The sequence below is a fragment of the Balaenoptera acutorostrata genome, chromosome 2, assembly GCF_949987535.1.
Source record: "Balaenoptera acutorostrata chromosome 2, mBalAcu1.1, whole genome shotgun sequence".
Classification (NCBI taxonomy): Eukaryota; Metazoa; Chordata; class Mammalia; order Artiodactyla; family Balaenopteridae; genus Balaenoptera; species Balaenoptera acutorostrata.
In genome coordinates, this window is record NC_080065.1 from 109,379,246 (window position 1) to 109,501,141 (window position 121,896).

Below are 121,896 nucleotides of genomic sequence, written 5' to 3' on the forward strand. Positions count from 1 at the left end.
AGGATATATCATATCTTGGGTCACAAATCAAGCCTTGGTAAATTTAAGAAAATTGAAATCATATCAAGTATCTTTTCCAACTGCAGCACTATGAGACTAGATATCAATTACAGGAAAAATCTGTAAAAAATACAAACACATGGAGGCTAAACAATATACTACTAAATAACCAAGAGATCACTGAAGAAATCAAAGAGGAAATCAAAAACTACTTAGACACAAACGACAATGAAAACACGATGACCCAAAACCTATGGGATGCAGCAAAGGCAGTTCTAAAAGGGAAGTTTATAGCAATACAATCCTATCTCAAGAAACAGGAAACATCTCAAATAAACAACCTAACCTTACATTGAAAGCAGTTAGAGAGATAAGAACAACAACAACAAAAAAAACCCCAAAGTTAACAGAAGGAAAGAAATCATAAATGTCAGATCAGAAATAGATGAAAAAGAAATGAAGTGAACAATAGCAAAGATCAAGAAAACTAAAAGCTGCTTCTTTGAGAAGATAAACAATATTGATAAACCGTTACCCAGACTCATCAAGAAAAAAAGGGAAAAGACTCAAAATCAACAGAATTAGAAATGAAAAAGGAGAACTAACAACTGATATTGAAGAAATACAAAGGATTATAAGAGATTACTACAAGCAACTATATGCCAATAAAATGGACAACCTGGAAGAAATGGACAAATTCTTAGAAAAGCACCACCTTCCGAAACTGAACGAGGAAGAAATAGAAAATATAAACAGACCAATCACAAGCACTGAAATTGAAACTGTGATTAAAAATCTTCCAACAAACAAAAGTCCAGGACCAGATCGCTTCACAGGCGAATTCTATCAAACATTTAGATAAGAGCTAACACCTATCCTTCTCAAACTCTTCCAAAATATAGCAGAGGGAGGAATACTCCCAAACTCATTGTACGAAGCCACCATCACCCTGATACCAAAGCCACACAAAGATGTCACAAAAAAAGAAAACTACAGGACAATATTACTGATGAACATAGATGCAAAAACCCTCAACAAAGTACTAGCAGACAGAATTCAACAGCACATTAAAAGGACCATGCACCATGATGAAGTGGGGTTTATCCCAGGAATGCAAGGATTCTTCAATATATGCAAATCAATCAATGTGATAAACCATATTAACAAATTGAAGGAGAAAAACCATATGATCATCTCAATAGATGCAGAAAAAGCTTTTGACAAAATTCAACACCCATTTATGATAAAAACCCTCCAGAAAGTAGGCATAGAGGGAACTTACCTCAACATAATAAAGGCCATATATGACAAACTCACAGCCAACATCATTCTCAATGGTGAAAAACTGAAAGCATTTCCTCTAAGATCAGGAACAATACAAGGTTGTCCACTCTCACCACTATTATTCAACATAGTTTTGGATGTTTTAGGCATAGCAGTCAGGGAAGAAAAAGAAATAAAAGGAATCCAAGTTGGAAAAGCAGAAGTAAAGCTGTCACTGTTTGCAGACACATGATACTATGCATAGAGGAACCTAAAGATGCTACCAGCAAACTACTAGAGCTAATCAATGAAGTTGTTAAATTAGCAGGATACAAAATTAATTCACAGAAATCTCTTGCATTCCTATACACTAATGATGAAAAGTGTGAAAGAGAAATTAAGGAACTAATCCCATTTACCATCACAACAAAAAGAATAAAATACCTAGGAATAAACCTACCTAAGGAGAGAGAAGACCTGTATGCAGAAAACTATAAGACACTGATGAAAGAAATTAAAGATGATACAAACACATGGAGAGATATACCATGTTCTTGGACTGGAAGAATCAACATTGTGAAAATGACTATCCTACCCAAAGCAATCTACAGATTCAATGCAATCCCTATCAAACTACCAATGGCATTTTTCACAGAACTAGAACTAAAAATTTCACAATTTGTATGGAAACACAAAAGACCCCGAATAGCCAAAGCAATCTTGAGAAAGAAAAATGGAGCTGGAGTAATCAGGCTCCCTGACTTCAGACTCTACTACAAAGCTACAGTAATCAAGACAGTATGGTACTGGCACAAAAACAGAAATATAGATCAATGGAACAGGATAGAAAGCCCAGAGATAAACCATGCACATATGGTCACCTTATTTTTGATAAAGGAGGCAAGAATATACAACAGAGGAAAGACAGCCTATTCAATAAGTGGTGCTGGGAAAACTGGACAGCTACATGTAAAAGAATGAAATTATGACACTCCCTAACACTATACACAAAAATAAACTCAAAATGGATTAAAGACCTAAATGTAAGATGAGACACTATCAAACTCTTAGAGGAAAACATAGACAGAACACTCTATGACATAAATCACAGCAAGATCCTTTTTGACCCACCTCCTAGAGAAACAGAAATAAAAACAAAAATAAACAAATGGGACCTAATGAAACTTAAAAGCTTTTGCACAGCGAAGGAAACCATAAACAAGATGAAAAGACAACCCTCAGAATGGGAGAAAATATTTGTAAATGAAGCAACTGACAAAGGATTAATCTCCAAAATTTACAAGCAGCTCATGCAGCTCAATAGCAAAAAAACAAACAACCCAATCCAAAAATGGGCAGAAGACCTAAATAGACATTTCTCCAAAGAAGACATACAGACTGCCAACAAACACATGAAAGGATCCTCACCATCACTAATCATTAGAGAAATGCAACTCAAAACTACAATGATGTATCACCTCACACCCGTCTGAATGGCCATCATCAAAAAATCTACAAACAATAAATGCTGGAGAGTGTGTGAGAAAAGGGAACCCTCTTGCACTGTTGGTGGGAATGTAAATTGATACAGCCACTATGGAGAACAGTATGGAGGTTCCTTAAAAAACAAAAAATAGAACTACCATATGACCCAGCAATCCCACTACTGGGCATATATCCTGAGAAAACCATAATTCAAAAAGAGTCATGTACCACAATGTTCATTGCAGCTCTATTTACAATGGCCAGGACATGGAAGCAACCTAAATGTTCATCGACAGATGAATGGATAAAGAAGATGTGGCACATATAGACAATGGACTATTACTCAGCCATAAAAAGAAACGAAATTGAGTTATTTGTAGTGAGGTGGATGGACCTAGAGTCTGTCATACAGAGTGAAGTAAGTCAGGAAGAGGAAAACAAATACCATATGCTAACACATATATATGGAATCTAAAAAAAGAAAAAATGCTTCTGAAGAACCTAGGGTCAGGACAGGAATAAAGACACAGATGTAGAGAATGGACTTGAGGACACAGGGAGTGGGACGTGTAAGCTGGGATGAAGTGAGAGAGTAACACCGACATATATACACTACCAAATGTAAAATAGGTAGCTAGTGGGAAGCAGCTGCATAGCACAGGGAGATCAGCTCGGTGCTTTGTGATCACCTAGAGAGGTGGGATAGGGAGGGTGGGAGGGAGATGCAAGAGGGAGGAGATATGTGGATATATGTATATGTATAGCTGATTCACTTTGTTATACAGCAGAAACTAACACACCATTGTAAAGCAATTTTACTGCAATAAAGATGTTAAAAAAAACAAAACAAAACAGTATGGTACTGGCATAGAAACATAGACCAATGGAACAGAATCAAGAGCCCAGGAATAAACCCATGCGTACGTGGTTAACTAATATTTAATAAGGGAGCCAATAAGAGTCAATGCAGAAAGGATAGTTTCTTCAATAAATGGTGTTGGGAAGACTGTATATCCACATGTAAGAGAATGAAACTGGAACCCAGTCTTACCCCACTCACCGAAATTAACTCAAAATAGATTAAGTACTTAGACATTAGACCTGAAACTATAAACTCCTACAAGAAAACATGCGGGGAAAGCTCCTTGACATTAGACCTGAAACTATAAACTCCTACAAGAAAACATGCGGGGAAAGCTCCTTGACATTGGTCTTAGTACACAAGCAACAAAATCAACAACTCGGACTAATTCAAACAGAAAACTTCTGAACAACAAAGGAAACAGAATGAAAAGACACCTATGGAATGAGAGTAAATATTTGCAAACCATCCATCTGATAAGGGGTTAATATCCAAAAATTATAAAGAACTCATGCCACTCAATAAAAAATCTAATTAAAAATGGGCAGAGGGCTTGAATAGACATTTTTCAAAAGAAGACATACAAATGGCGAACAAGTACATGAAACGGTGCTCAACATCACTAATCATCCAGGAAATGCAACACATAACCACAATGAAATATCACCTCACACCTGTTAGAATCAAAAAAACAAGAGATAACGAGTGCTGGGGAGGGTATGGAGAAAAGGGAACCCTTGGGCACTGTTGGTGGGAATGTAAATTGGTGCAGCCGCTGTGAAAACAGTATGGAGTTTCCTCAAAAAATTAAGAATAGCTACCATATGATAAGCTAAATCAATAAAGCTGAAATTAAAAAAAAAAAAAGAATTACTTGGGCAAACAACAAATTCTCCCTTTGTTTGAGGAGACAAAAAAAATTCTAATGGAAGAAGTGCATAGAGGTAGGAAAAAAACCTACTTGGAAATGAGAAAAAGTACTTAGTAAGATTAGAGAAAATAGTGCAAAGCCCTTGGCAAGGAAAGAGTCTCTAAAATGACTGGTGATTGGGGAAGGGGAAGGAAGAAAAGGAGAGCAAGGCTATTCCTAAGAGGGAGTCGTGGTGGAAGCTCATTAAGAGAGCCGAGCCAATTACATAATTGAAACCAGAACTGGTTGGGATAAAAGTAGAGGTTTAAAAAGTGAGATCATAAAACCAATCCCAAGTAGGCACAGTGTTTATACATAGAGATGGAATGTGTCCTAAGAGACTTCAGAGGTCTCTTGCCTGTTTTCTAAGCAGAACTTGAGCTATAATGCCCAGAAGGGAGACTTCAGGGCAACAAGTAAGCACATTCTCATTTCACAGTCCTCTTAGATGGGAAATTCCTGCGTGCTTTATATATGGGAAGCTTTCTTTTAAAATGCAACAATGGAAATGAAATTAGGATGAAAAGCAGCTATTAAAGGTCCTGCAATAGAAACATTAAGTTCTACTTGATTAGGGAGTTTGTTTAAATAATGTGATTTGTACTTACCTTAAAAACACATGAAGCAATATGGTCCCTTCATGGACTTAGGGGCCTGTCGTCTGTTCACAAACTGAACTAAAACTAGATATTCACTGTATTGGTAAATATTTCTTTCTTCTTATTCCCTTGACAACTCTTCGCCTGCTGAACAGCGTCCGTTACTCGTTTTAAAGAATACTTATTGCCAATATCCTAAATGTAATATTATTTAAAGATGAAAAGAGGCAGTAATTAAAACAGTGGTTATAAAATAAAATTGTAACTGAATTTTAAGAATATAAAATGGAGTAGTCTAGGTAAATTTTGTATATTGATTTCTAAAAATATTTTCTTACCAATGTATGCTTCTCAGTTATAAGTTTCAGGGTCCTTTCCTCTATAGTAACTGGGGAATTAGCACAGTCAATTTACGTAATGCAGTATGAATTATGAAAATGATCACCATAATTAGGTCAGAAAGCCTGGCTTTGTGATTTGCTCACCAGAAATTAATTCTAAGACCACTTCCTCTCTATATGACCTTGCACAAGCCACTTAACTTCTCTGTTTTATCACTTTTAAAATGAGAATAAAAATATCATTTTTACCTACCCACAGAATTTGGGGAAGCAGAACTGAGAGAATATTTGTGAAACTGGACTATAAACTGTCAAGTACTTGTGAGCTCCAGGGTTTCAGTTTAGGTAAAGCTGCTTCGAAGAGCTTGGGATCTCCAATTCTTTTCCTTGCTCAGTCCTGTTCCAATAATGCCAGGCTCCCTTTTGCCTTCTGGATTCTTACATTCTATCTCCAACTCTCTCTGTGTGAAAAATGGGGATTCTATTATCTACCTTTTGGAATTAGTATAAAGACAACCTGGAAAGTCCCTCGTGCAGTGCTTAGCACATGGTAGACTCAAGAAACTCAACTAGAGATGGCCAGGCGCCTCACAGACCATGTAATCCACTTACCTCTTTTGCACTTACCTCTTTTTGTATTCACTTCTGGAAAGTGAAGTCCAGAGAAGTAAGGAAATTGCCCAGAGTTATACATTGAGCTTTGGATTTAGATTCGATCCCAGGTCTCTGGAGTCTCAGAGCTCTTTCCTCAGCAGAAAGCACCTGCAGACTGTGGCAGCTTAAAAACAAATGAATGACAAGGGGCAATCATCAAGGAACGTATCCTACTGGAGTCTTCCAGTGAAACTAGTATGAGGATAAATTAGAGAGGAGGGGAGGGAAGAAGAGACATAAAATAATGTCCTTTACCCATGTATTCAGTGATATATTATAGGCCCCCTCCTGCCCAAGTCTTCTAAGTAAGGGTTTTATTTTTTGGTAAAATATATTCTGATACATTCACATAACAGAAAAGTATCCAACCACTAAAAAGAATGAGGTAGAACTGAATGGGAAAAATATTTACAAATGATATCACCAACAAGGGGTTAATATCCAAAATATATAAACAGCTCATACAACTCAACATCAAAGAAACAAACAACCCAATTAAAGAATGGGCAGAAGACCTGAATCGACATTTTTCCAAAGAAGACATGCAGATGACCAACAGGCACAAGTAAAGATGCTCAACATTGTAAATCATCAGAGAAATGCAAATCAAAACCACAATGAGGTATCACCTCACACCTGCCAGAATGGCCATCGTCAAAAAGACAACAAATAAAAATGTTGGCGAGAATGTGGACAAAAGGGAACCCTTGTACACTGTTGGTGGGAATATAAATTGATTCAGCCACTGTGGAATGGAGGTTCCTCAAAAAACTAAAAATTGTTCTACCACATGATCCAATAATTCCACTCCTGTGTATATATCTGAAGAAAATGAAGACATTAATTTGAAAAGATACATGCACCCCAACGTTCATGGCAGCATTGTTTACAACAGCCAAGATATGGAAGCAACCTAAGTGTCCCTCAGCAGATGAATGGATAAAGAAGATGCGGTATATATAGCCAATAGAATACTACTCAGCCATAAAAAAAAAAGAATGAAATTTTGCCATTTGCAACAGCATGGGTGGACTTGGAGGGTATTATGCTTAATAAGATAAGTCAGACAGAGACAAGTACTACATGATATCACTTATATGTGGAATCTAAAAAATAAAACAAACAAACTAGTGAATATAACAAAAAAGAAACACATTTACAGATATAGAGAACAAACTAGTGGTTACCAGTGGGGAGAAAGAAGAAGGGAGAGGCAAGACAGGAATAGGGGATTAAGAGGCACAAACTACTAAAAATAACATAAATAAGCCTCAAGTATATTTTGTACAGCACAGGGAATATAGGCAATACCTTATTATAACTATAAATGGAGTGTAACCTTTAAAAATTGTGAATAACTATGTTGTACACCTGAAACTTATGTAATATTATACATCAACTGTACCTCAGTAAAAAAAGAAAAAGAAAGAAAAAAGAGCTAGATCAACAAGCACTAGCATAGAAAGCTGTGCCTAACATATTTAGGGAAAAAAGAAAACAGCTGCATAGTATCCACAATCCTGGTCCTATTTTTGTTTTATGTGTATATAAACATGGTAATAAGTCTGGAAGGACATCTTCCAGACCATTAGTAGTGGTTATCCTTCCACATTAAAAAGACTTTTCCCCTTTTATTTTATCTCTGTATTGTTTAAATTCTCAGGAGTATCTATGACTTTGATCATTAGGGGAAAATAAAGCTTTTATTTAAAATTTTAAAATGCTATTGAAACAATTAATGATTAATTGCATAAAAGTGCAATTATCCATATATACACTAAGCCAGAACGGAAATGAAATTAAAAAGTACAATGAAAGATTAGAGCTTTAAGAAAAATAGAAATATTCAGCCCCTTCCTTTCTTAAAGATGATTGCTATCTAATAGCATTTCCTTTATATGAGAGAAAATTAAACAACAGACGAAGCACATTTAATACTTCTAGTGGAACATCTTTTCCCCATATCTCTGATTTAACAAAAAAAAGCAAAGCAGGCTATCTTGGAAGCAGATATGAAAACTCTCTCTGGCCCCAGATCTAAAAAGGGAATAAACCCAAATTATGCCCCGCAGCACATGCACAGCTGCCCCACAGTGTTTTCATCTACTGTTACTCTGTGTCTTAGTGCTAAGGCTCTTTAGCTCGTCTGGAAATCCCTTGAAATGGTTGTCCAAAGAGTGTACATAAGTGCGTGTATACATTTTTCTGTGGAGAAGGACTGTAAGCTTCACCAGTTTTGCAAAGTGATCTTTTTACATTTTTTTCACACCCACAAATATTAACCACAGCATTTATCTATTCATATATATCCAAATATTCAACAGACATTGAGAGTTTTCCCTTCCATTTATTGTTATACATGTAGTAGGAATGTTATTACCCAAATTGCATGCCTCATTTCTTACTCTCACAACAATACTGTAAGTAAAGATTATCCCTATTTTCCCAGTGAGGAATATGGAGACTAAAAGGTGATCACATTTTTTTATATTCCTGCCATTGAGAGTCGGGGGTCTATGCCCTTTCCCCTTGAATCTAGATGGGCACTCTATGTTGACCAATTGAATATGATGGAAATGATACTGTGTCTTAAGAGACAGCAGCTTCCATTTCTTGTCCTTTGGAATAATAGTGCTTATAAGCAAGCCACCATGTTGTGAGGAAGCCAACGCAGCTCCATAGGGAAGCCCACATGGAGAGGAACTGAGCTCCCAGAAGACACTCAGCACCAAGCTGCCGGCCACATGAGTGAGCTGTCATGAAGTGGATCCTCCAGACCCAGTCCATCTGCGCCAGGTAATGCTGTGTGGAGCAGAGATGGGCCATCATCTCCATTGAGCCTGTAGTAAGCCGAATGATGGAGAAGTATTTACTTCCTAATCTTCAGAACTTATGAGTATGTTGTCTTACGTGGCAAAGAGGAATTAAGGTTGCAGATGGAATTCAGATTTCTAATCAGCGGACTTTAAACTAGAGAGATTCATCCTGGATTTTTTTAGGTGGGTCCAATGTAATCACAAGGATCCTTGAAAGAGAGAAGCAGCAGAGAAGGTCAGAGTGATTCACTGGGAGAATGACTTGACCTGCTGTTGCTGGCTTTGAAGATGGAGGAGGAGTCCATGAGCCAAGGAAGGCAGGCGGTCTCTAGAAGCTGGAAAAGGCAAAGAAACGGATTCCCTCTTAGGGATTCCAGAAGGGAATACAGCCCTGCAACACTTGATCTTAGCCTAGTGAGAACTGTATTGCATCTAACCTCCAGAACTGTGAGATAGTAAATTTGTGTTGTTTTAAACCATCAAATGTGTGATAACTTGTTATAGCAGACATAGAAAACTAATACAGACCCCCTCCAAAACTGCACCTTTGTGAGCAAAATAATGTTTAAATCTAAACATATAATTTCTTTAAAATGATGACTATTTTAGCAGTTAATAGTACATAAGAGAGCAACTAAAGACTCTTTAGTAGGCTATTGAACATTTTTATGGATGCCCAGGCCTTTTTTTTTAACCTGTTTGAAGATGCTTTATAGATTTAATTTTCTATGTTTAAGTATCTTTTTTCAATGTGGCCATAAATGCCCTTTTAAATTAGTGACAGTGAAAGTAGTTATCCTGGAGATAATTATATCTAGCGATTAGGTTTTACAATAAAGCTATTTTAATCAGTTTAAATAACACTCTTTACTGATCATTATAGTACCAGATAAGAAGAGTTAAGTTTTTCAGGCGGGGATGAGATCACTTAACTTCTTCAAAAGTAACTTTCGTAGTAAATCTTCCCCCAAAATGTCCGAAGTAAAGTGACAACTGATTGAAAAATAAGATAATTTCCCTTCATTCCTCCTTGTTTGTTGAGCATCTCCTGATGTTTTTAAAACCCACAGTGTTTGTATGATTTAAAGAAACTCAATTTCTCCTGAGTGAAATCAGTGAGAGCAGTTTCAGATCCCAGAGAAGCTCTGTAGCCTACCAATCCAAAGGCAGATTCGGTGGAACCACAGACAACTTTAGGATACAATGAACCAAGCAGCCTTTGATTCACACCTTTGAATAACTGTGATACACCCAAAAGTTTGGCTATGAATCTGAAGAGATGGCAGGTGAAATATAATGTGTTGCATGGTGCTATTTGTTAAAAAGATAAACACGGTTTTTGAATTTTATAACATTGCTCAAATATGGGACAGACATGAACTTATTTCTCCGTGAACTGAGTCTTAGTTGAACCTTTTGTGTTCTAATTGCAGTTTTAGTAAATGAGGAGAATTGATGCAATGTTCATTGAAAATAAAACAAAAAGGGAATTAAAAACTAGGCTTCATCAAGAAAGTCAACGAAAACACCCCATTCCAAGAACAGTTGGGGAAGCCTATCAGTATACAAAGATGTAAAATTCACTGGGTGACAGAGTGACTGGTCCCTGTTTCCCTAGAAGCTGCCCATCAAAATAGCTTCAGGAGCAAGTTAATAAGGACACATGTATGTCACAGGAAGAACTTTCATTGTAACCCAAAAAGAACTTACAACTGTGATGATTTTAAATCATTCCATAAGTTAGGACTCTTTCCATTGCATATGATGGAAAATCCAACTCAAACTTAATTAAGAAAAGGAATTTGTTGGTTCATTTGTTTGCAGGCTCAGGGACTGTCTAGCTTCAGGGATAACTTTCTCCAGGGGCTTATGCAATGTTCTGTATGCTCAGTTCATCTCCAAATGTCAATTCTGTCCTCCTCTGTGTTTTGGCTTCATCCTGAGGTTATCTCCCGGGATATAATGGAACAGGGGAAATGGTCCTTCCAATACAAATAAGGCTGAGCAGAGGGGAGTGGTTTCCCAAAGGAAGATACTAGATAGGGCGGGAACGTACATTGGGCAGCATTGTGTTCACTATGATAGTACTGGCATAACATGTTAGTAAGAGACATTTGGAGTGTTGTTTATATTTTTTAAATATAGAATCATATAGGCTCATAAGCATTTATGGTCTGATATACAAGTATATAAAATATCAAGCCCAGCCATTTGGATACCTAATGAGATAATGATTTCAGTCCTCTTTAAGTCAGTTTATGTTCTTTCCAACCTTGTCTCCCACATCTGTCCAGGCAAACTTTGCTCCAGCCTCACCAGTCGACTCTTCTGGATTGCTTATCTCTATTCTGTGATCTTCCAGATTCCTACTGCCTGGAATGTCCCTTCCCCTTTTCATTCTTTGGTATCTAAATTCTCCTTTTCCAAGGCTAATTCATAGTTATTTCTTCTGTGAAGCAATTGAGAAATAATGATCCTTTCTCCTAAATTTTCTCATAATTTTTATATTAAAATTTGCAATTTTACCACCAATTTCCACTCTCTAGACCATGGAAGATATCACTTTGATGGTGGCAGTTCTGTCTGCTGACCTTTAATGTGACCCTAGATTTCTTTTCCATATAGCACTCCTGGAAGTCGTAAAAAACCAATCCAAGTTTGCTCATAAAATGAAACTAATTGGCCATTTTGAATGAACACTGGGCACTATATCTTCATTCTTTCACATTTGTAACTCTACCAACTCATATCTTATGAGCATAAAGCTTTGCCTCTAGAAAATATTCAATAAATGTTTGGGAAATAGAACTTAACTGAATGGAGGGCAAACCCTACAAGTAAGTTGACAGTGGTAACTGGTCAAAGCTAATATGAGTTAAGAATACGCACTTCTAACATGAACATTGAAAATGTGAGAACTCAGTCTCCTTTCCCCAAAAAGTGTGTTTTCACAAAATGTGAAATAAAGTCTTACCATATAGAAAAGCTTTCCCTGAGGAAATGGTTGAAAACCATTTAAAGCAAAATACTGGCATTTAACTATTCCCAATCCTAAGAAATAAAATATTGTAATAGATTTACTTATTTAGAAAATATAATATGTGGCAGGTGACGCTTTTAAAGAGTGGGGGAAAGCCATTCTTATAACTAGAGCTTGCTGGGAATAATTTCTGGAGTTGTGGAAAGTTATTGTGTATACTTTTAGCCATAATTTTAGATGACTTTATAGCTTTGGGAAATGCACCATTTTATAGCCCAGAAGTGATTACATAAAATCGTATTAAAGTGATTACAATAAGAACTACATAGGCAGTAATGTTTGCTGCTTTGCAAAACACTTAGCCCAGGAGACTCTTTAAAGCTGAATGGAACAGAAAGTGCTGGTAGTCATATTAGACCTATTCATCCAATAAACATCAGCACTCACTGGCAACTACAACCCAGCACTATTTTCGCTGAATCTCACATTTCATTCACCACTTAACATCAAAGCAGCCAGTTGCATCCTTGAAAAACAGAACAGATTAGTTATTTAGCATCATTTCATAAATATCCCCTCACCTTACCCCCATGTCATTTTAATTTTAAATGTTCTAGTTTGAAGGCACTAATTTTTAATTCATTTAGGCCAACTATGAAGGAGATATAAAAATAAAATAAATATTTTTAAAATTTAAATGTCTCTTAATTTAGCCTGCATAAAACTTCCAAGTTTTTAAGAATCTCAACTAATAAATACGGAAGAAATTATATGCAACCCCAATAAAATAATAAATCTGGTCAGTGAACATCAATGACCATTAATACCATTAGGTGAAATATTCATGGAGAACTTTATAATGGATAGGTCAGGTTGACAACACCTGAAACCATTGATCAATCTTAGCATCATTAAAAGTACGTCAAGCAAACTGTGACACATTGGTGATTTTTTTTCTTCTATTACTGTATAACATATTACTCCAAAGCTTAGTGGCTTAAAACAACAGTAAACATTTATCATCTCACACAGTTTCTCTGATCGAGAATTCAGCAGTGGTTTAGCTGGGAAGTTCTAGCTCAAGGAATCTTGAGGTTGCAGTCAAGACATCAGCTAAGGTAACTGTCATCTGAGTGCCTGCCTGGGGCTGGAGGGTCCACTTCCATGATGCCTCACTCACATGGCTGTTGGCTGCTGGGCCACTGGAGTGTGTGCATCTGCCCTAACATCTGGCTGCCCCCAGATTGATTGAGTGATCCAAAAGGAAGAGAAGAAGACTCTACAAAATCTTTTATGTCACATAGCATCACTTCTGCTATGTCCCATTGGCTCACAAGTCAGTTCTTCTATTCAGTGTGGAAGAGAACTGACTACACAAGGACATTAATGTGAGAAAGTAGGGGTCAGTGGGGGCCATCTTTGTGGTCAGCTACCACAAATGCGAAGCAATCCTCTAAAGTATTCTTGCCTCTTCTTCTGTAAAACCATTCCAGAATCTAATCAAATACCTAGGTCTAACTACTAATTTATAGGAAATTAGGGAGGGGTGCGGAATGGATAGAGGAACAAATTAAACAACACAACAAGGGAACAATCAGTCAATCCCAGAATGTGAGACAATCTAAAGAACAAGATTAGATTTCTTCAGCCAATAAATGGTGTAGGGGTATAGTTACAGATTAAAGAGGTTTAAGAGATGTTAACGACAAAATAATAATGATTCCAACGTATCAATTGTAAAAAGACTTTTTCCACAGTTGTGAAAATTTCAAGGACTGGGTATTAGGTGATATTAAAGAATCGTTGTTAGACGCATTCAGTGGGACAATGGCATTGTGGGTGAGTATATGTATGCCCTTATTTCTTACAGTTACATGCTAAAGTATTTACAACTGAAATGCTATGGTATCTGGGATTTGTTTTTATTTTTTAATTTCTTTTTGCTTTTTTAAATTTTTATTTTATATTGGACTATAGTTGATTTACAATGTTGTGTTAGTCTGTACAGTAAAGTGGTTCAGTTATACATATACATATACATATACATGTATATACATACATATATACATATATTCTTTTTCAAATTCTTTTCCCATTTAGGTTAATACAGAATACTGAGCAGAGTTCCCTGTGCTATACAGTAGGTCCTTGTTGGTTATCTATTTTAAATATAGTAGTGTGTATAAATAATCTAACAAAAGTAACCAAAAGTTGGGGGAATAGATAAAGCAACATTGGCAAAAAAGTTGAAAATTGCTGACACTAACTGATGGGGTTATGAGAAGGAAGGAAGGAAGGAAGGAAGGAAGGAAGGAAGGAAGGAAGGAAGGAAGGAAGGAAGGAAGGAAAAAGGTAGCAAGCTTCAGTTTCCATAACTGAAGTAAAGTTAATCACATAGCCAACTGTTCAGAGCATAGGAAAACACTTCATTATGTATATAATGCTTTTGTTTGGGGAATTTCTTTAATTTCTTTCTATACCTTCTGCATAGGGATGTCACAGTGATTTCAAATGAAGAAGTCAAAACCTGCACCTCTAATGAAAAAAAAAAATACATTATTTGTGAAACTTAAAATTCTGTCAAACTGATCACTTGGGGTTATGCAGAACCATATAAACCTGATTTAATTAAAACATGGTGTTCAATACGGAATAATTAAGTAAAAGAACACATGTTTTCTTTCCAAAGGGGCCCTGTTTCCTAACCCATTAGTGAGCTCAAATATGTGTGTTCATGTAAGACCAATGGCTGGGTTCTTTCTAGGCTGCAATAAGGATTGCATCTGTCTCTTGATACTCCCAATGTGGTCCCCAGCACCTTCTGTACTGACTGGCAGCTTGTCACATATGCAGACTTTCAGGCCCTACCCAATACCTAGTGAATCAGAAGCTATATTTTAACAGGATTCCCAGGTGATTGATATGAACAGTATGTATATATATAGATATCTATGTATAGATATCTATATATATACATACATATATATATATATATATATATATATAGGCTACACTCTACAGCATGTGGGATCTTAGTTCCCTGACCAGGGGTCGAACCCGTGCCCCCTGCAGTGGAAGCACAGAGTCTTAACCACTGGACTGCCAGCGAAATCCCTGAACAGTGTATTTTGAGAAGCACTGCTCTAGAATTCATGAGAATGCTTCAGATTCCTATTCTCATCTTTCACGTCAAATCTTACCACTGGATGTTTTCCTCTCCATATCTGACCTAGGCTTTCAGGATGTCAGATATAGCATACTGGCGCAGACCCTAGCACCTCAAAACTGCAAGTCCCTCGAGGGCAGGAAACAGGTCCAAAATCATGTCTATATCCACTTTAATTCCTGCCACATAGTAAGGACTCTAGTACTTTTTGGAAAATGAATAAAATGGATGGCTAAGAATCTGTCTTTTGATATCAAATGAAGGAAGTATGAAGCTTGACTCCTCCACTTACTAGCTGCACTAAAAGGAATCACAATCCCTATCTCAAGGAATTATTTTGAAGATTAAGTGAAATTAAATGTACCTGGCATTATGTACACATTCCATTATAAGGGCTCTGGGGCTTTTTAATGTATCAATAAAAATAGTACTGTATCTTTTCCATTTTTAAGTATTGTCCTCTGTCTTAACCAGCTTGGGCTGCCATAGAAAATGCTGTAGACTAGGTGACTTAAACAACAGAAACTTATTTTCTTACAGTTCTGGAGGCCGGAAGTCCAAGATCAATATTCCAGCAGGGTTTGGTTTCTGGTGAGGACTCCTTTCCTGACTTGGGGACAGCCACCTTCTCACTGTGTCCTCACATGGTAGAGAAAGAGCTCTCTGGTATCTCTTCCTCCTTTTATGAGAGTAAGAATCCCATCAGGTAAGGAATGCACCCTTCTGACCTCATTTAACCTTAATTACCTCTAAAAGGCTCCCATCTCCAAATACAGTCACATTGAGGTTTAGGGTTTCAACATACAAATTTTGGAGGGACACAGTTCAGTCCACAGCATCCCCAATACATGGCATTGCAGTATTCATAACAAATATTTTCCATGTTAGGTATATCTACATTGATTATGGCAACATGATTTCTGTTTCTTTGGCTCTGTAATGTCTTAATGTTTCCCTCATTCTAATTTTTGTGTTTACTTAGTGTTATTTGGATCTCTTCTCTAATGATTACTCTTTCTGCTAGGTTCCTCAGAGTTCTAATAACACAATTCAGCTATTTATGCTTCTTTAAACTTTAAATCTTGGATTAAGTAAATAAGATATCAGAAGTGCAAGTAATATTATACACATTTTCCTATCCTACATCAAGATAAAAATAGTTTAAATATATAATTAAGACATTCTACAATTTTACTTTCATAAAGAATATACAAACTAGCATTCCTCCTTTAATTTTTGAATTCATCTCTGACTATTCTTCTGCTCCCTATTCTGATCTAAAAAATCATAAAATTCTTTAAAAAGAGCTACTATCCATCTGTAACTGGCAACATTTATTTTTCAAATGGACAAGCTTTTCACCTAATCTCTAAATACTGATGTGTTCTATAACTGCTGTGATCGTATGAAAACCATTCCCAGTTGAACTCTTAAATATTCCCAAGAACTGCATAGAAATAGATAAAATTCAGAGAAACACTTAATGAAAGATTATTATTAAGGTTATTAATAAAGGTTATTATTCAGTAAACCTATATTTCATGCATTGTGCTTGGCAAGAAAAGAAAGATAAGAAAAACAGGTTCTTCTCTCTGGGAGCTGGTTGGCTAGCAGGAAAGGCATACATATAAACAAAAATTAAATAAAATGTCATCCTTGATTCTTTAATGAAAGTGTCTATAAGATACAAATGATTGGTGGTGTTTTAAGTATACATTGACTGTGGTTATAAATCAATATTAATGAAAGGAAAACTCAAGAGCATTGTCAAGGTTTGCTATCTTTTTGTTTCCTATTTTACCACACATTTATTCAATACTTGAAGCAAAGCAGTGTGTGCTGATTATGGGATGTACAATGGTGAGTACCAGCAGTCTTATCTCTGAAGGATAAGGAGATAAAAAAGTGTGTCCAAATATTCACAACCCAAGGCACTGTGGGTTACCTGCCACAATGATGGTCTGAAAAAGAATGTGTAGGGGAAGAGAGCTTACCTGAACTAGTCTCTAAGTGAAGCTTTCCTAGAGAAGGTAGACTTTATTTTTTTTTAATTGAAGTATAGCTGATTTACAATACTGTGTTACTTTCAGGTGTACAGCAAAATGATTCAGCTATACATCTACCTATATACATAAATATATATATACACATAAATATGTATATACATAAATATATATATATATTCTTTTTCAGATTCTTTTCCCATATAGGTTATTACAAGATATTGAATATAGTTCCCTGGACTATACAGTAGGTCCTTGTCATCTATTTTATATATGGTAATATGTATCTGCTAATGCCAAATTTCTAATTTATCTCTCCCCTCATTTCCTGTTTGGTAACCATAAGTTTGTTTTCCATGTCTGAGTCTGTTTCTGTTTTATAAATAAGTTCGTTTGTATTATTTTTTAGATTCCACATATAGGTGATATCATATGATATTCATCTTTCTGTTTCTGACTTACTTCATTTAGTATGGTAATCTCTAGGTCCATCCATGTTGCTGCAAATGTCAATATCTCATTCTTTTTATGGCTGAGTAATTTTCCATTGTATATACATACCACATCTTCTTTATCCATTCATCTGTTGATGGACACTTAAGTTGCTTCCATGTCTTGGCTATTATAAATAGTGCTGCTGTGAACATTGGGGTGAATGTATCTTTTTGAATTTTCATCTTTTCTGGGTATATGCCCAGGAGTGGGATTGCTGGATCATATGGTAGTTCTATTTTTCAGTTTTTAAGGAACCTCCGTACTGTTTTCCATAGTGGCTGCACCAGTTAACACTGCCACCAGCAATGTAGGAGGGTTCCCTAAGTTTTCTGTGTTCAATTCCTCGGCTCCTATTTTCTCTTATATACATGCTAACTAAGCTTTGATCCCCACGACTCCACTGAAATAATCCTTATCAAGGTCACCAGCTCCCTAGGTAATCTCAGTCTGCCCCATGGTTTAAATTCCACTGTAACACCTCACAGATTTATTTCTCCAGCCTGGATCTCTGCTCACCTGAACTCTAGACCATCCACTTGAATGTGAAATAGATGTTTCAAAATTATCATATCTAAAACCGAATCCTCAGTTTTCTCCCACAAACCCTCCTCCCTGACCATTCCCCCATCTTACTTTTTAGCTAGCTGCTCAGGCCAAAAACCCTAGAATTATCCTTAATTCTTCTCTTTACCTTACATTCTTCATTAAAAATCACCAACAAATCCTGTTGACTCCACCTGCAAATAATATCCAAAATCCAATGTTTCTCATCACCACTAATGCTAACCCTGCTCCAAATCATCATCTCTTGCCAGAATCCTGCAATAGCCTCTTAACTGGCCTCGCTGCTTCCCACTCTTTCTCCCTTACAGTTAATTCTCTCCACAGCTGCCAGAGGCATCCTGCTAAAATTTCAGCCAAATCAGGTCACTCTTCTGCTCCAAAAACCTCCAATAGCTCCCCGTCTCAGTCAAAGTAAAAGCTAATGCATTCAGTGGCCTACAAGGCTCTACACAACCTAGCGTTGCCCCTCTGCCTCTCCTTTACCTCTCTGAACTCATCCCAGCTCCTCTCCCTACCCTTATTGTGATCCTGCCTCACTGGCTTCCTTGCTGTTTCTCAGTCACACCAGTCACACCTGCTCCCGCTTTAGGGCCTTTCCTTTGCTGCTCTCTCTGCATGAAAATGCTCTTATGCCAAATACCAGTATGCACAGCTTGCTCTCTCACCTCCTTTAGATCTTTGCTAAGATACCAGCTTTTCAGTTAGGCCATCTGCTTCAGACAGGGTTCAATTAAATGAGCATAATCACTTGAAACTAGATAGATAGATAGATAGATAGATAGATAGACAGACAGACAGACAGACACATGTAGGAGGGGGGAGAGAGAGAGAGAGATTAATTTCTTATAGGGATTTGACTTTATACAATTGTGGGGGCTTGTTAAGGAGTCTCTCTAAGGCTGTTTTCTTTACATCTGGTGTTGGGGCTTGATGTCCACAGATCAGAGAGTGGGAAGGAAAGATAAATATAAAACTGGGGAGAACAAGGACCAACTGGAATCCAACAGGACGCATTGGAACCCATATCAGTTCTCACTGCCTCCAACCTGTTGATGTGGGTGTCCTACATGAGAAGCTGGTCCCCTTCATCACAGAACTAAACACACACCTGGCCCAGGAGACAGAAGCTGAAGCAGAATGCAGTCCTGGCCACTGCCCCCTATTAATGAAGTGAGCCCCCAGATAAGCTGCAACACACGTGAGCTACAATAACACCTGTACGGACCTTTCAAGCATAAAAAACAATATGGTAGCTGTTTCACGTCTTCCCTTTGAATATTACACAAGAAACATACAGGGAAGGGGAAAATTCAGCCTAGCTGAGTCACATTACAAAGCCGCCTCCCCTTAGTACAAAATCACAATCTAGCCTTCAGTACTTACTGTCCTTCTCCTCTGCAATATTTTTCTCTATGGCACTAACATTCTATATATCTTACTTTTTGTTTGGTTTACTGTCAGTCTCGCCCCACTTAAATGTGAGCTTTGTGAGGACAGGGATTTTTTTTGTTTGTTCACTGTTCTCTGCCTACAGCCCAGAAGAGTAGCTGGCACGTAATAGGCCCTCTGTAAATATTTGCTGACTAAATGAATTATGTAAGCATTCTGATGAACATTTTTAATAGAGCTGTAATTATGATTGTCTATCGGACAGTCACAGACAGATTTTCTAACTGAGCAAATGAGAATTAGAGGTATAGATGATAAATTCACAACCTATGGGCTATAACTTATTTCCATTCTCTATCCCTTAGGAACAAGGAACAAATCTATAGAAAATAGTGAAGGAGCAAAAAGATGTTTTTTAGCATCTTTCAGGTAATATGAGGAATAGTGAAGATAAGAGTTTGTTAATGTAAAAAAGTGCTTATCACCAGATTTCTCACATTAAATTAGGCACTTGATAAATGTACTTGGCTGCTACTGATGACTATCTTTAACATCTTGCCTTATCTTCCACTCTTTTTTCAAAACGTGCACAGTAGATGGAGACCTGTGCTCAAACATGATCATGAGAAACAGAGGTCAGTGCTTCATTTTCCCCTGCACATTTTACAAACCCCCCTCCTCAAGGAAAACTCCTCCATCACCCAATGGTAGCATGAATTGCTCCTTTTTATAGAATCCTATTATATTGGTTCACCTGCACAATTTCTCTCTTTATGAATCTCTGTCTGTATGTCTCACAAGCCCACTATAACAGTCAGGCTCCCAACACTACACTGATGGCACACACACACGCTGGGATAATTCACAATGAACTTGTTACATGGGTCTGGGCACCATATAGAGGAACCACAAGAGATAGCCTAGAAACCTGGGCTAGCTGAAGGGTGCTGTCACACCATAGGCTCACAGGGAGAAATGGTTACCAGAAGGAGAGAGTGTTGTAAACAGGGAGCCTCTTTGGGAGGACCTGAGACTTTCTGTTACAGCCAACTTAAGGTGACTTCGCAGGGAGGTCACCAGGGTCATACCCTGACCTCTTCTCCTCCCTTCCTCTAATTTCTTGTCGGGAAAACCCATTGGCTAACCCCAACCAGGAGCCAGGAACCACAGGAACTCACTGATGGAATCCCTACCAGTCAGCTTCCTGGGACAGACAGCAGGTTGGAGAAGAGTGTGGAACGAGCCTAGAATGGCACGTGGAAGCTATTCAGCTTTCACCCAGTGACAGCAGGGACTGGGTCTCCTGCTTCTCTTTTTATCCCCCAGACCACCTTTCACAAATTACTTGGTCTGTACATTGTGTATGCACAACAGATACCGGTGGGGTCCACTAACCTATCTCAGAACAGCTGGGCAGAACTTCCATATCTGTAGAAGACATCATAGTTTTATTGTAAAGACTGCAGTGAGTCCTGACATTATCTCTGAAGGATCAGAAACAGCCTGAAAGGCAAGAATCTTCCACTAAGAGGCATTTGTGACATGATCAGAAGCAGGATTGAAGAGTAAGGCCCTGAAGGACCTTCTAAAATACTATTGGTAAGTTAGTTGGTATGGTGATCTGGAGGTGCCAACACTGCCCTCTAGGTGGGAGGCATGGAAATGATGCAATGAACTCTAAGAGCAATAAAAAACTCAGTTCCTTCGATAGCGTGCCTTATGGTCTAATGCAAGAGGGTATGAATTCCTGGACTGGGCTCGCAATACAGTATCAGTCACTGGAAAACAACTCCCTCACACAAAGAGGTTTTTTTTAAAATTTATTTTATTTATTTATTTATGGCTGTGTTGGGTCCTCGTTTCTGTGCGAGGGCTTTCTCCAGTTGTGGCAAGCGGGGGCCACTCTTCATCGCGGCGCGCGGGCCTCTCACCACGGCGGCCTCACTTGTTGCGGAGCACAGGCTCCAGACGCGCAGGCTCAGTAGTTGTGGCTCACAGGCCCAGCTGCTCTGCGGCATGTGGGATCTTCCCAGACCAGGGCTCGAACCCGTGTCCCCTGCGCTGGCAGGCAGACTCTCAACCACTGCGCCACCAAGGAAGCCCACACAAAGAGGTTTTTAACCAGTCTCGCAGGTTTATCTTATTACTTGTTCTATTGCTCTTTTAGCCTTGTAACTTTATATGTATGATTTATGTGTCGTGTTTAAATCTTGGTCAGTGACAGATATAAAGGAAGATCAATAAGGGAAGGAGAAAGGTGCCTGAGAACATTGGAACTTAATTTTTTAAATGTCAAGCTAAGGAAATCAGAGAAGGCAACTAGGAACATGGTATATATCTTAACGACCAATTAATATTCTACATGCCTTTTATTAAATGGATACCTCTTTTAACTAGCTATATTGCTTTCACTCAGCAGCCTAATAACCCAGAAAGTAGTAAAACTAAATGCCTACCTTATTGATTAGCTGTCAAAAATAGTATAATATTTCACCTTTCTCATAAAATATGTGCTAAAAAATTTATTAGGACATTAATATACAAATTTACCTCTTGAGTGGGATGTGCTATGAATCCAAAATAATATGCTTCCTTTGGTCTTTTCAAAGGTAACATTCTTGTACAGAACTTCAGAAAATACATACATATATATATATATATATATAGCAATTTTCATAGATAAGAATTTGTCTTTGAGCCTTTCACATATGTTCTTAGTTCTCTTTCTAGGGTTTTTTTTTTTTTTTTTTTTTTTTTAAGAAATTCACGTTCTTTTATTTATTTATGACTGTGTTGAGTCTTCGTTTCTGTGCGAGGGCTTTCTCTAGTTGTGGCAAGTGGGGACCACTCTTCATCGCGGTGCGCGGGCCTCTCACTATCGCGGCCTCTCTTGTTGCGGAGCACAGGCTCCAGACGCGCAGGCTCAGTAATTGTGGCTCACGGGCCCAGTTGCTCCGTGGCATGTGGGATCTTCCCAGCCCAGGGCTCGAACCCGTGTCCCCTGCATTGGCAGGCAGATTCTCAACCACTGCGCCACCAGGGAAGCCCTAGGGTTTTAAAATAGCATAATTTCTTTATGATCACATTAAATATCTTTAAAAAAGAAATAAACTGCATTAACAAGTATTAAGCAAAGCTCATTTTTTCATTCCTGGAGACATATGCTAAAAATAAAAAATGCTGGGAAACAATCATGTTTTTCTCCCAGAGGGAAAGGGCCCTGTTTTACTTTCCTTTGGGTTCCCAAAGCTGAGGCTAATGCCTACCATATTATAAGTGTTTTATAAACATTTTAACCAACTGTATACCATATCTGCTAAATATATAGCTGTATACATCTATTGTCATTAAAACTTATGCTCTAAGAATTATCAAATGGCTGTAATTGTACCACACACATGACTTACTCCAAAATATTTGGAATTAATTAGAACACTTTCCACTTCTGGGAACAGAAGGCCTTGTCTTAATGGTCTGAACAATAGGAAAATTGGAAAACTGATTCTCATGTGATAGGAAGTCATGAGATATGATGGGCTCAGGATTGGTAAAGTTAGCAGCCCAAAGACATTTCCAAGGACCCTTATTCTTTCCATCTTTCTGTTTTGGCTTCTCAGCACATCAGCCTCATCCTTACACTAAGTCCCTCCATGGATCATTCTAGAATACAGTATTCAGAGACAGAAAAGAAGAGAAAAGAAAAGAAAAGACATTTTTCTTCCCTGAGTCTCTTTTTAAGATCAAGAAAAAGTTTCCCAGAATCCACCCCTTACACACCTAGCAAGCTTCTCCTCAAATCTCATGGGCCAGAAGTGTGTGTGTGTGTGTGTGTGTGTGTGTGTGTGTGTGTGTGTGTTTAAGGAGACTAAAACATCTTAATTCTTTCAAAAATAATTTTCCTCCTACAGATTAATAGAGCAATCAAGAATATTGCTAAAACTTAATTGTAAATAACATGTTTATTATAATTCAAAATTTAAGAAAACTATGTTTTTACTTGTGCAGCAGACATTGTTGACTGCCTACCCAACAGCCATTCCCTTTTCTCCATTTTTATAAATTTTGTCCAGATGTCCTTTTCTGAAGTAGTTAAGATATTGTAGTCTCCTTTTAAAAACAAACAAACAACACTTGTTCCTTTTTTTCTCAATAAATTTCTGTATTGTTAGCAGAGGTCTTCAAAATCATCTCACTGCTCTTGGTTCATACTAATATGTATTCACAATATTATTTTGTTTCCTTCACTGAAAAGCAGGGTTTTTTTGTTCACACTGCTCTATAGACCTAGGATACAATTGTGAACAATACAGACCAAAATTCCTGTCCTCCGGAGCTTACATGCTATTACTAGTGAGATACACCGCATATGAGAGGCATTTTAACATTAGGTAACTATTTTAAAATAAATAACATTAGTTTTTGATGCTCTTTTACAGAACAACCCAGTTTCTCAAAATTTATCCTGAAAAAAGTCAAACATGGGAACAAACACATTTATTAAGTGAACTACTGAGTTCACAATAGTCTACAAAACAAGAAAATTGGAGATAGCCTAAATGTCCAAAATCAGAGAACTGGTTAGGAGGGAATTATTGTGTGTCTATAGAGGTAATCATTAAAAATAATTATGCTGTTTATTATTTAGAAGAGTATGTAGCCAGTAAACATAATTGTGTGTAATAATATTTATTTGTAAAAATGTTCATGATAGAACACGAAATGAAAAAGTGAGCCACATAGCCGTATGGAAACTATAATAATGTTTTGTTACACATGAATATGAATAACACCAAAGTGTTAACAGTAATTTTCTCTGGGTGATATGATTTAGAGGGAGGTTTTCATTTTTGAATGTGCTCTGACTTGATAAATAAAAAGGGAGAAATTAAAGTTATCAGCGCTGATTTTAAAGTCTCCTGTAATAGCATCAACCATTTATCAAGTGCCTCCCATGTGCCAGCCAATGCACTCAGAACTCTATATGTGTGCTCTCACTTAATGCTTTCAACAACTCTGTAAGTTAGGCATTGCTACTTTCTCCATTTTCTCCTCAGGCTGTAAAAGGGTTTGAAGGAGGTTAAATATCTTGGCTAAGACATACACTAGTAAGTGGTTCACCCTGAATTCAATTCAAAGTAGTCTGACTCAAAGTCCAGTCTTTTAACCATTGGTGTTCTTCTGTCTACGAATATAGGCAGTTAAAAGCAAGTTGAGGTATGGGGAGGGTGGGAGGGAGGGAGATGCAAGAGGGAAGAGAAATGGGAACATATTGTATATGTATAACAGATTCACTTTGTTATAAAGCAGATGCTAACACACTATTGTAAGGCAATTATACTTCAATAAAGATGTTTGAAAAAAAAAAAAAAAAAGCAAGTTGAGGGACTTTTCTGGTGGCACAGCGGTTAAGAACCCACCTGCCAATGCAGGAGACACAGGTATGAGCCCCGGTCTGGGAAGAAACTCTAACATGCCACAGAGCAACTAAGCCCGTGCACCACAACTACTGAGCCTGCACTATAGAGACCGCAAGCCACACTACTGAAGCCTTCGTGCCTACAGCCTGTGCTCCACAACAAGAGAAACCACCACAGTGAGAAGCCCGCGCACGGCAACAGAGAGTAACCCCCGCTCGCTGCAACTAGGGAAAGCCCGCACACAGCAGCGAAGACCCAACACAGCCAAAATATTAATTAATTAATTAATTTAAAAAATCAAGTTGAATATCGCAGAAAATCAATGAATTAGATCACAAAACTTAGGGGGAAAGAAAAAAGGATAAACAGAACTGTATCAAGAAGGCAGATTAACTGCAAGAAACTATTTCCTTCTCCAAAAGAATATCTTGGAAAAGAACAGAATAAGAACAGAATTGTATACACAAGAAGTAGTATATCTTTAGGAAAACTGGAAAACAAAATTAATTGCTAGCAGCGAAATATTTATGATTCCCTGTAAAAAGGAGAGCAGACAGTATAAAATTCAAAGTATGTCCATCCTGAAATATGTACCAAAGAGGACTTCTCAGAAGAGTGGGTGTGGATCTCAATCACACTAACCCCCTAGGCAAAGAATATAAAATTAAAGGAGAAGCATTAGCTACTAGATAACCACCAGAGTAAGTGGCTGGAGACCAGCATTCTTCAAAATACTTTGAGGTATTTCCCCCCATTCCAAAGTAGCAGATACTCAGATACAGGGCCTTGGGCCCCTGGGGATACCCAGGAGGACCCCTCATCCAGAAGACAACTGCTGTTGCACCTGGATGTTTCCATTTTCTAACACTCTAACAAACCACCCCAAAATTTACAGCTTAAGCATGATTCTTTGGTTCGACTGGGCTCTGTCAGGTGATTCTCCTGATGATCTTGTTTGGAATCTGCAGTCAGATGGTAGCTGGGGCTGGAACATGCAAGATGATTCAGTCACATGTCTGGTGCCCAAGCAGGGATGTTTGCAAGAGTGGGATCCCTCTCATTTATCACCCTTTACTGGTCATTCATGAGGTCCTGCTAGCTAATTCTCTTACAAAACTATACACAGCTTCAGTCAAGAACCAAGTCTGGTTTATCATAGGATACTGAATATAGTTCTCTGTACAGAGAGAACTGCTATACAGTAAGGCCTTATTGTTTATCCATTCTCTATATAATAGTTTTCATCTGGGAACCCTAACCTCCCACCCCACCCCTCCCCCAACCCCCTCCCCCTTAGCAACCACAAGTCTGTTATCTATGTGAGTCTGTTCCTTTTTCATAGATAGTTTCATTTATGTCATATTTTAGATTCCACATGTAAGTGATATCATATGGTATTTGTCTTTCTCTTTCTGAATTACTTCACTTAGTATGATAATCTCTAGTTGCATCCATGTTGCTGAAAATGACATTATTTTGTTCTTTTTTATAGCTGAGTAGTATTCCATTGTATATATGTACCACATCTTCTTTATCCATTCATCTGTTGATGGACACTTAAGTTGCTTCCATGTCGTGGCTATTGTGAATTACGCTGGTATGAACATAGTGGTGCATGTATCTTTTTGAATGAGAGTTTTGTCTGGATATATGCCCAGGAGTGGGATTGCTAGATCATATGGCAATTCTATTTTTAGTTTTCTGAAGAACCTCCATAGTGTTTTCCACAGGGGCTGTACCAACTTACATTCCCACCAATAGTGTAGAAGTGTTCCCTTTTCACCACATCCTCTCCAGCATTTGTTATTTGTAGAGTTTTTAATGATGGCCATTCTGATCAGTGTGAGGTAGTACCTCATTGTAGTTATGATTTGCCTTTCTCTAATAATTAGCGATGTTGAGCATCTTTTCACGTGCCTATTGACCATCTGTATTTCTTCAATATCCTATGATAAACCATAATGGAAAAGAATATATTGGAAAAAAAGAATGTATATATGTATATATATATGTTTAACTGAATCACTTTGCTGTACAGCAGAAATTAACACAACATTGTAAATCAATTATACTACAATAAAAAAGAAAAAAAAGGAGAAAAACCTTTTGTACAAATTAAACTCCCTATGCAATATCAAAATTAAACTGAAACAAACCAGGATTAAAAGTTTGCAAAAAGAAATATGACAGACAGGGGATTTGTATTCTTAATATATAAAGAGACTTTACAAACAAACATGGAGAATATGAGCTAGTGACATAAATACACAACTCATACAAAATACATGTATATGGGAAATTTTTAACCCACTAGTAATTAAAGATAGCAAATTAAAACAATAAGACTTTTTTTCTGCCAAACAAAAAACAAAACACAAATATGTCTGGTTCTTTTTATCCTTTTATCCCCCAAATAGCTAGTACATTACCTCCAACCTAAAAGCTGCTTCAAAATAATAATAATAATAATAACAACAATGACAAACAAAAAACCTAAAAGCTGTTCCATAAAAATTTATTGGATTAATTAATACCTGAAACAGAAGAACTGGTATGTCTAAAAATTATAAAAAAGAAAACCAATTTTTTAGCATATTATCCCCCTGTAGAGAAATCCTATGCATTGCTGCTTTTTTTCTTCCTGTCTACTGCTGAGGTTAACTCTTTAATAACTGGAGGTGAAGCACAATAAATTGATTTATGTGTTCTGCTAATTAACTTCTGTTCTACTATAATGATTTTATGAGGTGAAGGTTAAAACTATCCTAATAGAGAAAAGTGTTTTTTTGAGACTACTTGTGGTTTTCACTCAATGCAAGAAATCATGAAAAGACAAATGGGGTATACACTGATAAATAAAGCAGACGTGAACCTTCCACTCACACCATTTACCATAGTCTAGTTGGGAAGACAGACCAGAGCTGATGCTCAGTGCTGTTACAGAATTGTACCAGACACCTCCTGTGCACCACTGCTCAGCCTCTTAGCCCCACCTCCTAGTCCTGGCGCAGCTGCGGTGACCAGTGACAGTTCCGCCAGCTTCCCGTTCAGCCTGTTAGGAACAGCACCTCACCTCAGCCTGTTCCAAGTATCTCTTGCTCCCTATTCTGGGGCTTCTCGGACACTGTCCCAGGGGGCGCCCACAGAACCCGCTTAGCGCTCACACGTACACAATTGCACGTGAGTGAGTCCTCTGCTCCCCAGCGGAGCCGCCCTCTGTAGACTGCGTCACCTACACCCCACTGTCCTCTCACTGCTAATGGGGCTCAGCCAATGAGGGGGCATTGGCAGGAGATCAGTGAGCAGGAGAAAAAGGTGGACGTTTCTTCCTTCACTCCTGCCCTGCTTCAGTAGAAAGTTCTGGAGGAGTCTTCGTCCCTTTACAGCTCAGCTCCTGTTGGGCGACTCCTCTTGCTTGGTTCCAGCACCTACCAGGCCATTTCCTCCCGTTGCCTTCAAGCCTAGGGCAGTAATAGCTTTCAGTTGTGGCTGGTCCCTGGGTGCTTCAGCATTTCTTGTTGGTTCCCGTAGCCCTATCTTCACCTCTGTAAATGGCCCCCTCAATAAATTCTCTTCCAAATCCCAGCTGAGCCTGCTTTCTGTTTCCTGCTAGAACCTTTCTGATACAATTATGCTTACTGAGAGTCTTATCTAAGAGCTAATTAGCTACCTCTTTTGTAAGAAAAGTACAGGCAAGAAGAACACAGGCAGTAAATTGATGTAATTTAATAAATAATGAAGTCTATGCTGGAAAGCTGAAAGAAAGAAATCAGGATGAAGAAAGCATAGCATAAGGAAAAGGTCTTGCTCTAACAAATACAAACCACAAGTTTGATAGGAAAATGAGAAAAAGACCATTATTCTTATTTTTAAAACTAAAGATACAATTACAAAGCTAGTGAAAATAAATCTAAATACAAGAAATGCACAACTTGTATTTATTGTTTTTGATATTTAACCAAATTAAGTTATCCATATAAACAGTTTCCAAATATGTTCATAGGAAGAGGTACAGGGGACCAGCAATGCTATTCACTCTAAAAAAATATGTGTCAGCTATTCACATGTTTAAAATGATCATAAACAATGACTTCAAGTCTCAATACTATTCGCACAGGTCACTTGATTTACAAACACAATGATAAATAAATGAGATTTTAGTAAACACTAACTGTGGGCCGGGTCCTGCACTGACATGTCCATGTATATCATCTCCATTTATTTTCTTAAAAACTATACTGGAATATGTAGTTGTCAACTTGATTTATTTAGGAGCTTTCTTTCTCAGAATCCCCTTCTCTGTATTGTTCCAAGTTAAAGCTGAGCAAAGAAGAACCTCTTGGCAGGTTGTCAGATACAGTAACAGAGAGATGCAGAGGCGCCTGGCGGGTCCCAGCTTTTCCTCGCTGTCCTCTGTGCCACGTCCTGCTCAGCTGTCTGACTGTTGGCCCTGCTGACCACCTATGGCCCCAGGCTCACCACACAATGCGTGACTGCGGACTAACACTACTCATACCTTGGATGAGAAAACATTTTCCTTTCTTGCACCACCTCACTCAAGAATCAAATTCCCCAGAGGTAAAGGTTGGGGATCCAGTCAGTCTAGCTTGGATTACTTGCCTGCCCATGAGGACAAGCACCTATATAGTTCCACCAAGGGTACTGCACATTGGGAAATGGGTAACTTCTCAAAAAGGAAATCAAGACTTGGGAAGGGAGAATGGACACTAAATGCCCAAAAATAATGACAAAGACATCAGTTGTCCACTCTATGCATTTACCTAGGATGTTCTGTCATTGACCAGCTAATAATAATAGATAATATTTATGCAGCACCTTCTCTGTGCCAATAACACAGCCATTTACATGTACTGCCTTATTTAATCATCACAGCAGTCGTAGGAAGTAGGTCATTTTCTTTCTGTTTTACAGTGAAGAAAACAGATAAAGTTAGCATTTTGTCAGCTTCGATTCTGTAAAATATAACTGGCCTGAGCTGGTACCAGTTAAAGTTGTTGACTCTAATTTCAGAATTACTAGATTTTCAACCCCAATTTTGCTGGAATTTTTGTTAATCCATCATACAGAGATCTCAGTACTGCTAATTGATGTTGTAATGACTAAAGGATCCTATAAATTTCATCCTCTTCACTCCATAGGGAAGTTCTAAGCATGCATGAGATACTGTTTTTTATTATTATTCAATTTATTAACATTAAATTTTAAAAACCTACTTTTGCCTTAAACTTTAATTATAATTTATAAATTCTATTTGGCAAATTTTAACAATCAGTTTTAAGGAAGCTTTTATAACTTAGTTAATCTAATGCTTTTAAATATTCTGGCACAGAAACGGGAAAAAAATATTCTGACACTGAATTTATAAACGTATTATATTTTATTTTTCAGTATTACAATGGACTCACAAACAAACCTTCTCAAGAAGTCAAGTGATTCTTTTCTTCTCAGCTTTATTAGATATGAGTCATACCACACAGTTCACCCATTTAAAGAGTACAATTAAAGTGTGCAATTTAAAGTGTGTAACTCAGGGTATTCACAGAGTTGTGCAACCATCATCACAGTCAACCTTAGAACATTTGCATCACCCCATAAAGAAACCCCACACTCCTTAAGTGATTCTTATAAAAGAATCAAATAAGTTACATTTATAAGTAAGATGAATCTTAAATTCTCTTAAATGTTCTAATTGTACTCTTTCTAAACTTAAATTTTAACTTATCACAAATGTAAAACTGTTATTCAGTTACTTTAAACTGGAATGATAGGGTCCTTCTAACAGGCCAAATTATCTAAAATGTTTTAAATATCTAAATATAGATGATTCCTTAACAAAAATATATTAACAATATGGATTATCTACTTCATCACTTCCATATTTAATTCCAAATTTTCCCAGAGATAAAAATATACCTGCCCACTAAAGAAAAATTGTAGTATAAACGTAATTTGCGATTTGCTCCTTAGAGCAAGTTTGGGGAAATATTTTCTCAGCTAGATGAAGTTGCATATCAATAAGAGATTTTGGCCAGGGTTTGAGAGCTAGAACAAGACACAACCAAAGCAGCTTTTCTCATAACCTAGCAGACAAGCTAAGCCTACGGTCATAGACACTATATCAAGAGACTTGGGTATTGTTGCCTTAGTGGCAGCTGAAGGAGGGGAGTTCAGGATAACCTAAAAGAGAGAGGGACCCAAGCAATATGATGGCAGGCAGAGGCTGGAAAGAAAGTTTTTGAGAAGAGATTTTTATATGTTGAAGACAGCTGAGAAATTTTAGGACAGGAATGTCTAATACCCTGAACTGCAATTATCCTCTGTTGTCTCCCAGCCTTCAGTAGAAGTCTGAGAGTCCTATATTTGAAACATAGAGGTAGGAGAGCAAAGAGCCAAGAGTAATGTAAGGAACCAGTAGGCTCTGTAGGAACAGGCAGCAGTGGGAGTGGATGCAGAAGTGACCTGGGCATTCCTCTCTTCAGGAGGATTTATTAAGGCGTCTCCAGACTGCAGCGAATGGGATGGGAGCTTGGGAGTGTTATTTGGTTATGAAAGAAAAGGGTGACTCCAGAAGGACAGAAGGTTAGGGAATTACCAGGCAGCAGAGGCTTGGGTTAAAGGAGGATGTAGTCACATGGTTTTTTAAGGAAAACTCTTCTCTGGAGAAGAGATGATGGGTTATTTCCTATCATTGTTCTAAGAGCAAATCACAGACTATCTCATTTGTGCAGAGTTACAGAATTCTACAGTTACATTCAGCTACTCAGCACCTCTGCAGCCAGAGAGTACTTCCCAGATCCTCTTTTTCAACCAACGCTAATGGAAGAAGGTGTCAGCCTCTCATATTCTCATATCATGAGGAAGGAAATTAATCATGTGACTTCTGTGGCACCAAGTGCTGTTGAATTGTCTCAATAACTCCAAGAAGTTTGAATTTTGATCTTTCTAAGTAAGCAGAATGTTTTGTAATATTTTCCTTGGGGTTGTTTGTCTATCTTCATAACCCTCTGATTTGACTTTAAAGATTTTTAAATAGTCTTTTATGTGGGACTATGCTTATGTGTCTCCAAACAACTGATCTGTTTGAAGCGAGTCAAACCATGGGCTAATAGAAAACACACACACACACACACACACAACAGTTAAACTGACAACTTGCCTTCATGAAGACTCAAACACTGGGCCTTTTTTCCCACTCCTAATAACAATTCAATAGCCCTTTGTATCTAAATCAGTCCACTGGGGTTTGGCTCTTTGAGCTCCCAAGCATATTATCAACAGTTTTGAGAGCTCACTGTGTTTTATTAGCGAAGGGATGCAAAAGAGGAAGGGTGTGCCTTGCTTTGTGCTATCGTGTCCGGCTGCTGCAAGCTCTTTTTTTTTTTTTTTTTAACTTATTTATTTATTTATTTATTTTTGGCTGTGTTGGGTCTTCGTTTCTGTGCGAGGGCTTTCTCTAGTTGCGGCAAGCGGGGGCCACTCTTCATCGCGGTGCGCGGACCTCTCACTATCGCAGCCTCTCTTGTTGCGGAGCACAGGCTCCAGACGCACAGGCTCAGTAGTTGTGGCTCACGGGCCCAGTTGCTCCGCGGCATGTGGGATCTTCCCAGACCGGGGCTCGAACCCGTGTCCCCTGCATTGGTAGGCAGATTCTCAACCACTGCGCCACCAGGGAAGCCCGCAAGCTCTTTCATTCAAGCCACTGGAGCCTGTCCTGGCTGTCCCAGGCCCATGTCTCCACCCAGAAAGGCCCCCATGCCCCCTCAGAGAAGTCAGTGAATGCTTTGGTGAGAGAAGTTGAAAAAATGAGAGTGGCAGTTAAGGAACGCTTCCACTTAACCTCAGTCAACAGCTCAATTTACCACAACCGAACTTTGGCGACATTTTATAGCTTGCTCTGTGGGGGAAGTCCTGTTACTGGAAGACTTGACAGCCCACTGGATATGTGTGGTAGCTTCACAACTGCTTTGGGGATAGGAGGTGTGGGTAGACGATTACATGAAAAGGAACATGTTTTTCTTCCTGAGAAAGAAGAAAAGTTCATGCAAGATTGAGCAGAGCTATAGTAATAAGTTTGCTTCTTTCTTTTGTCAAGGAACACAGTGTCAGCTGAAAAACAATGCACAACCTACAAGTTGAGAATTACGTTTTATTTGGCAGACTTTCTGAGGACTGAAGCCTGGAGGGCAGCCTCTCAGCTAGCTCTGAGGGACTGCTCCAAAGAGGTAAGGGAGGAGCCAGGATATAGAGGAGCTTTTGCAACAGAAAGCAGATAGTTGGAACATCAGAAGATTACTGTTAATTAAAGAAAACCAGGCATCTCGAGTTAATGAATTTAGTGCTTTTCTATCTATGGGAAGATGCAAGAGTCTGGGCTCATTGAAATCATTCCTTTAATATGCATCTTAACTACCAGGGGCCAGTATCCTCCTTTTTTCCATCCTGAATCCCTCAGGGTTCCCAGCTGGGGGTGGCTGCAGTGGCTGTGGGGCGTGACGGCCCCAACATCTTTTGTTTACTGATGTGGCAGGCGACCTTCTTCATCCACAGCAGCATCCTTTGCACTGCCCCTTCCCATATGAAAAAAGCCTTTCCCCATGCAATGGAGAGATTTTTCTGGGCCTCAGAATAGACCATGTGAGCTGCACAGTGAAAGCCAAAAATGTGGCATTCCTTGCAAAGAAAAGAGATTAATTTCGATATTGCATCTCAACTCTCCTGTAAGATATGCCAGAATTTTGTTTTCAACACAGTGGTATAGGATGATCCATTTTCTAGTTGAGATTATTTTAAGAGTTTTTTTTTTTTCCTCTATGTAATCATGAAATGCACATGAAACCAAGTGAGTAAATAGGGTATTACGGGTTGAACTGTGCGCCATCCAAATCCATATGTTGAAGTCCTAACTCCCAGCTCCTCAGAATGTGACCTTGTGTGGAGATAGGATCCTTGCAGAGGTATTCAAGTTAAAGTGAGCTCATTAAGGTAGGCAGGCCTTAATTCAATACGACTGATGTCCTTATAAAAAGAGGAAATTTGGACACAGAGATACACATACAGAGAAAATGCCATGTGAACGTGAAGGTGGCCATCTACAAGCCAGGGAGAGAGGCCTGGAACAGATCTTTCCCTCATAGCCCTCAGAAAGAACAAACACTGCCAACACCTTGATATGAAACTTCTAGCCTCTAAAACTGAGACATTAAATGTTTGTTGTTTAAATCATCCAGTTTGTGGTACTTTGTTACAGTAGTGCTGACAAACTAATACATAGGGCAAAGCAAGAAGCTCTCCTCCACCTCCAGCCACACCACACCATAATTTGGCTTTCTGCTCCAGAAACACAAGCTCAAATGCCAGCAGTGCCAAAGCAAATAATCCAAAACAGTGAAACTAGCTGGATGGACTAACTGGGATTGTTAAAGGGGATTGAAGCAGACTGGAAATTACACAGGATCCAGCTATAGTCATTTGTTACCATGCATAAATATAGGCCTAGCTTTGCCAGAGAATCTGACTTTTTTAAGAGAAACCCAAAATGTAGACTTTTTAAATGTTGAAATCTCCGTATTTTTAAATATTGACAACTAACTGAAAAGATTTCTATATTGTCCTGACCAACAATATATGGGCCACATAAAATTTGTGTGAGGACCAATTCAGCCAACAACCTAATGGAATTTTAAGAAGAGATTACACAGGATGCTCCCAGAGTCTGAGAGGAAGGAGTCAGAGACTTCATTTCAGCCAAGGACCTCATTTCAAAGCCTCTGTGCATGTAACTGGGGCCGTGTAACGAGTTCTGACCAATGGAATGTGACCAATGGAAATGAAGTATGTCACTGTTATGCTGTTGCCAACTTGGGTCCTTGGACTCTTTAATCAATAGAAATTGATAAGAGGCCAGAAGAAGAATTCAAGCAAATCTTTATTGGGACTTTATTGCTACAGCGCAAGGGAGCAAAAATAAGAAACAGGTGCCCTTGCTCGCTCTCTGAGGAGGGCGGCCTGGTTACACCCCATGTAAATGGGGTGAGGTTGGGGGGTGGCTTAGGGGGTCTGCCCACCCCCTTGGTGGTGCTGTGTGCAGGATCATGTGCAGTACCCTCCAGGTACCTCAGGAATGGCAGTTGGTTTGTGGCCTTTTTGTATCTCATTGTTCATAATTGCACTGACTGAGCATGCGTGCAGTTATTTTTAGCCCCTTGCAGTTTCTTTGTATTCTGTTGCTTGAGGAGACATTAGTCCAGGTGCAAGTACTCCAATAAAGGGTCCCAGGTCCCAGGTCCTAGCCTGTCTCAATGTCGAGACTGGTAAATATCTGGGATGCATCCCCTTCCAGAACAACTTTGGTGGTACAAACTGACTGACCTTGCCATTTTAAGAGACCAGATTTAATTTGACAAGGGCAAGGACCTGGAGTATGAAGAAAATTACAAGCTATTCACATATAGGATACTTCTCCCTGACCCTGACGGTAGAAAAGAATGAGAAAAGAGACAGGGAGAGAAAGTTGCCTTGCATTAAGTAATCAGGGTGCACAGTTCCAACCTCCTCTCCTCAATCTGGAGGAACAGGAAAAACATGACATAGGGTCAAATTCCCAGCTTCATCTGTGAACGGCACACAGTAAGTAATGCGTGGGAGGTAGAAATTGTTCCTTACCTGAGAACATCTAGGAAGAATTTGCTGTCCTTTCTTCATTCATTCCCTATAAGAGGTCCGCTCAGAACCACACAGTACATATATTGATGGCTAAATTGTCCATTTGTCTTTTGCCCACTCCTCTTTCTCACTAGAAATGGTATGGGATAATGGCTACTAAGTGAAATTTGTACTTCCCTTTTTTACTCCAAAATTATACCATCAACATAATCATTATAAAATTTTGATTGAATAATCTTATCAGTCATAGTTATACTTCCAACATCTACTTGGTTACTGAATTTAATGAAGTAGTGACATTCTTTGGTCTTGCAACTTGAACTTTGGGCTCTTTCAAAATTCTCATTCTCACTTAGTTTTAAACCCCTGGGTCTTGTGACTCAGATGAATATATATTAACTTGCTTTTGCCTACTTATCTAGTATCCTTAACTGCTAATGTGAGTTTATGACTATCATTTCTCCTTCTGTCACCCTTAAGGCTTTTGCTGACTACTCCCTCCACCCCCCCTCCCATGATTTCTTCTCCCAAAACCTCCCTGGACAAGCCTTTATCTCATTAAGCTGAGTATCCCAGTATCATGCTTATCATGATACTTTCCACATTTCTACATGTCAAAAATAAACCTTTTGTAAGGAAATAAACTCATTTAGTTAAGGACTGGCATATACAAACATAGAAACATTGACCTTTTGTGTCAATATCTGTTAGTTGATTTTGATTTTTTTATTGTAACATTTAACAAACCTAATGGCATTAGAGGATTATATTGTTCAGGTCTTTTAACCATGTGACTGCTTATCTCACATGTTTACACTTGAGAGCTAGTAACTGTAAAGTCAAATAAGCAAGTAATGTAGATGTTATCTACAGAAAGAATTCACCTTTCTTCTACAACAGAAGAACACAGGCTGTTATAGAAGCAGAAGGTGAGTACATTTTTATTGCTGTAGACTTCAGTCACTCAGCCAGAAAATTTTTTTGTTTTTGGTCATTTAAAGGTTAACTTGAACAGACTGCATTTTGCATAAGTGTAAACATGTTCATCTTCATCTCTGAATCAACTCAAGAACATAGTTTTTCATACATCACTGTACTATTCTCAATACTTCTGAATAGATTCCCTGGTAAAAAAATTGATCATAGGGCTTCTGTTTGTTGTGTGAACTTCACTGATCTAATGTGTATCATGTTTTTGTTCTTTGTACTTTTGAGTTTCTAGACTTATGCTCCAGGGATTATTTCCTAATGGGTATTTTTGCCAGCAAGTTAGGCACAGACTCATGATTCTTTTAGCAAAATGTCCTGCAGTGGTTTGGGAGTGGCTGTAGAGACCTCAAGGTAGACAGATCATTGGGAAGCTAATGGAAGGGTGGGAGCAAAGGGTCTGATCTAGGATCAGATAAGAGGCACACCTTCAGGGGTTGCAGTCAGGGTGCTGGAAGGTCATAGAGAGCCAGGGAAGTCAGTGGAAAAATACACCCCGTGAAAGAGGTAGGTCAGGGCCCAGTTCCCAGGAAATGGCTGAAAAGAATGACACAGAAACCTGGCTAGCAGAGGTTCGAGGTGAGTTTCCCCTTTGTGGAAAAGTAAGGGACAAACATGAGCCCTGGAGACCTGGGCATAAGGATACCAAGCAATCCTTCTGCCATCTCTCCAGAAGTAATTAAGGGGGCCTGACAACAGAACTGATAGCCAAGAATAGCACAGCCATAGTACTCAAGGCTTCAAAACTTCAGTAGAAGCTAGAGCAATTTTTCATTCCTTATTAGCAAGGAAAAATCTAGTGTCTAATCACCCTTGTTTACTGCAGAGGAACAGAGCAATCTGCAAATGACAGGTGTTAAAAAAACAAAATTCAACTGAGTACATTTGAAGATCTAATTGACTTTATTCAACTATTTATGAATCAGGTAGCACCCCATCTAGCAACCAGAAGGGTGCTCCAAGGAGTTACACAAAATGGAAGGTTATTATAAAGGCAAAAGGAGTGTGGGGCAAGGAAGTTATTAGCAAAAGAAAAGAAAGGATTATTTTGGGCCAGGACATATTTTTGGGGGGGAAGAATATGGTGGACCGGGTTTTATCATGCATATTGCCTCTTCTTCCTCTAGGGAATAAAGAGGACCCACAGAGCAGATTACCTTATAGGTGCTGACCAGAAAATTCCAGACTGGTTGATTAAGATTACCTTTCTGTTAAAATTCAAAACTGCAATAGGTTAGGTATTAAATAGGTTTGGTATCATGGTTTGGCACCAGTGACGCCATTTGGTGCCTGTGGTTTTTCTCTTTAACAGAGAGTACTTAGAGCAAACAGCTAGGATAAAGTTAGAAGCAGGAAAGAGAACTGGTAATTCTCATACTCGTGCTTACCTGAGTAAAAATGCATAGCATGCCTTTCCACTCAGTAAGACTTTAACAAAAATTCATTAAAAGTATGAAGTAATATTTTTAAATACTTGACATGAATACAGCAATATGAAAAGTCCTACATACCATTAGCTGCTTCACTCACTATAACTGTCCTAAATAACTGCTTATTTTAAATCCAGTTTAATTTCCAGGTTTGAGTAAGACACACTTTTTTCTTTTTAAACAGTGATTCCCAGGCAATTGATGAGGTTTATTCACAAAATTCCATTCAAGCTGCTGCCATTTTTTCCTTTGAACTTAACACTGGCAGTGAAGATTTGACTACTTTCTGCTTTCAGGTCACCATCCCCATGCTTCTTCTTATCCTACTTTATGGTCTAAGGGGGGGGGGGAATATATATATACACACACACATATATGTGTGTATATACATATATTATATATTCATATATATTATATATAATATATATTTACAGTCTACCTTTATCTGCATATACCATTTCTTCCTGTTAAAGTGGAAGGAACATTTCTCCCTCTACCTAAAATCAGACCTTCCCCTCTGGGCTGAGTTCCATTCCCTTCCACCTGCTCAGATTTTAAGTAATCATGGTGGAGCCTTAGAGTGGAAAACTCCACAGGCGATAAATATTCATTTCTAGAAGACTACTGACATGGGAAAATGTTCACAATATATTCCTAAATGAAAAAAAATCAGGTTACACAACAATACAAATAGTGGAATACCATTTTAAATTGGTAGATTGATAGGTAGATGATAGATAGATATGAATGAGAAAATGTGTATATTAGAAGTGATTATTCTTCAGTGGGTGAGTGGGGCTGGAGGTAGGGGCTTTGTATTTTCTACTATGTATGCACAGAGTTGAATTAAGTTTGTAAATTAATTTTTTTAAGTTATTATTTTCAGGTAAGTCTAGAGGAAAATGGTACAAGGAAGTAGTACAGAGGTGAAATGCCATGAGATCCGGTGCATTTCCTAGAGAGGGCTTGCCAATTAATCTCTGAGCTTTCTAGAAGACAACACAGAGGACATTCAGTTAGTTACTGATTCATAAATTCATAAGATAAAAACAGGTCAGTATACTAGTATATTATTAGTCCCATTTTTCAAGCACAGAAACAGAGATACTAATTGCTCAAAGTTCCACAGCCAATATGTGGCAAAAATCAGAATGAACACCTGCTATTCCATATCCAAACACATTCACCCCTTCATTATATGTGACTATTCCAAAGAAGATGAAGTGAGAACACACAACATGGAGGAGGTGTCATTTGAATTTGACCAGGATAACGAGCAGAATTTCAACTATGGGGGAAAGGAATAGAAAAGACGTTCGAAGCAGGAGTGAAAATGCAGCAGTAGAAAAGCAAGATCAGTAAACAAGAGGCTATTTGTTTAGAGTTATGGTTCTGGGTATCCAGCTTATGTGAAATGTAAACCTTCCTTACCCTGTGATTTAATATATTAAATTCTTTTTATTAAAATCTGGTTCTGAATGTGATTCAACATCAATAAAAACATTTACAATGGAGATAGCAGACTTCATAGGATTTTTGTGAAGATGAAATGATATAACATATAAAATATTTAGCATTTACTTGATATAACATATAAAATATTTAGCACTTACTTGATATAACATATAAAATATTTAGCATGAGTAAGCACTCAATAAAAATTTTAGTTGCTATTATTATTTTAATTATTATTAACTCAATATAGTTCCTTCCAGGCATTCTCTAAATGCATCATCTTAAAAATATGTTTGTCTTTTCATTTTCTTTTTTTTTTTAACATCTTTATTAGAGTATAATTGCTTTACAATGGTGTGTTAGTTTCCGCATTATAACAAAGTGAATAAGCTATACATATACATATATCCCTATATCTCCTCCCTCTTGCCTCTCTCTCCCAACCTCCTTACCCCTCCCCTCTAAGTGGTCACAGAGCACCGAGCTGATCTCCCTGTTCTCTGCGGCTGCTTCCCACTAGCTATCTAGTTTACATTTGGTAGTATATATTAGTCCATGCCACTCTCTCACTTTGTCCCAGCTTACCCTTACCCCTCCCCGTGTCCTCAAGTCCATTCTCTACATCTGTGTCTTTATTCCTGTCCTGCCCCTAGGTTCTTCAGAACCATTTGTTTTTTGTTTTTTTTTTAGATTCCATATATATGTGTTAACATACGGTATTTGTTTTTCTCTTTCTGACTTACTTCACTCTGTATGACAGACTCTAGGTCCATCCACCTCACTACAAATAACTGAATTTCGTTTCTCTTTATGGCTGAGTAATATTCCATTGTATATATGTGCCACATCTTCTTTATCCATTCATCTGTCAATGGACACTTAGGTTGCTTCCATTTCCTGGCTATTGTAAATAGAGCTGCAATGAACACTGTGGTACATGAGTCCTTTTGAATTATGGTTTTCTCAGGGTATATGCCCAGTAGTGGGATTGCTGGGTCATATGGTAGTTCTATTTGTAGTTTTTTAAGGAACCTCCATACTGTTCTCCATAGTGGCTGTATCAATTTACATTCCCACCAACAGTGCAAGAGAGTTCCCTTTTCTCCACACCCTCTCCAGAATTGATTGTAGATTTTTTTGATGATGGCATTCTAACTGGTGTGAGGTGATACCTCATTGTAGTTTTGATTTGCATTTCTCTAATGATTAGTGATGTTGAGCATCCTTTCACGTGTTTGTTGGCAATCTGTATATCTTCTTTGGAGAAATGTCTATTTAGGTCTTCTGCCCATTTTTGGATTGGGTTGTTTGTTTTTTTGCTATTGAGCTGCATGAGCTGCTTGTAAATTTTGGAGATTAATCCTTTGTCAGTTGCTTCATTTGCAAATATTTTCTCCCATTCTGAGGGTTGTCTTTTCGTCCTGTTTATGGTTTCCTTTGCTGTGCAAAAGCTTTTAAGTTTCATTAGGTCCCATTTGTTTATTTTTGTTTTTATTTCCATTTCTCTAGGAGGTGGGTCAAACAGGATCTTGCTGTGATTTATGTCATAGAGTGTTCTGCCTGTTTTTTCCTCTAAGAGTTTGATAGTGTCTGGTCTTACATTTAGGTCTTTAATCCATTTTGAGTTTATTTGTGTGTATGGTGTTAGGGAGTGTTCTAATTTCATTCTTTTACATGTAGCTGTCCAGTTTTCCCAGCATCACTTATTGAAGAGGCTGTCTTTTCTCCATTGTATGTTCTTGCCTCCTTTATCAAAAATAAGGTGACCATAAGTGTGTGGGTTTATCTCTGGGCTTTCTCTCCTCTTCCGTTGATCTATATTTCTGTTTTAGTGCCAGTACCATACTGTCTTGATTACTGTAGCTTTGTAGTGGAGTCTGAAGTCTGAGAGCCTGATTCCTCCAGCTCTGTTTTTCTTTCTCAAGATGGCTTTGGCTATTCGGGGTCTTTTGTCTTTCCATACAAATTGTGCATTTTTTGTTCTAGTTCTGTGAAAAATGCCATTGATAGTTTGATAGGGATTGCACTGAATCTGTAGATTGCTTTGGGTGGTGTAGTCATTTTCACGTTTTTGATTTTTCCAATCCAAGAACATGCTATATCTCTCCATCTCTTTGTATCAACTTTAATTTCTTTCATCAGTGTCTTGTAGTTTTCTGCATACAGGTCTTTTGTCTCCTTAGGTAGGTTTATTCCTAGGTATTTTATTCTTTTTGTTGCAATCGTAAATGGGAGTGTTTCCTTAATTTCACTTTCAGATTTTTCATCATTACGGTATAGGAATGCAAGAGATATCTGTGCATTAATTTTGTATCCTGCTACTTTACCAAATTCATTGATTAGCTCTAGTAGTTTTCTGGTAGCATCTTTAGGATTCTCTATGTATAGTGTCATGACATCTGCAAACAGTGACAGCTTTACTTCTTCTTTTCTGATTTGGATTCCTTTTATTTCTTTTTCTTCTCTGATTGCTGTGGCTAAAACTTCCAAAACTATGTTGAATAATAGGGTGAGAATGGACAACCTTGTCTTGTTCCTGATCTTCGAGGAAACAGTTTCAGTTTTTCACCATTGAGAATGATGTTGTCTGTGGGTTTGTCATATATGGCCTTTATTATGTTGAGGTAAGTTCCCTCTATGCCTACTTTCTGGAGGGTTTTTATCAAAAATGGATGTTGAATTTTGTCAGAAGCTTTTTCTGCATCTATTGAGATGATCATATGTTTTTTATCCTTCAATTTGTTAATATGTTGTATCACAGTGATTGATTTGCGTACATTGAAGAATCCTTGCATTCCCAGGATAAACCGCACTTGATCATGGTGTATGATCCTTTTAATGTGTTGTTGGATTGTTTGCTAGTATTTTGTTGAGGATTTTTGCATCTATGTTCATCCGTGATATTGGCCTGTAGTTTTCCTTCTTTCTGACATCTTTGTGTTGTATTGGTATCAGGGTGATGGTGGCCTCGTAGAATGAGTTTAGGAGTGTTCCTCCCTCTGCTATATTTTGGAAGATTTTTGAGAAGGATAGGGGTTAGCTCTTCTCTAAATATTTGATAGAATTCTCCTGTGAAGCCATCTGGTCCTGGGCTTTTGTTTGTTGGAAGATTTTTAATCACAGTCTCAATTTCAGTGTTTGTGATTGGTCTGTTTATATTTTCTATTTCTTCCTGGTTCAGTCTCGGAGGGTTGTGCTTTTCTAAGAATTTGTCCATTTCTTCCAGGTTGTCCATTTAATTGGCATACAGTTTCTTCTAGTAATCTCTCATGATCCTTTGTATTTCTGCAGTGTCAGTTGTTACTTCTTTTTCATTTCCAGTTCTATTGATTTGAGTCTTCTCCCTTTTTGTCTTGATGAGTCTGGCTAATGGTTTATCAATTTTGTTTATCTTCTCAAAGAACCAGCTTTTAGTTTTATTGATCTTTGCTATTGTTTCCTTCATTTCTTTTTCATTTATTTCTGATCTGATCTTTATGATTTCTTTCCTTCTGCTAACTTTGGGGTTTTTTTGTTCTTCTTTCTCTAATTGCTTTAGGTGTAAGGTTAGGTTGTTTATTTGAGATGTTTCTTTTTTCTTGAGGTAGGGTTGTATTGCTATAAACTTCCCTCTTAGAACTACTTTTGCTGCATCCCATAGGTTTTGGGTCATCGTGTTTTCATTGTCATTTGTTTCTAAGTGTTTTTTGATTTCCTATTTGATTTCTTCAGTGATCTCTTGGTTATTTAGTAGTGTATTGTTTAGCCTCCATGTGTTTGTATTTTTTACTAAATTTTTCCTGTAATTGATATCTAGTCTCATAGCGTTGTGGTCGGAAAAGCTACTTGATACGATTTCAATTTTCTTAAATTTACCAAGGCTTGATTTGTGACTCAAGATATGATTTTTCCTGGAGAATGTTCCATGAGCACTTGAGAAGAAAGTGTATTCTGTTGTTTTTGGATGGAATGTCCTATAAATATCAATTAAGTCCATCTTGTTTAGTGTATCATTTAAAGCTTGTGTTTCCTTATTTATTTTCATTTTGGATGATCTGTCCATTGGTGAGGGTGGAGTGTTAAAGTCCCCTACTACTATGATTGTGTTACTGTTGATTTCCCCTTCTATGGCTGTTAGCATTTGCCTTATGTATTGAGGTGCTCCTATGTTGGGTGCATAAATATTTACAATTGTTATATCTTCTTCTTGGATTGATCCCTTCATCATTATGTAGTGTCCTTCTTTGTCTCTTGTAATAGTCTTTATTTTAAAGTCTATTTTGTCTGATATGAGCATTGCTACTCCAGCTTTGTTTTGATTTCCATTTGCATGGAATATCTTTTTCCATCCCCTCACTTTCAGTCTGTATGTGTCCCTAGGTCTGAAGTGGGTCTCTTGTAGACAGCATCTATATGGGTCTTGTTTTTGTATCTATTCAGCCAGTTTATGTCTTTTGGTTAGAGCATTAATCCATTTACATTTAAGGTAATTATTGACATGTATGCTCCTATTACTATTTTTTTAATTGTTTTGTGTTTGTTGTTGTCGGTCTTTTCCTTCCCTTGTGTTTCCTGCCTAGAGAAGTTCCTTTAACATTTGTTGTAAAGCTGGTTTGGTGGTGCTGAATTCTCTTAGCTTTTGCTTTTCTGTTAAGGTTTTAATTTCTCTGTCGAATCTGAATGAGATCCTTGCTGGGTAGAGTAATCTTGATTGCAGGTTTTTCCGTTTCATCACTTTAATTATGTCCCGCCACTCCCTTCTGGCTTGCAGAGTTTCTGCTGAAAGATCAGCTGTTAACCTTATGGTGATTTCCTTGTATGTTATTTGTTGTTTTTCCTTTGCTGCTTTTAGTATTTTTTCTTTGTATTTAATTTTTGTTAGTTTGATTTATATGTGTCTTGGCATGTTTCTCCTTGGATTTATCCTGTATGGGACTCTCTGTGCTTCCTGGACTTGATTGACTATTTCCTTTCCCATATTAGGGAAGTTTTCAACTATAATCTCTTCAAATATTTTCTCAGTCCCTTTCTTTTTCTATTCTTCTTCTGGGACCCCTATAATTCGAATGTTGGTGTGTTTAATGTTGTCCCAGAGGTCTCTAAGACTGTCCTCAATTCTTTTCATTCTTTTTTCTTTATTCTACTCTTTGGTAGTTATTTCCACTATTTTATCTTCCAGGTCACTTATCCGCTTTTCTGCCTCAGTTATTCTGCTTTTGATTCCTTCTCGAGTATTTTTAATTTTATTTATTGCATTGTTCATCATTGTTTGTTTGCTCTTTAGTTCTTCTAGGTCCTTGTTAAACGTTTCTTGTATTTTCTCCATTCTATTTCCAAGACTTTGTATCATCTTTACTATCATTACTCTGAATTCTTTTTCAGGTAGACTGCCTATTTCCTATTCATTTTTTTGGTCTGGTAGGTTTTTACCTTGCTCCTTCATCTGTTGTGTGTTTCTCTGTCTTTTCATTTTGCTTAACTTACTGTATTTGGGGGTCTCCTTTTCGCAGGCTGCAGGTTCGTTGTTCCCGTTTTTTTTTTGGTGTCTGCCCCCAGTGGCTAAGATTGGTTCAGTGGGTTGTGTAGGCTTCCTGGTGGAGGGGACTGGTGCCTGTGTTCTGGTGGATCAGGCTGTGTCTTGTCTTTCTGGTGGGCAGGACCACCTCCAGTGGTGTGTTTTGTGGTGTCTGTGACCTTATTATGATTGTAGGCAGCCTCTCTGGTAATGGGTGGGGTTGTGTTCCTGTCTTGCTGGTTGTTTGGCATAGGGTGTCCAGCACTGTGGCTTGCTGGTCGTTGAGTGGAGCTTGGTCTTACTGTTGAGATTGAGCTCTCTGGGAGAGCTTTCGCTGTTTGATATTACGTGGACCGGGAGGTCTCTGGTCGACCAGTTTCCTGAACTCGGCTCTCCCACCTCAGAGACACAAGCCTGACACCTGGCCGGTGCACCAAGACCCTGTTAGCCACACGGCTCTCAGGAGACTCCACAGCAGCCTCTCCAACCTAGTATTCTTTGCATCTTCCACCCACGTTAGGCCCACAGACAGCTGGCCTCATGGAGCGTCTTAATGATGTTCTTAAAGAGGCACTCCTTAAATTACTTTCAGGCAAGTCTAAAAACATGTTTTTAAAAATGACTAAAGTATCATTTTAACTTTATTTCTTTATTTTGATTAATTAATTAATTTCTTTATTTTTGGCTGCGTTGGGTCTTTGTTGCTGTGCATGGGCTTTCTCTAGTCACATTGAGTGGGGGCTACTCTTCGTTGCGGTGCACAGGCTTCTCATCACGGTGGCCTCTCTTGTTGCAGAGCATGGGCTCTAGGTGCACGGGCTTCAGTAGTTGCAGCACTTGGGCTCAGTAGTTGTGGCCCACAGGCTTAGTTGCTCCACGGCATGTGGGATCTGCCTGGACTAGTGCTTGAACCCATGTCCCCTGCATTGGCAGGCGAATTCTTAACCACTGCACCACCAGGGAAGTCCCTGGCCTTTGTTATTTAAACTAGAAAGTGACTAGAAATTTTAGATCACACTGGCTGAAGAACCAAATGAGAAGCAAGTGAAAAAGGAGGCAAATCATGAGGGAGGCTGTTTGCTCCCCCTGCACATAAACTCAGGTCTCTATCCACAGCCTTAGGTTTTGAACATCATCAAAGAGCACTTATTTGATTAACACAATAAGAATCCCTAAGATGTATATTATGACAATACACTTAAATACCGAAAGATCTGATAGACATAAAACTACATATCAGTTGGTTAAAGAACTAACTTTCTAGTTACAGAGGCAGATCCAAAGGCTTTTATCCTCTAGATCAGTGGTTCTCAAAGTCTGATACTCAACAATAGCACCAATATTATGGACAACTGTTTAGAAAAGCAAATTCTTGTCCCCACCTCAGATTCTTTGAATCAGAAATGCTGAGGGTAAAGCCCAGAAATCTGTGTTTTGTCAAGCCCTCCAGGGGATTCTGGTACTCAGTGGAACTTGAGAATAACTGCTTTCCATAAGTCAACTTTTACACAAGGACATAGTCCCACAGAGTGTGGAAAAAGCATAAACAGATTGTTATCTCACCATACTCTCATGACCAAATGAGGGAGAAAGAAAATGAGGTTTAGTGATCTTTAATCAAGAGTTAGTTTCTCTAGCCACTTAGGCAAGTGGAGGAGGTAGGTGGGTGGAGACATTCAGACAGCCAACAAGTCTTCAGGGGAATTGAGTCTGACTTTGCCCCAACAAACAAGGTCAACTTTAATTAGCAAGTAACTGTGACGCTGGCAGCATGAACTGGGTGTGTGCTCTGTTGCATTATGCTATCCCAAGAGATGGTCATTGTTCCCTCCCTCCCACTGGGCTGGCTGGCTGTAGCCCTCTTATTGACAGAGGCAGGAACAGGGACAGGACTGCCCATCACATCAAGGGAAGCCAGGCATTCAGGGAAGGGGCTGCCAGGCAAAAGGGACTCTCCAAGCCTTTGAAAACATATATCCAGAAGTCAATCACACACTAAAATTTAGATAGAACTTTGGTACTTAAACAGCTGTATTTAATCACATACCATCAGCCTATTTTATATCTAAAGTCTATGGCTTCAAATACTTTGAGAATCTGGCCTCAAAGATAGAAACCCTCATTATAAATGGTATTTACCTGGAGGGTCTTGGCCCCATACCAAGAGATTATCCTAGGGAATTCTCACAGAAACAAACTGACAACTATAATTTTAAAAAATGTCCCGGAGGCTTCCCTGGTGGCACAGTGGTTGAGAGTCTGCCTGCCAATGCAGGGGACACGGGTTCGAGCCCTGGTCTGGGAAGATCCCACATGCCGCGGAGCAACTAGGCTTGTGAGCCACAACTACTGAGCCTGCGCGTCTGGAGCCTGTGCTCCGCAACAAGAGAGGCCGCGATAGTGAGAGGCCCGCGCACCGTGATGAAGAGCGGCCCCCGCTTGCTGCAACTAGAGAAAGCCCTCGCACAGAAACAAAGACCCAACACAGCCAAAAAAATTAATTAATCAATTAATTTAAAAAAATGTCCCACAATCACATTTTCAGGGGGTTTAAAAAAGTTGTCGGAAAAAAAATTATTAGTATAATCTCTACCAGTTAAAATATGGTTTCTCAGATCCTTTTTAGGGCCATTTTATATAACTTATTCATGAATCATTATATCACAAATATAGAGAAGATTTAGGTTTTTTTATTTAATTAGAATATTCCTTTAAACATAGAGGACAAGGGAATGATATGTAAAGACTGTCCTTTCACTGGTAAAATGACAACTTTCATATAAAACACACTGAAGAATAAGATATTTTCACTGTGGACACTGAGTAATGAACAAAAATGTCCCAATCTAACTCTGTGTAAATTACGTACTGACTCTATGAATAATATTTTTTTTCCACCTAAGCAAATATTTCCCATTTATACTCTGTTTGCCGAGATAAAACCACTTTTAAATTACTTCCTTAAAATGGCACCACCTCCTTTATTTCTTCTAAGCCCTATGTTTACTTTCAACTAAAGATATTTTTTAAGTTTCAGGCTTCACTGGAGATTATTTTAGAAAAGCGTTAGATATTGGCTTAAGGAAAAATTTTTTTATTTCATAAAAACTACCAGATGGATGGAATCTCTTCTGATTTTAGTTTACTGGCACACTGGTTTCCAAAAATACAGAGCTATTATGCAAATATATGGAAATTGCTCTATTGATTGAAGGAGAACTATCTACTTTTTGTATGTACATTGTTCTAGTTCATGAGAACTTTTCTGACCAGGAGCTCACTCCAACAGCAGGAATTAAGTTTCTTGGTAAACTCAGGGCTCTTTTGAGGATTTACTTGTCTAATAATGGTGCTTTGATCAGGAAAATATAATTCCCATTCAAATGTCATCAGATACACCGCTTTTAGGGATGATTTAAGTGTGATATAAAAACAATAATATTTGAGATTTCCTCATTAGTCTTAACTTTAAATGGATCATATATATGCTGTCTTGAAATAACAACACACTGAGCTCTTCTGTGGTCTGATGAAAACTTTTCACTATCACTCCCACCGTCTTTAATACTTCTTAATGTGAAAAGAGCAGTGTGCGCAGGAAGTAAAATCTGTGTCTCCATATGCCTTGCCATCTCCAGGCCATCATTCTGTCTCATCTGACTAGAATTTAAGGAATGAGACTTTTCTGTTTGGCTGTGTACATTATCTCATCTAATCTTTCCAAAAAAACATTAAGGAAGTTCCTATTTTTATTATCCTCCTCTTATAGATGAGAGACTCGAAGCATAGAGATACTCAGAAACTCCAAAGCCTGCGTGCTTCACCACCACACAATATTAGCAAAGACAGAGGAGCCTCAACCAATCTGTATTCATGAAACGTACAAGTACCCCTCCCAAATTATGGGATCTACTGCACACATCCTTCTTTCCAAAGACTATGATTTTTCATAGTGTTTACTTTTTAATAATAGTAGTCATGATAAAGAAGAAAAATCCTGCTTATCAGAGATGATTTGTAGTTGTATTATTTGGGATTAGGTTTGGCTGTATGTGACAGAAATTCCCAAACAATGATGGCTTAAACCAAATAGAAGTGTGTTTCTGTCTGATATAAAAGCCTGGAGGTAGGCAGCCCTGAGCTGATACAGCAGATTCCCAGAGCCAGGGACTCAGGCCCCCTCTAATTGATTGCTCTACCAGTCCCAAGTTTACTTTATGATCCCAAATGGCTGTTGGAGTGCCAGCAATTACATTTAAATTCCAGCCTGCAGAAGGAGGAAGTGGGTGAAAGGGCACATTTTTTTTTTTTTAAAGAAGTTGTATATAAAACTCTGTTTACATTATATAGGATGGCCAGAACTTAGTTATATGGCCACCCTTGGCTGTAAGAGGAGGAAAAGTTCTCTTTATTCTGAGTTACCATGATGCCTGCTGAAACCTGTTGCTTATTATTAAGGAAGAATGGGGTATGGTTGGATTTGAATTTAGGGGATCAACACAGTCTCTGCCACAGAGAGGTGGGGGGATTCTTCCATGTTGGGAGGACAGCAGGGTGAACTGGGGACTGTGAAGAACAGGATAGCATATGCCCATAGAGGTCTCGACCATATGTAGCCAAATCTTTTAATTTTTTAAAGAGAAGCCAGAAATCTGGATTTTTATGTGAAATCTCCTGATTTTTAAATATTACCAGTTGATTAAAATATAAAAAACGATGTGGGCCAAATAAAACCCATCTGTGTCAAGGCTGCAGGCTGAAAGTCTGCTTCCTTTGATCTAAAAGAATTGGCTTTGTTTCTTTTGTAGATTTATTTTCAATTAAACAACAAATATTGATTGAGGAGTACAATGTGTAAGGTACCACGTGAAGGATGATGAAAGACAAAAAGATATAATCTTTCATTGGCACGAGAAACTGTCTGATGTAGGAGACAAGGTTCATGACTAGAATTGGGAAAAAAAAAAAAAGAGGTTGCAGTAACTCTTTTTTAGTTTTGTTTTATTTCGTTTTGGTTTTGGCCCAGTTTCTTTACCTGACCCCCAATGCTGTATCTTTTTTCCTTAGATCTTTTCTCCACGTTTAATAGTTTCCGTCCCCATTTCAGCTCAACCAGGTAAATGACTCTGTCCCTCAAAGTCTGTATTCATAAATGCATCTCTTAGAAATATCAAATATTATCCTCCTTATTTTGTTGCCAGTGTTCTATTGTACTGAAAAATTGCTTTAAGCCTTTCTTTATATGCTCTAGTTCTTGTAAAGTTAACCATATACACCTACATGACATAACTTATGCCTGAACTTGACTTCTTATCCTCAGAAGAACGTATGATGGGACAAAAATTATTAACATGTAAGTGTCTACAACATTCACTACTGCTCCTCCCAGCAGTAGAGAGGTGAGAGGCATGGGTGAAGCCACCAAAGCCACTCAGGCAATTCTCTTGACTTGAGAGTCTTCCCCTGCCCTGGGGGACCTGGGACACCCAATCCTCCTGCTGTCCTCTGGTGCTGTCATAATTGGAAGACTGGTGCCAGGACCAGCTATATAATCTGCAGGGCTCAGTGCAAAATGAACTTGTTAAGAATTTCAAGACCAGTGACAGCAAAGCATTAAACTAAACATGAGGTGCTTCTGAGTGCAAGGTGCCGTGTTGGCTGCATAGCTCTCATGGCCATGAAGCTGGCCATGACTGTGGTAGTGCACCTGTGGACACTTGGAGCCAGGGAAGTGGGTGGCAGGTGCATAGCAGGAAAACACGGCCCAGAAACATAGGGTGAGGGTTTTTTCAGGGGCATTTTGGGGTGAGAGAGGCACAGAGGTCGTTTACAGTATGAGAAAAGGGAGGGAGGGAAAAGGGTAAAGGCTTTTTGTTTGTTTGGAGTGTTATGATCTTGATGTCTCCCTTTAGGGTGTTCAAGAAATAGAACTGAAAAAAAAAGAAAAAAAAGAAGAAATATAGGTGAAGAGGATGGACCTAGAGATTATCATACTAAGTAAAGTAAGTCAGACAGAGAAAGACAAATATCATGATATCACTTATATGTGAAATCTAAAATAATGTTACAAATGAACTTATTTACAAAATAGAAATAGACTCACAGACATAGAAAAATTTATCGTTACCAAAGGGGAAGGAGGGGAGGGATAAATTTGGAATTTGGGATTAACATATATACACTACTATATACAAAATAGATAAACAACAAGGACCAACTGTATAGCATGGGGAACTATATTCAGTATCTTGTAATAACCTATAATGGAACAGAATCTGAAAAAGAATACATATATATGTATATACATATAACTTTGCTGTACACATGAAACATTGTAAATCAACTATACTTAAACTTAATTATTTTTGAAAAGAAAAAAAGAAATAGAAGTGAAGAACAGTTATTTTGAAAGGTTGTTTTATTCCATAGGACTCTGTGACTGAGACATAGGGGTCATAACTATATAATCATTTTACAGCTAGTAGTAATGTCACTGTTTAGGGAATCACTGATACTTTCAGAGTAATGGTAGTTTGTTGGCATGTATGACCTGTGAGAAAGAAAACACTGTGCTTGACTGACTTCCTTCCTTCCTTCCTTCCTTCCTTCCTTCAACAAATGTGAAGTCTTTCATTATCTTTCAAAATGAAGCTTAAATATTTTCACTTAACTATTGTTAAAGTTAAGCAACCAAATGATTACTCTCCCAATATAATTGCAAAGAAGATCATAATGAATCTTATTTTTTCATAGCTGCTACCCTGTATGTCACGTCACTCACCGGAAGCTATGTTCAAGGACAAGGTCTCTCCAGGGTCTTCTCGACTTGTTCCCCTCACCTCACACACATCCTTCCTTCTATGCCTGACTGCTGTCTTCACTCTCACTATGCCTCCTAGATGCCCAATTCCCATCCAAATGTTCTTACACTGTGAATTTCTGCCCAGAAAGTTCCTTCAACCTCCTTGCCTTGACTAATATGTCACTTTTCACCAAAAATATAGCTCATACTGGGTTCTAAATATCACTTTAATACTATCACTTTTTAATCCCCTTGGAAATAAAGCTCTTCTTCTTTGGAGTACACGCCACCTGCTATCCCTCCTTGTCATTGGAAACCATCTATTTTTGGTCACTCCTCCCTGTTGAGGGAGCCCAAAAATTCTTAGCTGCCTTTTCCCTCCACCAAGCTCATCCTCAAAATATCTAGCCTTGAATCAATCCTATCATCCTCTTGCACTCCTACACCTCCAATTCCAGACTACAGGAGAAAATCACACAAGTGTTGGGATTATTGCTACCAGAAACATATGGCTTCCACCTCAATAGGCTTCCAGTACTATCTGCCAGTTCCTTATATGTCCCTGGTGAATGTCCTCGCCAAATCTTCAAAAGATCTACTGAAAATACTTCGAATTGCCACCTGTGCTGGTACTGACTTCTTTTCTCTTAGAAATTAACCTTTCCTACCACAATAAATAAATAAATAAATAAACTATGAATTTAAATATACATATAAATATCTATGTACCTATATGTATATATAAATATATAGATATCTTGGGTGTGGACTTTTGCGTTTCCTGCGCCTGTATTTATAAACAGGTCTGTCAATGCATCCCCCTGTGGTAAACTGACTGCACTAATGGCCCAAATTAATGGCTTCCTTTTATACGCCCTTTGCCCTACAATTTAATAGCCCCTTCCCATTCTGATCCTGGGCTTGGTTATGTGACTTTCTTTTGTGAAATCTTGAAAAAGTACTTGTATGTGTCTACCTTCTTTTTTGGAACCCTGCCATAGCCTTGAAAGGAAGCCCAGTCTAGGAGAATGAGAGCACATGCAGCAGAGCTAAACTGTCCTACCCCAAACCAGCCTTGTCCAGCCAGCCCCCAGTCAATCCCTCAGCTGACCACAGATACATGAAAAAACCCTATAAGAAGATTTGCCAAATCTGGTCCAGCAGAACTACCCTGCCGACCTGCAGACTCATGAGAAATAAGAAATGGTTGTTATTTTCAATGACTAAGCTTTGGAATGGTTTGTTATGCACAATAGCTAAAACAGGCTCTAAATGGCCCTTTCTCCATTCACAAAGGAAGAAGTATTCCTTCTCTTTTTAAAGGCACATTCCTCTGCTTGCTTTTTTTTTAAAATTTATTTTTATATTTATTTTTGGGCTGTGTTGGGTCTTTGTTTCTGTGCGAGGGCTTTCTCTAGTTGCGGCAAGCGGGGGCCACTCTTCATCGCGGTGCGCAGGCCTCTCACTATCGCGGCCTCTCTTGTTGCGGAGCACAGGCTCCAGACGCGCAGGCTCAGTAGTTGTGGCTCACGGGCCCAGTTGCTCCGCGGCATGTGGGATCTTCCCAGACCAGGGCTCAAACCCGTGTCCCCTGCATTGGCAGGCAGATTCTCAACCACTGCGCCACCAGGGAAGCCCTCCTCTGCTTGCTTTTCATCCCATTCCTGCCTGTATGCTTTTAGACCTTATCCATTCTGATTATTTCTCTATATTATATTCTCAACCTACTGTTCTCTTTTCACCTCTTTCCCTAATATATAAACATGTTTAAATCTAATTAAAACATGCAAAAAAAAATAATAAACCTGTGTCTTCAGCAAGTTACTGACCTATTCTGTTGTTGCTTCCATTTATATATTTTAAAAGAAGAGTCTATACGTGTGTATTTGTCTGGATCTGCCATAGAAACAGAGCCAACAGGATGTGTTACATATAGAGAGAGAGATTTATTTTAAGGAATTGGCTCATGCAACTGTAGAGGCTTAGTGAGTCCAAAATCTGATGAGGTAGGCCAGCAGGCTGGAGACTCAGCAAAGGGTTGCAGTTCAAGTCCAAAGGCAGTAGTCTGCTAAAATTCCTTCTTGCTTGTGGGGAGGTCAGTATTTGTTCTCTTAAGGCCTTCAACTGATTGGATGAGGCCCACCCACCTCATGGTGGGTAATCTGTGTTACTAAAAGGCCACTGATCTACATGGTCATCTCATCCCAAAAACACTTCCACAGAAACATCCAGTATAATACTTGACCAAATATCTGGGCACCACGGTCCAGCCAAGGCAACACATAAAATTAACCATCACAACTTGTTGCCTTCATTTTTTTGTACTCATTAATCATTCACCTTTTCAGTTACCATCTTATTAACATACCCAAGGCAATGGATACTGATAAACACTTCTTATTTGTTCTCTTGCTTCCTTTTGCCCTCTCTCCTACGTGGCTTCCTATCTCTTCGTTGCTTTTTAGTTTTCTTTATGGCACCTCTTCCTTTACCTGCTTCTTTAATGATCCTAAGGGCTGTGCTTCCCAGACTACCTGGGTCCTATCATATACTAGTGGCTTAAACTACCAAATCTATATCTTCCCCTTAGCCCTCTCTTTTGAGTTTCATAATCATTCATCTATTCATTGAAGGTGTGAATAGCATACTATTTTATTGAGCACTAAATACTATTGTGGTTTGTGGCAACCTCTAAAATGGCCCCCAAGATCCCTGCCTCCTGTTAGTCACACCCCCGTTTTATCCCTCTCCTTGAGTGTGAGCTTCTAATGAACAGAATACAGCAAAAGTGATGAGATGCCACTTCTGAGATTAGGTCACAGAAAGACTCTGGCTTCTGTCTTCTTCACCCTCTCTGTCCTTTCTGGGCTTACTCTGTCTTTCTTAGCGTTCCTACTCTAGGGGAAGCAAGTGACATGTTGTTTGAAAAGCCTTACGGAGAGGCTTGTGTGCCAAGGAACTCAATCTCCCGGCAACAGCCAGCAAGGACCTGAGACCTGCCACCAGTCACGTGAGTGAGCATGGAAGCAGATCCTCTCCCAGGTGAGTCTTGCTTGAATTGACTGCAGCTCTGCTAGATACCTTTACTGCAGCCTTGTGAGAGACTCTGAGTCAGAGGCACTCAGCTAAGTTGCACCTGGATTTCTGACCCACCGAAATCATGAGAAAATAAATATTTGTGTTTTTAAGCTGCTAAGTTTGCTATAATTTGTTTTACAGTCATAGATCACTAGCTGAGGGCTACCCAGGATCCAAAGTCAAATAAGAAATAGCACTGGAACGCAACGATCCTGCAGACTATCAGGGGTGATAAAAAAGTGGCCATGATCACAGTACAATATAATAGGTGTTATAGAAACATACACAGTGAGTGATGGGAGCACAGAGAGAAGAGAATTTCCATCCTACTTGAAGGCTGAAGGATTCAACTGGCAGATTTTATTTTGTCATTGAATGAGCAGGCTAAGTCATTTGATGAAAATGAGGAGAAAAGGTGATGGGATACTTGAGAAAAGAGAACCTTTACTGGAAAGAATAGTTGAAGGATTTGGAAAAGAAACAAATGGTGGTATCTAGGCAGTGGGGAGTTGGTGTTAGAAATCATGGACTTACAGGCTCTCCAGTTGAGGTTGGGGTTTACTTTTCAAATGCTCTTAGCAATATGGATATAAGATTAGAGAAGCTGATGACTGAATTTGGGATTTCAGAAAAGATAAAACAGAAAAGCAAAGGACCGAGGAAGAAAAAGAGCCAAGAAAAAGAGCAAGACAATTCTTAAAGTCCTGGTATAATTTAGCTTGAATAGGGAAAGAAAGACAATCAAAGCTGCTAAGAGCTTGGGGAAATGAGGCTGAATCTGACCCCCCACCAATCACTAGGGCCAAGGGAATCAATGCTAGGTTTGGCTTAAGCCTAGGTCATACACTCCATTCCTGAGCTAGAGGAGACTTCCAGGCTAGAGTAGGAAAGAATGGTTACCTAGAAGGAAATTCAGGTATGCTACCATAAAAAGAGTGAATAGATGCTTTATAACAGAGACTGCTGGTTTCCTACAATAGTCTTCATTTCTTCCAGAGTAAGGGAACCCCTAGTTTTTAGGGGGTGGCATAATGATGGCATTTTCTAGTCTCCTGTAGCTAGGGATGGCCACATAACTAAGGAGCTGATCAAAGGGATGTGGAGAGAAGTGGTGCGTGTAATTTCTGGACTACGCCCTTAAAGGAAAGGGGATGTCATTGCATTTCCCTTTACTCCTTTTCTGCCTGCTGGAATGTGGTTTGTGGTGGTTAGCCAACGTGGACCATGAGGAAGAGATTCCACCCTAGGGAGAGGAGGACCAAAGAAGGAGCCTGCAATCCCTGGATGAGCTCATGGAGCCTTCATCCTCCCACATGAGGGATAATTACACTGCATTTTTCTAAAGCCACTTTGAATGTGGTTCTCTGCTACAAGCGGCTGGACCTATATTTCAACTAATCCAAATGTCCAATAAAAAAGATATGCTGGGAATATAAATGACCATAGCATAAGACAGAAAGTAGTAAGCAATAAACAGAGGCACAGGTAAAAAAGATACAGAGAAGAATCACCTCAAGCCACAATGTGAGCTTTCAAAAGAGATTAAAGTTTGTGATCAGTGACAGGCCACAGACTGTCCATAGGTGGTGGAATGCAGGCCAGGGAACGTGCCTCAACATCTGATTGCAGACAGGCCGACGGCAGTGGCAATGGTGATGGGAGCATGACAGTGACAACTGGCCCATGCGTCCAACTCAGCCAGGCAACATTTGATACCAAGCAATGACTTGGTATACTTACTTAAATTAGTTATGGTTTGGGTTGATACTTCTTGACAATAATCATAGAAATTCAGAAATTTAGGGGTGGAAGAAATCCTAGCGACTAGAAAACCTTCTGCTCCATTACCCTTAAAAAAATAATAATTACAGTGATGCTAAGTAAGTCTGGCACATAGCCAGTAGAACCCAGGCCTTTTAACTCCCAGGCCAGTGAGGGCTGAGGGCTTCTATATACTTAATTTATAAAGAATCCCTGTGAAGATTTCTTCTCCAGCAAAATTGTAACTTCAGGTTGCTAACTGCAATGCCCTTTTATTTTTCCATGAACAAACCTTGCATTGGCATAGCAATCTTTAGCTTTCAGAATAATTTCACATTTTTTCTCATTTGATCCTGACAGTAATCCTATGCAGTGAGGTGAGGAAATTGAAGCTGAAAGTCTTCAAGAGACCCTCCGACAATGAAGATCTATTAATTGGCAGAGGGAATTGCGTATGATGCTCTTACCAATCATCCACTAATTTTCCTAATTGTCATTTTTCCAGCCTTTCTGACTCTTTATTGAGGAAAAATATTGTGTGCTGCCTTGTGATGAAATTGGAGTAAATCTCAGACAACAAGTTATTCAGGGTGGTTTCTGTTATTTGGAGCTGCATTGTCCAATAGGTAGCCTCTATCCACATGCAGACTATTTAGATTTAAATTAATTAAAATTAAGTACAACTTAAAACTCAGTTCTCAGTCACACTAGTCTCATTTCAAGTGCTCGGCCACCGGCTACTCTACTGGATGCTACTGATATAGAACATTTCCATCACGTCAGAAAGTTCTATGGGACAGCCTAGAGATCTAAGAGACGCGTCTCTCTTCCGCCAATCCTCAATCTTGCCCTCAGTCTGTGCATAATCCAAGCCCAAAGACTGGTCCCCAAGCTCTCCCACTTCCTAAAGGAGATTTTAAAACTGGTAACGACAACAGAAATCGTTTGGCCTAGTCCTGCTAAGAAAGGGACGTGGCAATAAAAGTCCAAGATTCTTCCACAAAAGTCAGTACAGCAAGTGGGCGGTGAAAAGGTGGCCGCGACCCAGACGTGGAGGTGGAAAGAGAAGCAAACGGGCGGGGCTGAGCGCGGCGCGCGCCGGGCGGGCGCAGTCTCGAGGCCGGGGGCGGGGCCGCGCGCGGCGGGCCGGGGAGGCGGGGGAGCCCAGCGGCCCGCGCGCCAGCCTAGCCGTGCGTGCTCACGTGACAGGTCCGCGAGGTCCCGCTCGCGCAGTAGTCTGGGCGAGCGAAGATGGCGGCTGAGAGGGAACCTCCTCCGCTGGGGGTCGGGAAACCCACCGACTTTGAGGAGCTGGAGGACGGAGAGGACCTGTTCACCAGCACTGTCTCCACCTTAGAGGTGAGACCGCGTCGCCGTGGGTGCTGCGCTCCGTCGCTGCCGCGCGTCTCACCTTTCGGTGCCTTTGCCGTACCCCGACTTGTCCCTCCCCACCCCCCACCCCCAGGTTTGCAAGGACCTGGTTGGGGCGACACCTGTGACGCGGGCCCCACCTCGGGGACCTGTCATTGGGCTGGAGTTGGCCTGGGCGGCTGGGCCTGCTTAAGAGAGCAAACTGCGGGCCGGGGGGCCGACCTGATGCCCTGAGGGGCCGGGACCGGACAGAGCATCGCAGTGCCCTTTCCCCGTTAAGCTGGCCCTCGTCAGTGTCACTTGCACCTCTTCTTCCAGAGCAGAGAAGGTTTTGCCCTGGGTTCCCGCAAACCTCTCACCGCGCTGCCGGGCGACCTCCGCAGCCCCTTTTAAGAGGTGCTTGCTTTTCCCTTCCCAAGGGAGGGTGTGCCTCCGAAAGCGGAGAGCAGTGAGGAGAGTGCTCAGTGGCCGAGGCGCTGGAGGGAGCGTGTGGATGCACTTTTCCCGGTCCTGGTCCCCTTCAAGGGGACTGCTAGTTCCCCTTGAGGGAGGTACCTTTTTTGGACTGTTAAATAGGTAAATGCATTTGACCGGTTTTGCTTGTCTTCTTTAGTTCCTAAGCTTTTTAAGGATCATAGTGTTGATAAAATATAAAGTTGAAGGGAGGGAATAGTTCAGGAAACTGCTGGGCGGTGGGGGAGGTTTTTGTTTTTTTTTTTAAGTTACCAGGGGAGAAATAAAAACAGATCCTCACTCCTTTTTCCTCTTTTCTCGCATGATCAGCGATCTCTGAAGCTAAGTGTTCCTGTTTTTGTCAAAGGAAACGCCCTCTATGAACTTAACTGTACTGGGCCTCCTGTATCCAGTTCGTATTTGAATTGCTTTGCCTTTGATGAGCGCGCACACACTTCATAGCCCAACTTTCAGTGTGTGTATGTGTATTAAAATATAAGCAAATTTCCCAGAGAATTGTTTATCTTGGGCTGTACTTCCTTATAAACTGCTTTTTAGTAAGCTTTCCTAGCTTGTTGAACTCTGCAGCAAATCAATTGGAAATTACTGTAAAATATCCATTATTTGGCATTCACTTAGCTGAAACTGGGAACTTCCGGCACCCGTTTTCAGTACTGACCACATTCTGCTAATTGTATATGCAGGTTCCTGCCCAAACCCCACCTGTCCTCAGGATTATATGCTTCCTGGGGCTAGGGATAGTGCCTTGATCATCTTTGTTTCCTCACAAAATCTTGACCATTGATTGTATTTAGCAAATGTTTGCTGAATTAATCGTCAAAACCAGCATCCCCTAAGAATTAGTAAAAATTATCTTGCACAGCAAATTACCTTTTGGGGCCAATATCCTTGTAGTCCTTTATGTATACTCTACAGGTACCTTAACACGTATTGAAAGTTAGTGTCTATGCATGATCCTAAGACCTGTATTCCCTGTGAGGGCTACAAAGGTTTTCCACCAGCAAGGATCAGAATAAACTTAATTAACATAGTGTAAACTAGAATATTGTGAACACTAAACATTCTGTTTAATTGAAGTCTTTTAAAGTTGAGTAAAAGGAACTATCATTTATATTTCCCATTTGGATGGAACTTTTTAATAAGATATTTGACTTTTTTTCAGTAAAAGTCTACAAAATTTTGAGTATGAATAAATTTATTTTGGTTACTGCGTTATGAAAACTTTTTAAAAAGTTGGTTTTGATTGTTCATCTAAACCCCTTATTTCATGAGACTCATTCAGGGTATTAATTTTAAGGTAGTATAACTGTGAGACTTACAAATTCAGAACTTTTTTTTGGCTTTTCAAACTATTTGGGGAAGGATATATAGCAGCATTTATTAGTACACCAAAGCTGCTCTAAAGGAATGTTTTTTCAGTATGCCCCTTTTCTTTTGAATAGTGCTTCTCAAACTTCAGTGTGTAGGGGAAACCATAGGATTCTTGTTTAAAATGCAGATGCCTTTGCCTCACTAGAGTCTGCACGTTTTATAAGTGTTCTAGATCATTGTTTTTCAAACATTATATGTAAGTTACCTAGAGATCTTGTTAAAGCAAATTCTGATTCTGTAGGTCTGGGATAAGCCAAATTCTGCATTTTTAACAAACTCTCCTCATGACATTGCTTCTAGTCCGAGGACAACAACGAGTTGCAGAGCCCCAGGTGATTCTGACACAGGTCATCTGCTTTGAATAGTTATTACCTAAGCCGTAAATTGTAAGAAAGGCATAAAAATTAATGTCTTTCTATTTTTAAAAAAAGTAAGCCAGAGTTTTAAAAACATTATTCATGTAGAAACTTTTTCATTTGAGGGCATTTGGAGGAAAAATATCAGTTGAAATCCATGTAAGTGAAAATCAAATTATACACAGCTTCCATGTCATAATTGTTAAGCTTGTAATGACTATACAACTTAGTGTATATGTATGCTATGAGTATGTTTTTATCCCAATACTAGACTCCTTTCCTTTCAAAATTAAGAACAGTCACATCAAGCTATGTTCAGTAGCTAAAGCATATTTAAAACCCCTAGTGTATGTTTCTGTTGTGACTATGAAACAGAGTAGAGGAGGGCTGGCATGGGGGCAGGGAAGGGAATGAGAAGGGAAAAAATCTGGCAAAAGCTTGTTCTTTTTTTGTACCTGAGAGGCTTTACATTGTTTAGGAATACCACGTTTACTGCCTTTTTTTTTTTTTTTTTTAATGATATAGTCCTAAGCTTAAAAGGTGCTTGCCCTAAGGCAGCATGAAGTAGTAAGACAACACCTTAAAAAGGTCAGGAAATTTATATTATATGCCTGTTCTTTTTTTTTTTCTTTTTTGAATTATAGTTGATTTACAATGTTGTGTTAGTTTCACCTGTTCTTTTTTTAAACAGCTTTATTGAGTTATAATTCACATATCATATAACTCACGCATTTAGTATGTACAATTTTATGGGTTTTAGTATTTTCACAGATACTACAACATTTTCATCACCTCAGAAAGAAACCTCGTACCCTCTCACCCCCGTCCCCATTCCCTAAACTCCTCTGCCCCCAACCTTAGGCAACTACTGATACACTTTCTGTCTCTATAGACGTCCCTATTCTAGACTTTACATGAATGAAATCATGTAACATGTGGTCTTTTGTGACTAACTTCTTTCACTTGACGTAATGTTTTCAAAGTCTATACTTAATTCTTTTTTATGCCTGAATAATAATCCATTGTATGGCTATACCACATTTTGTTTATCCATTTTGTCTATCCATTTTGTCATTCATTGGACATTTGCGTTGTATCTACATTTTGACTATTATAAATAATGCTGCAATAAACATTTGTGTACAAGTAGAATTGCTGGGTTATATGGTGATTCTACATTTAATCATTTGAAGAATTGCTGGAGTGGTTTCCCAAAATGGCCACACCATTTTACATTCCCACCAGCCATGTACGAGGGAACCAGTTTTTCCACATTCTCACCAACATTTGTTATTATTCGACTTTTTTATTCTATCCATCATAATGCATGTGAAATGGTATCTAAGTGTGGTTTTGATTATATTTTCTTGAAGACATCTTTGCATGTGCTTATTGGCCATTTGTACATCTTTGGAGAAATGTCTGTTCAGAGCCTTTGCTCATTTTTCAGTTGAGTTGTCTTTTTATTTTTTATTTTTTAAAAAATATTTATTTATTTATTTTAGTTTTGGCTGCATTGGGTCTTTGTTGCTGCGCGCAGGCTTTCTCTAGTTGCAGCGAGCGGGGGCTACTCTTCGTTGTGGGGCGTGGGCTTCTCATTGTGGCGACTTCTATTGTTGCGGAGCATGGGCTCTAGGTGCGCAGGCTTCAGTAGTTGTGGCGTGCGGGCTCAGTAGTTGTGGCTCGTGGGCTCTAGAGCACAGGCTCAGTAGTTGTGGCACACGGGCTTAGTTGTTCTGTGGCATGTGGGATCTTCCCGGACAAGGGCTTGAACCGGTGTCCCCTGCATTGGCAGGCGGATTCTTAACCACTGCGCCACCAGGGAAGCCCTGTCTTTTTATTTATAAGAATTTTTTGTATATTGTAGATACAAGTTCTTTACCAGATACATGATTTGCAAAAATTTTCCCCCATTCTGTGGATTGTCTTTTCATGTTCTTGACAGTGTTCTCTGAAGCACAAATTTCTTAAAAATTTGATGAAGTCCAGTTTATCTGTCTTTTATTTTGTTGGTCATGCTTTCAACATCACATATAAGCATCCCCTACCCAATCCAAGGTCATGAAGATTTATATCTGTTTTTTTAATTAATTAATTCATTTATAATAACAATAACCTATTACGTGTCAGCATAAATCACGTTTTTAACAGAAAATATCTGTATTTTCCAAAACAAGAGAAAATATGTGAGAAGAATGGCATTGTTTTACATTAAGTTCTTTTTACATAAATTTATATCACTTTTTTTTAATTCAAAAAGAAAGTCACAAAAATTATAATCATCCTCATCAGTTCACTCAGTCCCATGTAATTAATTTTTTTTTCATCTTGATCTTTTGTTAGCACTTTTATGAATTCATCAGTTTTCCATTAGAGTTCTGAAAATGCTTATTCATTCGGCTCAGCAGTATAGTCAGTTACCAGAAACCTATACTTGTCAGAGTCTTTTCCATGAATTCCATGAATATGTTTTCTTCTAAGAGTTTTATAGTTTTGGCTCTTACATTTAGGGGTTTGATTCGTTTTGAGTTAACTTTTGTATATGGTATGAGGTAAAGTCCAACTTCATTGTTTTGCATGTGGCAATCCAGTTGTCACAGCACCATTTGATGAAAAGACTGTTTCTCCATTGAATGGTCTTGGCATCCTTTCTGAAAATTGGTTGACTGTAGATGTTTACACCGGTTCTTGTAGTAACCTCAAATCTTAAGGTCAGCTGAAGTTAAGTTGAGAACCACAGTTTCCCCAACACTGTCACATGATAGTTTATAGTGCATTTCAAATGAAATTTCCAGATGGGAGGTTCACAGGTCTTAGAATTCCTTTCCCACCATGTAACTCTATGCCATAATTGCTCAGAAGATACTGTACTTAGTTGACGTCAGTAAATACTTGAGTATTTACTCTCTACCATACTTCTTAGATGATAACGGGAGTGCAGATATTAGCAAGATAATGCAAATCTTTGAGGACAGAAAATCTCCAGTGGAGAAGAAAGATGTACAGAAAACTCTGATACAGACAGACTATGACTATATGATCTGAAAACACTGAAAGTACCAGTGAAATGGGAGCGATTCTAACTCCTATCAGCGTTCCTGACACATAGTAGATGAACAGTAAGTGTTTCTGTTGGCTAGGAAAAGCCATTGAGATGGTAATATTTAAGAGAGACTTTGAAGGGTGGAATGAAATTTCAATGTGGGAGAATGGCACGTGTTACTTAAGGTTCAGTCCATATTTTAGGGAACCATAAATAATTCTGAGTGGCTGAATATAGGATGTTACAGGTTAATGTGGTGAGATTGTGAACAGCTTTGAAATTTGTTTTGTAGGCACGTAAGAGCTCTGGAAGATTTCCAGGGCAGTAACATGATCACCTAGGATGCTTAATGTGCTAGTGGTCTGAGGGATAAATTTGAGTGTGAGGTATCATTGGTAGGTTGATGAGCCAGAGGTTATTTTAAATCTGAGGTTAAAAGCCTCAAGAAGAAAAATGCAAATAATACAGGAGAGAAAGAAGTTGATGCAATAGCAGATTAAAAGATATACATCTTAAGACTTACAATGTCTAGGGGAAGGAATTATAAGTTTATTTCATTTGGGAATAAGTTACACCAATGCAGATACTATCAGACAGCTAGAAATACTGGATGGACTAGAGATACAGATTCAATACAATTTATTGAACGGTGACACTAAACCAAACTAGTTTAGTAGAAATCTAGTCCTTGCCCTTATGGAGTATATGAACCAACAGGAGTCAACATAAAACACACCTGTGTGAACAAGCACCTGCAATACCAGGTGATATATGTGTAATTGAAATATGCACATGGTACAGAAATAGTATAGAAAACTGGAGTGACTTAATTGCATAGAGATGATCTTTGAAACCCTGAAAAGTGGGTGACATTATCAAGAGAGCAAGTAGAGTAAGACTAAAGAGTCTTTTGATAAAGAACTGAAGTTTAGTATCTATTGTTCTAACACAACAGGTAGTAACAGCATATATCTTGTTTTCCTAATTCTGTCTTCTAATCTTTGGGTTGGCATCCAACTTTAAATGTTTTAATTTTTTTGAAAATTTCATTATGAATTACCTATGTTTAAGAGGAAAGACATTTCATGACCAGGTATTTAAAGGCAACAGCATGGAAAATACTAGAAAGAGATTTATGGCGAGGTATAACTCTAACTGACTACTTTCCCTGGAAGCCATTAAATATAAGGGTTTTAGAATGAGCTATTTTTAGTGCCTGTAAAAAATGTTATTCTATGTAGTTGCTTGAGGCAGAGGTGCTCAATTTTTTTCAGTTTTTTTCTTAAAAAGAATTGTTTTGTTTTGTTTTGGTTTTTCTTTTGGCCATGCTGACGGCTTGTGGGATCTTAGTTCCCTGACCAGGGATTGAACCCAGGCCCTCAGCAGTGAAAGCTTGGAGTCCTAACCACTGGACTGCCAGGGAACTCCCCAGATTTGTCCTTGATGTTACTTTTCAAATGCCCACTTTCCTATAAAATTGAACTCTGGTGTTTTTTTCCTGTGATGATAGTTTTTAGTTGTGATAAAATTTACCTCAGTTAGTAAAGTTCACTACCACCTCAATCAAGATATAGGACACTTCCATCACCTCCTAAAAATTCTCTCATGTAGTTAACGCCTCCCACTCCCAGCCTCTGGCACCTACTGATCTGTTTTTTGCCTATAGTTTTGTCTTTTCCAGAATTTCATGTAAATGGACTCATATAAATGGAATTATATTTTTTATAAATAAAACAGTATGAAACTTCCTGAATGTAGCTTCTTTAACTTAACCTAAAGTATCTAATATTTATTGATGTTGTTGCATGTATCAGTAATTCATTCCTTTTTGTTGCTGAATTTAGTATTCCATTGTATTGTGTATCACAGTTGTTTGTTGTTGAAAAATGTTTATGTTGTTTACAGTTTTGGGCATTAATGACTAGAGACGACATAAACATCTATGTACAGATTTTTGTATGAACAGTTTTCATCTCCTTTGGGAAAATACTTAGAAGTAGGATTGCTGGTTGTGTGGTAAATACATGTTTAACTTTCTAAGAGACTTGCCAAACTTTTTGCCAGAAAGGTTCAAGGGAGATAAAGCATAGGGAGATGAAGTTAATTACTTTTAGTCTTGCAAGTTAATGGCTCTAGTAATAATATAACTCAAGTTATAATAATAACTAGTAATATAACTCAAGACCATGTCCATTAGGACAGTGTTCTCCAAGTCTGAGAATTGATAATATATGGTTTCATTAAAATGAAAGCATGATGTTTCAAGACAAAAGTATGTTATGGTATTTCCTCCCATCATAGAAGTTATTTTAATATTGAAGTTTTAGGGACTTCCCTGGTGGCACAGTGGTTAAGAATCCGCCTACCAATGCAGGGGACACAGATTCGAGCCCTGGTCTGGGAAGATCCCACATGCCGTGGAGCAACTAAGCCCACGTGCCACAACTACTGAGCCTGCACTCTAGAGCCTGCAAGACACAACTACTGAGCTGGCATGCCACAACTGCTGAAGCCGCACGCCTAGAGCCCGTGCTCTGCAACAAGAGAAGCCACCGCAATGGGAAGCCCGTGCACTGCAACGAAGGGTAGCCCCCGCTCACCACAACTAGAGAAAGCCTGCCTGCAACAACAAAGACCCAATGCAGCCAAAAATAAAATAAATAAATAAATTTCTTTAAAAATATATATATTGAAACTTTATTCCTATTCAAAGAGTCACACTTTGTATGTATTATTGAGTGTTTGAATCCTGAAGGCTAAGTCCGAAGGAAACTTCAGTGCATCTGGATTTGCCTGTTTTAGTCTCTGGTCAGGTTTTCATTCATTTTATCTCTGAAATCTAAAAAAATTGTAAAAGATTCTAAGAAAGAAAGAGAAAGAAGAAAAAGATAACTGCCAGACTGTTTTCTTCAATGAGTGAGAATTCGGTTTTTCCACATCCTTGTCAGCACTTGTTAGTGTCAGTTTTATTTCAGGCAGTGGCACGCTTGGGGCTGGCTTATACTGGCTTGAAAGAACTGATCTTTAAATTATCAGGAATTTTGTAAACTGGTTAGTAAACAGCCATTGTTAAAAATTAAATTATATAAACACAAATAAATTATATTAAAAAAACAAAGGTAATAAATATATAAAACTAGCCGCTTCCTAATTCCTTTACTGTGTTTTACTAGTTTCTATATATGTCTGTTGTATCCGTATGGTGGAAAGTAACATATCTTCCTAGCTCCACATTCAGTCGGGAGAAATCAGCCACAGAGGGTATGTTTATGCCACAGAAATCAGCAAAAGCTAAAATTCAGGGTCTTCTCTCCCAAAGACCTGATTGCTAAACATATACCAGCATACCAGTGATTTTCAGCCGTTCTGCAAGGTATGTAGTGTTATCTAATTGTGGTTTTAATACACATTCCTTAATGGTTAATGATGGTGCATATCTTTTCACATACGTGTTCACTATCTGAAAATTGTCTCCTTTGGTGAAGTGTTCTTTCGTATCTTTTAGCCATTTTTAAATGGGTTTCCTTATTGAGTTTTGAGAATTCTTCATGTATTCTGAATACACATCCTTTGCCAGATGTGTGTTTTGAAGATATTTTTTCCCAATCTGTGGCTTGTTTTATCCTTTTTTAATTGATAGTACTTCATATGTTACATATGAAATCCTTGGCTAACATTAACACAAGGTCACAAAGGTTTTGCTTATGTTTTTTCTATAAGTTTTATAGTTTTAGCTTTTATATTTGGACTTCAGATTGATTTTGAGTTTTCTTATGAGTTGAGATTCATTTTTTTGAATATAAATATCTTGTTCAACCACCATTTATTGAAAGAATCATTTTACAGTTTATGGCTCAGAATATGGTCTTCTGTGGTAAATATTATGTGTGCACTTGAAAAGAATGTATTTAGTCTGATATTGGGTGGAATGTTCTATAAGTATTAAGTTAGTTGATAGTATTTTTCAGTACATGCAACAAACATCAGTGAATTTCAGATGTTTTATATTAAGTTAGAGAAGCTAGACTTTAAAAGTTTCTTCATTGGGTTGTCTTTGCATCTTTGTCAAAAATCAGTAGAGCATATATGTGTGGGTCTATTTCTGGACTCTGTTTCATTGATCTTTTGACTATCTTTTTGCCCGTTCTATGTGGTCTTGATTACCTTGATTAACTGAGTCTTGAAATCAGGTAGTGTGAATCCAGTGACTTTGTTCTTTTCAAAATAGTTTTGGCTATTCTAGTTCTTTTGCCTGTCCATATAATTTTAGAATCTATTTATTGATTTCTACCAAAAATTCCTGCTGAGATTTTAATTGAGATTGTAATGAATCCATTGATTAGTTTGGGGGAGAATTAACTTATTAACAATATTGAGCCTTTAAGCCATAGGTATACTATTTCTCTCCTTTTTTTTTTCTTTTAGGTCTGTCTTGATCTTTTTCATCAGTGTTCATAGTTATCAGCATACAGATCTAGTACATATTTTATTAGTTTATACCTATCTTATGGTTTTTTGGTGCCTTTATATCCTTTACATTTGCTCATTGGTGGCATATTTACCCTGTTTTCTGCAACTGTTGCTAAACATTCTAGTTCTAGTAGGTTTTTTTGTAGAACCTTTGGGATTTTCTATGTAAACAATCATGTTGTCTCTGATTAGAGTTTTATTTCTTTCCAATCTGTATGTCTTTCTTTTTCTTGTTTTAATGCACTAGCTGGAACCAATATTGTAATACTGAATAGAAATGGTGAGAGTGGGTATCTTTTCTCCTTTCGTGCTAATAGGAGGAAAATATTCATTTTTTTTTCTCCCTTAAATATGATTTTTTTGGGTAGATGACCTTTATTGGGTTAAAGAAGTTTCCTTCTATTTCTGGTTTTCTGACTTTTGTATCTCTGAATGATGTTGATGTTGGCAAATGATTTTTCTGCATCTAATAAGATGTTCATATAATTCTCTTTAGTTTATTGATAAGCTGGATTATATTGATTGATTTTCAAATGTTGAAACCTTGAATTCCTGGCATAAACCCCACACAGTCATAATGTATTTATCCTTTTTATATATTGCTGCATCCAGTTTGCCAGTGTTTTGCTGCTATTGTGTCTGTGTTTGTGACAGATATTTGTGTGTCGTTTTCTTTTACTTGTACTGTCTGATTTTGGTATCAGAAATGCTTACCTCATTAAATGAGTTGGAGAGTGTTTCCCCCTCTTCTATATTCTTGAAGAGATTGTGTGGAATTAGTCATATGTCTGCCTTAAGGGTTGACAGAACTTGCTAGTAAAATCATCTGAGCATGTTGTTTTGTTTGCTGGACGATTTTTAATTTCAAATTCAGTGTATCTGATAGATACAGAAGTATTTCTTCTTGTTGAACTTTGGTGGTATGTGACTTTCAAGGAATTTGTCTGTTCAGTGTAAGCTGTGAAATTCATGGGCATAGGTTTTTCATAATACTCCATTATCCTATTACCGTATCTGTGTAGTCTGGGTAATGCCCCTCCTTTTTCATTGCTTATATTGGTAATTTATGTCATCTCTTTGTTTATTTATTCATTCATTTTAATCTTGCTAAAGGTTTGTCATTTTATTGGAATCTTTCCAAAAAATCAGTTTTTGGTTTCTTGGTTTCTTTTTTATTTTTTGTTTTGTTTTTTAATTTCATTAATTTCCTTCTGCTTGCTGTCTGTTTAGTTTACTCTTCTCTTTTGTCAAGCTTTGATCATTGGTTTAAGACTTTTTTTTTTTGAGTGCTAGTATTTAGCTATGTATTTTTCTGTAAGCACTGCTTTAGCTGCATCCCACAAATTTTGATACTGTGTTTTTGTTTTTATTCAATTTAAACTATTTTCTAGTTTCCCTTGTGACTTCCTGTTTGACTTATAGGTTATTTAGAAGTGTGCTAATTTCCAAAATTTGAGGATTTTCCAGATAGTTTTCTGTTACTGATACAGGTTTGTTTTGTTAGTGTCAGAGAATGTTTTATGGTTCCAGTTCTTTTAAATTTGTTAAGGTTTGTCTGATGGCCCAGAATGTGGTCTGTTATGGTGAACAGTCTGTGTACACTTGAAAAACATGTATATAGTCTAATGTTATTGTTGAAGTGTTCTCTAAATGTTCAGTCAAGTTGATTGATATACTTTTCCAGGTCTTCTCTATCTTCCCTTATTATCTATTTATTGTATCAATTACTGTAATTTAGTATTATTATAATTTCTTGGCAAATTGATCCTTTTATCACATGATACTCCTCTTTATTGCTGATAATACTCCTTATTCTTAAGTTTATTTTATCTGATGTTAATGTAACACTCCAGCTCTTCTTTGGTAGCATGACATGTTTTTTCCATTCTTTTACTTTTAACTTACCTATGTCTTTAAAGTAGGGTTTTGTAGGCAGCATATTGTTGTGCATTGTTATTTTTGTACACAATATGGCCACTTCTGTCTTTTAATTGGTGTGTTTAGAATATTTACATTTAATGTGATTATTGGTGTGATTGCATTAGATCTAGCATTTTATTTGATTACTGTTTTTCACTTCTGTTTTTCCCTCTGAAAACAGAGGGAAATATATACCTAAACATTTACAGTCCAATTAGAGATAATATTGTACTTTGACAAACAAAATTCAGAGCCTTACAACCATATAGGTCCATTTATCTTCTTTCTTTCATGTTATATTTCTCATATGTATTACATCTCCATTCATTGAAAACTTTACCATTGTTGTAATTTTTGCTTTCATAGTTATACACATTTTAAATATCTTAAGAAAAGAAAAATGGTCTATTTTATATCCCCAGTTACCATTTCTTTGGTTCTTCTTTTATTTCTTTTTTTTTTTAAAACATTTTTATTTATGTATTTATTTGGCTGCATAGGGTCTCAGTTGCGTCACGTGGGCTCTTCGTTGTGGCACGCAGGCTTCTCTCTAGATGCAATGTGTGAGCTCCAGAGCGTGTGGGCTTAGTAATTGCAGCACGTGGGCTCTGTAGTTGTGGTACGCAGGCTCCAGAGCACAGGCTCAGTAGTTGTGGCACGCTGGCTCTCTAGTTGTGGTGCACGGGCTCCAGAGCCTGGGCTCAGTAGTTGCAGCACATGGGCTCTCTAGTTGTGGCACGTGGGCACAAGGGCTCTCTAGTTGTGGTGTGCGGGGTCTAGAGTGCACGGGTTTAGTTGCCCCACAGCATGTGGGATCTTAGTTCTCTGACCAGGGATTGAACCTGTGTCCCTTGCATTGAAAGGTGCATTCTTAACCACGGGACCACCAGGGAAGTCCCAGATAGCAGCCATTTTTAATAATGAGGCTGCATCTAGTTTTCTCTGAAGTTGTCCTGTTTGGAGTTTTCTTTTTTTTGGATCTGTAAATTAATGTCTTGTACCAAATTTGTAGAGTTTTTAGCCATCATTTCTTTTTTTAAAAGGATTTTTTTTCTTTTTTATTTATTTATTTATTTATTTATTTATTTATCTATTTTTGGCTGTGTTGGGTCTTCGGTTCGTGCGAGGGCTTTCTCCAGTTGCGGCAAGTGGGGGCCACTCTTCATCGCGGTGCGGGGACCGCTCTTCATCGCGGTGCGCGGGCCTTTCTCTATCGCGGCCCCTCCCGTCGCGGGGCACAGGCTCCAGACGCGCAGGCTCAGCAATTGTGGCTCACGGGCCCAGCTGCTCCGTGGCATGTGGGATCTTCCCAGACCAGGGCTCGAACCCGTGTCCCCTGCATTAGCAGGCAGATTCTCAACCACTGCGCCACCAGGGAAGCCCGCATCATTTCTTGAAATATTGTTTTGCGTTGCTCTTTTTCTAGGACTTCAGTAACATGAATGTTAGACCTTTTTATACTGTTTCACAGATCCTTGGGGTTCTATTCATTTTCTTTATTTCTTTTTTCCTCTCTATTACTCAGATTGGAGATTTCCTAATGATTTATCTTCAAGGTCACTAATTTTTTCTTTCAAGAACTGTAAAGGGTAAACTTTACTCTCCTGGTAAGCTAACAGATTAACTTGTTTTATTGTTGCTGGAAGTTGACATGATAAAGGACTTTCTTACTCAAAGCATAGCAAGTATTGGGTTAGCCAAAAAGTGCCTTCGGTTTTTAAGTAAAAATAAAAGACACGCTTTTCATTTTCACCAAAAACTTTATTGAGCAACATATTCACCCTTTTGTTCCACTACCTTCTGCCATTTTTCAGGCAACTTCATAATTCCATCTTCCCAAAACTTTTTGTCTTTTCGAGCAAAGAACTGTTCTAGGTGCTTTTTACAGACTTCCAGGGAATTGAAATTTTTTCCATTAAGAGAATTTTGTAAAGACCAAAATAAATGGAAATCCGAAGGTGCAATGTCTGGTGAATACAATGGATGAATCAGAACTTCCCAGCCGAGCTATAACAGTTTTTGCCTGGTCATCAAAGGAACATGCAGTCTTACATTATCCTGACGGAAGATTATGCGCTTTCTGTTGGCTAATTCTGGACGCTTTTCATCGAGTGCTGCTTTCTGTTGGTCTAAATGGGAGCAGTACTTGTTGGAATTAATCATTTGGTTTTCCGGAGGGAGCTCATAATAGAGGACTCCCTTCCAATTCCACCATATACACAACATCACCTTCTTTGAATGACGACCAGCCTTTGGTGTGGTTGGTGGTGGTTCATTTCACTTGCCCCACAATCTGTTCCGTTCCCCATGATTGTACAGTATCCAGTTTTCATCGCCTGTCACAATTTGTTTTAAAAATGGAATGTTTTCATTACGTTTAAGTAGAGAATCGCATGCAGAAATATGGTCAAGAAGGTTTTTTCTGCTTAACTTATGTGGAACCCAAACATCAAAGTGATGAGCATAACCAAGCTGGTGCAAATGATTTTCACCGCTTGATTTGGATATTTTGAGTATGTCGGCTATCTCCCGTGTGGTATAACGTTGATTGTTCTCAGATAATGTCTCGATTTGATCGCTGTCAACTTCAACTGGTCTACCCCACCGTGGAGCATCGTCCAGTGAGAACTCTCCAGCATGAAACTTCGCAAACCACTTTTGACATATTTGATCAGTCACAGAACCTTCTCCATACACTGCACCAATCTTTTTTTGCGTTTCAGTTGCGTTTTTACTTTTCTTGAAATAATAAAGCAAAATATGCTGAAAACGTTATTTTTTCTTCCATCTTCAGTATTAAAATGGCTACAGGGCTTCCCTGGTGGTGCAGTGGTTGAGAATCTGCCTGCCAGTGCAGGGGACACGGGTTCGAGCCCTGGTCTGGGAGGATCCCACATGCCGCGGAGCAACTGGGCCCGTGAGCCACAATTACTGAGCCTGCGCGTCTGGAGCCCGTGCTCCGCAACAAGAGAGGCCGCAATAGTGAGAGGCCTGTGCACCGCGATGAAGAGTGGCCCCCGCTTGCCGCAACTAGAGAAAGCCCTCTCATAGAAACAAAGACCCAACACAGCCAAAAATAAATAAATTAATTAATTAATTAAAATGGCTACACAAGAATTCACCAATTTTGATGTCTTTTTTTCAAATGCACGCTGATATGACAGGTGTCACATACCATCTAACAAAATTGTTTTGAATGAAGTTAAAGACAACTAAGTGCTATGACAGCCATCTTGTGGAAAAAAACAAACGAACCTTTTGGCCAACCCAGTAGCATGAATATGTTTGTGACCATTTCCCTTGCCCCTCTCTTGCCAGGATAATAAATGGAGGGGCCCAGGCCAGTGTTGCACCAGCCTTTGGTTTGTGTCACAGCTGAGGAACCTGAGCTTAGGGAACCCAAATCATTTATAATAGGCAATGTCTGCTTGATCTTTGCTCCAGAGGATGCTTATACTGGACAGTAAACAGACCTGGTCTTTTGAGGGGAAAGAGATGCTGATGTCTTTCTTCCAAGGCTGTTTCCCAGAAACATAGGCTTCTCTCAGAGTTTTAGCTGTCTGCACTGTCACATAGTGGACTGGAGCTCAGCTTGGGCTACCCTTGTAGCAAAGCAATGAAAGAAGGGAGAGAAAATACTAATGAAGATTTCTGTCTCCTGCTCTTCAGGCTACTGGGCCCCCTTTTCCTGGTTCAGCTGGCTAGAAGGTAGATTTTCTTTTGGGGTTTTAGATGCTTTGTCATGCAGCTAAGCAATTAAGTGTGGCCTCAGGGCAGGGACAGGAGAGGAAAGGTTTGGGAAGCAAGGGGGAGAAAAAAGAATTTTCCACCTATTTTCTCCAGGTTGTAGGGGCCCTGGTGTTATAGCTAGATAGACAAAGTTTTTTTGTTTTGTGTGGTGTGTTGTTGTTGTTGTTTTGAGTCTCTTCACATACTCCTAGTGTATTTCTGCAGTTGGGGCCATCCTCAGGAAAAGGTGGGAGAGAGAAGAAAAAGAAAAATCATAAAATTCATCCCCATAAGGATCATTTTTCACATTTTTGACTCCCTCCCCAACCTGCCTATTTTTTACTTTTAGATCATTGTTTCTGTATTCTATCCAGAGCTTTTAGTGTTAATCAGTGGGAGAAAGAGGCTTAGGTGGGCTTCTTTAGTCTTTGTTGCAATCCAGAGCACTAGTTGTTTTGGTTTGTTTTTGTTTTTTTGTTTTGGTTTGGTTTTTTTTTGAAGAGATATTAGCAACCTTGAAACTTTTAATAAAAATAATCTCTAGCAAACTACTAAATGATGATATAGAGGAAGAAAAGAATATATATTTATTAAAAACACTGATGTCTCCTCATTGCCTGTCTCGGCCAACTATAATTCTGATCACCCAGAAGCTGTCACTGTACCCTTCCACCATCACTTCCTTGTTTGATGGACCACTCTCTCCTTACTCCTTTCCATCCAGTGGAGAGAACAGCTCTTCCTGCACTCACTAGGAAACTGAAAGAGACATGGAGAGGCAGGGGCAGAGATAAGTGAGTCCTGAGAGCCTTTAGTGAGTGACTGCTCCATGACTGCTCTGTGAGCAGTGGAGCAGGGCGCTCCATGCTGCTGATGGATGGGCACCAGTAGAAAGTGCATGCCTCATAGTCTCCCCACAGTGGGGCGACTGCTGCCACCACAGCCATTACTGGCGTTGCTCACCCGTCCACACCATTCCCATCTTGTTCTCCACTCTCAGGCACTGAACTATGATATAAAAGAGTCCTTTTTGTTACATAAACATGCCAGTTTTTCATTCTCTGACTTTGATGTCAGAGAACAATGAATACCCAAGATATTAGAGTAGTATAAACATTCAGTTATGATAAGAATACGTTATAGGTTGTTAATAGTCTACATGTATTATAACTATGGACTGTATTACAATTTTTACTTTGAGTACACATATCTATTTTAGAGAATTGAAGAGGGAAAACGTAGTTTCTTTTTGTTCAGATATTTAACATTTCTGTTGCTTTTTCTTCATTCATTGTTTCCTCTTGTATCATTTTTCTTAAGCGTAAAGAATTTCCTTTAGTGTTTTTTTTACACCTGGTTTATTGATGATGAATTATCTTATTTGTACTTCATCTGAAAACTATTTTACCTTTATTCCTGAAGGGTATTTTTGCTGTTTATAGATTTGTGGGTAGACAGTTCTTTCTTCCATCACTTTGAAAGTATTCTTAGACTGTTTTCTTAGTCTTTTTGATTTCTGATGAGAAATCTACGGTCATTTTAATTGGTGTCCCCCTGTAAAAATGGGTTTTTTCTCTCACTACTTTCATTTGTTTCTCTAATACTTTTATTTTTAGCTGTGTGATGATGTGTGTAAACATAGTTTTCTCTGGTTTTATCCTCTTTGAGGTTTGCTCCTATAAATTTATGTCCTTCAACTTCAGGAATTTTCAACCATTTCTTCTGTAAATATTTCTGCAAAAATTTTTCATCTGTCCAGGAACTTCAGTGATATGAGTGTTAGACTTTTTGATATTATCTTACAGACTCCTGAGGCCTTGTTCATTTTTTTTTAATATTTACTTTTTTATTTGTTTGGCTGTGTCGGGTCTTAGTTGCAGCATGTGGGATCTTTTGTTGTGGCGCACGGGCTCAGTAGTTGTGGCACAAGGGTTCTCTAGTTGTGGCACATGGGCTTAGTTGCCCTGCAGCATGTGGGGTCTTAGTTCCCCAACCAGGGATCAAACCCGTGTCCCCTGCATTGGAAGGCGGATTCTTAACCACTGGACCACCAGGGAAGTCCCCCTTGTTCATTTTATTCAACTTTTGTTTCACTATTATTCAGATTGGATACTTTATGTGGATTTATTTTCAAGTTCACTGACACTTTTTTCTGTCATCTTCATTCTTTTATTGAACCCATTCTGCAAACTTTTTACTTTAGATAATTTTTTTCAGTTGTGAAATTTTCCTTTTTTTTTTCCTTTTTTTTTTTCTTGTGATGAGAACTTTTTTTAAAAAATTAATTAATTTATTTATTTATTTATGGCTGTGTTGGGTCCTCGCCTCTGTGCGAGGGCCCTCTCCAGTTGCGGCGAGCGGGGGCCACCCCTCATCGCGGTGCGCGGGCCTCTCACTATGGTGGCCCCTCTTGCTGCGGAGCACAGGCTCCAGACGTGCAGGCTCAGTAGCTGTGGCTCACGGGCCCAGCCGCTCCGCGGCATGTGGGATCCTCCCAGACCAGGGCCCGAACCCGTGTATCCCGCACTGGCAGGCAGACTCCCAACCACTGCGCCACCAAGGAAGCCCTCCTTTTCTTTTTTTTTTTGGTAGTTTCTGTTTCTTTGCTGTGAACATCTTTCTTTTCATTCACTTCATAAGTATTTACCTTTATCTCATGGAGCATAGTTAGAAAAGCTTTTAAAAGTTTGTTTGATTAATACTTCCAACATCTGAGCTGTTTTGGGGTTGGGATCTGTTGATTGTCTTTTCTCTTGAGATTTGGTCACAGGTTCATTACACAGGCATTAAATTATAGCAGTGAGTTGAGACTGACCATTTTTAAAGTTGCGTTTAATTTTTACAAATTTTGTTGCTTTGTTTTTTCAAAGTTATTATCAAGCAAGGTTAAGAAATGCAAAAAGAAATCGAATTAGGTGATTTTAGATTTAGAAATTGTGAAATAGTAAAATGTGTAGGTAAAAAAAAAGACTATTATAGCAATTCTGATGTATTTATTTATCTATTTATTCTCATTAAATAGACAAAAAATGGTACTCAAGGAAATTTATGTAACCATAGACAAGTTAGTGTGCAGGCAGAACTAGAATCCAGAGTTTTGATCCCCAGGAAATTTTGGTATTCAAAAATAAAATCTTTGTTCAAAATGAAGTTGAGGGTACAGGTATATTATATGTAGGTCCTTAATGCCTGTATCTTATTAAAAAACAAGTACAGTTCTCCCTCAGTATCCACAGGGGATTGGTTCCAGGACATCCCACAGGTACCAAAATCCCTTTTATGGAAGTCTCTTATATAAAATGCCATAGTATTTGCATATAATCTATATACATCCTCTCCCATATACTTTAAATCATCTCTAGATTATTTATAATACCTATGTCAATGTAAATGCTTGTAAATAGTTGTAAGTACAAGGTCAATGCTGTGTAAGTGGTTGCTGGTGTGTGGCAAATTCCAGTTTTGCTTTTTGGAACTTTCTGGAATTTACTTTTTTAATATTTTCAATCTTCAGTTGGTTGAATCTGTTGGAACCCCCAGAAACAGGGCCAACTGCTGAAAACATTTATTTTTAATGAGTAGTGTCAGGAAATTGGATCACATGTGTAACTATTTCTCGTATATAATGGCATATTAAAAGCATCTTTCTGTGTCAGTAAATGCCACTCTGCTACTACATTGTTTGAAAAATAGACTACTTTTTAGAGCAGTTTTAAGTTCACAGCATAATTGAATGGAAGGTATAGAGATTTCCCAAATAATGCCCTTACACATGCATTTTCCTTCATTATCAACATCCTCCACCATAGTGGTACATTTGCTTCAATTGGTGAAACCACTTTGACACATCATAATCACCCAAGATCCATAGTTTACATTAAGGTTCACTCTTAGTATTGTACATTCTCTGGGTTTGGACGAATGTATAATGACATGTGTTCACTGTTATAATATCATACAGAGTAGTTTCACTGTCCTAAAAATCCTCTCTGCTCTGCCTATTCATCCCTTCCTTCCCCCAACCCACTGATCTTTTTACTATCTCCATAGCTTTGCCTTTTCCACAGTGTCTTATAGTTGTAATTATATAATATGTAGCTTTTTCAGACTGGCTTCTTTCACTTAGTAATATTTAAGTTTCTTCTGTATTTTTTCATGGTTAGAAAGCTCATTTCCTTTTAGTTTGAATAATATTCCATTGTCTAGATGTACTGTAGTTTATTTACCCATTCACCTACTGAAGAACATCTTCATTGCTTCCAAGTTTTTGCAATTATGAATAAAGCTGCTGTAAACATTATGTGCATGTTTTTGTATGGGCATAAGTTTTCAGCTCCTCTGGATGAATACTAAAGATCACGGTTGCTGGATGTATGATAAGAGTATGCTCATCTTATAAATGTACTGCCAAATTGTCTTCCATAGTGGCTGTACCACTTTGCATTCCCACCAGCAATGAATGAGAGTTCCTGTTGCTCCACATCCTCATCAGCATTTGGTGTTGTCAGTGTTCCAAATTTTGACCACTTTAATAGGTATATGGAATGTACCACTATGAGGTATAGTGATGTCTCATTGTTGTTTTAATTTGCATTAATCTGATGATATATGATGTGGGGCATGTTTTCATATGCTTATTTGCCATGCTTTTATCTTTGGTGAAATATCTTGAAGGTTTTTGTCCTATTTTTAAACTGAGTTGTGCATTTTCTAATTGTTGAATTTTAAGAGTTCTTTGTATATTTTGGATAACAGTGCTTTATCAGCTGTGTGTTTTGCAGATATTTTCTCCCAATCTACAGCTTGTTTTTCCATTTTCTTGACACTGTCTTTTGCAGAGCAGAAGTTTTCATTTTAATTTTAGTGGAGTGTCTTATCAAGTCTTTCTTTCATGGATTGTGCCTCTGTTGTATCTAAAAACTCATTATGAAACCCAAGGTCATCTGAATTTTCTCCCATGTTATCTTCTAGAAACTTTATACTTTTGCGCTTTACTTTTAGGTCTGTGATCCATTTTGAGTTGATTTTTGTGAAGGGTGTAAGGTCTGTGTCTAGATTCTTTTTTTTACATGTAGATTTCCAGTTGTTCCAGCACTGTTTGTTGAAGAGACTAATTTTTCTCCATTGTATTGCCTTTGCTCATTTGTCAAAAAATCAATTGGCCATATTATGTGGATCTGTGTCTGGGCTGTCTATTCTGTCCCATTAATCTATTCTTTCACCACTACCACACTGTGTTGATTATTGTATCCTATGGTAAGTCTTGAAGTCAGGTAGCTTCAGTCCTCCCATTTTGTTCTTCTCCTTCAGTAATGTCTTTTCTGGGTTTTTTGCTTCTCCGTGTAAACTTTAGCATCATTTTATCAATAGTCACAAAATAACTTGCCAGGATTTTGATTGGTATTGCATTGAATCTGTGGATCAAGTCAGGAAGAGCTGACATCTTGACAATATTGAATCTTCCTATTCATGAATATAGAATATCTCTTCATTTATTTAGTTCTTTAATTTTGTTCATTAGAGGTTTTTAGTTTTCCTCATATGGATATTGTATTGATACATATTTTGTTAGATTTATTCCTAAAGTATTTAGTTGTTTTGGGTGCTGATGTAAGTGGTTTTTTTTTTTTTAATTTCAAATTCTGTTTGTTTGTTGCTGGTATATAGAAGTGATTAACTTTTGTATGTTAACCTGTATCCTACAGCTTTGCTGTAATTGCTTATTAGTTTTGGGAGCCTTTTTTGTCAGTTCTTCTGGATTTTCTACTTAGAGGATCATGTCATCTGTGAACACAGAGTTTTATTTCTTCCCAATCTATACACCTTTTATTTCCTTTTTTAGTCTTACTGCATTAGCTTGGACTTGCAATACGATGTTGAAAAGCAGTAGTGACAGGGGAAGTCCTTGCCTTGTTCCTGATCTTAGTGAGATAGCTCTGAGTTTCTCATTCAGTGTGATGTTAGCTGTAGGTCTTTTGTAGCTATTTCTCAAACTGAGGAGGTTCCCCTGTATTCCTAGTTTCCTGAGAGCTTTTATCATGAATGGGTGTTGGAGCCACTCTGCTATTTTTATGTAGCTGTGCTTTAGGGTATTTCAAACCTTTCAGTATTACAGGCAATCTGGTTGACAAACTTGTGGCCGATTCTTACACATATTTGTAATTATTTTCTTAGAATTCAGTTAACAGATAGTCATTGAGTGTTTGTGGCCAGGAACCTGATAAAAAGTAATAAGCAAAATAAGACATTCTTCTTTCCTTATAGAATTTGTAGTCTATAAACAGATAATAATTATAATATAGTGTGGTAAGAGAAATTATGGCAAAAGAAATAGATATGCTGGGAAGCATATATATCACTCACCTAACCAGACTCAGCTACAGATGAGATTGAGGTTGTCAGGAACATCTTCTAGAAGAAGCTTATAATAAAAGCTTATTTGTTTCCAAATTTCTTCAAGAAAAAATGCTAAGGTAAGTAGAGGCCTACCTTTGTGAGAGTTTGGTCTATAAGCATGAGCTCCTGAGAGAAAAGAAAACCGCTTTTTAAAATTTTCCCATAAGGAATTTAAACTGTTTTTGAAAGCTCTTAAGAAATGTCCTCATGCTGTAGAGGATAGTTTACTCAAAAAGCTGATCAGAAAATCTTATGAATTAGGAGTGGCCTTAAAAGATTATTCCTCCTTAGGGGCTTCCCTGGCGGCGCAATGGATTAGACTCCACACTCCCAGTGCAGGGGGCCCAGATTTGATCCCTGGTCAGGGAACTAGATCCCACAGGCATGCTGCAACTAAGAGTTCACATGCCACAGCTAAGACCTGGTGCAACCAAATAAATAAGTAAATATTTTAAAAAAAAAAAAGGAAGAAGAAGAAGAAACATGTCTCAGTGTTCCCTGGACAGTGTTTAAAAAAAGAAAAATTATTCATCCTACAAAAAATTTACTAATCATAAAACAAAGTTGATAATTTACTCTTACTAAAATTAAGAACTTCTATTCATCAATACCTACCATTAAGTGGAAAGGCATTAAGTACGGACTGGGAGAAAAATATTTGTGATACATATCTCACAAAGAACTTGTATCTAGAATATGTAAAGAATTACAAATCAATAGGAACAATAGAAAAAAATAGGGAAAATACTTGAAGAGACCCTTCCCAAAAGAAGATATCCAAATGTCCGTTAATCATATGAAAAATTGCTCAGCCTCATTATTCATCTGGGAAATGCAAATTCAAACCACAAAAGATACACTCTACACCCTCCATAATAGCTAAAACGAAAAAGATGGAATATAGTAAAGTGTTGACAAGGGTATGGAGCAACTGAAATTTTCATATATTACTGGTGGGAATATAAATTAAATAACCACTTTAGAAGAATGTTTAGTGATATCTTCTAAAGCAGTACATTCACCTGCCCTGTGATCCAGGTATTCCACTCCTAGGTACGTACCAAACAGACATTTGTTCACTGTTTGCTAAAAGATATATGTACTAGAAAGTTTATACAGTACTATTGGCAGTGGTATAAAACTGATAATGAAATTTGAAAACCCAAATGCCCATCAACAGTAGAATGGATCAATTGTGATGTATTTACACAGTGAAATATTTAAAGAAACAAAAATGAGTGTCCTATAATTACATACAATAATATAGAAGAATCTCGTATACATAACATTAAGATCAAAAACCAAATACACAAGAATATATTTTGTATGATTCCAGTTCCATGAAGAGCGAAAACAGGAAAAACAAATCCATGTTGGTAGAAGCCTGGGTGGAGAGAGGGTAAAGAATGGGAGGGAGCATGAGTGGAGCTTCTAGAGTTGACGATAATGTTCTATTTCTTGATCTGGGTGCTGATTACACAGGGATGTTGGGTTTGGTAAATATCTAGCTGTGCACTTTTGATGTATACAACTTCCTTTTTGTTATTTTTTTTAAAAATAGTATTGGTTTTAACTATTGCTGTAAGAAAACTGTGATAAAACTGAAAGCTTTACAATCTTCATTCCATTTTGCTGACCTTTGTACTTTAAAAAGTACAAAAGTAGTCCCTTAGCTTAGTTGAAATGTAAATATTTGGGGGAGGGCATATTTTTCGTTTGAAACTATAGAAATTTTAGAATATTTGTAGTCTTAATTCAACTACTGTTAAAGCTTTCTCTTACAGTAAAGTTGTAGTTTGAACTTCTTACTGTTGCAACATGTTTTCAGGATCTGATATTTATTATTATGTCATAATACTGTATACTATGTAAATCATTAAAATTTGTTTTTGTTAATTATAACTCAATATGGCAAATTAGTATATCTAACTGGGTGACTAGAAAAGATTTTATTTTTAAATCGTTAGTGACTTCTTGTTAAGAAAGGAGAAAGTGAGTAAAAGTATGTTTTTGATTCATTCTTACCCTCAAAGGAGGAACTATAAATAGCTGTTTGTCTTCTTCTTTTCTTATATTCAAGAGAATATTCAAGAGAATATTCTATTTCTGTAGTGTATAGAGATATAACAGACAAACATGGCAATCCATTGTCAATTATTGTTTTTTTAACAGTCGAGTCCATCATCTCCAGATCCAGCTAGTCTTATTACAGAAGATATTAGTACAAACTCCAATGGTCCAAAACCTGCAGAAGTTGTGCTGGATGATGACAGAGAAGACCTTTTTGCAGGTAATTATAAATACCTTTATTTTTTAAAAAAATAATTGTCAATTATAGCATATATCCTGTTAGAAAATATTCTCTAAAGCAAAACTGACATTTTGTGTAAAGTATTAGTGGTAGCTCTTCTTGTTACCAACTTAGGAGGATAGGAAATTTCAGTTAATTTGCTTTGTGAAAAATAAAGACTGTTGAAAGAAGCACGAATGTGATCCTTTCTGGTTTTAAGCATGTGAAATAAGTCACACTAATAATTTGATTATTTTGATCAGTACTTGGACTCAAACTAATGGTTGTGGCATTCATACATTGAGAAATAGCAAGTGATTATATTTTCTTATTACTTACAAGTTGTCACAAAGTAAAATTAAACTCTGGATTTAAAAATCACTTAATTTAGGGACTTCCCTGGTGGCGCAGTGGTTAAGAATCCGCCTGCCAATGCAGGGGACATGGGTTCGATCCCTGGTCCGGGAGGATCCCACATGTTGTGGAGCATCTAAGCCCGTGCACCACAACTACTGAGCCTGCGCTCTAGAGCCTGCAAGCCACAACTACTGAAGCCTGCATGCCTAGAGCCCATGCTCTCCAACAAGAGAAGCCACCGCAATGAGAAGCCTGTGCACCACAAGAGAGAGTAGCCCCCGCTCTCCACAACTAGAGAAAGCCTGCACGCAGCAGTGAAGACCCAATGCAGCCAAAAATAAATAAAATAAAAATTTTTTTAAATAAAAAAATAATTTAAAACAATCACTTAATTTATAGTCTGTATATATTTGAAATCTGTTTTAATAAAATGCTTCAGTATTTACCACATGTTCCATTTTGATTGAATTTTAGGTGAGTAAATTGATGCTTCAGGAATTTATTTTTGATATGGGGGCAGGATTTGGTGTAGTCCATTCTACCTTTTAAAAAATTGGACTCTTCAAAACAGTTATCTGTTTTAAGCTTAAAATTTAGGTACAAATTAATGTTTGGATATTAAAAAGAAAAATCTTCCTTAGAATTAGTGACACAAATAATTAAAATAGTAAATCTTTGTGTGTTTAAGAGCTTAATTTACCTAAACTGGCTTTCATGAGTTAAAACTTAATAATACATCCTCAGCTTTTATAGTGGTTGAATATTCAAACCATCCTGTATTTTTTTACAATTTTTTTTTTTTTTTGGCTGCGTTGGGTCTTCGTTGCTGCGCGAGGGCTTTCTCTAGTTGTGGCGAGTGGGGGCTACTCCTTGTTGTGGTGCTGTGGCTTCTCTTCTTGTGGAGCATGGGCTCTAGGCGCATGGGCTTCAGTAGTTGCGGCACACGGGCCCTAGAGTGTGCGGGCTTCAGTAGTTGCAGTGCACAGGCTCAGTAGTTGTGGTGCGCGGGCTTAGTTGCTCCGCGGCATGTGGGATCTTCCCGGACCAGGGATCAAACCCGTGTCCCCTGCATTGGCAGGCGGATTTTTAAACACTGTGCCACCAGGGAAGTCCTGGCAGGCAGATTCTTAAGCACTGCGCCACCAGGGAAGTCCCCTACAAATATGTTTAAAGATACAGTCCGAGGCATCACAGAGGTCTATATAATTTCCTGCTTGTTAAATGAAAAGTTTTCACTGCAGATGAATTCATGTATTTTATGAATTCATGTCAGAAAGTTAAAAATGTGATACCAAATATCAATCATTTTCTTACCCCCCCCCCTTTTTTGTAGCTACCTTACAACTTAGAGTATAATGACAGTTAACCAAAGTTGTAATATTCCTTTTTCTTTCCTTTCATGGACTTTTTTCCAGGCAGTCCTTAAAAGTCTTTTCATGGCATTTATATTTCAATCTGAAAGATGGCACAAGTTCTTTCTCTGCTGAGTAGGTGCTAATCTAAAATTGTGCCTATTCCTCTAATAGAGGGTCATACATAGAACACTTGGATTATCCATTTTATTAAAGGCTCTTTCACCTTTAAGTCTCAGAATTCTGTTAATGAGTGTGCTGAAACTCTAAAAACAGAACTGTGTATGTGTGTTTGTGTAAGGAAAGAGGGTTTTCTTGTTTACAGTGTGCCCAGCTGATCAAACAGTTTGCCACATGAGGATTATGCAGTGATATTTGCCCACTAAGCTTGATTAGAAAAATCTTTTTTTGGGTTTTAGTCTACCTAGTGCAGCCTATACTAAATATAATGATACAAATATGGTCAATGTCAGTGTTTGTTTTGTTTGTCTTTGTTTTTAAGGAGAGACATGGACTAAGCAGTAAAAATAGTTGTTTCTTTTGTTACCTACAGATACTTTTTTATGCTTTATCTTTTATCTTAAACTCAGCTGCATTTCATGATGACATCATTAGGTGTTCTAAGACATGTATCAGAGGAGAAACTATAGATATTGCTCTAGTGATTTAGCCATTTGGTTTTAAAACCATAAGAAGATTAGATTGTAATTGGTATGTATGCTCATGTATTTTGGGTAGCATTTCAAATACTATTATGTCAGAAGTGGTATTAGAAAAAGTTCAAGCGTGACTTTTGTTACTGTTATTAGCTTACTTACAGAGTGTTCACCAAATATGGGTGACTACAGAGCCCCTTTCCACCATTACTTACATCCTGCACTAAGCTACACTGAACATACTAGGAAACTGTCCTAGAAGAATAAGGGAGGGTGAGCAAATTGCCAATATTGAAATTGTCCTAGACTTTTAGAACTTGTTTCTGCCAGGGTATTTAGCTTATTTCACTTACTCTTTTCAGCAAATGATACCGAATCTAATGAGTATTCCTTTGTTTAAAAAATTCTCTGGTGTCTATGGTATGAGTGCAATATTACTTAGCTGACATTGACATAATCAATTTATACTTATTTGCAAAGTACTTCTTCCAAGGAAATGCTAATCTTTGTACTTACATATGGGGCATTTTATGGAATCTTTAGGTCTGGTTTTAATTAATTTTTGTTAATTTGTAGTATGTTAGATCACTCCTACTAAAATAATTTTTCTTGGGAAGAATTTAAAGCAAATTGTACATTGGTATGCTGAACCTAAATCTCTATCCATTTTATTTTCTTTTTTAAAAAATTTTTACTTATTTTTTTATTGAGGTATAGTTGATGTACAATATTGTATAAGTTTCAGGTTATGACATAGTGATTCACGATTTTTAAAGTTTATGCTCCATTTATAGTTATAAAATATTGGCTGTATTCCTTGTGCTGTGCAGTATACCCTTGTAGCTTATTTATTTTATGCATAGTAGTTTGTACCTCCTAATCCAAGAGGTAAGATACCACTTCAGGTAAATAACATGTTACTAGTGATATACTTTTTGAGGTATTAAAATGACTCACTGACTATCATTACTACCTTCCCAAACCTCAAAGAATGTAGGAAACTCAGGTTAGAAACGGCTGATCTGATCCTGTTTCCTTTATAGTCCTGCCTGCCTTTTCCTGGTAGCATTCTGTAAGCCAACAGATTATCATTTTGGCCACTGATTGTAATTTTCACTTTTCTGGCTTTTCTTTTAGCTTATGCTATTATGGTTGACTCCTGAACAGTATGAGTTTGAACTGCTTGGGTCCACTAATATGAATTTTTTTTAATTAGCAGGTACTACAGTACAACTTGATCTGAGGTTGATTGCATCCAAAGATGTGGAACCTCAAATACAGAGGAGCCACATATATGGAGGGCCCAACTATAAGTTATACTCAGATTTTTGACTGTGTGGAGGGTCGGTGGCCCTAACCCCCACGTTGTTCAAGGGTCAACTGTATTTCATTTTCGTGGAATGCTTCCCTCATTTTTTCTCTAAACTCATTCAGATCTTCTCAATTCAGTTTCGTAAAATATTCCTCATTTTCCCCAGCCTAAATTATTCTGTCCCACTTCAACTCAAATGATAGCGTTTATTCTTTAGTTGGTACAGCAATTAAATGTCTTGTAATTTTCTTTTTATGGTTCTCTTGGCTGTTATTTTTCTTTTATTATTATTTAACATTCCACATGCTTATGTCTTGTTTTCCCAACTAGATTATAAACTCCCTGAGGGCAGGTATGATATTCTACATTTCTTTATGGTTCTCCATTGCATTTAGCACAATGTTACATAGCTTGTAGACATTCAGTTTATTGATTTGATTTGTTTTTAAATATATTTAATTTTAGATTTTTCAAATGAATGAACACTTTAAATGAAAACCTAAGCACCTATTTGTTTTGCGTCGTATTTGTGTGTTCAGCTAATATCCAGTAATCTTTAGCGGTTAATTGCTTTAGATTACTAACATTGTGGACTTTCCATAACAAATTTTCAATCCCAGTTGGGATAGTTCTGGGCAGTTTTCTGCCATGAAATTTGTGTTCATATGTATAAAAGAATAGTAATGTTGGCCTGAATACAAGATTTTGGAAGGTAAGTTATCACAAGTATTAGATATATTACAGATCCAAACACAAATGAATGTGGAATTATCCACATCATTGCTTTCCTACTGGCTTTATCCCTACCACTAGTATAGATAATTATGCTGACTTACTGGAATTCTTCCTAAAATCAACAAAGTCACTGTTGGTTTTAAAGTTTTGATAAACAATTAAGGAGGGATTCATAAATTATTTATAACAATTATTTTAAAATAATATTTTGATATTGTGAATCATATAAAAATATTTTTCATAATTTATTGACTGCTCTGTAGACTATTGGGAGTTTGTTACCAGTGTCCTCAACTAACTTGTTTAATTTTTATCTAGAAGCTACAGAAGAAGTTTCTCTGGACAGTCCAGAAAGGGAACCTATACTCTCCTCAGAACCTTCTCCTGCAGTCACACCTGTGACCCCCACGACACTCATTGCTCCCAGAATTGAATCAAAGAGTATGTCGGCTCCTGTGATCTTTGACAGATCCAGGGAGGAGGTATGGAAAAATGTTTATATTCTAAGTTAATATGTAAATAATACATTTTTTGTCCCCCACCCAACATTTCTTTACTGTTAGTCATTTGTAATCAAAGCCTTTTAGAAATGGTTGGAAAAGAACACCGAACTAAAGAGGTCAGGTGATTTGGCTTCTAATTTTATCCCACCCCTTTTTCATCCAGTAACTTGGGCACATCACTTTCCTTCTCAAGTCAAGCAGTTTGTCATTTGTGATCTCATGATGGTAATGTGTGCCTCTCAGTGTTCCTTCCTCTCTTGGTCAAATAAGGTAATGTCTGAAAGTGCTTTGAAAACTTAATCACAATAAAGTGGTATCTTGAGTAATTTTATTTGATAAAAGTATGTAATAAATGTTAATGGTTATGTCAGCAGAGTAAGAGATGTGTTGTGAGTGGAGAGGAAGCATGAGGACCTTCTAAGGTATAATGATGGTGTTTTTTCTTAATCTACATTCTGGTTACGAAGATGTGTTTACTTTGTAAAAATTATTGAGCTATTTACCTAGGATTTATATACTTTATGTGTATTACAGTTCAAATAAGGCTTACTTTTAAAAAATCCGTACAGGAGGGCAACTTTGAAAAAAGTTATCATTAGAAAAACAGCCTTTTTTTTTTGGTAGCCTTAGACTATTAATATTGCTTTTAAAATTTGCAAGATTTAAGTTTCTGTGTTTTCTTCTTGAAAGTAACAAAACTTTCCCTCAGAACTGCTATTAATAAGGATTGCTTATTTATAATGGATAAAAAGTGCTTCTCTGTAGTCCCGTAGGTTTATCATTTTTCCTACTTCTTTTTTCAGTGAGCTTTATAGTGCTTTCATTGGCTTCAAGAAGAACATGTGTTTACTAGGTAATTGGTGAAATCATGATGCTCAAGTTGCTTATAATTCCTGCAAGTATGTAGGATTCTACTGGCAAAAGTAATGGCTACCTCCTGGTTTTTAAAGAGGGAGATACAACTTTGAAAAATACTAATATTAAAAAAAATCAAGGAATTAATTATTTTCATAATCTGAATCTGAAGATTGAGTATATAGAACAAAAACATTCCACAATTATTCCTACAGAAGACTACAACATTTTCTCTACATCTGAGGAGTTGGAGGAAAACAAGATTTTCTGTTCCTTCTCCCAGTGATCCTTTTCCTGTTGTCTTTGTGTGTGTGTATTTTTTACATAGTCAGGAAATGTGAAAGCTTTTACTGTTTTTCATAAATGGAATGCTGAGTGACTTTTCAAATTGATGTGACAGTGACCCTAATAAAAGATAGATGGTAAAAATTATAGTTATTAGTATTATGACAATAATATAAACTGGAATCTTTAATAACAAAAAAATTTTTTCTAGATTGAAGAAGAAACAAATGGAGATGTTTTTGATATAGAAATTGGTGTATCAGATCCAGAGAAAGTTGGTAAGTTAATATATATTATATTTTGTACTTGCTCCTTTTTGATAATTAGCTTGGTTGTTAATGTGCTATTTTTCTTAACTAAATGCATTGTTACAATATTAAAATGGTGCTTTTATTTTTAAACTCGTGGCAGCTTGTTTTGTTTTTTTCCCAGCTTTATTGAGGTATAATTGACAAATAAAAATTGTGTGTATTTAGGATGTACAATGTGATGATTTAATATATGTTATAAAATGATTACCACAATCAAGTTAATGTATTACCTCACATAGTTACCTTGTGTGTGTGCATGTGGCTAAGCTTATGATTTTTAATAGTTTGGCTTTTCTTGTAGGTGATGGCATGAATGCTTACATGGCTTATAGAGTAACAACAAAGGTAAGCCTTTTGCTCCTTTAAAAAAATATTGAGCCCTCACCACGTGTAGTATGAGGATACTACAGTGATTAAGGTGTAAGTGATCACTGTCTTTACAAAGGTTATCATCCAGTAAAAGTTGCATATAAATAGCTACAATGAGTTCTGAGTGGTTTGGTAGGTAAAGTATTCTGGGAGAGTATGCGGGAAGGGATCTAATCTAGGCAAAGGTAGGAGAAGTGATTTGGGTGGGAGAGGGGCAAAGGGATTTGCTTATGTAAAAGCCAGAAATCAAGAAAGCATTGTTCTTTCTAGGATCTGCAGGAAGTGGTGGCAGATTAAATTGTTTGGCAGTAATCCTTCCTATATTATGAACAGCCACATTAGGAATTTGGCCTTCATCCTTAGTACATATAATGGAGAGCCATTGAAGAGGTTCAAACAAGAATGTGGTACAATTGATTTTTGTTCTAGAAAGCTCTCTCTGACTCATATGGATTGGGAGGATCAAAGTAAGTAAAGGTCTGGATTTCGAGTTAAGAAGCGGTTGCAATCCTTAAAGGGATTGTAGGCCTTCAAATCTTAAAGAGAGAGGATCTGAAACAGTCCTAGCTGTGAGAAGTGATTCTTAATACTAAGGAATTAGTTCTAGGGATGAGTGAAATAAATGGCTTCTTGTGATGTATAGGAGGTAGAATCAGCAGAACTTGGATGTAAGGAGTGAGGAAGGGGGGGATGCCTAAGTGTGTGGGGTTTTTTTTAATCTTTATTGGAGTATAATTGCTTTACAATGTTGTGTTAGTTTCTGTTGTACAACAAAGTGAATCGGCTGTAAGTATACATATATCCCCATATTCCCTCCCTCTTGAGCCTCCCTCCCATGCCTAAGTTTTTGTCTAGAGGAACTTTGTGATTGTTGGAGTGATCCTAGAGAAGAGACAACACAAGGGGAGGAACACAGTATGGAGTCAGATTTGTTAATTCATTGAACAGATACTTATTTATTAAATACCTTGGGGTCAGGCTCTTTTCCAAGGACTACAGTATAGTAGTAAACAACACAAAGAAATGCCCTTCACTCATGGAACTTATGTTTGAGCAGGGAAAAATATGGTGAAATTGAGGTGGCAGTGAGATTTAAGTGGAGGTTTCCCTTGGGCTATGTATTATTGAACTGAAGCTCAGAGGCGATCTGGGCCAGAGGTAAAGGTTTAAGAATCATTAGCATAAATACAGGTAGAGTCAATGAGATGAGTTAAGGGTAGAATAAAGCAAACATTTTCTGTCCTCTTAAGTCTCTAAAAAAAAAAAAAAAATCTATGATTTGGGTTTTTTTCAGTTGTTAGAAATCTTTACATCACATTAGTTAGCTACTCTGCATTTTTTTCAGAGTAGATCAGTGTGTGTGATATGTATATATGCATGTTCACAATTATGTACTACATTAACTTCTAAAAAATTGTTTAGTATTCAAAATTTGAAATACCTCTTCTTCACTTGTAGACTTCTCTTTCCATGTTCAGTAAGAGTGAATTTTCAGTTAAAAGAAGATTTAGTGACTTTCTCGGTTTGCATAGCAAGTTAGCAAGCAAGTATTTACATGTCGGTTATATTGTGCCACCAGCTCCAGAAAAGAGTATAGTAGGTAAGTATGAATTTTTAAAAATTTATTGTTGTTACTCTTACTAGTTAAGTTTTAACTGTATAGATGTGTATATTCCATGATCATTCACTATCATGACATCTCAATATCTAGAGATACTGAATTTAAGTATTCTGTTTATGATAGTCATTCATCAACTGAAGAGTGTATAGCTAAGTTTTATTTTCTAACACTTGAGGATTTGATTTGTATAATGTAATGATGTTAGATATCTGACAAGGTGAAAGCAACTAAAAACCCTTTTAGGGTCATTAGAGTACCTTATTACTGAGTAACACTTGGAGAATATTCAATATTATTAGTATATTAACATTTTTCTAAGGGTTTGGAGGTGTTTTGTGCTTAGCTATACATTGTACAAAAAGATTTGATCTAGCCTTGCTCACACAGGAGCTATTTAAACTCATCTTAGTTTATTACGTACTTCAATTTAACATTTAAAAGCATTTCTACTTTTACAGGTAATAAAGGCTTACTTAGTGAAGAACATGCAGAATATTACAAAAGAGGAGGAGAACCTCCATTGTCCCACCATTAAAAAACATCTGTCATGTCTTAAAATTTTGTAGTATTTTTCCAAGCTTTTCGGTCATAGATTTTTATTTATCTTTATTTCTTTATATACATGATTATTATTCTGAAAAATATTCAAAATGAATTTTACTTATCTTTAAGTTATTGTTTTTACTTTTTTAAACATCTGATTTGAAAAGCAGTTTTATCCATATCTTTTACGATTTTTGAAGCCTGATATATTTAAATGTATTTATTATATTCTTTCTCTTTTTTAATTTTTTTTTTTTTATAAATTTATTTAATTTATTTATTTCTGACAGCTTTGGGTCTTTGTTGCTGTGCGTGGGCTTTCTCTAGTTGCGGCGAGCGGGGGTTACTCTTCATGGCAGTGCGTGGGCTTCTCGTTGCGGTGGCTTCTGGTTGTAGAGCACAGGCTCTAGGCACTCGGGCTTCAGTAGTTGTGGCATGTGGGCTCAGTAGTTGTGGCTCGCGGGCTCTAGAGTGCAGGCTCAGTAGTTGTGGCGCACGGGCTTAGTTGCTCCGCGGCATGTGGGATCTTCCTAGACCAGGGCTCGAACCCATGTTTCCTGCATTGGCAGGCGGATTCTTAACCACTGCACCACCAGGGAAGTCCCTATTATATGAGAATTTTTAAATTGTATTTATTAATGTACTTATTTTAAAAATAATAAACTCATTACCTGTTAACAAATTAAAAAATTTTGTGAAAAATAATTTTTACAAGACAAAAAAATTTAATAAGAGTGGCTTGCTTTTGTTTTTTTGTTTTTTACATTTTCGCAAAATCTCTTTAAATTGTGGCTTAATAGAAAATGGCTGTATTTTCGTATCTGTTTCTACACTCTACCTGTTGTGATACAACACATCATATAACTTTTGTAAAACTCCACTGAGCTGTCATGAAACAATGGGAGCAAAAAAGACACAAATAACAGCTTAGTATTATGAAGGTCGATTTTTGTACATATCCCCCACCAGCCCAAAGGGTCTCAGAAACCTTCCGAATATGCTAACCATACTCTGAGAACTGCTAGTCTAGTTAATAATGTTATTTCTCTCTCCTCTAAACTGTCGCTGTAGTATCTTTTGGCCTCCCATTATCTATGTAGTGAGCTTAAGTTTCATTTATCATAAATTATTTGTTATTAATATCCTTTTTTCTTTAAGTTGTACAACTATTTTTATATATCAAAAGAGAAAAAAACAAAAAATAGTTTTTCTCATTTTGATGGCTAGATACACTAGTTTAGTCCTTAAACATTGAGCCAGAAAAAAAAAATTTTGTTTTAACTAAATTTTTATGCCCAAGTTTGTTGTGTTTCAAACTAATATTTTGCCCTAATAATCTTCAACCTTCCACAAATTATTGAATTAAAAGGAGATTGAAAGAATTTGAGGCAACCACATAAAATGCAGTTAAAAAAAAAAAGATATAAAGAAATTAGCAGGAAAAATAATTGTAGTTAAATAAAAGATGAAGCCACGTTAAACAGTTTCCTCTAAATGTGTGCATAAAGTCTGAACAATTATTGAAGGTGGGTAACAAGTTTTTCTGTGAAGTTCCTGGCAGAAAATCAAGTAGAGAAGCAGTCATTTAAAAAATTTCATATTGTCCATCAATTTTTAAAAATAAAAATGAATATATTGTCTAAGAAAAATTTTAAATATGAGAGGCCCTTTTAATTACATACCCAGTGGTTTTCAAGTAACAAACACAGTGATGTACTAAGAATAGTAACTTCTCTTTCCTGGGAAGCTGTAACTGCCACTGAAGGAAGAGGGGTCTTTTCATTAGCATACAACTGTTACTGCTTTTATAGAACCTTAGTTGACTTAAAAACACTATTTTCGTGAAGCTTTTAAAAAAGAGCAACAAAGAAGTTGAAAAGTGTTAAGGAGTAACTGCTTACAATAAGTTTTTATTTACCGCGGTGGCCCATAATGGTTACTTACCTCTAGGAAGTAGCATGAGCAGAAGATCACAGAATTTAAAAAAGCGAAAAATTATATAGTGGTAAGGTTTTTTTTTCACAAAAACAGAATATGTGAAATAATTAACATCCCACACCTAGTAGTCCACTCAAGGTAGGTAATTTTAAGTGTTTGAATGAGTTTTCCTTTTCAAACTATTGTATTTCAGAGGAATTATGTTAAAACATTCATAGGTGATATATGGTTTTTCACCAGGTATACCAACCTGAATAAGAATTACATGGTTTTACATGATCTATTTTTAAATGGCTTTATTGAGATATAATTCACATGCCATACAATTCATCCATTTAAAGTGTATAATTCATTATTAGCTTTTCATATATTCAGACTTGTGCATACCTCACCACAGTCAGTTTTAGAATATTTCTATTACCCCTTAGCCATCATCCTCTAATTTCCTCATCCACCCCCAGTCCTAAGCAATCACTAATTTGCTTTCTATCTCTATAAATTTTCCAATTCTGGACATTTCAAAGAACAGGGAATCATATAATACATGGTCCTTTGTGACAAGCTTCTGTCAACGTAGCATAATATTTTTAAGGTTCATCCATGTTGTACATATGTCATTACTTCACTTCTACAGAATCGAATTTTGAGAGTAAAAAGAACAGGGAAAAGAAGAAAAATCTGCAGTCTGATAGTAGTGTTAAAATTGAAATTGCTAATACAGAAATGATTAGCATGATTTTTATTCTCTAAATTTGAAGAGTTCTAAATGTCTCTATGAAAGAGCTCATTATTTCAAACTGTTATAAAACCAGCTATGATAAATAAACAAGAACATGTTCTTAGAATCTGCAACAGAGGAAATACTTAGCATATTAATGGATTACACTTATTTTTATTTTTCTAGTCCCCAAAGTAAAGAACGTTAATTATTGCTCATAAGAGATGAAAATATCAAATGTGCTTAAATTTACTAATTTGAACTCCATTATGCATATTGAAATGCAAATACATTTTAACTTAACAAGGGTTTAATGTATGTCAGATAAAGAGTCCGAACAGTTATAGGTTTAGAAAACTACAGACACAGCTCAACCTCTACTTCAGCTGTACTCTTTTAAAACTTACATTATAAGCACTTGCCATATACAGATATTAATTTCTCAAAACTATGATACTAGTTATAACTTTAGGAGCTTTTTTTCAAGTTCAAATTTAAAATATATTTTAAATTATGCAGAAATGATTATAAAAGAACGTTCCTCAGTAATAGAAAATCATGAGTCTTTCAATTTTTTCAAAGGCATGACCAAGGTCAAAGTGGGTAAAGAAGATTCATCATCCACAGAATTTGTAGAAAAACGAAGAGCAGCTCTTGAAAGGTAATTCTAATTAGCTGTGTTTTATTGCTCTCGTGTTTTTACTTCAGTAATGTAAGTCTAATTCCATTAAATGGCACAAGTATATTTTCAGTATTAAAATTCTCAAAGTACCACTTGATTACTCTTAGTAAGTGCTATAAGCTTTTATTAAGAAAATTGATTCATTCAGAAACACAGTACTGTATACTTGTTCCATTTTTATTCTCATTAGTAGTCTAACAAAGTAATACCTATTTTCATCTGAATTAAGTTTTCCTTTGAATTATTACTTGGTGATACGGAAATGTTGCTAAATACAATGAAAAATTAGGTTTGTGCTCCCTCCTTCAATTCTTTATAATTGATTTTGACTTGAGTGTACAGAAGTATTAGTCATTGCTCGAGTTGACTGTATAGTTAAAGGCTGATAGATATATATGCTGTGCCTTGCTTTAGACTTCTTGACCTGACACATTTCCTATGGCTTTGAAGACTTGTGTTCATTGTGGCCGACTAAACGGGAAATGGATGGGAGGAATCCCACTCCCAGAATCTTAACATTTCTTCCTTGCTATGCTGAAAATGTGAGAAAACAAGTTCAAAACTATCTTAAAGCCCAATTTATAGTACATAAGTTGGTAATTACCTGGACTTAATACATTTTCTAATTTCGTAGTTTTTGTTTGTTTGTTATTTTAATTGAATTTGCTTATTTGTTCTCTGTCTTATTTTCTCTCTTGGCTTAAAATTAGTGGTTGGCATAGATAGGACAGATTTTAGGAAATAGTATATATATCTATAGGGTACAAATTATTTTGTAAAACTCTTTTTGAGGCAGTGTATTTCTGGGTTTTAGTAATAAATTGTTTCAATTTTAAGAAAATACCACAGTAAAGTCAGGTTTGAACAATTTGCAATAAGAAAAGCTAGTGTGCAGCTTAAAATCTTAAAGACTTAAAAGATGAGATTATGTCTATGAGACTCAGCAGTTACTCAGGAAAAGGATTTAAATTGCATCGAAAGAAGTTTAATTTAGGCATTAGAATTGATTCTCTTGTGAAAGAGGTCGTAGAATGAATGTTTTTAAGAGTAAAGGTAGATAATGTGCTGCCTTGATTTTGCTTAGTCCTTCCTGAAAGTATAACCATGACCTTTTGAGAAGCCTTTCCAGTCCTATTTTTCTATGAGTAAATTTGAAATATTTTGGATGGCATTCTTGATAAGGAACTTAATGAAGATTTATTGTACCAAGGGCATATAATTTGATTCTACATTCATCTTTCTTTTAACTTGAATGCATTGAATAGTACTTAAACCATATCTTCATTCACTGTGTAACACTGAGGAGAGTTTTAAGGAAATATTGAAGCTTGATCTAGTGCGTATGTGAAGATAGTTTCTTACTGATAAATATTACTTGTTAAATACTGCCTTAGTGGAATTTGCAGTAGTGGGGAAAAAAAAAAGGAAACAGTGTACTGTGAGTTCATTTGCATTAGAAAAGATAACTAAAGAAAATATAGGTGTAAAGGTACAGAAGCAAAGGAACTAGAATGATTTTTCTCAGGTGATTTTTCTGTGGCATTTCTTAAAATTTAAACATTAGAATAGGCATATCTGTGGATGTATAACCTAGTTGGATCTGGTGGGTCAAGGAAGTATTTCTTTGTTTACACTATCTTGAACAAAAGGATAAACATCTGGTATTGAAATATGAGAAGAGAAAGGGAGTGGTTAAGAACCCAAGTAATTCGCCTGTGCCACATTCAGTAAAGTAAGCAGAAATTACTTCTAAGTATCCCGAAGATCGCTCACTTGATTTTCTTAAGAGTGCTTCATACCTTACCTACAAGCATATTGAATTTATTTTATAGTAAGGATACACTTCTGTAAATATAAACTAAGAAATGTAAAGTAGCATTATACAGTGTGTAGCGTTTTAGAATCCTTTCTCTGTTGAAGCCTGCACTCCATTACACACTACACACTATCTGTGAGGCCTTGGACAAGTTATTTAACTTAAATTCATTGTTCCTTTTCTCTAAAATGTTAAGTGTATCATAACAAGCACCTGAAAACCCAACTGGCAAAGCCTAAACAGTTAGTGTCGGTTGATTAATCCATTCGTTCATATCAGGAAGTTTGGAGGTAGGCAGATGTTTAGTATTATCAGATCCATCAGGAAATCCTATTGCTTCCTTCTGATATCTGGACAACCATTTTTTCACCCGTTCACTACTAGTCCAAATGTCTGAATTAACTGCGGTAGACTCCTCTTTGGTCTCCCTGTTTCCATCCTTGTACCTCTACTCTTTTTCCTAATATAGCAGCCAGGGTCATCCTTTTAAAACATGAATCAGATCATATTCCCACTCCTATTCGTCCACCCACCCAGTTTCAGTCAATAAAAGCGAGAGTCCTTATAATGACCTATAAATTCTTACATGACTTGCACTGCTCACTCTGTTACCTACTTGATCTCATATCCTCCTTGATCACTTTGCTCTAGGCCACACTCACCTTGTTGCTGCTCCTCAAAGATCCCAGGCATCTTCCCACTTTAGGATTCTACCCCCTACCCTGTCCCCACTGCCTAGAAAGCTTTTGTTCCCAGGTATCTGCGTGGCTAATTCCCTTACCTCTTTCAAATTCAAACATTCAGATGTCACCTTGCCAGTGAAGCCTATTTTGATTATTGGTTTCATTCTGACCTATTCTGTTTACATCGCCATCAACCATACCTTACACCCTTGATCCCATTTACTTGTCCTTTCTCCACTTGTCCTTTCATTTTTCCACAGCATTTGCCACCTTATCACATACTACATAATTTTTTTTTTAAATTTTTTAGCTACTTTATTTATTTATTTATTTATTATTATTATTATTTTATTATTTTTATTTTTTGGCTGTGTTGGGTCTTCGGTTCGTGCGAGGGCTTTCTCTGGTTACGGCAAGTGGGGGCCACTCTTCATCGCGGTGCGGGGACCGCTCTTCATCGCGGTGCGCGGGCCTTTCACTATCGCGGCCCCTCCCGCTGCGGGGCACAGGCTCCAGACGCGCAGGCTCAGTAGTTGTGGCTCACGGGCCCAGCTGCTCCGTGGCATGTGGGATCTTCCCAGACCAGGGCTCGAACCCGTGTCCCCTGCATTAGCAGGCAGACTCTCAACCACTGCGCCACCAGGGAAGCCCCTACATAATTTTTATGTTTATGATTTATTATCCATCTTCTATTACTAAAATTAAAGCTCCAGGGACTTCCCTGGTGGTCCAGTGGTAAATAATCCGCCTTATAATGCAGGGGACGTGGGTTCAATCCCTGGTCAGGGAACTGAGGTCCCACATGCCACGGGGCAACTAAGCCCACGTGCCACAACTACTGAGCTCATGCGCCTCAACTAGAGAGAGCCCACATGCCACAAACTACAGAGCCCACGTGCTCTGGAACCCACAAGCCACAACTACCAAGCCCACATGCCCTGCAGCCTGCACGCCACAACTAGAAAGAAGCCCACATGCTGCAACGAAGGGTCCCGCATGCCTCAACGAAGAACCCGCGTGCCGCAACTAAGACCCGACGCAGCCAAAAATAAATTAAATAAATAAATAAATAGTAAATAAATCACTTAAAAAATAAATTAATTAAATTAAATTAAAACTCCACTAGAGAAGGAATCTTGTTCTCTTTTGTTCACTGATACATTCTGAGTACTCAGAACAGTAACTGATGTGTAGTAAATGCTCAATAAATGTTGAATGAACAAATGAATGTCATCAAGGACCCAGGCTCTTTCTACCTGTCTATTCTCTCATTCTTAGCACACATGTCTGAGTCTTAAGCGAGAGAAATATCTTTAACTCTGTTCATCTCAAGCATTTTGTATAACCTGCTTTATTTTGTTTTGGTAAGTAAGTAGGAATTTGAAAGCGCTAAGTGATTCTAAATGTACCAATAACTTTTCCTTAGCACAAATCTCAAGAACAACTACTGACCACCTCTTGTTGAATCTGATACTTATTTTTCATCAGTTCCATTGCATCTTCCACTTCTGTCTTCCTTCAGTGTTTCTGCTTCTCTCCATACCTCTTTTCATGTATTTTTCTTACATTCTTTTCCTTTTTGTTCTGTATCCTTCCTTTATTTTTCTCCAACCCTCTCTGACCTTAATTCTGAATTGATAACTATTTACAAATAATCATCAATTTAAAACCCATTTTATGTTTCTTTTCTTAATTTTAACATTATGTAAGTTTAATACCTATTTTTAATGGTTAATTGCTCTTCATTTTCATGTAACCCTTAAGAAGAAAAGTTTTACCATCTTTTTCTAGAATATCATTTTCCAAAATGGATTCCTCAGATTGCTAGTATGTGGTAGGGTGAAAACAGGAAATCTGTTGTCAATTGAGGTTTATAATTGTAGGGTGTAACAAAGTTAAACCAGGTTTTTTTCCTGCAATACTTCTCACAGCATTTAATATGCTGCTGTTCATTATAAGTCTTAAAGAAAGGAATATGTATGTAATATATTTCAAACTTTCTTGATTGTAGAGCCAGTCTTTTTCATGGAATATTGTATGAGACTAGTATTCTGCAGAACTCACTTTACAAAGCTATTTTAGAATATAAATAGTATTAGGTATTTCCATTTAGGTTGAAATATTAGAATATTTCTTAAAGGTTGGGTACTAGATGTTTTGTCTTCCTGCTTGCTCATTTTACGAACGTCTGAGTGCTTGCTATTTATCAGCTGTTGTGTGCACTCAGATGAACAACTTACGCAAACTGCTTTAAGCAGTACACAGTCTAAGTAACTAAATAACTCACCTAGAGTAGTACTGGAGAACTTCCGTGTTAAAATTGTAAGTAAAATTCCAGTGGGAAAATATCAGCATTTCTTAAACTTACAGGATTAGTGTTCCTACTGCATCTCTTTTTTACCTTTATAAAGTAAGCCGCAAATACTTTTTAAAACCACAGTGTAGATTGCATTGTACATATCTATTAAATGCTCTGTTTCTGTTATAATGACTTCTTGTGTGGGCTGTTGACTTAAAGTGAAGTTTAATATGGTGTGTATTTTATTTAAATATACAAAAACAGAAGTTAACATTTAAGCAGCGATTAGTCATTTTAACCATTATATATAGTGTTTGACTTTAGAAAAGATTATCACTTTTTTTAGAAACTATTTTAGGCATACTTTATAATCTTGTAAAGAGATAGAAGTCATCACTGACTACATTTATGCTGCAGAAATAAAGGTATATTAACTGTTAGGCAAAATATTATAATTGAAATATTACTGCATGTTATTAATCTGGGGAAAGAGCAATTTTTTAAAAATGGGATTAGATAAGTAATCAATGATCATCAAATAGTGAACCTTTTTGTTAATGAAAGATAGGTAATTTATTATGAATGTCAGGGCTGGACCTTTTCTAGTAAAGGAAAATTACTAAAGTTAGGCTAATAGTGATTTAATAATGATGTTTCTCTTTACTTTTTATTTTATGTGGTATCATATAAGAAAGACATCAAAAATAGCAAAACCTTAAAAATAAAAATATTGAAGAAAATTTAATCCTTGTCAAATAAGGACCAAAACTTACTTGATAATTAAAATCCGCTGCCAAGGAAAAAGAAATTGGTAGGCTGTTCTCCATTTTGGTAATGATGACAATTTAAAAAAAAAAAGTTTGACTGGACTATATAGTAATATACATATTACTAGAATATATATAGTAATAACTGGAAACATACTGACCCACCAAAAGATAGCGTTATTTGATAAACTTACCTATATACCCTTTTATAACTCTAATACTTCGCAGTGAGAAGTTTGGTAAGTTATTTAACCTCTCCCCATTCCTACCCCCACCCCCTACCATGTCTTTTTTTACATAATTATGAATTTTCAAAAGATGAACGAAAAGCTTTTTAATCATTAAATTACTATAAGATTCTACATAATTAGGGTGAAGGCAAACTGATATGATAGGAGGCAAACAGAGGACATCTTTTTTTTTATTTTTTAATTTTTATTTTGTTGAAATAAGATTTAAAATCAGATGGTACTGATAAATAAAGGAGCATTTTATTCTTAAATCTAGGTATCTTCAAAGAACAGTAAAGCATCCGACTTTACTACAGGATCCTGATTTAAGGCAGTTCTTGGAAAGTTCAGAGGTATTATTTCTACTTTAAATTTTTATATGTAAATGTTCTCATTTATGATTATCAGTGTAATAATTTGTATAAGAATAGGTGTTCAGTAAACAGTTGCATTAATAGATGGAATGAAGCAAAGATTTTTTTTTTGCTTAGTGCTTTAGTTACCTTTAATTACTTTAAATTACTAGCAAAATATCTTCTTTGCATTGATAATTGTAGGATGATCATTCCCTTTCTTGAAAAATTAAAACCAGATTTAAAAGAATGGCTTATTAATAGTCTAATTCTGAATGCCCTAAGTTGTTGCTTAGGCATTGTGTTGAAATAAGTTTATTCAGACCTCATTTTAGAGATTGTTGAATAATGTGTGTTTGTGTGTCTACATTCTAATAGGCTTATTAAGGTTTTGAAGTGCAAATTTATGATTTGAAAGAGCTTTAATTATAACCATGCTGCTCTTTATATTTGGCACATTTTATCCTCTAATTGTTACTGTTTGAGATTTGTTTTTAAATTTACTTGAACCCCAGAATTTTTTAAAAATTCAAAATCACACAGTCCTAACTAAGCATAAGGAGATTTTTCTCAAGACTTTCTTCTTTTTTCCTTATAAACAGTTTATTTCTGCTAGCAAACAGGTGGCGAGTGTTAAAGTGCTTGGCAATTTCTTAATATATTTTGACAAACAGAGTGTTGTTCCATCTAAATGTAAACGTGCAGAAGAAAAACAAATGGAAAGTCTATTTTTTAAGTTTTCCTTTGAGAAGTAGTGTATTTGAGAAATTAGATCTCACTATTGAAATGTATGAGAGTGAAGAAAATACAACCTCCTTTTTTTCTTTTTTCTTTTTTCTTTTTTGTTTTTCGGGGCTGTGTGTGGGGGCAGTCCCTTCTGTGGCCAGTTAAACCTCCAGGCTTTTAACCGGTTTGTTTGCCCTTATTTGTCATTCAATTCCAGCTGCCTAGAGCAGTTAATACACAGGCTCTGAGTGGAGCAGGAATATTGAGGATGGTGAACAAGGCTGCCGACGCTGTCAACAAAATGACAATCAAGATGAATGAATCGGATGCCGTAAGAGCTGATTTTTTGACTTGAATAATGAGATGAATTAATGAGCCCAACAATTGCATTTTAAAGCTGTACAAGTAGAAAATAGGATATTAATTTGCTTATTGAGTTTAGTTCTCAGCACATCAGTTGACCACCATGGTTATACATGGTTAATTTGTTGCTTTAAAACAAGGAATGTAGCTTGCTATTTATTGGTGACCTAATTTAAAGTGGTTTGTACTGGCTAAATTAGCTCCATTTTTCATTTTTCTTAGTGGTTCGAAGAAAAGCAGCAGCAATTTGAAAATCTGGATCAGCAACTTAGGAAGCTTCATGCCAGTGTTGAAGCCTTGGTCTGTCATAGAAAAGGTTTGTTTGTCTTGTTATTTACATGTTTAACGCTGTAAGTTAATTCAGATATTTTATTTAAATTTTATTAAAAATGAACATTTTAAAGTTATGAATATTTTAAAGAGGATGTTTTCTGTTTCAACTTTGTTATTTAATCTTTTCTGTTCCATTTTATGTAACTTCTAGTTTAGAAGGAGAAAAATCTTGAACTTGTAAAAGTATATTTTGAATTTTGGATTAAAACTGATTGATTAACTCTTTGTTAAACATATTTAATGAATGAATGAAGATGTCTTATTGGTAACTCTTATATAATTAAGGAATGAAATTTTTCTTTAAAATGTTAGTTTTGTACCTATATTTCCTAGAGAACTCTGGAGTATTTTCTTCATTTTTCAACCACCATATTTAAAAACCTGGAAGGGGGTGTTAAAAATTCATAGAAAACTTTAGTTGTAATTTTTTGATTCCATGGTGAGGTTTTTTGGTTTTATTTTTGAAGATTACATGGCTTTTACAATCATCTTTCTAAAACACTTAATAAGTAATTTAGTATGGGCCATTCCCAGCAATACATTGCAAAAAATAATTACAGAAAATCTACTGGTACATTTATTATTGAAAGTAACTTATAACAGTTTTTGCTATTTGTATTCTTTCTCTTAGGGAACATTTTATGGTTCTTTAAGAGAACTTTACGTAATGCAGAGCAACAGAGCAATCCAAGCAATATAATTGTTAGTCCTTGACATCTGTTTTTCTTTATTTGATGTATCTGAAATAATCATATTGAAAAATCTTTTCAAAAATTCTTAATATTTCACTATGCATTGTTGTTGCACACAAAGAAGAAAAGAATAAGATTTATGTGAATTGCATGTACAGTTTTACTTTGCTTTCCTCCTGTGAGCTAAATAATATTCTTATCAAAAATTATAGACATTATTTTCAATAGTAAATGTTTAAAGGCCAAATAATGTAGTATAAATCAATTGTGAGTGTTCCCAGTGCTTTCCATATGAAAAATATATTTTTTGTCTTTTTTAGGACTAGACAGAGAAACAGTGAGCACTTTAGGGGAGAAAGGGAAGGGAGATTATTATATTATTAAACATAGTTCATCCCCTGGGAATATAGGCAGTGGTTCTTTTAAATTTTCAGTAGAGCTCTGAGCAGTTAACATGTATATGCCCAAGGCATTTTAATGACTGATTGTTGCATGTTAATTATTTTAAAATATTTGAGCAGTTTGTGAATAGATAAAATTTAGAGCGACAGTAAAAAAATCAATGCAATATTGAAAAATTTCACTAGTGAACACTAAAAGTGAATACTTTTTTATTCCAGAACTTTCAGCCAACACAGCTGCCTTTGCTAAAAGTGCTGCCATGTTAGGTAATTCTGAAGATCATACTGCACTGTCTAGAGCTTTGTCTCAGCTTGCAGAGGTTGAGGAGAAGATAGACCAGTTACATCAAGAACAAGCTTTTGCTGACTTTTATATGTTTTCAGAACTACTTAGTGACTACATTCGTCTTATTGCTGCAGTGAAAGTAAGCCTTATTTTGTAATCTTCCTTGAATTCTTCATACTTCAGTGTCTTGCTTATAAGAAGAATATGGTATCCTATTAGGCATGCATTTAAGTGTGTAAATTACATACTAGTAAGTATAAAATGGCTTCAAGATGATTATTCATAGCTTAATATTCTCTTCCCCTATGACTTAGACAGTACAATAGACAGAATTGATGTTTTTAAGAGATCTAAGGATGCCAAATAAAATAAAACCATTACACACTTACTTATATATTTATATATAGAAGTTTGCAGCTAACTGATAGCATTTGTTTACTCCTTCTAGCATAAGCTGAAACTACCCACTGGACTCTGTTATCATTAGTAAAGTTATAATAAGAAGCAGGAAAAAACCAGAACTGATTATTGCATGAATATGTTTAACGGTGGCTTTGGCATGAATTTGGACTGTAAGCAAACATTCTGCGTATATGTCACCATCTAATTATAGACGAGATGGGACTAGATTAGATAAAAAATTGTGTTATCTAGTGGTAATGTTTAAGGATGAACAGTCTTAAGTTTCTGAATAGTTAAGAAAGTAATCCCATTAACGAATGAAAATTAGTATTTTATAGATAACTCCAATATTCAGATAATGAAACTGAACTGACTGTTATTTTATGTTACATGTTATGGAATATACTTTTTAAGATCTTATGGTGTCTTTGATTTACTGTTAGGAACATTAGTTCTCATGGAGAGTCGAGGGGAGCTGGAAGTTTACCTTGGATTCAAACATCTAGAAAGTTAAATTAGTATTTATAATCAGAACATTGATGCATTGCATATCATAGACAATTCTATTCTCAGGCTAATGATGACAGTTATTACTAGAGGGTTCTTAGCATTTCAGAGTGGTACTTTCTTAGGTTTAGGTTTGTCTACATTACCAATTTTGTTTGTATTTATTCTTAGGTGTTACTCTTTTAGTTTTTATTGGAGTGTAGTTGATTTACAATGTTGTGTTAGTTTCAGGTGAACAGCAAAGTGAATCCGTTATACATATACTTATATCCACTCTTTTCTTTTTTAGATTCTTTTCCCATATAGGCCATTACAGAGTATTGATAGAGTTCCCTGTACTATACAGAAGGTTCTTACTACTTATCTATTTTATATATAGTAGTGTGTATATGTCAGTCCCAATCTCCCAGATTATCCCTCCACCTCCCTTATCCCCTGGTAACCATAAGTTTGTTTGCTACATCCATGACTCTACTGCTGTTTTGTAAATAAGTTCATTTGTACCCTTTTTTTATAGATTCCACATATAAGTGATACCATATGATATTTGTCTTTCTGTGTCTGACTTACTTCACTCAGAATGACAATCTCTAGGTCCATCCATGTTGCTACAAATGGCATTATTTTATGGCTGAGTAATATTCCATATCTTCTTTTTTATGGCTGAGTAATATTCCACATCTTCTTTATCTGTTCCTCTGTTGATGGACATTTATGTTGTTAGATGTTACTCTTTATATTCCTGGCGGTTAGTTTTTCTTTTCACCTATTTAAATATATTAATATAGATAGTTATCAGTTCATTTTATATAGGCAACTTGTGATATACAGAAATTCAGTTTACAGATCATGGTTCCTGTTTCTCACCTGCTCTCACCTCATTCCAGAGCTCCCACTAGCATGAGAGCTATTATTATTATTTTTTTTTTAAATATATATGCTAGGTATTTTTTTTTTTTTTTTTTTTTAATTTATGGCTGTGTTGGGTCTTCGTTTCCGTGCGAGGGCCCTCCCCAGTCGTGGCAAGCGGGGGCCACTCTTCATCGCGGTGCGCGGGCCTCTCACCATCGCGGCCTCTCCCGCTGCGGAGCACAGGCTCCAGACGCGCAGGCTCAGCAACTGTGGCTCACGGGCCCAGCTACTCCACGGCATGCGGGATCTTCCCAGACCAGGGCTCGAACCCGTGTCCCCTGCATTGGCAGGCAGACTCTCAACCACTGCGCCACCAGGGAAGCCCCGAGAGCTATTATTAAAAAGTATAACACCTGCAGAAAACCTGTGGGTTCAAAAAGGGACACTAGGCACTGTCTGTGAGAAGTAGTACCTGCTGAGAAGAGCTAACCTGGGACAAGACTCCCTGACAGGGTTGGCCTCCCTGTGTGTTGGATGCTCATCCCTCAGAAACAGCTTTTCTCCTACTGCCTCTACCTTCTTAGGGTTTTTTTACATTCCATGAAATTACAGTTATATCAGTGCTTCCCGGAATGTGTTCTACGTAACACTGACACCGAAGGATGTGCCACAGTCAGCTGAGTTTGGGAGATAATGTATGCAGTATCCCTGTCTTGCAGGTTCAGAGTGCATTTAAAAAGCTCAGGACTGTCTAGCAGTAAAAAAAGACATTTAACTTTATTTAATCCAGAGGCTTCCAAATTCATATGAACAGGAATTCTTTTCCACTTAATACATTTTTACACATATGCAACACACTTTGGGAAATACTGAATTAGTGATTCATTGACTAAAAGAAGAGTTAAAGAGCTATGGTCAAGTTATACCTTAAGATGAATTAAGCTCTTTCAGATTGATTTTCTACTGAAACCTAGCCCAGGTCCACTTCATAAAGGAGTTGAGATATTATGGAGTAAGATGACAAGGCAATTTTTATGGTCTTTATTTTTTGTTTGTTTTTTATTTTAAACTAATTCATTTGTATTTGAAAAAGTACATGCACAGAATAATTCTAACAACCCTGAAAGGTAAAATTTCTTTTTACTAAAACCTCTAGTTTCTCTTCCCTTGGTGAAATTCTGTTAGATGTCTTTACAGAATTAGCTGTGCACACTTATGAAGCTAATTTTCTCTTTGTTTTTCTTTCCTTCTTTCTTTCTGTGTTTCTTTCTCTCAACCCCCTTCTCCCTCCCTTCATCTCTTCCTTCCTTCTTCAAAAAGGCACATACTATATACACGATTCTTTGCCTGCTTTTTTTACCCACTCTGTTTTAAAAAGGTCTCTTTATCAACTTACGTAAATATGTGTTGCATTCTTTTAAATGGTTGTATCATATTCCATCATTTAGTATATAGATGGACCTGGAATTATTTGATGAGTCCAATATTAAATATTAAGTATTTTGATAATAATTCTTTGGGCATAAAATTCCTAGAAGTAGAATTACTTGGCCAAAGGGTATATGAAGTTTAAATTTCAATAAACATTGCCATATTACTGTCTGAAGAGGTTATACCTCTTTATACTGCCGCACCAATATATGTGTTGCTTCTTCTCCCACCCAATGATGGTTTTTTTTTGTGCGTGTGTAAGTTTTAATTTCTTTAGTTATTGTGAATTTAAGCATCTTTACAAATGATAAACCATTTGCATTTCTTTTTTCTACGAACTGTTTATGTTTATGCCCAGTTTTATTTTTTGTCTTACTGATTTCTAATACCTGTTTAATACTATTCAATACTTAGCTCTTTGTTTTATCCGTATTGAGAGTACTTTTTAAAATGATGGTAATTTTGAAACTAGGAGTACTTTGGGAATTAGAATTTAGGGCCAAAGTGGGGGTGCTGAGAACATGAGAAATTGGGGCCTTAAAGAAAGTGATGAAGTTCATCCACTCAGAATACTGCCCAGGCCTGGCCTTGTAGCCAGGGAACTCCTGTTTCCCTCTTTTGTACAGGCTCTGACATCTGGGACTCCATATTTTGGGTAATACAGTTAGTTAGCTCACGTGTATGAAGTGGTAAACTCATTAGATGCATTTTCATGTATTGGCCTTCTGTGAGCCACTAGAGTAGGGTCAGGGATTGAGGGTAATAGCTTTCACTGTTTTCAGCACTAGAATCTTCATAAGGAATTCTTACAGGGAATGCAGGTTTGTAAAATATATAAAATAATTTTTTTAAAAACCAATAGATGGATTCCCCAAGGAGTTTAACATCTTCATCGTTTGGCTGTAAGTAATCAGCATCCTTTCAGGACTCCAGGAATCTAGGCAGCATACTTTCAGATTCACTGAATTAGAATATGGTATTAATTAAATTAAAATTGCAGCCTCAAATTTCCTGGTTGGCCAGGAGAACTGCTCCACAACTGCAACCTTGTCTAACCTAGACGAGCTTGCATACAATTGCGTACCATAAATTGGTGGGGGATGGGGGGTGTCTAAAGTGAATCACCAGTGTAAATGTATCCCTCTTGTAGAAGAAGCTGGTTGTACCAGAGTGGATTAGTATCTTGACATGCAGAGGCATACATTAAGTTACGATTTGATATTTTGGGATTGACATATATACACTAATACATATAAAATAGATAACTAATGACAACCTGCTGTATAGCTCAGGGAACTACACTTTGCTGTACAGTAGAAACTAACACAACATTGTAAAACAGCTATACCCAATGGGAAAAAAAAGAGATAGCATTTTTAGAAGATCAGGTATGGTTCTGATTCTTTTTTTCTTTTATATTCTGGTGTTACAAGGGTAGGAAACCAAATGAAGAAAAAGTTAATTCTTACGGAGTTAAGATTAATTTTTTTATCTAAAATAATCTGACTTGAGTAGCTTTGCCTTTACCATAGCTCCTATATCTGTACCACAGTGAACATGTGATTTCTGGAATATTATGAGATAATAAACTGGGCAGAGACCAAATTAGTTTAAGTTGGTGTATCACTGAAAAGGCCAGTGGATATATACTAAGAACTTAAGCAAATATTGAAATTAAAGGGCATTTTGGTTCGCTGTTGCACTGTATTGGTACATATTTTAAATAATCAAACTGTACAGAGGAATTTATAAATGAAGAGCTGATATGGCCATGTTCCTTTAAAGGAAAACTAGGCCTAAAGTCTTAAATTACTTTTAAAATTTGTGTATGTGTAGGGGGTGAGGCACAGGGATTGTTTATTTGTTTTAAATGATAGTGACTCTTTGAATGTATTTGTGTTAGATGTATTACTTTTGTGATTTTGGCCCAAATTAATTTGGCTGAAGCAAAATCAATTCATAATGAGAAATGTTTTAGGGAGAATGTAGTCTTTTAAACATAAGAAAAGCAAACAAAAAGAACAGTAAGACTCACTTACTGAGAGAAGAGAAATTATATGAGATGACAAATCTAGTAAAATGGATTTAAATGCCTATAGAGTGCGTTTAACTTACCAGTTTGCCTAGGATGTCTCTTGTCCTGGCTAATTAAAATGTGTACGGTCTTTAAGAACTCTGTGAATTTAGAGTTTTTAATATAATTGCCCACATTTTCAAAATATGCTGTATGCTGTAAATACAGTCCAATTATGGTTTTTTCCGATTACTTAAGTTATTATTATTTGCACTTCTGGTAGAAATCTTAGAGTTAATCAACTACGTTTATATGTGTATGTTATCTAGAAATAATCCCTAATAGTACTTACTAATTATTAAACATCCACTAGGTTAAGTCACCCTGCGTGCTATATACTTTTCATGTTATTTCTAGTCCATAAATCTAGATCTCATTTCACTCTTTTACATTTGGAAGAACTGTGGGTTATAGAAATTAAATGAATTTCCCCAAGATCATACAGTGACAAAACTAGTATTTGAATCCAAATTTGATTTGTTCCAAAGCCTGCATTTTGAAAATACACTATCTACGTGCTTTCTTCTTCATCAGGTTCCTATAACAGCGTGTATTAATTTACTGTTTCTTGATCCAAAAGCTCTCTATTTGGAATAAATGAAAATAACTCTGTTTCACCCATGTTATTAATGCTTGCTTCATTTGTTCAATTAATAAATACTAAAAAAAAATGAATATATCCCCAACATCAAGCTAGAAAAGGGATTATTGTTGTATTCCAGTCTGTCCATCAGTTTTTTTTTAATGAAATTTCTAATTACTGTCTTACCTTCATATTTCATTTCTTTCCTCCATTCACTTGCTCTTGCTCTTGCTCTACCAAACCCCTTGAAAGAAGTCATGGAGTTGGTTGAATTGTTCTGTTACGGTCTTTTTGTCTGTTTCTTCATTTAATTCTGCATACTAGATACATATATCCATTTGCGCTTTTTATCTTGTATAGGACTACCTCTCCCCCCACCCCCCGCATTTTGTTATATCTTTACATCGTTTTGCCTGTTCTTTTATTTGCTATTGGTAATCTCTTCCACCACATTTTTACTTTACTTTCTGTTATCTTATGGCTTGTCACATTTCCTATTTTTAATTTTTTGGCATATTTCCAACACTTAAATCTGCTTTTGATATTTTAGTAGGGAAACTTTCAATTGTAAATATGACACCAGCATTTTCCTATTAAATCTTTCTTCAAAGCATAAAACTCTGTTAGAAATCTTATTATAAGCCACATTTTAAACCCTAAAGGTGGGACTTCCCTGGTGGTCCAGTGGTTAAGACTCTGCGTTCCCAGTGCAGGGGGCATGGGTTTGACCCCCCTGGTCTGAGAACTAAGAAAAAGAAAAAAACCCTAAAGCCTAGTGAAATGGATTTTATATATAGTTTTGTTTTTTGTTTTTTGATTCTGAGCTCTTATATTTCATCCAATTACCGGGTTTTTGTTTTTAAGCAAATGAATATAGAACTCTGTTTTCTTTGATATTGGCATGTTTATTTTCAGTATCTCACTATATTAGAGTAGTATATAAGTACTTGGTTTTATTGTTTTTAGTACTATAGCACTTCTAGTATTTTGAAAGTATTTCAGTGTTAATTCCCAGTTAGTAACATTATGTCATTCACTTACAGGGTGTATTTGACCATCGAATGAAGTGCTGGCAGAAATGGGAAGACGCTCAAATTACTTTGCTCAAAAAACGTGAAACTGAAGCAAAAATGATGGTTGCTAACAAACCAGATAAAATACAGCAAGCTAAAAATGAAATAAGAGAGGTGATTAATACAAAATGCTTTATTTATCTCTTTACCCAAATTTTCCATGACTCATTCATATATGCATAATTTTTCATAAATTTTTTTCTGAACCATTCAACACTTAGCTATTTTTTCATAACTTACGAACTGTTTTATAATTACTTTAACATTTTGATCATCATTAAAATCTCCAGATCCCTTTGTTACTTTCACATAATTATGGAATGGATAAAGAAGCGTACAAGGAAAAGATTTAAATTAACCTTGAATTAATAATCACACATTTCTTTTGCGATGGTTAATTTGATTTCAGATAATTACTTATTTTGTGTCTAAAATTGGTTTTAGAGATAGACTTGTCCCACATGTAGCTGTCCAGGTGACATTATCCCCCATATATATGTATTATATATGGTATTTTAGTGAATCTGTATAAGTTTATTATAATTTATACACTTTTTTTGCCATGCTTCAATAAGGAAATTGAAGAGGTAGGACAACCTTTATATTACTTAAAGTAAATGTACCTGCTCTTTGAAGAGTATGTACCAGTGTTTTGGTTACATAGTGGGAAAATATCATTTCATTGCTTACGTCTTCATTTATTTTATTTTAGCTGTTCCATTGGTCACTAATCACAACGTTTATTGTTTCTGTAGTGAATTTAATGTTTACCGATAGGTGTTCAGTAGACCGTAATTGCACAATTTTTTTTTTAATCTGTACATTTCACCATTACAAAAATGTTTTTTAAATGTTTGTCATATAATTTTTCTAATTAATTATTTCCATGGGCATATAAATTGTGATGAACATGTATTCTTGAAATTAGCCAGTATTATTGATATATTTTGAAATAATTTAAAGGTATATAAAGAAATGAGAAAATTACACTCTAACACTGCTAAATTATTTGATAGTGAATTTTATACTCAAAATCTTTTCATCTGAATTAAGGTGTGGAGACTGTAGTTCATTAAGCACTAGAATATCCTAATCGTAAGTCTGACAGTAAAATATTAATGGAAATTAAGCTGGTGTGCATTTCCACTACTGGAAAGTTACATACACGTTTGAATGATGCCAAACTGGGCTTTGCCAATATTGAACTTTCAGGATTTTTAGGCACTGCATTATAAATCAAATGAGTGGTCATGACAGCTAGTTCTATAAATTTTTCCCAGACAAGATTAAAAAATTTGTACGTTTTTGTTTGTTTTTGTCAGTGGGAGGCAAAAGTGCAACAAGGAGAAAGAGATTTTGAACAGATCTCTAAAACAATTCGAAAAGAAGTGGGAAGATTTGAGGCAAGTATAGTAATTTCACACTTTTCTTAACAACTTGGTCACATTTTGCCACAATATCATGGTAAAATCAAACTTGGTTTTGTACTAATGGACGTTTTTTTTTCCATGTATTGTACTCTAACAGAAACAACGAGTGAAAGATTTTAAAACTGTTATTATCAAGTACTTAGAATCATTAGTACAAACACAACAACAGGTAAGGTAATTTTTTATAGCTTACAGACTTCTTCGAGAATTTGTTTTTGATATGCTTTTTTATTTTAAACATGATAATCAATGAAATGAGCTTTACTTGGGAAGTAATAAATGGAGTAGAGAAAACCAAAGACAGCAAAGGAAGAATGGTAGTAAAAATAATTGGAAATTCTCGGGTCCTTTTTGCCTCCACTGCTAACCGCTAAGAGAGAGATACTTTTCCCAGTTTTAGACTATGAGAAACACTCTGGACTACTTTTCCCTTTTTCTCAGTCTTCCCAGTTTTACTTCCCTATTGATCATAGCTGTTTGAGTACATTCTTGTAGTAAGTTCTTCTCTTCCATACCAGATAGAACTTAAACTAAAAAGTAAATTTTAAAGGTTTTTTTAAAAATATTGTTTTGATTTTTCCTTTAGTTTGTGTGGGTTTGGTGTTGATTGTATACTGCAAGTGGCATTTGTCTCCTTAAATAGAGAAAATCATGGATTTTAATGTTATATTAAAGAAAAGTCTGTAACAAGATAATATCAGAGGTTTGTTCCTGTGTATTTTAATATAAATTTGAGTAACAGATCAAATTATTTAATATCTTGAATAGAAGGATTTCTTCCTCCAATTCTTTTTAAACTATATAATATCAATAGATTAAATTTTTAAATTAGGTGATAACATTATATCTTCAAATTATATTTGTTTTTTATTTTAAATACTTAGTTCATAAAGTCAGATTCTTTAAATATAAAAAGAAATCGGGGGCTTCCCTGGTGATGCAGTGGTTAAGAATCCGCCTGCCAATGCAGGGGGCATGCGTTTGAGCCCTGCTCCGGGAAGATCCCACATGCCGCGGAGCAACTGGGCCCGTGCACCACAGCTGCTGAGCCTGCGCTCTAGAGCCCGCGAGCCACAGCTGCTGAAGCCTGTGCACCTGGAGCCCGTGCTCCGCAACAAGAGAAGCCATGGCAATGAGAGGCCCACGCACCGCAACAAGGAGCGGCCCCACTCGCTGCAACTGGAGAGGGCCCGCGCGCAGAGCAAAGACCCAACGCAGCCAAAAATGAAATAAATTTTTTAAAAAATAAATTTTAAATAAATGAAGCAACTATTCTATAAAAAAAACAAAAAAAGGTTATATAAGCTTGTTTTTAAAGGAATTGTTTTAAACTTAATGTTAGTTTATATGTCAGTCTATTCTGTTCTCTGGACTCTGGACTATCCAGGAAAGACTGGCAGCTAATTCCTTCCAGTCTCTTTTCCCATTCTTGCTTGGATATTTTCTTCTCTTCCTCCTTTTCTCATTCTTTTTGGCTAGCAATAACATAAAATGTGAATGTCCTCTGAATTAGGAGATGTTATCACTTTATATTGGAAAAGCTCATTGCAGTTTTATTATTTAAGGTAATCTTATTTAACTTACACTAACAAACTGTTTCTGTATATACAATTCATAAATTAAAGAAATCTTAAATTTTTTGGTATTAAAAAAATTTTTTTTCTTACATCAAAAACTAAAATTACCCAGGAGTAATTAATATTTTAAAATAATTTATATATGAATTATATTGACAGACTTAATATAAGGGAATTTAGATGATCCCTTTAAGAACCAGACTTTAGTAAATGTTAATCATTGTTAGTTATTTGTATAGATTTTTTTAAAAATGCTTCACAGGATATATTATATAAACGACAAAAAGATTATGAGAATGTCTTTTTTTTTTTGTTATCATCCACAGCTGATAAAATACTGGGAGGCATTTCTACCTGAGGCCAAAGCCATTGCCTAGCAAGAAGATTATTCCTGTTAAGAAGATCTTGGATGCTTGTTCCAGTTATGCAGAATTCCATAGTGAAATCATCTAAAACCATCTAAATAAACCACTATATATTTTATGAATTACATGTGGTTTTTTATAAATATATATTCTGACATTTTATTACAAGCTGCATGTCCTGACCCTCTTTGAATTAAGTGGACTGTGGCATGACGTTCTGCAATACTTTGCTGAATTGAACACTACTGTGTCTTAAATACTTGCACTAAAAAGTGCACTGCAAGGCCAGAAAATTTTACAATATTTTTTTCTTCACAATATGTTCTGTAGTGTGTTCGCCCTCTTTATGAAGTGAATTATCAGCGCATTGGTTAATGTTCACTTATACATTCCTGTACGGAAATGATGATTTTGTGATTACAGTAATAAAATGATATTTCTTGTGAAGTATTAGTAACAGATTATTTGAGTATGTAAACATATTAGGGATCTTTTAAAAGCATTTTAAAAGGAAGAAACTTTTTCTCTTAGATGTATATAGGTGATGCTATGATGACTAATTTTTTTAATTCACAGAAAAAACAACTCTTTCATTATTAAATGACTCGATGAAGGTTAATTACGTTTTTTTATCTCTTGGTTCAACTTTGGGGAATGCTCTTGTCTTGAGTAAGGGAGTAAATAATTGTCTTTGCTTGTTTTTATCCATTCCTATTATAAGTGCCCAACTTAAGAATTAGAAAAATATAGATGTTTCTGTTACAGGTCCTGTGGATTTTGCTCATCTTCTATTATCTTCAAAGTCCAAGACTTTGCATATATTTAATTTATTCCTTGCCTTTCCTTTGTTTTTCGTTTTAAACTAGAAGTAGATCATCTGTGGTCATCATTGACAAAGAATAGTGCCATGCTAAAATACCCTGTGATTTGATGAATAACCAAGGATAGTGCAAAGGAAATTTGAAGTAAAATGAAATTTGTCTTTGGCAGCCATCTCACCTACTTCTGTATCCTGTTTAGATGGCAATTATATAACCCTTAATGTTGATGAAAGTTTAATTTGTAACTGGCATCAGAGTTATTTTCATTTTTTAAAAAGTATTCTTAAAGATGCCCCTCTTCTCAGGCTTAACAACTGTATCTCCTTTCCAGAAGAGTAAGATGTTGTATGTGTAACTGAGTCCTTTCTAGCTGCGCACTGGATACAATTAATATATCAGAGTATCCTCAGGGTATGTTTGCTTCCACTTATTTTAGTTGAAATTTTAGGCCTACTGTAGGTGTTGTTCATGTTTATGATCCTGGAACCCAGAAGAATGCCTGATACATAATTGGGAATAATAAAGACTTGATGAATTGAACAGGAAAAAAAAATCCTGGGTGATGCAAAATAATGTTTGCTGTCTTAAGAAGAAGGAGAAATTGAAGCAGAAATAGTATAGTCTTCTGTTGTTGCTTCTCTTGGAGGTAACTTTGATACATTTAAGAAATGAGTAATTCCTCTTAATATGTATCAGATCCTATCTTGTTGTCCTGTTAATACTGAGCAAAATATAGGCTTACTGGGAACAGTTTCACTACAATGATGACCTAGTATTAGGTACATAGGTTACGTTTACACATAGAATAATAACTTATTCAAGCCCAAATTGTCCATTCTGCTATGGTACATGTGTAATAACATTCAGTACCTCCAAATAAAATAATAAATATTTTCAGACTTGATCAAGCTGAAGAGAGTAACAGACCTGAATCCATTCCAGATTTCATTCCCCTTAACAACCTTTACTAAAAGATAAAGAGCCTGTTGGAAATTTCAAGTAAATTATATGAACTTCTGATACCTATGAACATTTTAACAGGATTTACTTTCTTCAACACTACGCCTATCTCCACCCATTAATGTTCACATCTCTTATTCATCTTACTAAAATACTTTGATTCTAAATAAATAGAACAACAAGAGCATTAATAGTGCTGATAACATAGTCTTTTAGTTATAAAGGTCTGAATTTTAATTTTTTTTTTTCTTTAACCAGATAGAAGTTACAGAAGGACTAAGGCAGCATAGTACAGTGGAACAAGCTGAACTTGGAGTCAACATAGTTGTGTTCAGTCTTTTATCACTCAGTAGCTGTGTGACACATCTATAAAACAAGAGTATAAAACTGATTCCTGAAGTGCCTTTCTACTTTAAAATATGTTGTTTAAAATATCAAACTTCAGTATAAATATTATTCTATTAGAGAATCAAATCCTAATCAAAACCACCTTCTATTAATAAAGTAAAGCAAGGCTAAAGCAAAATAAATGTGTGTAAAAATATGATTTCTGAAATGTAAAATAAGTTTTTTTATTGTATTTTTTGTTGAGGTATTTTCAACTATCCATCTTGTTTTATACATATATATATTTATACTAGTGTCAAATCAAAATACCCTTGTTTCATTGTTGCTATTCTTTAAGCCTTTTTATTTTATTATTCAGATATAGCAAAGTTTTACAAATTCCCTGTACAAATTGTTTCATAAGTGGTTTTTAAATATAAAATAAATAAACCTCTTAATAAATCAGGTTTCTTTAAAGGAAGGAAATCAGATGAGTAAAGAAGGAAGATGATTATATCCCTTTCAAAAATACTTTTTGATGTCTAAGGGAATTATAAAGACTCATTTTTTTTTTCCTAAAGCATGTGACTAGTTATAAAGCTAAATGTCTACTTCACTTTCTTGGTATGGCTCCCTGCATGGGTAGTCATGTGATTAACAAGAGTCAGAGCTATATAGGATGAGGAAAAGTCATCCTGTTTTAAAGGAAGGAAGGTCGCTGGTAGGAGAGAAGATAACAGCTGCGAAAAAGGAAGTGCAGTCACTAGCTTGAGATCTTTGGTTGCATTTCCACATCCACTAGCAGGAAATGTGTATGTTACAGTATCTCTCTTTGTGATGTAGTCTCTTTCAAAGTATTGAAAAAAAGAATAGAATCACCATCACTTTCCTTATCCAAAATCCGGAATCAAATAAGTTTCATTTCTAATCCTCATAGTGAAGGATATGGTTTCAAGTAATAATGAAGGTAAATGGTTGGCCAGACACAGAAACAGCAAGAAGAGGGGAATTAAAAGAGTAGTATTAAAATTGTTGCTTACTCTGCCTTTGTAATCAGGGCCATGAAGAGATGTCATGATGATCTGTGGATGTGGTCCTTAGAGTTTAGACCAATAGAAATATAATGTGAGCCACATACATAATTTCAAATTTTTCTGTAGCCAGATTTTAAAGAATAAAACAGGTAAAATTAATTTTAATTTTTAACCCAGTAGCTCCAAAATATTTTAACATGTAACCCAATATATTAAAAATTACTGTGATATTTTACAGTCTTTTTCATACTAAGTCTTCAATATCCAGTATGTATTTTACACTTTCATCATATATGTGTTCGGACTAGCCACATTTTAAGTGATCAGTTGTCACATGTGGCTAGCGGCTATGATTCTGGACAGTGCAGATGTAGACAATGCCGTGGAACTGGAAATGGGGAGTGAATCCAACAGCTGTTTGTTATTTACCATCCCAAATCCAGTGAAGAGTTCAAAACTAAATAAAAGGGACTAGTAGGTGTTGCTCTCAAAAGCAAGTACAATTCAGGTGCAAGACTTTATAGCACAGTGTTCTGCAAGCAGTGGTCACTCAGTATCTACTGTGAACAAGTGGTAGCACTTTATTGCCTGATGGAAACAGAGAGACTATATAGTACAACTTCCTTATTTTACAGATAAGCAAATTCAGAGCTTAAGTCATTATGATTTAACTGATTTTTCCTCTTAAATCTGTTAATCGTCTGTGAACATTCTTCCTTGAAAATGTATGATAAACTTTTTGAGATTTCTCTTCTAATCATTAACATAGAATTCTAGGAAGTCCTTTGGTATACAGAGAATTGATTTCTTCAAACTGTTACTTCAGAAGTGGCTAAGAATAGAAGATTATACAAAACAGGGAAGTTGTGGCTGGCTCTCTAATCTTTTAATGCACGTGAAGAAATTAAAAATCCTCATCTTCCTTTCTCTTGTCACATAGTCTTTTTTTAATTCTCAAAAAATTGAATATTTTTAAGTATTTTTCTTAATTAACTGGGTCAAATGGAAACTTTGTAATTAAGGACAATTAAGGTGAAGCTGCCCCCATGTTAATAAACAGAAAACTATTTTTTTAAGACCAGTTAATGGGATAAACTGCGTTAAGGGACTACTTTGAGAAAAAAAAGTTCTATTTTAAATTTATATATATGTAACTGTTTAATAAAGTAAAATCAGACAAAGTTTAGCAAAACTGAACAATAAATTGCTACCTTATTGCTTCCATAGTCAAGTCTCGAGTTATCTTGATTTTAACCCGTATTTATTTCCTAGATCTTTATTTCAACTGTTCTCACTATATGTGTGTATAAGTGTGTGTGGATTTATGTGTGTACATAAACGTGCATGTGCATGCGTGACAGGAGGCTTTTTAACCAACCTTAGTTTCTAAATTTCAGTTAAAAAGGTTTCTCAGCCTCTTGTAACTGAGACAAAGCAAAATGCTTATGTTTTCAGTTACATTGCTTAGGTGTCATTTTTTTGCCAAGACCAACTTGAGTTCATTATGTTTCTGAAATCTATTCCCTTCTCATTTCTACTTTGTCTCTCCACAAGATCTTGTGATCGTGATAAAGTCCAAATTATCCAGAATCTGGTTTCAAACCACTTTTCCTGTCTTGATCCTACCCCCTTGCCTTCACCCACCCTTGGCTCTAATCCAATGACGCCCCTGTCTTGTGAGCATGCTCTGTCCTTTTCTGCCTCAACGCTGTTGATGTTTACCTTGTCTGAGTTATCTTTCTCCCCTTTACCAGCAATTGTTTAAATCCTATCCAGTCTTTAAAGTCCACATCTTCCATATGTCCTTTTTAGTCTCCTAACTAGAAGGAAGCAAGGAACCTCTGGGTTTCTCAGCTGGACTCTAGTACTTTGCACCTTTCGGATTGGGCTTGCCAATGTTTGCCTTGCATTATAGCTGTCTTTCTGCTTTGAGGAGTCCATATGCTTCTTGAGGAGCGACTACGCCCTTGTTACTTCTTGTAAAACCTAGTATGGTACAGCCAAGAGAGTGTAATGGGGTGATTAAAAATACACTTACGCATCTAGCCTGACAGTTTGAACCCTGGCTCAAGAATCCACATCATTGACTTTGAGCAAGTTATTTTTCTCTAAAACTTAGTTTCCTTATTTGTAAAATGGAAAGTAATAATAGTACCGTTCAGGTGCTCCTTCAGGGGATTAAGCTGATTGATGTGAATTTCTCAGCAATAGCATGTGCTTAATAAATATTAGCCATTATGCATCCAGTAAGTGTTTACTGAATACTTAATCTCAGTCTGAACAAAGTACCTGCATTTTGATTATTTTACCAGTCTTTATGGCTTCTTCAAAACAATGGGTGTATATTTGACTAGGGTCTAGATGGGCTTACCAGAAGGGTTCCTTCTAAGAACAGTCTGCCCCTGAGATCTGCTCTTAGAGCCCTGAGGCTGAGGATCAGAGGTGAAGGGGAAGAATGCTTGCAGTCAAAATCCATTTTTATTCAGCCAGCAAAAGTTTAGAACTACCCCCCATTACAAAGATACTCTAGTTAAATGAGCCTTGTCAGGAAACTAGAGACCTTTAAAGAAGCTTGGGGACAAAGGAAAGAAGGGTGAGATAGAAATGTAGCAATTGCTTAGGGAAAGAAGTTTGTTTCCACACACAAACACATGTAAGAACCTTGAATATGCTGCAGACTAAGGGAAGTAGTAATCAATGAAGAAAAAACATGGAGAATAAAAAGATCATGACAGCAATTGATGGAACAGCAATCATACAGCCAACTGATGGTGAGGGCCTGACACTGCAGTGGAAGTAGGAAAAGATACTTTAGGGAGATGGAAATAAGCATGGACAGGCGTCACTCATTCCTTCATTCACTCATTCGTAAATATTTGTTCATTCTCAACTGTGTCAGGCACTGAAGCAATGGATTGGGTATCAGGAAAGAACGAGAAAGTTGTCTAGGATAATGCCCTGACTTCTGTCTTTGATGACTTAGGATACTGCCGCTTTGATTAACTGAGATAGTATAGGAGGTATAGATTTGTGGAAAGATACACAGGCATGTTGTAGTTTTAATTGAAGTATAGGTTTACAATGTTGTGTTAGTTTCTGCTGTACAGCAAAGTGATTCAGTTATATATAGTCTTTTGTATTCTTTTCCATTATGGTTTATCACAGGATATTGAATATAGATCCTTGTGCTATACAGTAGGACCTTGCTGTTTATAAATTCCGTATGTAATAGTTTGCATCTGCTAATCCCAACCTCCCCCCATGTTTTTGATGTACCTTTGGACATTCAAGATGAAAATGTATGAAAACATAGGCAGGACTAGGTATTGCACCATCAACTTAGAAATGTGAACATGCTAGATCCCTTAAAACCATGATTGTTAATGAATGCCTTCTCAGAGAACAAATAGAATGTGATCAGCCCACTGAGGACAAAATTCCACATACAACTAACATCTAAGGGAAGAATGGAAGTGAAGAAGTCAAGTAGATGGAAAGAGCCTCAGTAAAAAGTATGGATGTTTCTTCCTCCAAACAAAAAGGAAGGGAAAGAAGGATATATTTGGAAATAATGCCTGAATGCTTTTATTTTCTTAGTGAAATAGGAAATTAAGCCATCATCTGGGAATGATATCAGCAAAAAAGCCAAAGAAGATTCGAGGCCAAAGAAATATGGTAGATGTTTAGAAAACAAATCAAGAAGGGTAAGAGGGCTATGGATGAGTACTGACTTTCAAATAAGTTTGGAAATCATGAATTTAAAATGAAGCCAAGGGACTTCCCTGGTGGTCCAGAGGGTAAGACTCTGCGCTCCCAATGCAGGGGGTCCAGGTTCGATCCCTGGTTGGGGAACTAGATCCCACATGCTGCAACTAAGAGTCCACATGCCACAACTAAGAAGTCTGCATGCCGCAACTAAAGATCCCATGTGCTGTAACTAAGACTTGGTGCAGCCAAAAAGAAATAAATATTTTAAATAATAAATAAAATGAAGCCAACCAAGGGACTTCCGTGGTGGTCCAGTGGTTAAGACTCCATGCTCCCAATGCAGGGGGCCCGGGTTCGATCCCTGATCAGGGAACTAGATCCCGCATGCCACAACTAAAAAAGATCCCACGTGCGGCAATGAAGATCCTGCATGCCACAACTAAGACCCAGCACAGCCAAATAAATAAATATTTTAAAATAAAATGAAGTCAACCAAAGAAAGTATCCACTTTTTTCAGCCATGAAAAAGCAGGACTTAAAACAGATTGTTGGATTCATTCAAGATTAGAGATTGTTGGTGTGTGTGAGAAAAGTCAAGGGGGAAGGGATTTTGAAATAAGAATTTAAATGACTGAAACGAGAGATGAAGGCAAATGAGGTGACAGGCACAAATTGGGGAATGTAGATGTGGTGAGGTGAAAGAATTGTTTTTCTGGTAATGAGGAAATAAGAATGAAGAAAGTGGTCAAAGGAGGAAACCTAAGTTTCAGAAATGACAAATATTTAGTGTATTGCCACTTTTTTAAAAGAATAACTTCAATATGACAAACAACTGCGTAGAGCTCTTTAGTAGTGCGATGAAGCTAATTTCTGTGGATTCCTTGAATTTACTTTTTGATTTGCTAAAGTATTGAAAGCTTTTTGCATATCAGCAGATAAAAATCGACTTTAATCTTCTGATTTTTAGATTAATGTTTATCTCATCAAATCACTACATGGACATAGTCTGAAAACTAAACTAGCATCGGAAAGGCTAATTAACAAAATACAGTGTTTCTGTGCCCCACAAACTGCAATTTCCCCAGTCCTTTTCCTCAAAGATAACCTCTTTCTACTCTTAGCTGTTTCTTCTGCCATTTAAATACATCACATTTCTAAGTAAAATACATATCCTGATATCGTTTGAATCACCAATTTTAGACATCATCCACTTATATTTTTCACGGGAAATGAGAGTTTATTTCTCTTAGTCTGCCATCCATCTGCTTCATACACTCATCTCCCACTTCCAATGCAGTTAAAATTTTTTGTTAAATCAGTATTCAACATTTGCATTTTTATGCCTTTACAAATATTGTTCACTGCTGAGAGTGATAGTATATTTAATCGTGATTTTCTTCCTTTTTAAAAAATAAACTATTTTTAGAACAATATTAAATTTACAGAAAAATTGTGAAGGTAGCACATACAGAGTTACCATATACTCTATACCTGGTTTCCCTTATTATTAAC

General features: G+C 36.8%; 1 protein-coding gene across 2 annotated transcripts; it reads left to right on the top strand.

Annotated features, from left to right (window-relative positions):
• Nucleotides 1-57,833: 57,833 nt before the first annotated feature.
• On the top strand, nucleotides 57,834-113,981 carry SNX2 (sorting nexin 2). 2 transcript variants are annotated; one of them, XM_007188481.2, is made up of 15 exons: nucleotides 57,834-57,993; nucleotides 81,937-82,054; nucleotides 86,785-86,948; nucleotides 88,321-88,387; nucleotides 88,722-88,765; nucleotides 90,248-90,389; nucleotides 94,192-94,270; nucleotides 100,364-100,439; nucleotides 101,383-101,496; nucleotides 101,751-101,844; nucleotides 103,174-103,379; nucleotides 110,133-110,276; nucleotides 111,485-111,565; nucleotides 111,690-111,761; nucleotides 113,496-113,981. In XM_007188481.2, exons 1-15 carry the CDS (start codon nucleotides 57,886-57,888, stop codon nucleotides 113,544-113,546), a joined length of 1,560 nt encoding a protein of 519 aa, XP_007188543.1. In that variant the 5' UTR covers nucleotides 57,834-57,885; the 3' UTR covers nucleotides 113,547-113,981. The 2 variants fall into 2 exon arrangements, with proteins under 2 accessions (XP_007188543.1, XP_057397150.1); XM_057541167.1 differs by lacking the exon at nucleotides 111,690-111,761.
• Nucleotides 113,982-121,896: the final 7,915 nt, after the last annotated feature.

Excerpts from the sequence above, each read along its gene's own strand:
- SNX2 (XM_007188481.2), top strand. The coding sequence starts at position 57,886 with ATGGCGGCTGAGAGGGAACCTCCTCCGCTGGGGGTCGGGAAACCCACC. Across the intron at positions 88,388-88,721 it reads ATCAGATCCAGAGAAAGTTG|GTGATGGCATGAATGCTTAC; the intron begins GTAAGTTAATAT and ends CTTTTCTTGTAG. Across the intron at positions 101,845-103,173 it reads CTTGGTCTGTCATAGAAAAG|AACTTTCAGCCAACACAGCT; the intron begins GTTTGTTTGTCT and ends TTTTTATTCCAG.